The following is a 144,179-nucleotide window of genomic DNA, read 5'->3' on the forward strand; positions in this document are numbered from 1 at the left end:
CATGGCACACACATCCATATATGTAAAGTCAATTATAACTATGTATGTGTGTGTGTGTGTGTGTAAGACATCAAAATCACTGGTCTTCCATCATTTTATATTAGCATCTTGTGTGTCTATATACACCAGGTAATAGGCAACCATTTTCGAGAAGCAGGCAGCACAACTTAAAAAAGAAAATTAAATTAAAAGGTAATTTTTTCGTTAGGTGTGCCATTCTGAAGTTCCCGCGGGCCACAAATTGCCCATGACTGGTATGCACACACAGACAAGCAAAGAGTGATGCATCTCCTGAGAATGTATGTGTATATTAAGTTTCAAAGTTTGTTCACAATCTAGATAGTAAAAAAAAATTCCGAACAGTAGTTTGTCCAAGTACGATATGAGTGAAGCCTAATCTCTAACAATAGTTGTATCAGATGGTGATTATTATTATTTTAACATTATTGTTGTTATTATTAACCAATAATACTAGAACGCATATTTGCAAAGAAATTTATTGCCGGCCTCAAGCAAGACTGAATTCTAAGTAGAGAGAAGGAAAGAGAAACGATTTACATATGGCGAGTAATAAGCAACCTTAAAATATAAATATTTTCGGTCGATGCATGGAAATAAATTAGATTTTTTTTATTATTATTTTTTTTTTTTTTTACGAAAATTCATTTCCCTCCATTTATTACAACCAAGAATATCCATTACACGGAATAATATTAAACAACTACAACGGAGACTAAAACCAAAGTAATACGCGTTTATACTGATTGTCAAATCGAAAATCTTGATTCAGACAGAAAAATATGAAAATATGGATCGGCGAGACAAAAATGAAACGAAGAATTCGGTCATTTTTACACAAGAGGAAATAATTCGTTTATGAATTTAAAAAGCAAAAAAATCGTTGTTTGTAGTCGTTAAACACCAGAATAGCTTGATGATCGAACAAAACATATAACTAAAGGATTTCTTGTCGTGACCATCTCGTCTAAGATTGATTACATTCTTCGATGCACCCCCCTTCCCCCCATTTATTCTGTTTTACTTATTTATTTTGCAAGACGGAAAAGTGTAAAATGAGTGAGAATTTGGCTGCTGTTTCTATACAGTAGGTCTAGTGACTGCATACAGCAGTTTATCGATAAAAAAAAAGAAAGTATAACAAGCAGATGGGGAAATAATAGTTTAAAACAATGACTGTTAGAAAACGAAATTAAATGTGAGAGACAGGCAGGCAGACAGACGAAGAGAGAGGGTGGGAACAAAACTAGGCAGGATGTAATTTATTCAACCGCCAAATCTGACGAGAATCGAATACTACGGGTGGATCGCAAAACAATGAATGCTTATCGAATAGGATCCTTGATATTAAAGATAGCATGCAATTTTAAAAGGGGTTCGGATATGGTCTCGGGCGCTTTTTATTTTTTTTTTTTTTACCCCCTTCGTTCCGCGTGTTTAAAGTAGCCATGTTTATTGTTTATCAACAAAACCCGAAAGAGGCTCATCTGCCGTTCACAAGAATCGGTTTCATTATGCCGTGTTGGAGCAACTGTCAACAGGATCGAAAGGTCCCTGTCCCTCCCCGCCAAACACCATCGATAGGTACGACCGAAAAAAAAAAACTTTGATGTTCGCAGAGGGAAAAAAATAGGAGATTGGAAAAACCCACGTTTAGATTACAACAAAAAAGAATAATCATATATAGATATATATGTATGTGGGTATATGAAATGGAAAGTGAAAAGTGATTTGAATATAGGTCAAGGTCGCAGGTTAAAGTGACATAAACACTGTGCTTTTTAGCTTGTCAGAGAAAATGAAAAGCTAAACAAAATTGAAAACTTGGCATATTCTAGAGATTTCTTTCTGGTTTTGATTTCTTTTTTTCTGCGTAGAAAGGAATTTTTTTTCTTAGCTATTTCGTTCCAAGTATATACATATATAAATTAAAAATCTAGTATTTGGGGTACAGAGAACAAAATAATAACCTAATAATAATTAAAATAATAATAGTAATTCCAAAAATATGAAAAAAAAAAATGGAAACGAAAGAAAAGCAGACAAAAATTCTTTGATGCCTAATGGATTCAAAACAAACCATCAACCAACGAAACAGCCTCTTCTTTTCTACGCGAGCATTCGACATGCCAGAAATAGTAGCCAAATACCTCATACGCTACTTTTTTTTTTTTTTGCTTTTCTTTTAGAGGGGGTGGAGAAAACATATGGCAGATGTATCCTAAGATATCCCTAAAACCGAAATAGTCACGACTGCAATGCCACTGATCATAGGTCAGTTGGGGTCAAACAACGATAAATCACAAAAACTAGGAACACATATCGACAAAAAAAGAAAAAAAAGAAACTCAGTGAAAAAAAAAAAACGGAGGATGAGAATGATGATGAAAGCATGTTTAGATTAAGAACAGTTTTAATACTTTCATATTTTCCTAATTATCACACACACGACTCACACCGTCGTAAAAACTAAACTTATGAGCAAAATTACCTTAAAAAAAAAATTCACAGCAGATAATTTTTATCTTAAACTTAGTGCTTGAGGAAAACCAAATTTAAAAAATTAAATCAAAAAGAAAATAGGAAAAACATATACTGAGTTTGAGAAATTAAATATAACAAGCTTAAGCACTCGAACACGGATAGAGAGAACTACATTTCTACGAGTATGCCAGTATGGTAAAGCAGACGTAAAAACAAACGAATTCCATATGTGTGCGCGTGTGTGTATACATTTCAAAGGATCCGGCTCTTTGTCGCGTGAACGAATGCACGGCACAAAAGCAAAGAACTCATTGAGTTGCAACTAAACGAACCCACAGCTTCGAAAGAACAGAGTAAATAAAACTCACAAACTCTACTACACATATTAGGAGCTTTTCTTCTATTTTTGTCCATATACTCCGAACGAAATCTCCATGTCACACCACATACATGCGCGTTTATTTACATAGAAAAAGAGTACTCAATACGCGTAATACAATTTATTCATTCAAGATCCTATGGGGATTCGTTCGTGACACAGCGCGACCAACAGAAGGAATAATAGCGACGTGGTGAATCTTTAGCATCTTATATGAGAGAGAGAAAGAGAGAGATCTGGCAGAGTGGCTAAATCGTCAGTTTAAATACATCTATGAAATCTACACCATATATTATTAATATCTTCGTTCATTTACAAACTGTAACAAACACATTGTATGTGTGTGTGTGTGTGTGCATATATATATATATATATATATATATATATATATATAACTGGCACATGTGTATGTCTGTGTAGCAAAGCTTGTAAAAAAATAAAAATAAAAAACATGGTACGGAGCACAGTGGGAAGAATTATATCTCTTCCGGGATTCAGTTATAGAAGATGGATGTGTGTAAAATATAAATGATAATTTCTAAACTAGACACACACACACACTTGCTCTTTAAGGGAGTAGGGTAGATTATCGATGATTTAATTTAAATCCCGCCTGTACCACCACCGCCACTACACTGTGTTTGTACTTCTAATTCATCAACGAACTCCTGAAATAAGCTTTGAGATGAAAGGTGAAGTTGATCCCGGGTGATTTCAATTTAAAAAAGGGTAAAGGGATGCAATTAAATGACGTAAAAAGGGTGTTTTGCTCAGTCCTCCACTGATATAATACCACAGAGCATCCTCATTGAATAATAATAAATAATTTCTAAGCTAGGAACAAGGCCCCAGATTCTTTTTTAGGATAGGGATAGAGTGGATGAAGTTGATTATATCGGGTCGCCAACACTCGACTGGTACTTTATTTTAACGACTCCCGTGGAAAAGATGCAAGGCAAAGTTTTCAACTCTGACAGTATTTGAATGGATATTATATTACTAATAGTTATAAATAATGATTTTATATAATATTGGTATATAAAACTATAGAAATTCGAGTCGATTAAATAAGTTATTTTATAATGTACTTTATTTTATTGCTCCCCAAACTTATCTAAAAAGATATTAAAACCTGGGCGGGATTCGAAGATGTAAATAACACAAATAATATTTCAAACATTGTTTTGGTGGAGGAATGAAATATTTAGTCGATTAAAACGACCCCTTCTCTCTCTTTGATACTCGTCTGGTACTCTATTTTACCACCCATCTCTTGAAAACATTTTAAAATATGCAAAACTGAACTAGAACGGATTGAAACGGGAAAGATCTAAATAAGGATCATGAATAGTTCAAACACAAGAATTTTTGTTGTTTTTTTTTGTTTTTTTGTTTTTCACGGGATGAGGTGTATTGTGATTTAAATCAGGGTTTAGATCCTCGCAGTATTCGATAATGTACTTTATTTGATCGATTCTCTGAGCTGGGAACGTTGAAAAGTCAGAATCTAGCCTAACCGAGCGCGATTGGAATGGAAAGATGTAAATAACACAACTGCCATGTGTCCGCCATTTTTGTTTACAACATGTCAAAAAAGAAGACGAAGAGGAACAGCAGCGGCAGCAGAGCACCAGCTACACCAACAGATCGCTGAAGAGAACCAACGAAACACAGAGAGACAGAAATGGTCACTGAACATATAAATATACGTGTAATGTGTGTATCATAAATGGCTAAACAGGATTAATTACAAATTCTGAAGCACACACATACATACATACAGACACACACACACGCAAATAATAACAACAGATCGTTGAAGTGACCAGAGTTAGCGAGAGACAGGCATAGAGAAACTATGTAGCTTGTACAAGATATATATGCATTTGTGTGTATAATAAACGGTTAATCGGAGTGAATTACAAGTTGATGGAAACATAGGAACGCACAAATAATAACAAAACAAAACAAGTGCTCTTAGAGAAGTCATTAGTGAAGGATTACAAGTTAAATACCCGTATGGCAGATTTCCCACCAAAATTTGAATGACCGAAAAGATTCTAATTAGTTAGTTGGTATCTGTGTGTATTCGTGTGTCTCGGCCTGTCTTTGTGTATGTTTTTAGGTTTGTATGTGTGTTCTGAGCTGTGTGTGACTTGGATTTTGTAACGAGCAGCTGGTGAATGGATATTTTATGTCGGAGGGGTACTTACTCTTCTCCGTCTGGACAATGGCCCGAGGCCTCGTCATATTTATTACAATAGTTGTCTGGACTATAGTTAAAAGAACCGTCCCGCCGGCGGATGGGCCGGCGCCGCCGTTGATTCATGAAATGCCAGTTGAAACAAGTAAACGGCCGATGTTGGGTGCATTTATGTTGAAGAAACAGTGGGCATTGTTGTGTTCGGAACTCTTTTAGATACCTGAAAAACGCCAAACGGAAACAGCGTTAACGAAGCAAATAAACGAATCTAGCACCATTGTGCCACTGAATTTCCAAAGTGTATTACGAATACTGGATTGAAAGCCGACTTACGCATAATGTTGGGGTTTCTCCGTCTGTGCTGGGAGTACCGGAGCTTCCGACGGCATATTGTTGTCATTACTAGTCGTCTGCGCATTTCTTTCGCGCATAATGGGAAATGCCGAGAAAACGATTGGTTGAAAGAGTCACGTGACACGGGTTTCCCGGACTGCTTTGGTGTGCCATGAACACAAACGATTCATAAATAAAAAGAGAATTAAAACATTTTTTTTTTGGAGTATCAACCAAAATAAAATCGCCACGGTAGCCACTAATTTCGTCTCTAATTTATTCCACGATAATTAAATGCATTCGAGTTAAGCAATTTTTCCATATATGAAGCACAGTCGATGACAGAATTAGTTCAGATTCCACGCAATTTTTTTCTTATCCAAGACAAGAGAAGCTGAATATAGCAGAAAAATCTTAGTTAAAATGTATAGTGTCGTAGAATTAAAAGTGTCTTTCTTTCTTCGCCGAGAGAGAGAGAAAAGCGAGGGTTGGGGAGTGAAAAGAAGGAGACTGATTTTTTACAATCCTGAAAACGAATAGCAATACATATTTGGTCAAACTAAGAGGTTGAAAAAGGGTAAATGTTTCCCGCCTGTGACAGTCCACAAGCTTATCAATGCGTGGTGCTGTAGTCTCCACGATAACCAATTGATTAATAATAATGATAATGTTCTCTTCATAATAATAACAATAATAATGCCTCTGTTATCCCAAATTGGGGTTGTTTTACACATATCTTGATCAATAGGCATATTTGAAAAAAACTTCACCTCGTCACTTGATAATTACTTTCCTTTTTTAACTACATATTTGACGCATCATTTTATATAATGTTGAAATAATTTTCTTTCGGTTTTATATTTATATATATACATATATATGCGTAAATATTTTTGAAGTATATATATATATATATATATATATATATATATATATCAGCTGATTATCTTATTAGCTGAGTAGTTTGCTAAAAGAAAAACAAGGAAAGGCATTCTTAATTTCCTTACTTTACCGGACTGACATCAATTCTCTGTTAGCTGTGCCAACACAAGAAATAAATCTCTCTCTCTCTCTCTCTCTCTCTCCATCTCTCTCTCACTCTCCCTCTCTCTCTCTCTCACTCATTCATACTCATTCTCTCTTTCTTTCATTCATTCACGTTCATTCTCTATTTCAATCATTCAGGTTCATTCTCTCTCTCTCTCTCTCCTTTCCTTCCTTTCTTCCTTCTTTCCTTCCTTCCTTCCTTCCTTCTTGCTTTCCTTATCTTCCTCTTTCTCTCACGCATTCTCACTCTCCATCCTTCTCTCTCTCTTTCTCTTACTCATTCTCTCTCTTCTTCTTTCTCTCACTCCTTCATGCTCAATCTCTGTCTCACACCCTCTCTCTTTCTTTTCTTCCTTTCCTCCCAGTGTTCTGGAATGTCTACGCAGCTGTTTTTACCCAAACTCACAAACTGTTAAATCTTTACCCAAACTCTTTACCCAAACTCACAAACTGTTAAAATCTTTACTTTAGAAAAAAAACTCAAGTTATCACAGTTTAAATACAAGGAATTGTGATGATACATGAAAGATAATAACATAACATAAAAACAAATATTCTTCCCCATCATTAATAAAAGCAACCAGAGAGAAAGTCTGCTCGTTTATGTGAATGTTTTGCTTTGCTTTCTATAACCATTTTATTCGAATTAAGACTGTAGGAAGATGATTAAATTATATTTCTTTGCTCGTTCAAACTCCAAGCTTCCGGGCCTTACCAATAAACTAGACATATTTAAACTTTGCTTACATTTGCTATTTTAAGTCTACTTAAATATTCTTTACTTTCGAAAACTTTCTTCTGCCCCCGAATAATTAAACATTTTCTTTTGTAACGCAAGTTTTCATTTTATTATCACAATGCTCTAACATTCTTCGATTGTATTTTTCTTTGTAAAGAAATATTTGCGTGGAAAATATGGTGAGTGAAATAATTTTGATTTCATTTTAATACAAAAACAAATTGACTCTAGAGCCCCCAGATATAAAGAAGGAATCTGAAAGAATACTAGTTTTCCATTTTCTTCTGTAAGTTTGTTATGCACGAACGTAAGAGCCATTCTCCCTACCACCTTACAAAAAATCTAGCAGGTAATCAGGCCACGGCACCAGGCACTATACAAGTCTTGAGACTGATACTGCTTTCCAACTGTCATCAAATGTAAATACGTTAGTACAAATGTTTATATGCTTTTGTATATGTTTGAACATAAATGTATTTTATTCCATGTGTGTGTGTGTTAGTACAAATGTGTATATGTTAGTTTTTCGATTGTGTTAGTTTTATTTATTTTTTTTATTTTAAACTGTTTAATCTGTTGGCTGTGCATACGGATTTAGATGGATATACAAATATTCCTATATAAAATGTGTCTGTGTGCATATCATCATCAGTAGCAGTAGCATTTAACGTCCGTTTCCCATGGACAGTTCAGCATGAGCTGGCAAAAGGCAGAGAACTGCACCAAATTCCAAAGCTTGCATAAGCTTGGTTTCTATGGCTGGATGCCCTTCCTAACACCAATCACTTTATAGAGTATACTGCGTGCTTTTTACATGGCACCAGCTCATGTGAGGTCACCAAATAACTCACAAACTAAGACACCCCTCAACTGACGGGAAAGGGTTATTAAGGGAAGTGGCTTTATGCCAGGTGATGAGAATTTAAAGTATGTCAGATGGACAGAAACAGGTGTCTTGCTATTGAGAGATTACCTTAGTTGGAAAAAAAAAATGTTGATGGTGAAAGATGTACCAGGGCTCACCCTCAGGTTACAGAAAAATGAATATAGGGGAAATGGCATGGATGGGTAAGTTCATAGGAGTGTGAGGGAGAGAGTAGATTGATAGAGACAGAGATAGAAAGAAATGCAGAAATTGGTGAATATAGTGAGACACACTCAATGGCCAATCATGAACATCAGTTAGAGGGGTTACATAATAGAGTGGCTTTCATATTAAATAGGCAAAAACACTGTCCTGCTAGCTGGAATCTTTTCAATCTAAACTGCAGTATCCCCAAACACTTTCCATTTTCTTTATCTAAAATTCTTTGTTGTATAGGTACAGTTTTGTAACTCTAAGTTAGATGTAGTGTGCAAGAGAGAAAACTGTGCTGGTTTGGTCATGTGATGCAGATGGATGTCAACAGCTCTATAAAAACATGCTGATCACTCAAAGTGGATGGAACTCATAGAAGAGGAAGACATGGGACAAAGTATTGAAAGACAACCTCACAAACTTCCTGAGTCTAAATGCACACAAAGAGTGAATGTCTGCTCTTCTTTGCTGTCACGTTTCATGAATGAACCTTTTTTGGACCGAATAGTAACTGGTGACAAGAACTGGGTTCTCTATAAAAATGTCAAACACCGAAGTCAACCTCTGCAGAATTTGAACTCAAAATGTAAAGATGAATGAAATGCCACAAAGCATTTTGCCTGGTATGCTAACAACTCTGCCAGATAATGCTTAGATATTGGTGTCTAGTTTTGGGGAGGCTCTGCGGCATATAATATATATATATATATATATATATTCGGAAAGGATTGATGGGCTATGCTTTCGCGGTCCGTATTCATACTGAAAATTGAGATCGAGTGAACTTTTGCTCGACATGTGGTTTCCGTCCACGCTGAGCTCGCCTTGGGACATATATATATAATCAAAATAAGCAACAAGGATATCTAAAGGTGGCTCTCATATTTGGATATTCTTGTTGCTTATTTTGATTTTAATCACCTTATTTTGAAACTGTATGGATAATACCATACTAAATTCTGGTGCTTAAACTTAATTACCATATTCACCTGAATCTAAATTTTATATATATATATATGTGTGTGTATGTAACTATATGTGAACTGTTGGTGATTTTTTCCTCCCTCTTCCTTTTCTTTTGGACTTTCCTATGTCTCCTGTTTCCAAAGATGAACAATGCATGAAGTTTTAAGGAAATATTTATTTTTGCCCGTTACATTATACAATTCCTTACCTTGACAGGCAGGTGATAAAATTGTAAAGATAGATGTAGATTTTTCTTGCATAGTTTGTGTTCTCATCATTGTTTAGTAGTAATTGCAGAGAGAGATAGAGTGATGTTGTAAGAGAACAGAATTAGAGCTAGTGAGAGTGTGAGAGGAAACAACTGCTTTGTTGGAGAGATACCATAGTTGTTCTAGCTGGTCAGCCAGACTCCGTTCTCCCTGAGTTGTCACCAAAGTGACTAACTCATTGAGTTGTCACCAAGTGACCACTGATTTTTGCTTGGGGGTTCTTGCTTTTATAACTATCCACAAGGATAGACATATCATTGAGAACAATAGATTTAGTTGTTGGTCTTGTTATCTTAATTCTAGCTTTTGGTGAAATAGAAGAGGTTAGAAAGAGTCAAGTGGTGAAGACATTATTTTGGCCTAGCTAAGGCAATCTGGCAAATGTAAAACTGCTGTCACAGAAAAACTATTGTTTTACCATGAGAAAAGTTCTGTTGAACTGTTAATTTAAATTTGGCTATGGTGGATTGAATCTACTTCATGCTTGCAAGATTCACTACATCACTCCCCTCACCAACAGTCTGGCCACTGACATGAAGATTGAACAAGCTTGAGAGATGGTTCCAGTGAATCAATAAGTGACCCATCTCTGAAAATTCGTCATGATTCTGCATACAAAATCAGTCATGACAAGCTTCACTTTTGATAAGTGCAAGATAGGTGCCAAGAGAATTTAACAAAATTCAGAGGAACATTCATGTGAAGATCTGACACACTTATCCAGCTACTTCAATGATGAAGGTGAAGCTTTTTTTGGAAAGAATAGTCACAGATGAAACCTGGCTCACTTTGAGCCAGAAGATAGAGTATAGAGTGGAAGCACTTGGAATCACCAATAAGAAAGATTCAACCTTCCATGGAAAAAGTGATGCTCACCATTATTTGGGATGCAAAAAAGCCAACACTGGAACATTACCTTGAAAAGGAGCCTACAGTTACTAGTGTAGGCTATAGTGAAATGCTGGCACCAAATGCCAAGGTCTGTTGTTAAAGCAAGTATTATTGTCATACAACAATGCATGCCCACATGTAGCTGGCAATAAATGAAAAATTGGGTTTTGAGTTGCTGGGACACTCTCCATACAGTCCAAGTTGCACCCCTTCCAAATATCACTTCTTTGGATCATTCAAACATCCTTTACAAGATTGTCAATAGGCTATGGATGAAGTACAAGAAGCGGTGCATAAATGGCTGCATGACCAGCTGAAAAACCTTCTCCAATGGAATAAGCAAGCTTGTGGACTGCTGGAAAGAGTTGCATTGAAAAGCAAGGAGACTATTGAAAAATGGTGTAATTGTTCAACCCCTTTTGTTTTAATGAATTACAAAAACAAGAGTGTATATGATTTTTTTTATTCACCCTTGAATTATATGTATATAGATATATATATATACACATACATCTTGGAGTTATACTAAGTTGTTGACACTGAAACAATTACATCATAGAAGAGGCATTTTAATCATTGAAGAACAGACAAAAGCCATTACATTCACTTGTTTCTTAATGCTATTTACTATGAGGTGTCAAAAGTAACGTTGGATATCTGCAGCTTAGTCACAGACTTAATGCTGCTGTATTTGTTAAAAAGACACACACAAATGCAAACACATGTGTGTATGTACACGTATACATACACACACACGCATGCTTACATACATGCATATCCATGTATACATGTATGTAGCTCCATTTTCACAGATAATTGTCATCTCCTTGTTCTTCCTCATCAGTATTTCTGACTTTACCCCCATGACCTCTCAGATGAATATTCAGTTCCATTGCACATCTATACAATTTGGAGCATAGGTGACAGGCAAAAACTATAACTTCCTGTGTGCTTCCAACTAGAGAGGTCTGCACACTTCACTCTCTTCTATCACCAGCATTCTTTTGACCCATCAGTCTCAATATGTTCACCTTTGTCGGTCAGTGTTGTCTTTTTTGTCATGCCCCATAGGAAGATAATATCTGGAAGACATTCTCTTGTAGTTGGAAATGATGTAGTAGATGTCTTCAGTCTTAATCTTGCACAACCTACACTTGTTGTCTATTAATGTTTTCTGCTTTTTATGCTGCAGGAACTTGGTGGGGATCTATTGTTTTTGGATTACGTGTATGTAGCCATCAAAGCCTTATGTCATAAACTTGTCAGCACTCCATATCAAGCCTTTGACATCCTTAATCTCTTCTATAGTTTCTGCTTTATATACCAAGTACACATATACTTTCTTATCAATGAACTGCTCCATTTTTTATTCTGTTGTTCTTATGAATAGATTTTACCAATGCTCCTTAGTAGGGAGATTTGTATTAGCTCTTATTTCATACTTTTCCTCGTGTGTATGTGAAGGTGCATGGCTCAGTGGTTAGAGCGTCGAACTTACGATCGTGAGGTTGTGAGCTTGAATCCTGGACCGGGCTGCGTGTTGTGTTCTTGAGCAAGACACTTTATTTCACGTTGCTCCAGTTCACTCAGCTGTAGAAATGAGTTGCAGCATCATTGGTGCCAAGCTGTATCGGCCTTTGCCTTCTTCCTTGGATAACATCAGTGGTGTGGAGAGGGGAGGCTGGTATGCATGGGTGACTGCTGGTCTTCCACAAACAACCTTTCCCGGACTTGTGCCTCAGAGGGTAACTTTCTAGGTGCAATCCCATGGTCATTCATGACCGAAGGGGGTCTATGTGTGTGTGTGTGTGTATGTATGTACACATGACTATATGGATAGATGTAATTTCTATACATGTATGTATGTGTATATATATGTGTATATATATATATATATATATATATATATATATATATATATATTCAGCTATTTGTGTTATTACATGCGTACATATGTATGTATGTGTGTGTGTATGTAATAACACAAATAACTGAATTTCTATATTTCAAAGTAGCTATTTGCTGTTATAGATAGTTTTGTACACTTTTACTGTTAACAATTTTGCCAGTAGAACTTTTAGTAAATGTAACTGGTTTGTCTCCAGAAGCTATTTTTTCAACAGCTTAATTCCCTAATAGTTGCAATCTTTGATACAGAACATAAAAGTATGACTTGAAATTTTCAATGTGCTACCCTCATCTCCTGAGGATTCGCACATTTATTAAACAGTGGCAGTTTGACTTTGCAGAGTGTAAAACTTTGTGGATGGATGATGGTTTTGCAATTTCTTGCTAAACAAATTGCACAGAAGATTTGTTTATAGTGATCAAAATATTTGTTATAGACATTATCTTATTCCCTCCATCAAATCAACATTGCCTGTACAGGTGCATGGTGTGCCATAAATCAGCTGTCAAAGTGACTGCAGATGAATGTGAGATGAAGGGTTTTGTTCAAGAACACAATGCACTGCATGGTCTGGGAATTGAAACCATGATTTTATAATCATGAGTGCAACACTCTAACCACTAGGCCACATGCTTTCACATTAATACATTAATCTCTATTCTTGTAAGCAGTTGTATGTATGTAGTGTAAACAATATTATAGTCTTATCAAAAGTGTAAGAATGAAAGTGAAACAGTATTATACCACTGAAAAAGAAATTGGAAGTCAAAAGTGAAACAATAAAGAATTAAAGTGAAACAATTTTATAGTGTTATTAAAATTGAAAGAATAAAAGTGGAACGATATTATAAAGCTATGGTTTTGTTAGAAACTGCAAGAAGCCTGTCATATGTATATATAAATATATATATACACACACACACATATGTATATATATTGCATATCAGCAAAAGAGACTGTTAGAATAAGTATTAGGCTTAAAAAAATAAGTTCTGGGATCGATTTGTTTGACAAAAACCCTTCAAGGTGGTGCTCCAGTATAGCCACAGTCAAATGACTGAAACAAGTAAAAGAATAAATATAGATGTGTGTGTGTGATGTCATCAACCGCACTATCAGATGTTATACATCACTGGTCATAATGTGCTTTGCACTGTTTTAGCCATCCCACTAGCTAAGAATCCTCTCTTGTTGGAAAGCTAGTCTGTCACAGGGTCACCCATTTACAGCTAAACAGGCAGGAGCAATGTGAAATTTAAGTGTTTTGCTGAAGAACACAATTCATGCTCAGTTTGAGAATTGAACCCACAATCACCAGATCATGAGTGCAACACTCTAACCACTAGGCTATCTACCTTCACATATATTTATATATATGAATGTATGTGTGTCATTAACATTCTCGTCATCATTTAACGTTGGCTCTTGTGCAGGTGGCACGTAAAATACACTATTTTGAGCGTGGCCGTTGCCAGTACCGCCTGACTGGCCTTCGTGCCGGTGGCACGTAAAAGCACCCACTACACTCTCGGAGTGGTTGGCATTAGGAAGGGCGTCCAGCTGTAGAAACTCTACCAAATCAGATTGGAGCCTGGTGTAGCCATCTGGTTTCACCAGTCCTCAGTCAAATCGTCCAACCCATGCTAGCATGGAAAGCGGACGTTAAATGATGATGATGATGTTCCATGGTTTGGACTATTTGAGAGAATCTAATGGTCTAAGGACTGCATCGTGTTCCAATGTCTACATTGGCATGGTTACTACAGCAGGTGCCCATCCTAACACCAACCACTTTACTGAGTGTGCTGGGTGCTTTTTTTCATGATATCAGCACAAGTGAGGTTGCCACAAAGCTTGCAAGACGAAGGTTTTCTCTGAGAGGGGACAGCTTTGTGTGAGATGAGAGGTTAAAGTATGAGAGAAGGGACCAGAACAGAACAGGTTTCTTGCCAGAGAGGAGCTGCATGGCTACTCACATTGTAAAAAAAGAGAGAGATAAAATATCAGTGGTGAGATGGACTTGTTGAGGGTGAACCCTTAGGGTATGAGGTGAGTGGGGGTAGAATATGGACTGTAGATGAATAGGAGCTGCATTGATATGAGTGAGAGATGGGAAATATAATGAATGAAGAACAAATGTTGAAAGATGTTATTTAGGGAAGATAAAGAAGAGTAGGTGATGACTGCAGAGATTGGGTTGAGTCGAAAGGTGAATGTACTGAATGATGGATAACCTTTCTGCCAGTTCGCCGCCTTATTGAATGATGGATAAGGTTTGGGGGAGTGACAAATAATGAGTTAGGGGGAGGTAAAGGGAGAGATGATTGGTAATACAGAAAGGAGTAGGGTGTGAAGAGCTGCAGATTTGTAATAATGAACAGTAAACTGAGGAGGGGTGAGAGAAAGTGGGCTGTGTGGTGGTGGTGGTGAGGGAAGGTAGGTGAAGTGCATGGTAAGAGTGTAAGATGCATAGTGGTGGAAAAGGAGAGATAGTGTCATGGTATAAAAAGATGATCAATGTGAAATGTGAGTGGAGAAGGACAGTATTAAGAAGTAAAAACGTTCTGAGTAATAAGAAAGACAAGTGGTACCAGGGAAAAGCTGGTGAGGTACACAGGTCTGGTCACATTTTGAGGGCACTGCAGTTCGACTGGTAAAGGAGGGGCCAGTAATAGAGAGATAATGGGTGGTGGGGACGGTTTGAAGAAAAAATTGGGCAAGGAGCCCCAGCTGTGCACATTTATATATTTATATTATGCTTCCAGAATTTCAGTTTTGCCAAGATGGGCAGGTTTTCTTGTATACTGCATATCAGTCATCCAGGTCCTTTGTCATCTCTTCTGTGAAGTTCGGCCTTCATGACTTTATTCTATGTCTTCTTGGGCCTCCTTCTTGCAAAAGCTCTATCCACATTAAGTGATTAGTACTTCTTTATATTAGTTGTTCTCATCTATATGCAACACCTATCCATACCAGCACAATATTTGTGCACACAATACCTGATTCCTGTTATGCTCATTTTCCTCTCTTAACACATTTGTACCTTATTTTTAATGCACACTTATGTCCTCTGCATTCTAGGCCCATGTTTTGCTACCATGCAGCATTGCAATTTTAAAACATGTGAGATACAATTATTTGCTCTTCCTTCTGACTAAAAGAGCTTTGTTGCCAGCAGTGGTAATAGTTCCTTGTGTATGTCAATGCTTACAATCTACTCTGAGCTACTGCTACAGACAGTGACATCATCATTTGTAGCTGGGCTGTAACTGCTAACATTTCCCAATCAACAAATCAGCTGCTAGTTGGAGTTGTTGGCTTTGTATTCGTCTAGAATGAAAAAAAAAAAAAAAAAAATTCTTATTTGAACAATGCATGGCTGTATGGTAAGAAGCTTGCTTCCTAACTACATGGTTCCAGGTTCAGTCCCACTGCGTTGCACCCAAAGCCTTGTGAGTGGATTTGGTAGACAGAAACTGAAAGAAGCCCATCATATATATATATATATATATATATATATATATATGTATGAATATGTTTGTGTCTGTGTTTGTCCCCCAACAATTGCTTGACAACCGATGTTGGTGTTTATGTTCTTGTAACTTAGCGGTTCGGCAAAAAGGTCCGATAGAATAAGTACTAGGCTTACAAAGAATAAGTCCTGGGGTTGGCTTGTGTGACTAAAAGTTGGTGCTCCAGCATGGCTGCAGTCCAATGACTAAATCTAGCAAAAGATATGTTAATAAATATTTATGCAAGCATGGCTGTGTGGTAAAAAGTTTGCATCCCAACCACATGGTTTTGGGTTCAGCCCCACTGAGTGACACTTTGGGCAAATGCCTTCTACTATATAACCTTGGGCTGACCAAAGCCTTGAGAGTGGATTTGTTAAGATGGAAACTGAAAGAAGCCCATCATGTGTGTGTGTGTGTATTTTGTCTACTGACACTGCTTGACAACTGTTGTTGGTTTGTTTATATCCATGTACCTTGGCAGTTCAGCATGGGTGACTGATAGAATAAGTGCTAAACTTTAAGTAAATACTGGGGTGTTATTAAACAAAATCATTCAAGGTGGTGCCCCAGCATTGCCACAGTCTAATGATGGAAACAAGTGACATATAACACACACAGACACAAATAGACGCATACTCAGAACAAATTAACAGTACTTGAGGTGTGATGCAAACAGTTGCACAATCCCTTGTTGATTAACCAAACGAACGAACCTCATTTGTTGAGATTAAAACGAAACCCAAAAGTCAGTCCTAGTCCAAAAGTGAAGACATGACAGGACAGAACATATCCAAAGCAAACTTACCATAAAAAAAAATAAATAAAAAATGAAGAAGTTTTAATAAGCAAACGAACAAAATAAGAAGCATTGAAAGCGGGAAAAAAAACAACAACTTTTCGTTCATAAAGAATCTATCAACAGCAATGACGTATCTTTTATAAAATTATAAACTGACTTTTATTATTTTTCTATATATATATATATGTGTGTGTATATATATATATATATATATATATATATATATATGTATATATATATATATATATATATATATATTTAAAAATATGAAGAAATAAGTCCAAACTATGGTATTTACATGAAATTTTCTCCCCTTATATCAGGAAGAAGAATGGCTTGGATGTTGAAAAACAAATATGAAGAATATTAATAACTGTTATTGAATTATTATTATTACTACTACTATTACTATTATTATTATTGTTATTATTATTATTAAGGTGGTAAAGCTGGCAGAATTGCAAGCATGCTGAACAAAAATGCTTAGCAGCACTTCGTCCATTTTCATGTTCTGAGTTCAAATTCTGTCAAAGTTAACTTTGCTTTTCATCCTTGTAGGGGAATCAATGAAACAAGTACCAGTCTATCCTGGGGGTTGATGTAATCAACTAAACCCTGCCCCAAAATCTGACACCACTATTAATATTATTAAGGTGGAAAACTGGCAGAATTGTTAGCACACTGGATAAAGTGCTCAGTGGCATTTCACCTATCTCTATGGTCTGAGTTCAAATTCAGCAAAGGTAGGCTTTGGTTTTCATTCTTTTTTGTTTTTGGAGGGGGGTCAATGAAATAAGTACAAGTACTGGGATCAATGAAACTGACTAGCCCCTCTCCCCAAATTTCAGACCTCGTGCCTATAGTAAAAAAAAAGGATCATTATTATAATAACAATTTCTAACATAGGCACAAGGCCACAAAATTTTTAAGGTCAAGAAATATTGACTTATACTAAATCCCAGTACTTGACTGGTTCTATGTGTTAATCCCTTGGAAAGATAAGCGGCAAAGACAGCCTTGCCAGGATTTGAACTCACAAAATGTAAAGGGCATTTTTTGAATTTCCACATGTATCTACAATTATACTAAGATTGTATTCTGACTAATGTTTCTTCCTTTTTTTGCAGTTAAGATCTAGACCAGCCCTAATCATTTTAACATTATACCTCGATTTCTTTAAATCAAAGAAAAATATTTTATCATAATTAAGGTTTTCTACTTTACCAATATAACATCTAATATTTTTAAGAATAACTTCTAACCCTTTAGTATTTAAACGGGCCATATCTGGCCCATATCCGACCCAATTGGCTTACCTGTTCTATGTTCAAAATGGCTAGATCCTGCCTCTCACACCTACCCTACAATGTCATTCTAAATATAAACATTCACATCATTGAAATCTTGAAGCTACAAGATAATGACTGATTAATTCAAAACAATGTGGATAAATAAGCATTGCATTCGACAGAGTAATCTGAATGCTGAAGGATTAGCATCCATATCCTGCCCAAATCTGACCTCTCACATCTACCCTACAATGTCTCTAATAGTGGGGCCCCGGTGTGGGAGTTCAAGGGCTTTTCCATTATTGTCCCCAGATCTACACTGACCCAAAGTAGTAGCACCTGTTAGGGCTAATTACCACAAGAACCACCAGGAGTGAAGCACCCCTAGTAACTGTTAGATTTTCCTTCGAAGAGAATGTAAACTCGTACACCCCACCACTGAAATGCAGCTAGTCTCTGGTCATCTCAACCTCTGTCGTGCCAATGGTTTTATAGATGATTGCTCTGAAAAAAGGGTTTAGTGCTGTGCAACATTTTATCCACCCAAAACAAATTCATGCACAGAAACTTCTTGGACTCTTGGAACGTTTGCACGGACTGTGTCTAAAAAGTGGTCTTACTTTTATATATATATATATATTAGAAATGATCCATTTCTAAATCTCTCAGAGAGACTTGATAAAGCAGTTGTATACTGTCAACTTAATGTGACAGTCCCAATAAGGGAATCATACTACTGCTATTTAGCCCTAGGAAGCTGGACTGCTTCCTGTCGGCCTTGACACATTTCCTGTGTCCTTATGCTTACGAGGGGGAGACAAGCACCTCCACCCAGCCTAGCCTGCATTCAGGGACATGTTTCTGAGGTTTTGCTTGTCATCAGCCTGAAGTAGCATGACTAGCTGGCTGAAGATGCCTGTCAAGCTCTCGTAAACATATATATTTCTAGTGAAACACATTCACTGATTACAAAAATTAGAAATGATCCATTTCTAAATCTCACTGAGAGACTTAAGCAGAGACTTACAACTACTATATATATATGCCTATAATAGGACATCTACCCGCTAGAAAGAGTAGCAAAAAACTAGATATAATTTTATCTAGCTAAATAGCTTGAAACCATGGTACAGAGTGTAGACTGGTAAAAATGTTTTTATTTTTCATTCTCTTTCGAAATTATCCCTATTTTTGTGGTATAGAGTTTTTTGCTACTCTTTCTAGCGGGTAGATGTCCTATTATAGGCATCTCTATATTTTAAATGAATAATATATATGTAGTCTATTGACTAATTTTTTATTCTCGCTGGACCACTGGTGGTAGATTAAATTTCTAAAATTTATTTTGCTGCCCTATGATTAATATATATATATATATGTAGAGAGAGAGAGAGAGAGAGGCAATTATGCAGATAAACAAATTAGATATAACACCTTGGATTTGATATAAAAATATCTATATATTTATACATGCATTTTCTACCCTGACGATGGAAGCTCAATTTATCCACTATTTATTTGCTTCTGTTACTGGCTGCATATTCTGGTGAACTAAATCTACCAACATTATGACGGATCTCAGAGCCCCCAGAAATAGCTGTTGGACTTGTAACACCTTACTTCCTGCCTCCCCTTGAATTTTCTCTGTCATTTGTAACTCTGCATAAATTCGACCGATTAAGATATTAACATCTATATATTTATACTTAAGTATTTGTCTGAAAATCTTCAGGCTTTGCTTTCTAATATGCTTGCACGTGTGCACACACACACACACACGTTTCCAAATTATGGTTGGTAGGGATACAGAATCCAAGTGGGCACTATAGTCGCATGTACCAGTTATTAATGCCGGCTAACTTCTGTAAGTGTATAAAAAACTCCAGTTAGTTTGATTTACTAACTTCAGTCTGTCTTCACATCGGTAAATCCATATGTCTCTATAGAAACTGCATCTTTCTGGTAGAGAAAATAATGAATTTATAATAAAGGAGAATAGAGACTTACATCCAGTTTTATTCAGCAGTTAATTATTTCTTTTCATAATTAACTGCTGAATAAAACTGGATATAAATCTCTACTCTCCTTTATTGCAAATTTATTATATATATATGTATTTTGTATATTAAGTCCAAGTTGTTATATATAATTTGTTCATTTGCATAATTCCTTCCATATCTGATCACTTGGATTTGTTTTATAGCCACTCTTTACCCCGTGGAATTGGTCCCTCATAAAGACATCGGAGCCTAAGTTCGAATCATTTGTCAACTAAATGTTTTCTATACTGAGGATCTATGGATCTCATCTGTTGACTATATATATATAGGTTATCACAGCTGGTGCCTCACATTTAGTTATTTGAATTTCTTGTTCCCAACTATATATAAGGATGACCACTACATCTGTTCTTTAGGTAAAGACCTGACTTTAGCTGTGCGTACAAATATTGCATATGTGGTGTATATAATTTAGATGAATCATAGCAGTGGAGTGACATTAAAAATTTGTTAGCCAAAGAAATTGGATGACAGAGACAAAAGTTTGTGAAACACTGCTTCAGCATCTTGATTGTTGTACAGTCATAGGCCAGCTGTGATCACACAGACTGATAATTTAGGTATTCCAGCCATGACGATCCTATCTTTTTTTGTCCAAATGTTATTCCTTATTCATATTTTTTCATTTGGGTTTTTAATTCATTTTCAAATAATTTTTTTTTGTTATGAGAAGCTTATCATGTGTGTGTGTACCCTTGTCTAGACATAACTTGATGGTTGTAAATGAGCATCACTGGTCATACAAGCAGGGTTGATCTTTTCCAGTCTTCAGTGAAAAGACATGTTTAGCTTTGGGAACAATATTCCCTCTTGTTCAGAAACAGGTGAGGGTTGGCAACAGGAAGAGGAACCAACCATGGAAAAGTGGACGTTAAATGATGACGATGACAATGAAGAATCAGACAGGATATAGCCTGAGAATAGGGAATGTGAAACTTGAATAACTAGATCTAAGGTGCCAGCTGTAATAAACATAAATAACTCTTGCCTGCGCCTATGGACACTATATATATATAAAAAGATGATGTGAAAATTAAAATGTAGTGAAATAGCATTAGTTTAAAATGCACACATCAGCACAGAGAGAGAAAGAGAGAGAGTTTATGAATTGATGAGAGTTTTTTTAATCAATCTAAGAATCTCCATTCTTTGCACTTTAGTTCTGTAAATAAACTATTTATTCAAAGAAGTCTTAGTTTTTTTTCTTCTGAAGTCACAGAAGATTAAAAAAATTTTTGCTGACACAGAAACAGATGTTTGTGTGTGTGTATGTAACTGAGTGTGCATGTGCCTAATGATATCCATCAATGTATATTTTTGAAAAAAAAAAAAATTTTTTTCAACATGAAAAATATGCATGTGTGAAAGGTGGGAGGTGGGGTGACAGGGAGATGGTGGTTAACACTACCATGTAACCATAATGATTTAAGAAACAATATGAAATCTTTTCACTGGAAGGTTGTATTCTTTTTCTTTTGCTTGTATAAAACCAGATTTACTTAGCTTTCAATAAATTATAATCAAGGTCATCTTAGAAAGCTAACAAATTTTATATAACATGCTTTTTGTTGATTTTTTTTAATAGAAATTTCAATTTTGTTTTTGTTTCTGTTTAAAATCCTAAGGTCTCTGATAAAGGCTATCGCTCTCTCCTTTCATAAGGCCGGTCGCTGCGTTTTCTGTCACGCTCATACTCGGGTTTCCTGTTGTAGTTGCGTTCCCTAGAGTCATCACTGAGTCGATACGATCGTTCTCTGCGATAGTCTTCCCCACCAACCCTCACGTGGTCTGTGCTTGGCCCATCAGAATAGTTCCGACTTCTCTCTGTACCAGTACGGATCCTTTCCGTGTAATTTCTGTCTCTTTGCGGGTAAACACGTTCCCGCTCCACGTAAAGAGTGCCTCTTTGTCTGTAGTTTGTTGTTTCTCTCTGCAGGTAACCGGTGTCTCTTGACTGAAACCTTCCGTCTCGCTGTGAATAGCTCTCGTCTCTTTTCCCATGTCGATTGTCTCTAGAATAATTGTCGTCTCTCTGAGAGTAACCGGAGTTTCTCGGTTGATAATTGCTGTCCCGTTGAGGGAACCCAGTTTCTCCTCCTCTATGGGCATAGTTGGGGTCTCTTGGAGGAAAGACAGGATCTCTGAGTAAGCCGGTACCGCCTTCCCGTGGCGGATAGCCACCTTCTCGTTGTACATAAACACCTCCACCCCTCGATGGATAGGTTCCTCTCCCATAGCCAGACTCACGCCGTGCATAGACATCCTCTCGGCCACGATAGCTCTCGCCACGCGTTGAATACCTGGACACTCGGTCAGACTCCCTCACCTCTTCCCTGTACTCGTCTTGTTCATAATCTCTGAATTCTTGTCTCTCTTTGTGTGGTGAACGAATCCCGTAGGTAGTGTGTCGTACCCCGTCAAATCTGTTGCTCCACGAATTGGTAAACCTATCATTGTTATTCCTGCTGTATTCTCTCCGGCCGTCAAATCTGTTGTCCTGTGGGCGGACACGGTTGCCAGCATCTCCATACGTATTTGATGAAGACGAGGCTACAAACCGTGACTTGGAATCGTATTTTTCATTGCAGTCATTGTATTTCCGCTTGGGGCAAAACGGTGCCTTCGTGCTTAGGTTGTTGTTGTTGTTTGTTCTGCGGGAGGGGACAGGATGTTGCGAATACTTGTTCATGGTTGAATTTGGAGATTCTGCATGGCCTCTGTGAGTTACTTCAACATCGGATACATAAGCACCGGAACTTGCACCAACTTGAGAATTACTGCTCGATTTAGACGAAGAATCATCCGAATCTTCTCTTTTGGATTCAGATTTCTTTTTCTTGCGCTTTTTGGACTTTTTCCGAATTTTGCGTTCAAGTTTATCTGAAAATAGAAATAGGTGAATTAATATCATCAGAAACAATATATATTTTCAAGAAGTTAAAAAAAATAAAACACCATGGGTAAGAAGCTTGCTTCCTAAATACATGGTTCTGATCAAAACTTTTTTCGGTGATTTCTATTGATGGAAACTGAAAGAAGCTTGTCATGTGTGTGTGTGTTACTGCCTCCTTGCCATGAAATCGTGTGATAGTTGAAAACAAATGTTATTGTCATGCAAGTGGAGTCTTTCATTCATCTTGAAACAGGAAAGGGTTGGAGATAAGAAACGATATCTGGCTATAGAAAATCTGTGTCAACAAATTCTGTCCAACCCATGCAAGCATGGAAGAGTCGATGATAAGATATTAATGATAATAAATAGGTGTGTGTGTGTGTGTGTTTTATATGTATATACATATATATATATAGGCATAGGCGTGGCAGTGTGGTAAGAAGCTCACATACCAACCACTTGGGTTCAAGATTCAGTCTTACTGCGTAACACCTTGGGCAGGTGTCTTCTACTATAGCCTTGAGCCAACCAAAGCCCTGTGAGTGGATTTGGTAGATGAAACTGAAAGAAATCTGTCATATATATATGACAGGTTTATATCATCATCACTGTTTAACGTCCGCTTTCCATGCTAGCATGGGTTGGATGATCTGACTGAGGACTGGTGAAACCAGATGGCTACACCAGGCTTCAATCTGATTTGGCAGAGTTTCTACAGCTGGATGCCCTTCCTAAAGCCAACCACTCCGAGAGTGTAGTGGGTGCTTTTATGGCACGAAGGCCAGTCAGGCGGTTCTGGCAACGGCCACATACACACATATAGACCGATATATGAATGTGTGTCTCTTTGCTCCCCCGCCCACTGCTTGACAACTGGTGGTGGTGTGTTTACAACTATAACTTAGCAATTTGGCAAAAGAGACCAACAGAATAAGTACGAGGTTTAAAAAAAAAAGTACTGGGTTGATTCACTCAACTAAAAATTTATATATATATGTCTTTCAAGTGTTTTAATTTTTACATTTTATGAATTGGGATTTTCTCTGGATTTTCGTTTTGCTGCTTTCAGTTTTTGAGCATAACAGTTAATGCTTCAAGTAGTGAGTCAGAATTGTGTGATATTATTAATCTTTTAATTAGAGAAAGATACACAGGACATAGATAAAATGATTAGAGCAATATTTCAGGATCATTTACAAAGGCTTTCTGTCTATGTGATGTCTAGGTTTTTATTGATTCTGAGCAGGACTGGAGTTATCATGCACTTGATATTGCATTGATGATTTCAATGGTAAATGATACTGGTTAGAAGAAAGAAAGAAAGAAAGAAAGAAAAACCCCTATTAATTTACTGATATCTAAATATTTTATAATTCTGTGTGTGTTGAGAGGCCCCACCTGCTCAAATACTCCCAATTAGCTGAAGGGGCATTTCTCTTTTCCTTTTCTGATATTGCAAGTTACTTGGTGGTCTCACTAGTGTCAGTGGCATGAAAAAAAGCTCCCAGCACAAACTGGTTGGCATTAGGAAGGGCATCGTACTGTAGAAACCATGCTGAACCCTTGGCATGGGTCCTACAACTCACTAGATCCTGTGAAAATGTCTAACCCATGCCAGCACGAAAGACAAACATTAAATGATGATGACGACATCTTCCCAGACGAAAACTGCAACTTCTGGCTTTTCAACTATGCACATAGATTAAGTATGGTGTATTGATAGAACTAGCTTGTATGTGTGTGTATATATATATATATATATATATATATATACACAGGGTGTCCACAAAGTCTGGGTACATGGAGATTAACACACACTTTAAGAAATTATTAATTTCTTATATTTAATTGTTTATGTTATGATTTTATTTACTCCATGTACCCAGACCTTGTGGACACCCTGTATATGATCTGTTTCCTGTATGTGTGTAATTTAGAATCATTTCAATCTGTTTTACCTTTCTTTGTTCTTTTTGGCGGAGAGGGAGGGGAATCTTTGACTTCCCCTTCTTCTGAAGACGAGGAGTCTTGAATTTTAGGAGCACAACCTTCAATCCGTAATTTCTTCACAGTGTTGCTCTCTTCCCCAGTATCTTTTGGTTGTCGGTAATTTTCAACATGGTTTACCCGTATTGTGCGACTTAGTATCTACAATACATGGAAAAAAGAAAGAAAAGGGCTTGAAAAAAAAGCAAAAAAGATTTTCAATATCTTATGAGAAGATTTAACCTTTTAGCATTTAAAACAGCCATGTCTGGCCCAAATATTCTACTTGTTTTATGTTCAAACTATCTTGATCTGGCTTATCGTACCTAACTTACAATCTCATTCTAAAAATAAAACAATCACATCATTGAACTCTCAAAGCCACAAGATAATGCTTGATTAATTCAAAATGTCCAAGGAGGAATATATACACCAGAGAATCGGCCCTATGATCCTTATGGAGTAATGTGGATCAATCAAGGGACCACGTGGTGATAAGCTCACTGGTTTGTGCTAATATTTGATAAAATCATAGGTATGGAGGAGTAGTTCACTTACCTTTATACCGTTAAGGTTGTCAACAGCCAGAACTGTACTTCTTTGGTCTTCATAGCAGAGAAAGCCATAGCCCAATGACTGACCAGTTTTCTTATCCCGAACCAGGTTAATGTTCACAACTTCACCATATCTAAAATTAGACATCAATGAAATAACAATGAATCAGGGAGTTTGTGTTGACCAAGTGATTAACTGTTATGTTATAAACTCAGACATTTCCATTTTCTTGGTTCTAGAATACAAAACTTCATCAATATTATCATCATTTAACCCTTTTGTTACTGTATATATTCTGAGATGCTCTGTGTTTCTTTCAATTAATTTTAAATATAACAAAGAATTTAGTAAAATAACTTAGTTATCGTTAAGTTAGTGTTAGGAACATAGATTGTGACTAAGGTTTGGGGGAAGATTTTAATTCAAAACTTATGAAAACAAGACATTTGTACTTAGAGCCAGAGCTAGTTTCAGTTGGGTTGCTTTCCATGCTGGCATGGGTTGGACAGTTTGACATGGAGCTGTCCAGACTCCAATTGTCTGTTGTGTCATGGTTTCTATGGATGGATGCCCTTCCTAATGCCAACCACTTAAGAAAGTGTGCTGGGTGCTTTTTACGTGTCACATTCATATTTAAACTGAAACATTACACCATAATTTTACATGCAAGAACCGATTAACCCTTTTGATACCAACCCACCTCGGAACTCCGATTCTCAGATGCAAAATTCCTGATCTAACCCTTTAGCATTCAGATTATGACGAAGTTATTTTACTAAATGCCTCATTACATTCAAAAGTAATTGAAACAAAGGCAACATATTTCAACAGAAATATGGTAATGAAAGGATTAAGTTATGTCCCAAATATAGTGACTAAGTTATAATGGCAAATATAGTTAAATCCTTCTAAATTTTCGATTATTTAAAAAATTAATAGAAATACATTGGCATTTTGTTTCATTAGAAACAATGTCAGAAAATACTTTTGGAGTTAGCTTTCCACTTGAAGAATCAAGTAATCAAGTTTAAAGGGAATAATAATCATTTCCTTCAATTTCTAGATAGAAGCAAATAGAAAATAACATTTACTGACCAAACACAAAAAAACTATTACAATTTTATTACACAGTGTAATACATCTTACATTCAACACACACACACACACACACAGACCAAACATAAGACTTACTGTGAAAATACGCAGATCACATCTCCTTCTGTCAAATCATAAGGGAGTCCACCAATAAATATCCAGGCACTGTCTTTGTACTGGTCGTGCCAAGATTTTTTGCCAACTAAACCCAATTCTAGTTCCTTTTGACTAAGTTTCTGGATGTTCTTCACATTCCTTTAAAGAAACAAAAATAAGATATATATATATAGTTACAGGCGTAGCTGTGTATAGACGCAGAGATGACTGTGTGTTCAGAAGTTTGCTTCTCAACCACATGGTTCTGGACTCAGTCCTACTGTGTGGCACCTTGCGCAAGTGTCTTCTACTATAGCTTCAGGCTGACCAAAGCCTTGTCGGTGGATTGGGTAGAGGGAAACCGAAAGTAGCCAGTCGTATATGTGTACGTCTTTGCGTCTGTTTGTCCCACACCATTGCTTGACAACTGGTGATGGTGTCTCAGGGCTACACTGATACTTTGGCATCACCTTCAAGAGATTTCTCAGTTGATTATATTTATCTCTTCTATTTACGGAACAACTGAATTCACCTTTGCATAAAGCGACAAAACACAATAAGGCAGTTTGTTCAATGATCTGATGATGAAACATGTGATAAACCAGATATATATGAGGAGTTGGATATATATATATATATATATATATATACACACATATGTATATATGACGAGCTGCTGTTTACCAAAATTCACAAAGCAATTGTCACTAGTTAGCCTGAGATTCAGACAGAAGACACTTGCTTAAGATGTGTAGTGTAATCAAATTTGGAAACGTGTGGTTAGGAAATTGTACTCTTTAACCACACAGCCATGCCTGTATAATAATTAAAACAAATTAATTAATTAATTAACAATGAACATCTTTTTATATTATAAAATTTGTTAATATAAGAGCGATGTATGTACATGAATAATGTGTTCAGAGGAGTGAGAAGAAAGAGAAACAGGAAATGGAGAGAGAGAGAGAGGGGGGGAGGGAGAGAGAGAGAGAGAGAGTAAGAATGGAGATTCAATATATGACCAACAAATAAGAAAACAATGCTATTTCATTTGCCAATTAGAGAAAATGTCATGTTGACATATTAGTATGCTTAGGCACATTGTATCCCATTGAGAGGGAGAAAACTCACATGGCGACATGCTGTACCTACAGCATGCTAAAGGTTAACTCATCATTATCATTTCATCGTCTACATTTCCATGCTATCATAGGTCAGATGCAGGGTTGGACTTAATGTATGGGCCAATACAAGCTATGGCTCAGGAGTCCCTCTAACTCAAAGCCTAAAAGTTGGAGTTAAAAATTAAAAAAAAATATTTATAGCAATGAAACAAATCATTTGTAATTCCTTTTTTACTTGTTTAAATGTTTTTTCATTCAACACAGTTTTATTAAATTTATCAAACCCTCTTTTGGTCTATTGGGTCATTTTAGAGCTAAAAATTCATTAAATTTAACTGAGTCCCCCTGAATCCACCAAGGCCATTAAAAATCTTTGGGGCCACTTCAAACTGTTTTGGATCCCTAGATGAAATGAGGCACTCTTTATTATCTTATGTTTTGAATTAGCAATATTGTAGAGGTCCCACTAGGTCTACAACCAGCCCAGGTCAGATTAGAGTACACTGTTTGGCAAGAGACTGATAGAATAAGTATCAGGCTTTAACAGAAAAAAGTACTGAGGTCGATTTGTGTGACTAAAATTCTTCCAGCATGGCCACATTCTAATGACTGAAACAAGTAAAAGACTAGAATGTCTCTGACCATAGTTACGCTGGATCAGGGTTCACTCAGATCTAGACAACAAGAAGATGTGGTTGGAGTAAGAATACAAATTAAAACATCACTGATCAACATAAACTGACTTTACAGAAGTGGGACCATAATTTTAGGTCTACTGTAGTGGTGTCTTGTTGTGTTTCTGGACATAGTTTGCCCAGCTATTAGGAAAATGTACCATATTATAGGTGATGTACTACCAACAGAGTTGTTACATTGTTAGATAGCATGCTTTGCAATATTTCTTTACACTCTTAGAGTTTTGAGTTCAAGCCCCACCAAGGTCAACAATCTTTCATCCTTTCAGTGATGGATTAGCAGAATTGTCAGAGCACGATAGAGGATGCTTTATGGAATTTTCCTGGGTTCAAATCTCACCTCCTGTCACGAGGGGTGGGGTGGGGAGAGGAAAGAACCCCAGCAATATTTTTGTTAGGAGTTGTGATCAACAGATAGCATGAGAACTGGAGAAACGAATTGAAACATAGTTTCCTTGGTTTGACCAGAATATCAGCTGTGATCACCCCCAACAAATCCTCAAACTGTTAGTAAAGACAGACTTGTATTCTGTATTGGTGGGCAGATAGCAGAGCTGGTAGAGTATCATGTAAAATGCATTGAGGAATTTATGGGCTACATTCAGACTTCAATTACTGCCCAGGTTTCATAAATACCTGCTGACAGAAAAAAATACTGGAGTCAAATGCTATTGACCATAATCTAGGGAACCAGTCAAAGAATCTACATAGGAAATACTGTTTTACGATCTGGGGCACTGCTGCTACAAAGCGCACAAACCTCAAAATGAAGGCCATCACACTGTAGTATCTGGCCCAAAGATGCAACATCTCCTTTCTCTGCCCTATTTTGTTATTACTACCATGCTTCTGCTTCTCTGAAGTAGCTAGTTGCATATCACCTTCATCAGTTTCTCCTCTTTATTGATACCTCTACTATATCTCACACTTCAGGGCAAGTTACTTATCTCACCCCAACCTATCCTTCAACACCACCAGAGCTTTAGTTCTCTGAAATTTATACTCCATTCACATTTTCCCAGTAGACATTCACTTTCAAATGTTCAATTCAACATAAACCAGAATGGTTGTTCTCTGTAGTCTCTCAGAAAGCCTACAAAGACTAGAAGAGGGAACAACCCTTTTGCAGGAAGTAAACATTAAAAGAATAATAACCCCTGCCCCCTCTTATCTGCTTCATGCAATGAAATTGGAGCCAGCTGTCAGCCCTCAAAAAGCTCTTGTGAAACAGGATGCAGTTCATATTTCATCATATAGGCACAGGAGTGGCTGTGTGGTAAGTAGCTTGCTTACCAACCACATGGTTCCGGGTTCAGTCCCACTGCGTGGCACCTTGGGCAAGTGTCTTCTACTATAGCTTTGGGCTGACCAAAGCCTTGTGAGTGGATTTGGTAGACGGAAACTGAAAGAAGCCCATCATATATATGCATATGTATGTGTGTGTATATGTTTGTCCCCCAACATCGCATGACAACCGATGCTGGTGTGTTTACGTCCCTGTAACTTAGCAGTTCGGTAAAGGATACCGATAGAATAAGTACTAGGCTTACAAAGAATAAGTCCCGGGGTCGATTTCTTCGACTAAAGGCGGTGCTCCAGCATGGCCACAGTCAAATGACTGAAACACATAAAAGAGTATATGCATAAGATGACATAGATATTTCATATTATAAATTATTAGGGTAGCTGAATCAATGGGTTAATTTATTTATAATTATATTGCTGATTATAGGTTAACAGGCTTTATCACTGGTTCAGTTCATTTCTCATGTCAAAAGTGTCTGTGCAAATCAAGCAGATTAAATACCACAAAGTATTGGGTCATTCCATAAATAATGCAGCTATTTTCAACTGCATGAACCAAAAGTCGTTGGGGACAGGATAGACTACCTGCATCAACTTCCTATAAAAGCAGGTAGTAATTTTATCTTGTCCTTATTCTTAGTGCAAGTTTTGAAGAGTGCAGTTCGATTTTAACAGTTATTTTTTCAAAGCTGTAGTGGAAGTGACAAAGGAGCATATTCAGCATATTTTTAGCTTTGTGAGTTCAATAAAGGCAACAACGCAACGGAAAGTGCAAGGAATATTAATTATGGAGATCGGACAATAAGTGTAAGCAAGTGTCAACACTGGTTCCAGAAATTCTGAGCTAAAAACTACAGCCTAGAAGATGAGCCTCATCCTGGACGATCTGTAGAGCTTGATGAGGACATCCTGCAAACCCTGGTGGAACAAAATCCCATTGTAACTGTTGAGGAACTAACAGAGAAGCTTGGATTTGGTCATTCAACTAATCATCAACAGCTGCGTGCCATTGGAAAAGTCAGCAAATTGGGTCAATGGGTTCCTCACAAACTTTCCGAGTCTAATCGCATGCAGAGAGTGAATGTGTGCTCTTCTTTGCTGCCACATCTCACGAATGAACCTTTTTGGGATTGAATAGTGACTGGTGACGAGAAATGGGTTCTCTATAAAAATGTCAAATGCTGAAGACAGTAGGTAGGGAAAAGGAGAAACACTGGCACCCCAGGCTAAAGAAGGTCTTCATCCATGTAAGGTGTTGTTATCTGTTTGGTGGGATATGAAAGGTTTAGTCCTCTTTGAACTTTTAAATCCAAACCAAACGATAACAAAGGAGATCTACTGTGAGCAGCTTGAGCGGCTTAAGTCAGCGCTAGAAGAAAAACGACCATCTTTGGTTTCAAATGAAAGGTTTTCTTTCATCTGGATAATGCTCGGCCACATACAGTAAAGATGACATTCCAAAGGCTGGAATAGTTTGAATGGAAAATGATGACCCACCCACGATATTCATTGGACATTGACCCATCTGATTATCATTTATTCTGCAAAATCATTTGGACGGAAAAATATGAACTCTGTAGATGAGGTCAGAACAGTACTGGAAGAGTATTTTTTGCTATGGACAAGTGAATTTTGGAAGAGGGGCCTTGCAAGTTTACCAGATACAAGGAAGGGCATTGTAGAAAACGAAGGAGGTTGTTTTTTGGGATTGTGATTGTTTTTTGTGACATTCTAATCACACACACACAATGGCATCCTGCATGGTTTTCCCCTCTCAAATTTCACAAAGTATTGGTTATCCTAGGGTGATAGTGGAAGACACTGTACTACTGTGCAGTGAGATCAAATCAGGAAGCACATGGTTGTAAAACAAACATTTATGCACACAGCCATGGGTGTCCCTGACATGAAACTATGAGTCTACCAAGATGTAGCAGAATAGTGATACTAACAGAAACACAAATCAATATATATATTAGCAACAGAGGCAGTATTAATACTGAAAGGTAATATTTATTCCCACCTGAATGTGGATGTTAGAAAAACTATACTGCGGTAGATATCATGAGATAAATTCTCACATTAGCTTTTGGTACAAAATGCTCTCTGTCATTAATATTTTTTAACAAGCCCACCGGTTAATTGTAACACCAGTGCTTGTTCTGGCACTGTTTTTCTATATATCGCTGACAGAGACAGGCTGCTATTTCTAGCGGCTGAGCATTCATCATTGGACAAGAAAGGTTGAAATTGTGATCTGGTGGTCCTGGTGCTGGAGATAGTGGGGATTTATCTCCCTGCTAGTGATATGAAATCCATTTTGCTCTATCACATTAAGATTTTTCCCAAACTCAAATGACCATTTTTCACCATATCTAAGGATAGAATTGGTTAAATCAAATGCAGCTGGACATAATGTTGAAAACATAACTTTTCAATATCATTGAAAGTAAATGCAACTACAAAAGTGGAAACAAGTCATATCGACAGAAATGTTCCTTATACAATTAGATGTTAATAAACATCACATTCCTGTGGCTCTTGACATTATACATGTCCCATGTTTGTGGAATTTTCCTGCAGATATGCTTATGCTGTGCTTGATTTAGTATAAATATAATTGCAAACCAGGAGAGTCAGGCTTTGTTGAACCTTTAACTACTTCTTATGAAAATTGGTATTATGAATGCTCCCTTAATGTTTTAATTGTGAGGTCACAAGGGTCAAGCTTTGTCAAAGAGCTGTATATACTCTTTGCCGTCACAAATCTGCATTTGCTCACTTTATAACTCTTTTACTTGTTTCAGTCATTTGACTGGGGCCATGCTAGAGCACCGCCTTTTAGTCGAGCAAATCGACCCCCAGGACTTATTCTCGGTAAACATAGTACTTATTCTACCGGTCTCTTTTGCCGAACCGCTAAGTTACGGGGACGTAAACACAGACACACACACACACACATATATATATATATATATATATACATACAACGGGCTTCTTTCAGTTTCCACCTACCAAATCCACTCACAAGGCTTTGGTTGGCCCGAGGCTATAGTAGAAGACACTTGCCCAAGGTGCCACGCAGTGGGACTGAACCCGGAACCATGTGGTTGGTAAGCAAGCTACTTACCACACAGCCACTCCTGTTGACAATTCTGAAAAAGATTTTCCCAGATGACAACTGGCTCGAATACGTTTTGTATTTCAGAAATGGTGTGTGTGTGTGTGTGTGTGGTGATCAAGTAAGTTTCATATGTCAAAGTACAGAGTACTCAATACAATAAATATAAACTTTATTATGATTATAGATCACCTGTGAATCTGCATTACTCAGTGTCAAAGATACTCAAGGTGGCTGAGTACTTATTGACAAGTTTTTCCAACTGAATAGAAAATTTAATTTTTTAACATCACAATTATCCATTTTCCAGCCTAACTAAGAATAAACTGAAGATCGATCAATCAATATTTTTTATTGATAATTTAGGCATTACAGAGTTAAGCTGAAAGTAAGATACAATTATTTCACTTTAACCTCTTATAATTTTTTGAATCTTCTAGCATTCAGATTATTGTCAAATGCATTGCTTATTTATTCACATTGTTTTGAATAATCACACACTTTCTTGTATCTTGTAGCTTCAAGATTTTGATGTGGCTGTTCATTTTTAGAATGACATTGTAGGTTAGGTGTGAGAGGCTGGATCTGGCCAGTTTGAACATAAAATAGGTAGAATATTTGGGCCAGATATGGCTGGTTTAAATGCTAATGGGTGAATTGTTTTTAAGATTATATATAAATGCAAAGAAAAAAAAAACAGGAAAAATAACAAAAGTCAAAGGGATGTACACAGTGAATGTATTAGATTGATGCTCAGAGAAAGGTTTAAGATAGGAAAAAAAAAAAAAGGAGGCGGGGGGGGGGGGGGTGACTTTCTGAGCCTGGCTCTTCATCAGAAAGCAGAAAGTGGAAAAAGTCTGGAGAGAAGGAAACGTGTGTGTTGTTACATGGCTGAAGAATAATACACACACACATACATACACAACGGGCTGCTATGAAGTTTCCATCTACCAAATTCACTCACAAATCATTTGTCAGTCCAGGGTTCTATGGCAGGAGACATCTGGGCAACTGTCTTCTGTTATAGAAGACACTGGACAGTGAGAATGAACATGAAACCACATGGTTACAAAGCAAACTTCTTAACCACACAGCCATGCCTATGCCTGTAATTGTTCTATAATTATTTTGCAGGTTTCATACATTGTAATGAATTTATTCTGCTCCATGCATGGTCAGATGGTTTTGATCTATTGTTAAATGGTTGGATAGCTTTTGCAAATTTCGACAGTTCCATGCAAGAGGAGAATATACATTAGGGACGGAGGATGAGAGTACTTCTCAAAAGCCAACCAATTGTCTGTAGAGTGGGAAATGTAAAATATAGAGGTGGCGATGATGATGTCGTCACCATAGTTTTTATTTTCGTTCTTTTGTTTCGGTAATTTGACCGTGGCCAAGCTGGAGCACTGCCTTAAAGGCTTTTAGTCGAAGAAATTGAATCTAGGACTTAATCTTTGTAAGCCTAGTAATTATTCTATTGGTCTCTTTTGCCAAACCGCTAAGTTACGGGGACATAAACACACCAGCATCGGTTGTCAAGCAACGGCAGGGCAATAAACACAGACATACACATATATATACGACAGCTTGAAGCTATAGTAGAAGACACTTGCCCGAGGTGCCACACAGTGGGACTGAACCCGGAACCATGTGGTTGGTAAGCAAGCTACTTACCACACAGCCACTCCTGTACATTCACTTTTCCATGCTCACATGGGTTGGTTAGAATTTTCTATAGCTGGACACCCTTCCTGTTGCCAACCCTCACTCTCTCCTCTTGCTCTTCCCTCTGGCTAGGTAACCAAGTATCTCCTTAACAACAGCACACCTGTTCCTGTCCTTCCTTGTTACCTCTCTCTCTCTGGCTGGGTAATCACGTACATCCTCAATAGCAAGACACCTGTTTCTCTCTCTGTCACATTCTAACCTTTCATCATCTGACACAAGATCACCTCCTCCATCCAATACTCCTTCCCCTATCAAAAATTCCTTGTCTTGCAAGTTACTCGGTGACCCTGTCAGTGCTGGTGCCACATAAAAAGCATCCAGCACACACTGTAAAGTGGTTGGCATCCAAATGTAAAAACCTTGCCAAAACTGAGCTTGCCTGTGCTGGTGCCACATAAAAAGCACTCAGTCCACTCTGCGGGGTAGTTGATGTTAGGAAGGGCATCCAGCTGTAAAAACCATGCCAAAAAAAAAAAGACACAAGACTGGTGTAGTCTTCTATCTGGCCGGCACCTGTCAAACCATCCAACTCATGCCAGCATGGAAGGCAGATGTTAAACAATGTTGATGATGACATTATCCAAGGTTTCCAAATTTTAAGTTGGTTGGATATGATGAGAGAAACTCGGCTGCTGTTTCTAGCAAGTCAAGCATCCATGTAGAGAACCGGCTAAAAATGGTAGCTATAATTATCAAAACTGCCAGTGTAGGCTGTTCTGTAGCTCTAGGTTATCTCTGATTGAGGCAACCAGTAAGCAAAAATATTCAAGCCATGATTGTCCTGCCATTTTGCATTATGTTTAACATTACACTAACCAATATGTGCTTCATTGTTTTTAAGGCAGTAGGGTGTAATTTGAGGGAGATTTGACTGCTAGTTTTAGCAGGCAGGGGTTCCTTCATGAGCTGTACAAGCTTTAAAATAACTACTAGAATTCTGTGCACACTTTCAATATAAGCTTTGTACTGTCTGTCATATGTAAGAAATCATGTCATAATAATACAATAGTCTGTGTACCCTATAAACCCTCATTGTAAAGAGGAAAAGTGAAGTAAAACGGCTGGAAGAATGGGAATATAGGTCAGACTAGTGTGGTTAATATGAGATTGAAGGTGAGGAAGAGAGAGAAATAAAGGTTATAGTGTGAGGAAGTCATAATACAGATGACAAGCAGAGGTTTGGCAGGTTAGAGAATAGCTAAAGATATTGGTTTCCAAATTTGGCAAAGGTCCAGCAAGTTCGGGGCGGGGGTGGGGAGAAGTTGATTACATCAATCCCAGTCCTCAACTGGTACTTATTTCATTGACACCCACACTCCCCCGAAAGGATGCAAAGCAAAGTTGACCTTGGCAGAATTTGAACTCAGGATGTAAAGATGGACAAAAATACTGCTAAACATTTTGCTGGTGTGCTATCAATTCTGTTGGCTCACCGCCTTTAGAACAGCTAAAAATATCATTTCAAATTTTGGCACAAAGCCAGCAATTTTAGAGGAAGGAGTTAGTTCGCTGATACCACAGAGTTCTGTGTTGGAGTGGTACTTTATTTTATTGACCCCCGAAAGGATGGAAAGCAAAGTTGAAGCTAGTAGAATTTGAACTCAGAGAGTAAAGAGCAGGACAAAATGTAAAACAGGATTTGGAAACTGTCTTGACAAAAGTTGTCAAAAAGTACAAATGGATTTCTTTAATACATGATATGAGATGCAAATGATTGAGAAACTTGAAAGAATTTTAAATATTTACTTCACTTTTTGGCATTTAAAACAGCCGTCATCATCATCGTCGTTTAACGTCTGCTTACCATGCTGATATGGGTTGGATGGTTTGACTGAGGACTGGCAAGCCAGGAGGCTGCACCAGGCTCCAATATGATCTGGCAAAGTTTCTACAACCGGATGCCCTTCCTAACACCAACCACTCTGAGAGTGCAGCGGGTGTGTTTTATGTGCCACTGGCATGGATGGGGACCATTCAGGCGGCACTGGCAGTAGCCACGCTCAAATGGTGTTTTTTACGTGCCACTGACAAGGGTACCAGTTAGGTGGCCACAGCTACGATTTCACTTGGTTCAAAAGGTCTTCACAAGCATGACATATTTCCTGATGATTGAAGGGTGCTTTTAAACGGGCCAGTTATGCAACACTGGCAATAGCCATGGCTATGATCTCACTTGGCTTGCCGAGTCTTCTCAAGCATGGCATATCTTCAAAGGTCTCAGTTACTTGTCATTGCCTCTGAGAGGCCCAATGGTACTGTCAATTCGAATAGCTGGTCCCTCTGTTGGGTCGACATTTGGCAGACTCTCTTTCATTCTCTTCATTTAGCAACCTTTCATAGTGGCCTCTCTCTTTGCAGCCTCATTAAATGCAAGTGAGCCATCATCCATGCTGACACATTTCTCTCCGGACATCATGATTCTCTCTCACACACACTGTCTTGCAATTCAAAACACTTCAAGTCTCTGGTTCTCACAATGCAAAACATTGGCAAATTTTCTCTTACCCACTTCCCCTCTGGCTAAGTAAACCTGTTTCCTAGCTTCCCTTCTGTCAATCTCAGACAGTTTCCTGCTACCACCACACTTCCAGTCCTTCCATGCCTGTTTCTTTTCCCTAATGGCCCTGTCAACTACATTGTTCTACCACCATGTTACCTAAGGTCAAGAAGGGACTTTGCACCAGCCATGGATCTGGTCGGTAGCCCTCAACAGGTTATCCCGTAGGAACCTCCAGTCGTTCTCAACATTATATACTCCGCTTTTATGTCAAAAGCTTCAATACAACTCTAAATCTCTGTCCATTCAGAGGATCCTTAAGCTTCCAGAACCTTCTTTTCCACGCTGGTTATCTTGTGGGCAGCCATTTAGCCCTGATCCTAAAGTTGCTAACTACTAACCTATGTTGTGTGTGGGGTGGGGTGGGGGGGTTCTTCACCTGGGAAAATTTTGGCATTTATAAGTAGCCATTTTTCTTGTTCCCTGGTGAGAATGTGGTCAATCTGACTAGTGTGCCCACCAGACTGGTAGATGAACAGGTGACTGGCAGGTTTCCTCCATAATCAGCCCAAATATTCTACCTGTTTTATGTTAAAATCAGCCAGATCCGGTCTCTCACACCTGCTTTTCAATATCTTTCTACAAATAAACTACATCATTGGAAATGTTAAAGCTATGAGATAATGCAAAATCAATTCAAAACAACGTCAATAAATTAAGCATTGCATTTAATAAGAGTGATATGAATGTTAAAGGGTTTAATAACTTAGTGCCCATGTTGTACATGGCCTTCAAGATGGGTGGAGAGAAATTATTCTCAGACTGGTGATCTGGCTCAACTGCCTGGCAACCAAGTTGTACTCTGCTAAAGTCAGCCAAGGGCTAAGTGTTGGTGCTAAGCATGGCAGTGGTCTTTTATATATCATCATCATTTAACGTCTGCTTTCCATGCTAGCATGGGTTGGACGATTTGACTGAGGACTGGCAAGTGTCTTCAGCTATATCCTCGAGCCAACCAAGGCCTTGTGAGTGGATTTGGTAGACAAAAACTGAAAGAATCCAGTCGTATATATGTATATATATATATATATATATATATATATGTGTGTGTGTGTGTGTGTGTATATGTTTGAGTTTGTCCCCCCAACATCGCTTGACAACCGATGCTGGTGTGTTTATGTCCCCGTCACTTAGCGGTTCGGCAAAATAGACCGATAGAATAAGTACTAGGCTTACAAAGAATAAGTCCTGAGGTCGATTTGATTTGACTAAAGGCGGTGCTCCAGTCTACCCTTAGGTCTCCTGAGCATATTCTGTTTGCAAGCATTCATGCCAGATCTCTGGTTTGTAGTTTCCGAGGCTTTTTAAAGTGTTAGAGCCACTACCCTTCTGCCTAAGTGATATACATACATATATATATATAGAATAAGAGTATTTTTAATGGAGACAATACTCCGTGTATAGTACAACTGTTTTTTTTTTTTTTTGCTTGTTTATGAGCTAAGGAGTAATAAAAATGTAAGTTGTCAGTACTTTACATCCAAAACAAACCTCTGACTCCATGGGCATGCATGGGCCCAAATATAAGTGCGATTAAATTTGAATTGTGTAAAGGGTTGTTAATTAGCAATGATTCAAAATTCAGTCAATTTTCATCCTGATGAGAAAAAAACTGATCAATTTGGCTTGGAAGTAAGTAATATGAAAGTTGATAAAGGAAATGGTGAAAGGTAATAAAGGATCTCCAGACGTTGGGCCTTATAGAGATGACAAGGGACTGAGACTTCTGGCAGTTTGCTGTGCTTGAGAAGACACATCTGGCTAATTAAAATTGTGGCTGCCCTGCATACAGGCATGTCCTCTGCACCCCTCTCTCAGCTGGGAGGTCCTAGTCTTGCAGGCTTGTGGGTGCTGGTGCCACGTAAAAGCACTCAGTACACTCTGTAAAGTGGTTGGCATTAAGAAGGGCATCTGGTCATAAAAACCATGCCAAAAGAGACAAATGGAGCCTGGCCAGCTGGAGAGCTGCCCAGCTTCTGTCAAACCGTCCAACCTGTGCCAGCATAGAGAATGGATGTATGATCATCATCATCATCATCATCATCGTTTAACGTCCGCTTTCCATGCTAGCATGGGTTGGACGATTTGACTGAGGACTGGTGAAACCGGATGGCAACACCAGGCTCCAGTCTGATTTGGCAGAGTTTCTACAGCTGGATGCCCTTCCTAACGCCAACCACTCAGAGAGTGTAGTGGGTGCTTTTACGTGTCACCCGCACGAAAACGGCCACGCTCGAAATGGTGTCTTTTATGTGCCACCCGCACAAGCCAGTCCAGGGGCACTGGCAACGATCTCGCTCGAAAATCCTACAGGAGCCAGTCAGGCGGTACTGGCAACGGCCACGCTCAAAATGGTGCATCTCATGTGCCACCCGCACAAGAACCAGTCCAGGGGCACTGGCAACGATCTTACTTGGCTTGCCGGGTCTTCTCACGCACAGCCCATTTCCAAAGGTCTCGGTCCGTAGTCATCGCCTCGGTGAGGCCCAATGTACGAAGGTCTTGCCTCACCACCTCAGCCCAGGTCTTCCTGGGCCTACCTCTTCCACGGGTTCCCTCAACTGTTAGGGTGTGGCACTTTTTCACGCAGCTATCCTCCTCCATTCTCACCACATGTCCATACCAGCGCAATCGTCTCTCTTGCACGCCACAACTGATGTTGATGATGATAAATCCTTACGTATGTGTGTGTATAGAGTACGTTTCTAGAAATAAGTAACTTGCACGTTATTGATTGAAGACAAGAAGTAGATTTACCTTTAAACAAACACTTGCATTTTAATACTATTACACCTTATCAGAATACCTGGTTATCAGATAACATTACTGGACAATGCTCTCAAGCTGCTGGTTTCTGATTGGATAACGTCATCAGAATAATGGGCTCCTGGTAGGTATTGTGAGCGTTCTCACTAGTGTAAGACACTGATACAAAAATGAGTTACTAAGCAAACAGTTGGTAGATAGAACATGGGATTAGAAGAATACTAAACGGAGAGTTATGAGATGAGAAAGAACAAATCCACTGAATGATCCTCATCAACATCATTTAATGCTTGCTGTCCATGCTGGCATGGGTTGGATGATTTGACAACTGCTTTGGCATGGTTTCTATGGCTGTATGCTCTTCCTAACACCAACCACTTTACAGAATGTACTGGGTATATTTTTTTGTGACACCAACACTAGTGAGGTTGCCTTGCAATATGCAAAAACCAAAGGGACTAAAGGCGCCCCCTATCACTGGAGGAAGGATGTAATGATTTTCGGTACAGTGATGAGAGAAACAGGTTTATAGCAGAATAAGATGAGGTGGTGGGAGTAAAGGTAGACACAATTGGTGGAAGGAGTATGTAAGGGACAAGGGATTAGTGAGAAGGGGAATCCAGGGCTATTTCACATAAAGGTACAAATGGAAGGTGTGTGTGGTGGAAGAGATGATGATATCTCTCAGACAAGATGACAAAGGACTGAGATACCTGGCACCTTGCTGTACTCAAGGAGACTCATCCTTCACAGCAGATGCACTTAGGCCAAAACCCCTGGTGAAGAAGATAGGCCTGCTAGAGTTTTGTACCGGTGCCATGTAGAAAGCACATGTTGCTGGTGCAGTGTCACATTAAAAGCCCACCCAGAACACATTGGAAAGTGGTTGGCATTAGGAAGGGCATCCAGCCATGGAAACCAAGCCAAATCAGACTAGAACTTGGTGCAGCTCTCCATGTTGCTAGCTCTGGTCCAACCGCCCAACCCATGCCAGCATGGAAAACTGATGTTATAGGATGATGATGATAATCAAGAGTCACCAAAGGTAGAGGTGTGGAAGGTCTCGGGATTAGACCTGAAGGGGAGAGGACAGTGAGAAAAAGGCAGAAGGGAGGGAGAGAGAGAGAGTGTGGTGGTTGGCTTGTGAGCAAGTGTCGCAGGTAGTATTAAGTTGTGACAAGAGACATAAACAATGACAGGCTGAAAGTGATTATTAACCCTTTAGCATTCAGATTACTCTGTCAAATGTAATGCTAATTTATTCACATTGTTTTGAATTAATCATGTATCACCTCATAGCTTCAAGGTTTTGATGATATGATTATTCATTTTTTAAAATGACATTATAGGGCAGGTTTGAGAGGCTGGGTCTGGTTGGTTTGAACATTAAACAGGTAGAATGTTCTTGTTGGATATGGCCAGTTTAAATGCTAAAGGATTGAAGTAAAGAGATGGATGAAGATGGGGAAGGCCTAGTGAAGGAAAGTGGATGTAGTGATTGGGGGTGGTATAAGGGTGAATATTCATAAGTGGTGGAAAGATAAGATATGGAGGGGTATGAGAGATAGTGAGAATACACACTCCACCCCACTTTGCACAACCAGTTATCTCCCCCACCCATTAGAACCACTCTCTTTTAAAAGCCATCCTTTGTTTTCAATATTGTCCTTTCCCAATTTATTCTCCATTGATTATCATGTTCTATATCTCCAGTTATCTCTCCCTCTCCTCTGAGCTACACTTTAAGATGGCTTTACCCCATCTTCAATCCTCTCTTTTACTTCCTAACATTCTCATCCCACATCTGCTGTCAACGGCTTCCTCCCATGCACTATAGTCATCCCTGCATACTTCTGACATCCATCTCTGTCACTGTACACCTCACTCTTTCTCACCCACACCCACTCTCTCACCTTGCACACCATCTCCCTATTTTGAGCTACGTACAGGTTTATTATATTGCTGCTCTCTACCTTTCCTGCACTACCACTTATCAATCCCAACTTCCTGGATCACTCCTGTTTCCTTCACTTTTCCTGTTCCATACTGATATTTACCATTCACTACATTCACCTTTACACCCATCTCTAACCACCTGTTACTTTCTTCTAATGAACATACCCACCTACCCTCCCTGACCTTTTTGGTATTCTCTCATACTCACCTTGTATTTTTACAGTACATTCTGACACCTTGTTAGCACCATCATTGTCGTCTTTCCTGCAACTCTGACCCACCCTTAATACAGGATAGCTATGTATCTCCTCTACAGCAAGATACTTGTGCCTGTCACGTTACACTTTAGCTTTTCAATTCGTGGCATAAAGCCACCTCCCACTTCATTGCAACCCCACTCAATTGGGGTGGGTGGGAGATCTTTGTCTTGCAAGTTTCTTGACAGCCTCACTAGTGCCAGTGCTATGAAAAAAAAAGCACCCAGTATAGCCTCTAAAGTGACTGGCATTAGGAAAGGCATCCAGTCATACCAAAACAAACACTGAAGTTTGATGCAGTCCTCTAGCTCTTTGGATCTTGTCAAACCATCCAACCCATGCCAGCATGGAAGACAGATGTTAAACAATGATGATGATAGGCTTCCTACAGTTTCAGTCCACGAAGCATTGGTTAGCCCAGGAACTGTAACAGAAGACACTTGCCTGAGGTACAGTGTAGTGGGACTGAACCTGAAACTACATAGTTATGAAGCGAACTTCTTAACCACACAGCCATGCCCAATTCGCTAAATATAGATCAATGAAATAAGAGTTCGGCAGATTACTAAGTTTGATAAATATCAACAAAAAAGCAATGAAAGCAATGCCCCAGTATGGCAGAAGCCAATGATTAAGATCAGCAAAAAAAAAAAACCGCCTTTTTTTTTTGGTAACAGTATCTATACATCATGATTTAATATTTAATCCTTGTCCACCCTGCTGGGTGGTTGGTGTTAGGAAGAGCATCCAGCTGTAAAAACTGTGCCAAAACAAACACAGAAGTCTGGTGTAGGCTCCTGTCAGACCCTCCAACTCATGCCAGCATGGAAGGCGGATGTTAAACGATGATGATGCAAGAAGGCATTTTGGAATGACATTCTCAGTATCTCTTCTAGTTTTTGTCAAAACCCAACCCGTGATGTCTGTTGTCCCTCATTGCTATTCCATGACCAGGACACATATTTAATTCACAGTTCCTTTCTCCCAGACTGGTGAAATTAACACGGCTCATGTTGAGTTGCAACATGTGTAAGCCAGTGTCCACAGGGAAAACATGGGCAGAGCATATCCACATGACACTGCCACCAATTCCAACTCCAACTCAGAGCTGGCAAATCAACAAAGGAAGCTCTATGTGGTTGTTCAACTAGATACAAAAAAAATAGCAACCAAATTACTCACAAATCACACCTGATTATCCACCATCTTGAGAAAAGGAAGGATACATTGTACAGTTTAGCTCTAGATATATAAAGATAAGATGGTCACAGCTGGAATGCTTCTAATGTAGGTCTACAGGGTGGGTGCTAACTCAGAGCTAAATAACTAAGAGCTGCTCTTAATCAGAAGAGTTTTATCATTACAAAAGGTTGTCTCTGTCCATATAAACTCTTTCTCTCTCTTCAGCCTTTGGACTGCAGCCATGGTGGGGCATCACTTTCAAGGGATCTTTTTAGCTTGGTGCTTATTTCATTGTCCTTAATTTACTAAACAGTCCTGAGTATGACTGCATCTGGTAGCAGGGCCCAGGCTTGGAAGTCCTAGGGTTGTTCAGGAGTGTGGGACCATCTCTTAGTTACTATTGTTCCCATGTCAACTCTGACTCAGAGTGGTAGCACTTCTCAGGGTCACAGTTATGGGTTAATTAGCATATTAGGGTTTTGCCTACCTATGCATGTGAAGACTGCACCTGGCAGACTCTGCAGAAGATACCTTCATGGTTCAGTACAGAAGAAGGCAGCTGCAGCAATGCATGGCGGAGTGCAGAGAGCAAGATGAGACAAGTAAGACATCTTTGTCATCCACAGCATCCAACTCCATCCCTAATTGTCTTGACCTGGTCTTACCACTGGATTGAAGATGCTCATGGATGAGTGAGTGAGGTTGATGGTGTGCAACTCTTTTCTTTAAACAAAGTTACTACATAAGTCATCTTTGAAGGCCATGTCCCATCATTGCAGAGCCCAGTGATTGAGACCAGTAAAAAAATACTTCTGTCTTCGTAACAGTAACTGCTACGTGTCATGATTTTAATGATATTTAACCAGGTGTGGCTGTATGGTAAGAAGCCTGCTTCCCAACCACATGGTCCCAGATTCAGTTCCATTGTGTGGCACCCTGGGTAAGTGTTTTCTATTATAGCCTCGGGTTGACTAAAGCCTTGTGAGTGGATTTGGTAGATGGAAACTGAAAGAAGCCCATCATATATATCTAGATGTGTCTTTCTATTTGTCCCTCCACCACCGCTTGACAACTAGTGTTGGTGTGTTTGCGTTGTCGTAACTTAGCAGTTCGGCGAAAAGAGACCAGCAGAATAAGTACCAGGCTTAAAAAATAAGTACTGGGGTCGATTCAATTGACTAAAAATTCAAGGTGGTGCCCCAGCATGGTTGCAGTCTAATGACTGAAACAAGTAAAAGATAAAAAGATCCCAATGAAAGAAGGCCTTTTGAACTGATGTTTTCAGTACCTCTTCTAGTTTTTGCTGAAATCCACCTAGTCCCCCATTGCTATTCCATTATCAGGGCACATATTTAACTCATGGTTCCACCCAATTATTATGTAACTCATGTCGAGCTGACCCATCTGTAAGTCAGTGTCCATGGGGAAAACATGGGCAGAGTATCTCTGCATGACACTGCCTCCAACTCAGAACAGGCAAATCAACAAAAGAACCCCAGCAGACTAATCGTCCCAATAGAAATTATCCTGCCCTCACTCATCAACAATCTATGTTGCAGGTCACCTTGTTACCTGACTGATAAATGGTAACCAACCAATTTAATATCTGTCCTATGCCTTTATTCTGTGAAACCTCTACTAAGTCCCTTCGTTCATCATTTTGTCATACGAAATATCACATGTAGCAAAGAAACGCTGAGTAGCGACAAAGTGAATATCAATCAACATTGAATGACTGAATTCAATACATGACATGTATTGAAAATTGCTTCTCCTGTTTGTTAACCTAAACGTATATATTTATAGTAGCCAGTCTTGAATATGTTCCAATTCTATGCTGCTGAGAGGAGGAATTAATGTTATGTATACTGTTTATATTAGTCGGACTGATGCCTTCGTCTTGAATGTTACTTTCACTCCGTTTTGGCTGTTGTATGCTCCAGCCTCCATCAGGTGTCTTGTACTGAACTTGGTTGTTGTACGGGAATTTCAAACCCAACCCTTTACAGCGAGCAGAATGAGAACAGTGTATCCTGCAGATCAAATAAAGGGGTTAAGTTCAAAATTCCAATACAACAACCGGGTTCAACACAAGACACCAGAAGACTGGAGTGTACAACAGCTGAAACTGAGTGAAGGTAACTAACAATCAAGTTGAGGACACCAGTCCGACTAATATAAACAGTATCCTTGATCATATTATTTAGCACCAAATCAGCGCCGTTCAAGCAGATCAAAGGCTTTCCAGCCATGACCACTATGTCTTGATTTCGGGATTAGTGCATCTATGACTAAATTATCCGATATTTTCTTTTCCTTTTCTAAAGTGGTAGGGTGTGATTTGAAAGAGATTTTGGCTGCTATATCTAGCAGGATAAGTGACCACAGTGGCTCTCTTCAGTTAGCTTGCTTCTCTTGCTTTAGTTCACTTATCTGTAAAAAAAGACTTTCTTCCCAAAAAAGTTTTGTCTTTGTCACAATATTTTTTTTAACAAATATCAAATTCCACTCCCTGACTTTGATTTTTGAGGGAGGTTAACAAAAATTTTAATGTTATTCTAGGTTTCCAGTTGTTTAAAATGTTCTCAAGTCGACAGTATCAAATTGATATCATCCACTAATTTTTCTTCACCTTTCCATAACTCCTTTTTTTTTTTTTTTTTAAAAAAGGATAAGCTTTAAAATTTATTTTGCTGAGGAGGCTTTCAAGATTTTTTGGTTGATTGTTGCTATACATTGGTTCCAAGCCAAACTTGATTGAGCAAATCTCTGATACAGGTGATTCCAGACATGATCACACCATCTTTTTTAAACATTGGGGTGCAACGTATTTTTTCTTCTTTCTATTTTTTAAACATGTAGTGTGTGATTTGAAGTAAATTTAACTGCTGTTTCTAACATATTGAGTGACTGCATAAAAGATCCTTCGCTTGGCAAGTTTATTTTTTCAGTTATTTCATTCTGTATCATCTCCGATTGAGCAGATCTGATTCAAGGCGCTCCAACCACGAACATCCCACCTATTTGGTATATCAGGGACTACATTGTCTAATGTACCGTTCCTTTGACTGATTGGTGGTAATAATTTGAGGGAAATTTACTTGCTATTTCTAGTAGGTCAAGTGACTGCGTCGAAGCTCTCAAGATAATGCCCGTTTTCAGATAAACAATTTTCAATTTCTCTGGTCGTTGATTAAAAAAAATTTTTTTTTTTAAATTTATTTAAACTGTGCAATGTAGTTAATAAACAATATTATTTATCCCAAAAGGCTATCCTCACGTTAAGTCGTTTATTTCTTTGAAGGTCTTTCTGTTTCAAGTTTTGCTTTGGTGACGCCAGTTTGTCATTTTATATGAAGGTAATACGAACTGAAAACTTCGGTCAAATCCACATATCAAAAGAATCTGATCATATATCTCTGATCGTATCAAGGTAGTTTATATATTTTTTTCTCTCCTGTTCGATGACTACAAATCTATTTTTTCCTTCTTCTTCAATAAGAGTATATTTCATATTTCTTTTAAAATAAAATCTTATAAATTTTCTATATGTATAAATATATTCTTGAAATAGTGGAATGCAAATGCAATACAAAATATTTTTCATCTATTGTTTCAAATTAAGACTGAGTAATTAATAAAATAAACTTTAAAATTTGTGTAAGTATATATATATATATTTTCAAAACGTAATTGTCCGTCTCATTTCTTTTTGATTCACACGAAGAAAATAATGCTTAGATATATATTTTTGCTTCTTAAAAAAAAAAAAAAATACGGTTGGACAATTACCTATATTTATGCATATACATGTGTGTGTTTGTGTGCGTTTATATATACATATATATATATTTCAATGACATTTTCTTCGTCAGCATTTAATAACGAAGTAGAAAAACAATATTTTTGTTTTTATCCAGGTTTCCCATTATTTTTCGACACAAATGTATAATATATATATATATATTTATATATATAAATTCACACATACACATATATATATATGCGTATGTGTGATGTGTGTATGTATCGACGTGTGAATGTTGGACAGCAAAGAGAGAGAGCGATTGGCGTTTTAAAAGGTCGCTTCAATTATTCAAACATGAAACAAATAAATCCGAGTAGTTTTAGAACATTTTTTGTAATATTATATTTCTTCGCTTTGTCTTATTTTTCGCATTCGAACAAATAGGTTATGGACAAAAATTCAAATTTTGGAAAAAAAAAAGCTTTTTTATGGATTGGACGACGGAGATTTGAAGTGAGTATCGCAAAGAGTTGAAACGGAATCTTTAGCTTAGTTCTTCCTTCCCATGTGCCGCTTGTTTGTCGGTGTTAAAAGTGCTTACACGGTAGGGAGGCTTACCAAATATCAAACTAATACAGCTTTCACATTAGAAGAGAGAGAGGGAAGTAAAATAAAATCTCAGCGAAACTTGTTAAGAATGCTAAATCAAATATAAATGGCTCGTTCGTGGCTACGACAATGAGAAAATAATATAATAAACATTTTGTAATAAACTCACGTTAACGGATTCATCGTTTGGCCGCCATTTGCTAACAACAACTTACCGACTTCCGGAAGAAGAATAACAAAAACTTTTTTTTTTTTCAACATTTCAAACATAAATTGTATAATAATACTTATTAGTAAACATATTGAATACGATTAATTGAAAAAACAATCCTGTAAGTCATATTAATATTCCAACAAACAAACATACAAAATTTTGAATGAAAGCAATGTCGTAATAACCTCATCTGGTTTTACGGTAAGCATCACCGTTACCCATGGCAGCAACAAATACAATAATGGACAGGCACCACTTATACAACAAGCATTGAATTTGATCCTGAGTAGTGTAGTAATTTAGCGGTAAGTAACCTCTCATATCACGCGGAAAATTGGCGTTTGATTCCCTGCCAAGGAGGTGTCTGAAGCTTTGAGTCAACCAAGAAGCCTTTACGATATCTTATTGTCCATTCTACTATATTTCATTCACATCTTGGATGGCATTAGGGCTATAAAATCGACTTACTACTTGACTGCTAATTTTATTTTGCCAACTACCAGAAGAATAGAGTGACGTAACCAAACAGAAGGTATTGTCTTCAACGCTCTCATGCTTCTGGTAGTACCTCGGCTGTTCTTGATCCGCTAGTAATAGCAACTGAATCTCCTTAAAATTACACAATACTGTCTTTGAAATGAAAAAAGGTAAAAATACAACATACCTACACAACTGTGCCCCAGATCAACTCTCATCTAGCATAACTTATGGTTAAAGCCTTTCCAGCCGTGATCATCCCGTCTTGTGTGGTGTATATTTTGGACTACATTATCCAATGTATTTTTTGCCTACCTACGCAAGTGTGTTCCCCACCGATTTTGTTTCCTCATAACTTCTAGAAAATGGATATTTCTTTAATGCAAATTTTTTATAAATATGCTTCAGATAGTGCAGATTCTGATAATATCGGAATTTGTTGTGAAAAAATTCATCCGAGGGTGGGGAGGGGAGTTTCTGAAAATTCACGAAAATCAGCTTTGTTTTCTCCTAACTTTCAGAAAAATGGTTATTTTCTCTTGTGAAATTTTCTACAAATACCATTACGATGGTATTATATTACGATTATATCAGAATTTAATATGAGAAGAAAAAAAAAAAAGAAAAGAAAATGATAGGCTCGCACACATACATGTTTGACACATCAAAAATGAAACTTGAAATATCGAAAAAGTTGTAATGTGTGTCAATATGCATCGCGAACTTTTTTTTTTTCATATCGAATTCCAATATAATCATAATCGACACCCTCATCGTGGTAAGAAGCTTGTTTCCCAATCACAGGGCAAGTGTCTTCTGCTATAGCCTCAGGCCTTGTGAATGGATTTGGTAGAAGGAAACTGAAAGAAACTCGCCGTATCTATATGTGTATATTTATGTGTGTGTTTTTGTGTTTGCTCCTGCCCGACCGCTTGCTTGACAACCTGCGTTTATTTGTTTATGTCCCCTATGTTAGCGGTTCAACAAAAAGAGGACAATAAAATAAGCAATGGGATCCATTTATGTAGCACCTGCATGTGTGTAATTTGTGTGGCGCTGGCACCTGAAAAGGACAAGCCTGTATGTATGGATGACAGCGATTTGACTTCGCTCGACGTGCCCAGCCATAGAAATCAAATCTAAGTACAAGTGTAAGCATCAGAGATTAATTATACTACGAGAAGCATCTAAACTCTGAGGTTGTACAATAACAACAACAATCATGAGCATCTACGCTTTAAGACTACAGTGGCTGTTGGTAAGAAGTTTACTTCCCAACCACATGGTTCCAGGTTCAATCCCACTGTGTGACAACTTAGGCACGTGTCTTCTGCTTTAGCCCCAGACTGACTAAAACTTTTTGGGTGGATTTGGTAGACAGAAACTGAACGAAGCCTGTCATATATATGTATATATCATCATCATCATCATCATCATCATCATTTAACATCAGCTTTCCATGTTGCTTGGGTTGGATGGTTTGACAGGAGCTGACCAGGCAGAAGACTGCACAAGGGTTCAGTGTCTGTTTTAGTATGTTTTTTTGTTTTTGTTTTTTACAGCTGGATGTCCTTCCTAACACCAATCATATATATACATATATATATATATATATATATCTCATGTATGTATATGCATATACGTGTGTTACAGCTGCCTTGACATTTCCTGATACTTGTAAGTGAGTGTCACCGTGATGCAAGTGGTGTCCTTTGTTCCAAATCTTCCTTGAAAACATGTCTGGTGATGAGAAATTCTTCCTTACTAGGAAAGAGATGAGGATTGGTAACTGGAAGGATATCCAGCCAGAGAAAAATTCACCTCAACATAATTCTATCCAACCTATGCAAGCGTAGAAAAGTGGATTTTAAAACGATGACAGTGGTGATGACAATTTCATGCTTTTCTTATATTTTCAGTATTAAAGATTGCATATCATAAATAATGGATATTAGCAGCAATTGTTCCAGTGAAGCAGACGCCATACAAGAGGAACTGGTGGAGATGGAAGATTCTGATGATGCTCAGAGTAATGAAGAGAAATCTATGTGAGTTCATTTGTAAAATTGATATTTATTTTTGAATTCATTAGTTTTATTCTGTGAAGTTTAGCATTATTGATTTTATTTGTGTACTTCGTTAGTAAAATGGTTAATGTTGTTATGAAATAGTCTCTGAGAGCCTTTGTATGATAATGCTGGTTTCAAATTTTGGCACAAGGTTAGCAATTTGGGGAAGCAGGTGTAAGTCGATTACATTGACCTACCCCACCCCATCCCCCACTCAGTGCTCAACAGGTACTTAAACACCAAAAGGATGAAAGGCAAAGTCAACCCCAGTGGCATTTGAACTCAGAATGCTGTTGTTGTTGGCACTCCGTCGCTTACGATGTCGAGAGTTCCAGTTGATCCGATCAACGGAACAGCCTGCTTGTGAAATTAACGTGCAAGTGGCTGAGCACTCCACAGACACGTGTACCTTTAACATAGTTCTCGGGGATATTCAGCGTGACACAGTGTGACAAGGCTGGCCCTTTGAATGACAGGCACAACAGAAACAGGAAGAAAGAGTGAGAGAAAGTTGTGGTGGAAGAGTACAGCAGGGTTCACCACTACCCCCTGCCGGAGCCTCGTGGAGCTTTAGGTGTTTTCGCTCGATAAACACTCACAACGCCCGGTCTGGGAATGGAAACCGCGATCCTATGACCGCGAGTCCGCTGCCCTAACCACTGGGCCATTGTGCCTCCACTCTCAGAATGCAAACACTAACAAAATACTATTAAGCATTTTGCTAATGTTTCTGCCAGCTTGCTATCTTTGTAAATGACATTGGCTTCAAATTTTGGCGCAAGGGGAGGGGTAAGTCAGTTACAGTGTTCAACCGGTACTTATTTTATTGACCCTGAAAGGACAAAAGGCAAAGTCGACCTTAGCAGAATTGATACTCAGATCATAAAAATGGATGAAACACTGTGAAGCATTATTTCCAACATGCTAATGATTCTGCCAGCTCACCACCTTTATATAATAATATTGACAAAACTTCATCACAATGGCTAGGGTTTTCTTTTGTGAAACAGAAAATATTTATATATTTTAATTCATTCTTAATATAAAAACCATGTCAAAGCAAGCAGTCCTTGACTCTATCAAATCCTGTCAAACTGTTGCACCCATGCCAGCCTGGAACATGGATATTAAACGTCAATATATATAGGTGAAGAAAGTTTGGGAAAATAGTTATTGTACAATTGATTATTAAAAAGAAAAAAAAATTCCATATAATATCCCAAGGGGTTTAATTCAAGCTGTAAAGGATTTGAGAAAGGATTATGTTGCATTATGACACTAATCAGTCGACTCTGTTTTTCTGATAGATGGCTTTTTCAAGTTCATATGATGATGTTGATGATTATTATGACTTATTTATTATTGATCTACCTATTGTAGTAGTCTGGCCCCAGGGAGCCCAGAGAGTTCAATGGATGAAGGAGAAAAGGAAGATCTGCTGGATTTGGAACCCAGTTCAGCAACAGATGAGAATATTCTAGCATCTGCCAGAGAAAGTTAGTATCGGAATTTTTATTTCTTCTTCATTGATTGGGTCTAGCACAGTGATGTATGGCCCTTGGGGGGGGGGGGGGGGGTCCAGAAAAGGCTTTTGTTGCTAAAATTTATGTGCAATAAATTGGTTATGTTTCTATGATACACAAAAAGTTTTAACAATTTTTTAAAATGCAATTCCTAATAATATTTGATTACAAAAATATAATAAGATTTCTTCAAACATTGCTTGCCTATCCCTACTTAGAATGAGGAAGAATTGGATAATATAGTTTTACATAGTAAAAACAAAAAAACCTGGGTAACCGTGGATGGAATATCTGTGAATAAAGGTCTGTTTAATCATCATTCACTCGTGGCTGATCTGGGGCTAAGCTACTGGACAACATTAACAATAATACTAACATTTAGCTTGAGTAATTCATGACATAAACACACCATTTCATCACTGTAATTTTTCAGGTGGGAATTTTGAAAGTGAAATGCAACAATCCTTCAACACTGTGATGTCTGATGAGGTAAAATTTCTTTTCCTTAAAAATATACTTATTATCTTAAAACCCTCCTCCTACTCCTCATCACCATCATCGTCGTCGTCATCATTATTAGCATCTACCTTCCATATTGGTATAGTTGGACAGTTTGACAGGAGCTGGCAAGCTAGACAACTGCACCAAACTCTACCATCTGCTTTGGAAGGGCATCCAGCCATAGAAAACCAGCCTCAACAAATTTCATCTGAACCATGCAAGAATGGAAAAGTGGATATTAGATGATGATGATTATGATGATGATGCAATAGTCATAGCTGCAGGCATGGCTGTGTGGTTCTGGGTTCAGTCCCACTGTGTGGCACCTTGGGTAAGTGTCTTCTACTTTAGCCTCGGGGTGAACAAAGCTTTGTGAGTGTATTTGGTAGACAGAAACTGAAAAGAAGCTTGTCGTATAATGTGTGTGTGTCTTTGTGTCTGTGTGTGTCCACAACGTCCGCTAGACAACTGGTATTGGTGTGTTTATGTCTCTGTAACCTGGAGGTTTGGCAAAAATAAGTACCAGGCTTAACCAAACAATAAATACTGGGGGTCGATTCATTCAACTAAAAATGGTGGTGCCCCAGCATGGCCACAGTTTAATGACTGAAACAAGTAAAAGATAAAAGATTGAAATGCTGTGGCCTGGAAATACTCCAAATAATAATCTGTTAATACTTTTGGACAATTTTAGGGAATCTTAACTAAGATTAAAAGATTAGATTTATCAGCTCTTTATTTTTTATTTTTCCATTCAGTGTTCAGAAATGAAAACCAATAGCTACCCAAATATGGTTTTTGAGGAAACAACTCCATCACTTCTTAATGTGGCTCTTCCACAAATTCTACAGGTAAATGCAAAAATTAAGTGGAAACTAATTTCTAACAGTAATCATAATTATCACCATAATCACCACCACCACAATCGCTTCCACCACTAACAACACCACAATCACCGTCACCACCGCCATTAATTTATTGAACTAGCTGCAGTATGCTATTTATGCAAATCAGATTTTCCGATTTAGTGAAGTCTCTAATTATAGTGACTTCATATACACCATCTCTATGGACAGCTAACAGACCATTTCTTGTCCCCAGAAGGACCAAAACTGGTTGGATCAATCTCTCTTTTCCTACTCCTGAAGAGGTTGTATAGATACTTTTTTTTACATTTGCCTGCTGTGTCCAATTACATACTCTTGATTACTACCGATGGCCAATTTTTCTCTCAACACATTTGCACTTTGTTAGATATGTAGCCTGACATGGCTGCCGGTGAGATCTCATCCAATATGGTGCTGACTGCTTGTGCTGCTACAAATACATGACTTCTCCATCTGGAGATATATATATATATATATATAGATATAAAGTTGTAGTATATTGTCAACTTAATGTGACAATCCCAATAAGGGAACACACTACTGCCGTTTAGCCCTAGGAAGATGGACCGCTTCCTGTCGGCCTTGACACAATTACTGTGTCCTTAAGTTTGCGAAGGGGAGACAAGCTCCCCCACTAGCCAGCATTCAGGGACATGTTTCTGAGTCTTTGCTTGTCATCAGCCTGAAGTAGCTTGCCAGCTGGATAGAGAAGCCTGTTTCGCCTTCGCAAACTTATGTAAATCATAGTGAAGTTCATTCACTGATCAGCAAAATTAGAAATATAATATTTCTAAATCTCTCAGAGAGATTTAAGCAGTAGTGGAGCGATAAAGTTGTAGTATATTGTCAACTTAATGTGACAATCCCAATAAGGGAACACACTACTGCCGTTTAGCCCTAGGAAGATGGACCGCTTCATGTCGGCCTTGACACAATTACTGTGTCCTTAAGTTTGCGAAGGGGAGACAAGCTCCCCCACCCAGCCTAGCCAGCATATATATATATATATATATATATATATATATATATATATAGAGAGAGAGAGAGAGAGAGATAGAGAGATATGAGTTTAAGGTACAAGACAATGTCATGCAATGGGATTGAACCAAGAACCATTTGGGTTTGGAGTAAACTTCTTAACTATATGCCAATACCTACATACATTTTAATAAGAGCTTTCTCTCGTTATAATTGTTAGTTTTATAATCATGAAAAAAATTTTCAGAACTGACCCTTTCTGCTCCCTTCTTCTTGTTTTGTGTTCACCATTCAGTTATTTTAGAACTGGTGTGTATATTTTTTGCAGTACAAAAGAGAATCTGAGGAAGTTGAGTTGTCTTTGGATGGCAGTAATTCCACACAGATGGATACACCATTACCAAAAAATATTTGCCAGTTCTGTAAGCATCCAATCAAGCCTTTGGTATCACTGCAAGAACAAATGACTTTGGCACCTGAAGAAATTTATTGTTGTGAATCATACCAAGAATTTCTTCACATGGTGCTCCTGGCTGAAATTGAAGAGGCCAAGTTGAAAATGAAGAGTAAAGTTTTAGAAGAGGGGCCTGATATAAACAACCAGAAAATGAAAAAAGAAAAGGGGATTTCTGGAAAAGATTTAAAAATGTGAGTAAATATTTAGAAATTCCATTTTTTTGTGGTTTAGTTCAGTGGAGGAGGAAGAGAGACACTATCATCATGCTGAGACCCCCTTCGGTCATGACTGACCATAGGATTGCACCTAGAAAGTTACCCTCCCAGGCACAAGTCCAGGCAAGGTTGTTTATGGAAGACCAGCAGTTACCCGTGCATACCAGCCTCCCCCTCTCCATGCCACCGATGTTATCCAAGGGAAAGGCAAAGGCTGGTACAGCTTGGCACCTGTGATGTCGTAACTCATTTCTACAGCTGAGTGAACTGGAGCAACGTGAAATAAAGTGTCTTGCTCAAGAACGCAACACGCAGCCCGGTCTGGGATTCGAACTCACAACCTCACGATAATAAGCTGGCTTCTGTGCCAGTGGCACATAAAAAGCACCATCTGAACATGGCTGATACCAGTATCCCCTGACTGGCTCCCATGCTGGTGGCACGTAAAAAGCACCATCTGAACATGGCTGATACCAGTATCCCCTGACTGGCTCCCATGCTGGTGGCACGTAAAAAGCACCATCTGAACATGGCTGATACCAGTATCCCCTGACTGGCTCCCATGCTGGTGGCACGTAAAAAGCACCATCTGAACATGGCTGATACCAGTATCCCCTGACTGGCTCCCATGCTGGTGGCACGTAAAAAGCACCATCTGAACATGGCTGATACCAGTATCCCCTGACTGGCTCCCATGCTGGTGGCACGTAAAAAGCACTGTCTGAACGTGATTGATGCCAGGCATGCCTGACTGGCTCCCGTGCTAGTGGCACGTAAAAAGCACCCACTACACTCTTGGAGTGGTTGGCGTTAGGAAGAGCATCCAGCTGTAGAAACCTTGCCAGATCAGATTGGAGCCTGGTGCAGCTGCTGGCTCTCCAGACCTCAGTCAAACCATCCAACCCATGCCAGCATGGATAACAGACGTTAAATGATGATGTTGATGATGATATACACACACACACACACACAATCTCTCTCTCTCTCTCACACACACATGCATAAAATAAATAGAAGTCAGGTATAGAAGTCAACGTGGCTTGCCCCCTGCCTTCTTCTGTCAAAACTGCTGGTCTTGTGACAAAATTTGTAACCATTATTTGCTCTGGTTAATTTATTATTCTTCATTTTCTTTTTTTTTTCTACTTCACAGCAAAGTGAAAACGAGAGAGACAAATGTGCCACAGAGGCAACACGAAGCCTCACAACAGCTTCACCCTCAACTAGGATATCACATGGGTGAGTTATGAGAAATACAATATCACATAGATGAGTCACATTTGGTGAACTATAGTATTGCTCATTGGTTACAAGTTTCAAACAGTCCAATTGCTGATTTAATGCCCTTTTGATGTCAATAAAGGGGCAAGCTGGCAGAATCGTTAATATGCCAAGTAGAATACTTTGCAACATTTCATCCATCTTTATATTCTGAGTTCAAATTCCATTGAGGTTGACTTTGCCTTTCATCCTTTCGGGGTTGATAAAATAAATACCAGTTGAACACTGGGATCAATGTAATCAACTTACTCCCTCCCCAAAATTGCTGGCTTTGTGCCAAAAGTTGAAGAGATATTTTGTGCAATTCAGGTGGAGTGAGGTATTTTTATTCAGAAACCCCAGCTTTTTGGGGCTTCTTGCTGATAAACTCTGATGAAAAATATATGCATGCATATATGACCAAGACTTTTGGTGACACGTAAAAGGCACCTAGTACACTCTGTGGAGTGGTCGGCATTAAAAAGGCCATAGAAACCAAGCCAAAACAGACAACTGGAACCTGGTGCAGCTCTCCGGTTTACCAATCCTAGTCAAACCATCATATCTATGCCAACATGGAAAATGGTGCTTAAATGATGATGATGATATGTGGCTGTGTGGTCATAAGTTTGCTTCCCAATCACATAGTTTGGGGTTCAGTACAACTGTGTGGAACTTTGAGCAAGTGTCTTCTACTATAGGCTCAGTCTGATCAAAGCTTTGGGAATGGATTTGGTAGACACCTATAAGAAGGAAAAAAAATAAAAAATTCATCTCAGAAACTGAGGTTAAGTATCTGTAAGACTAGCATCTAACTGGCAACAATTTATCTCAGGTATTTAGACATTTGATTAAGATTACCTGCTGTTTGTGTTGTTTATTTATTCTTTTATGTATATGTCTTCTCTACTTTGATTATCAGCTCGTCATATGAACACAATTAATTACCAACTCTCTTCTCGAAGATGTCTCGATGCTGGATGGACAGTTTGTGTACCTGAGCTGGAGAAGTCAACCCAAGAAGATGTGTTTGTCATTGAACCAAGAAAATGCTCTTTATACAGGAGTAATGAGGTATTTTAATGAATTGTCCTCTTACAATGTGGAGGCACGTGGCTTAGTGGTCAGGGTGTTGGACTCATGATTATAAGATTGTGGTTTCAATTCCTGGACCAAGTGATGTTTTGTGTTCTTGAGCAAAACACTTCAGTTCACGTTGCTCCAGTCCACTCAACTGGCAAAAGTGAGTTATCCTACAACAGACTGGTGTCCTGTCCAGGTGGAGAATGTATATGCCATGGAAACCAGAAAACTGGCCTCATGATTCTATATGACAGTAGAAGGATCTGTCTCTCTTCTTATAGTATTTTCTGGCATCGATGTAGTATATGGTGTCAACATGTAGTGTAAACATTCAAACATTGTCACTATCTTTCCAAATTCACAGGAAATTATGGGTCCTCCAAAATCATCTTGGTGTATAAGTTGATCTACCTTTTCTTGGCTCCATTTTTTAGCCTGAAAAATCCAACTTGTATGCTGCAAAAATATGGTATTATAATGATAAAGAACCTAAATATGTCAATTATAAATCTAATTATAAGTGTTCACTGATGAATTGGAAATACAAATAGCAGCTCTCTCTCTCTCATTACATGGCTGGAATGCTTTTGATCATGTATTTACTGGATCATGAGCTGACCTGGGGCTAAACAACAACAATAACAAACATCATCATCATCGTCATTGTCGTTTAATGTCCGCTTTCCATGCTGGCATGGGTTGGACGATTTGACTGAGGACTGGTGGACCAGGTGGCTACACCAGGCTCCAATCTGATTTGGCAGAGTTTCTACAGCTGGATGCCATTCCTAACACCAACCACTCCAAGAGTGTAGTGGGTGCTTTTACGTGCCACTGGCACGAGGGCCAGTCATGGGGTACTGGCAATGGCCACGCTCAAAATGGTGTTTTTTATGTGCCACCTGCACAGGAGCCAGTCCGGTGGCACTGGCAACAACCTTGCTCGAATGATTTTCTAACTTGCCACCGGCACAAGTGCCAGTAAGGCGAACAACAATCTTACTAGTACCGGTAACATGTAAAAAGTACCCAGTACCCTCTGTAAATTGGTTGGTGTTATGAAGGGCACGTAATCATAGAGATCATGCCAAAGCAGGCATTGGGTGCTTGGTGCAGTCATCTGGCTTGTCAACTCCTGTCAAATTGTCTTGCTTGTCAACTCCTGTCAAACATGTCAGCATGGAAGGCAGATGTTAGCGGTGATGTGGATGATGTATTTTATTGTATTTTATTGTATTTGTTTGAGCTCTTGTAACTACTACTACTACTACTGTTCACTATTGTTGTGTATTCCTTGGTCAGTTTACGTCCGGTAAATTTATCACCAAAGGCTTTCTACATGCGATGATGTTTGACTTTACATATTATTCAATGTAGAGCTACATATTCTCATAGGTCAAAGAAAGAGTGTGATCTGAGGGAGGTTTGGCTGCTGTTTCTAGCAAGCTGGTGTAGTCTAGAGCAGGGGTTTTCAAACTTCTTGACCTGTGGACCCCTTTATATTTCAGGCTTTACCTTAGGGACCCCCTTATAAACGCTTATGAAATTTATACATAAATATTTGCTTAAAATAACATATATTTTTACATGTATTTATTTAACAGTATTTAACAAAATAGGTTTATTGTCAATTAAAAGATTTCGATTAAAAAACATATATAAAATCAAATTGCCCATAAAAAGTATTTGCTGTCCACGGACCCCCTGTCTTGTCCTTGCGGACCACAGTTTGAAAATCCCTGGTCTAGAGCAGTCACCAGCCAACTGCAGCCCACCTAACAAAAAGTTACCTTGAATTTGTTTCAGCAGTGGGGGCCCATTTGATGATGAGCCATGTATTATGCAGCCCACTTCTCAGTAAAGGTTGCCTGTGCCTGGTGTAGAGGTTCCCTCGTGTTGTACATTTAATTGTTGCTGACTGTATCTTATGTTCTTTACAGAGCCATCCAGAAGAACCAGTGGAGAAATTCTATGACAATGGCAATAAGTTTTTCACCATCTTCCCTGATGGAACTGGAAATATTTTGTATCCTTTGATCTTCCTTCTTGCATGTCACTTTGTCTTATCTCTCTCTCTCTCTCTCTCTCTTACAAAGAACAAATCCTGGAGTCAATTTATTTGACTAAAAGGTGGTGCTCCAGTATGGCCACAGTCAAAAGACTGAAACAAGTAAAAGAGTATATGTATATATATATATATATATATATATATATATATATACCATCCCTCAGTCCACTTTTAGGGGTAGTTGGTGTTTGGAAGGGCATCCGGCCGTTAAAACAGAGGTCTGGTGCAGTCTTCTGCCTGGCCACCTCCTCTCAAACTCTCCAACCCATGCCAGCACGGAAGGCAGATGTTAAACGACGATGATGATGATGATAACAACTAAACATCTGCCCTCCATGCTGACATGGACACTCTCTCTCTCTCTCTCTCTCTCTCTCTCATTCCATCTATCCATCTATTTATACACATGCACATACAGAGAGAGAGAGAGAGAGAGAGAGAGAGAGAGAGAGAGAGAGAGAGAGAGAGAGAGAGAGAGAGAGAGAGAGGGGCAGATAGACAAACAGTGAATTTTAAAGCTGATTTACTCTTGTGGGAATTTTTATTTTTCTTCTGTGGTCTCTTGAGTAATTTCTATTCATTATCTAATGGTCAACAACTTTTCCTCAACAGCTGTAGTTATCCATCAGGTAAACTGGCCATTCTGATTAGTTCCATCTTGCCTTATCATTTCACTTATATAGTATATGGAGAAGTCGGCAGAAAGCAACAAGTGATGGCAGTGTTTGAGCATACAGGATATGGCACGTGTTATCATCCAAATGGTAATGTTAGGTGAGTTTTTTGGGGATCTTTTTTAAAACGGGGGCCACATTTTTCATTAACGAAACACTTTGAAACTTGGAACACTGGTAGAATGTGTCATATAAAACATCTTTTTCTCTTAGTCTTCTTAAAAAAAAAGAAATCCCTAAGGTATTCCATGTTAAGGTTGTTGTATTTCTGTAATTTCAACCAATCACTGACGTCCATTCAGCCGATATACATTAAGTGCCGACTACATAAACAAACGATTCTGAAACAATTCTATTGGTGATAGGGTTAGGGTTAGGGTTAGGGTTAGGGTAAAACAGCAAATTTAAAAAGAAAAAAGCAAATAAAACGAAGAAAAAAAAAAAGAAAATGAAAAAAGCAAATAAAACGAAGCTATGGCTTAATCAGCCAAAGGAGTAAATGTAAACAACTGAATACTTGTCAGTGATTGGTTGAAATTATCGAAATAAGACAATTTTTTACATGAAATAAATTCGAATACAAAAATATTTTTCTGTTCTATAACACAAAATAGATAAGTATACGAAGTTTGAAAGTCTTTCGGTACCAAAAACACTACGTAAAACATTAATGAAAAATGTGGCCCCCGTTTTAAAAAAGATACTTTTTTTTTTATTATATTCTTATAGATACAGCCTGTTGTGTTTGTGTGTGTGTGCTTGCAATGACTGCAACCTAGTATTTCTTGTTTCTGCAAAATTCATGCAAATTTTTCTCTTTTTCACAGATTGTACATTGACCCCGCTGGGGGTATGGAAATGAGCCCTGCAGGGTCATGTCGTAAGAAGTGGCTGTGGAAAGACCTCCAATGCCATGCCCCTCCACTTCAGCCTATCTTCATCCATCTAAACAGATTCATTGGTATGAAAGTGCTGTCACAGCAGAACATTCAGTTGACCTTCACGTTTCGAAGATTCAGCTGTCGTATGAACCTTGGAGTTTGCATGAAAGTAAGTAATGCATCTTACCTTGCAGAACTGAATGTGCAATATCTGAGCAACTTGTTAGCAGGCTTACACTCTAGATCAGTGATTCTTAACCGTTTTAATATCCAGGCCAGTCCTCAAACCTTGATTTTTTAAGGGGCTGCACCAAAAAATGTATAACAAGTCAATTAAAGAAAAATTTATTATGTTTATAGTGGGAAGACCATTGGGGACCACCAGAAGGGTGCTTGAGGGCCACATGGGTCCTTGGGAGCTGCAGTTGAGAACTGCTGCTCTAGATATATTAGGGATGTTGTTTTTATTGTTGTTGATCTGCAATTAGTACCCATGGTAGGGTAAAGGGTAAAGACCCCCTTTGGTCATGAATGACCATGGGATTGCACCTAGAAAGTTCCCCCCTGAGGCACAAGTCTGAGCATGGTTGTGTATGGAGGACTGGCAGTTGCCCATGCATACCAGCCTCCCTTCTCCATGCCACTGATGTTATCCAAGGGAAAGGCAAAGGAGGATACAGCTTGGCACCAGTAACGATGTCGCAACTCATTTCTACAGCTGAGTGAACTGGAACAACGTGAAATAATGTGTCTTGCTCAAGAACACAATACACTGCTTGGTCAAGGATTTGATCTCACAAACATGGGAACTAACTGCAGATCATTGAATGTGGATTTCTAAATTATCATCATCATCATCATTTTAATATTCACCTTTACATGCTTGCATGAGTCAGATGGAGGCTATTGAGACAGACTTGCTTTGACCAGCTGTCACCAACCCTTACCTGTTTCCAAGCACAGAAATATTTCCCCATGGTGAGACAGACAGTATATTGGAAATAATTGATGAATGCATGTATGACAATGACAGTCATTTCCAACTATCCCAGAACATCAAGAAAAGAATACACAAACACACACACACACATTGTAAGATACAAATAAGAGGATGATTTATTTTCAAATACAGAAATGCTGTTAGAATAGCAGAAATATTGGGTAAATTATACTTACAAAGCAGAAAAATTTGTCATACACATAGTTGTACATTCTGCTTTATAGTGTCTAAAATTGGAGATTGGTTTGTCAGCAGGCAGTTTAGCTTAATGGTAGAGCACTTGGCTGGAGTCTTCAAGAGATGTGAGTTTGTGTCCCATGGCAGTTTGTTGACAAATTTTTCTGCTTTATAAGAGTAATTTACCCAATATTTCTGCTGTTTTAATGGCGTTTCTGCCATTGAAAATATGTTATCATCTTATTTGTATCTTACAATTCACATTCCAACATTTATCATATACATACAAAACAACCTTATAAGTGTCCCCTCCAACATAACCTCACTGCTCTGTGCAAAGAACCCTCAAAGAACCTTCAATCTATTTTCTTTGTGTCCCTTACAGCCAGTAGCAGTATCAAAGTGGGTCCCACTTGTGGATGAACATTCTTTGTACTTAGAAGATAAAAGAAATCAAATCGAGTAAGTGACACGTATTGTTTTATTCTTTCACTGGTTCCAGTCGGTTGGCAGCAGCCATGCTGGGGCACTGCCGTCATCATCTTCATCAGCATAATGATCATGATCCTCATTGTTTAAACATCCACTTACCCATGCTTGTATGGGTTGGATGGAATTTGCTGAGGTGAATTTTCTACAGCTGGATGTATGTATTTCCCCTTGACCAAACATGTTCGGAAAGAAGTTTGGAAATGAAGGACACTGCTTGCATGTCGGTGACATTCATTTATGACTATCACACGATGGAGACAGTAACACACACATGCATGAATGCATGAGCGCGCACACACACATGTGCGACAGGCTTCTTTCAGTTTCTGTCTACTGAATTCACTTGCAAGGCTTTGGTTGACTGGAGCTATTGTAGAAGACACTTGCTCAAGGTGCCTTGCAGTGGGATTGAACCCAAGACCATATGTTTGGAAAGCAAACTCCTTTCCACACTCCATGGCTGTTGAAATACACTGCTTTTGTTTCAATTAATTTGGAAAATAATGAAGAATTTAGTAAAATAACTTTGTCAATATTAACCCTTTCGTTACCATATTTCTGTTGAAGCAAACTTCTTACCATATAGCTATGAGAAATAACAAATGGTTTACTACAGTGATATTTTAACTTGTCTTTTCTGTATCTTTCCAGGTCTCTGCTGGACAAGGTGAGGAATTTGTTAAATTACTCTTGCTCTCCTAAACTGAATAAGATCCTCCCTCCAATCTACTTGACCAACCGGATCAATAAGCTGTCGGCTAAGAAACAGAATATACAGCAGAATATACATACAGCGAAATCTATAAAAATCCAACCAAACATCCAGCTGCAAGTGTAAGATGATATCTCTGATGCTGATGTTTAGGATGATGACAAAGAAAGCAACGCTAGCGATGATGGCTTCAATGATAGTGATGATGATGATAGTATCAATGATGGTGATGAGAGTGGTGATAATGAGAATGATGCTGGTAATAATAAGGACAATTATAATGATGATGATGATGACTACAACATTCTTGATGATAATAACGATTATAGATTTTGCTGTGATGACAACGATAACTGATATGATACAAAGTTATTGTGATGATAATAATAGTGATGTTAACCATGTATATATATATATATATATATATATATATATATATATATATATATATAATATGTGTGATACCGGTGATAAAAATATAGAGAAAATATAAATGTTGGTTAAACAGAGTGCTGTAGACAAGGACTACGACAGCAGCACTAATATTCTTTGTAACATTTATCAGTAACCCTTTTGCATTTAAACCAGCCATATCCAGCCCACCAGCACAAATATTCTACCTGTTTTATGTTCAAACAGGCCAATCTGGCCTCTCATACTTACCCTAAAAGAAAGAATATTTACGATATTGAAATCTCAAAGCTACGAGATAATGCATTCAAAGCAATGCGCAAGAACAATTATCATGAATGCTAAAATGTTAACCTTGTGCTATAATATTGCTAATATTTAATTCTTTATTGCCCACAAGGGGCTAAACATAGAGGGGACAAACAAGGACAGACAAAGGGATCTAAGTCGATTACATCGACCCCAGTGCTTAACTGGTACTGGTTTAATCGATCCAGAAAAGATGAAAGGTAAAGTCGACCTCGGCGGAATTTGAACTCGGAACATAACGGCAGACGAAATACTGTTAAGCATTTCGCCTGGCGTGCTAACGATTCTTATTTCTTTATTGCCCACAAGGGGCTAAACATAGAGGGGACAAACAAGGACAGACAAACGGATCTAAGTCGATTACATCGACCCTGGTGCTTAACTGGTACTTGTTTAATCGATCCCGAAAAGATGAAAGGCAAAGTCGACCTCGGCGGAATTTGAACTCGGAGCGTAGTGGCAGACGAAATACTGTTAAGCATTTCGCCTGGCGTGCTAACGATTCTTATTTCTTTATTGCCCACAAGGGGCTAAATATAGAGGGGACAAACACGGACAGACAAAGGGATCTAAGTCGATTACATCGACCCCAGTGCTTAACTGGTACTTGTTTAATCGATCCCGAAAAGATGAAAAGTAAAGTCGACCTCGGCGGAATTTGAACTCGGAACGTAGCGGCAGACGAAATACTGTTAAGCATTTCGCCTGGCGTGCTAACGATTCTTATTTCTTTATTGCCCACAAGGGGCTAAATATAGAGGGGACAAACACGGACAGACAAAGGGATCTAAGTCGATTACATCGACCCCAGTGCTTAACTGGTACTTGTTTAATCGATCCCGAAAAGATGAAAAGTAAAGTCGACCTCGGCGGAATTTGAACTCGGAACGTAGCGGCAGACGAAATACTGTTAAGCATTTCGCCTGGCGTGCTAACGATTCTTATTTCTTTATTGCCCACAAGGGGCTAAATATAGAGGGGACAAACACGGACAGACAAAGGGATCTAAGTCGATTACATCGACCCCAGTGCTTAACTGGTACTTGTTTAATCGATCCCGAAAAGATGAAAAGTAAAGTCGACCTCGGCGGAATTTGAACTCGGAACGTAGTGGCAGACGAAATACTGTTAAGCATTTCGCCTGGCGTGCTAACGATTCTTATTTCTTTATTGCCCACAAGGGGCTAAACATAGAGGGGACAAACAAGGACAGACAAACGGATCTAAGTCGATTACATCGACCCTGGTGCTTAACTGGTACTTGTTTAATCGATCCCGAAAAGATGAAAGGCAAAGTCGACCTCGGCGGAATTTGAACTCAGAGCGTAGTGGCAGACGAAATACTGTTAAGCATTTCGCCTGGCGTGCTAACGATTCTTATTTCTTTATTGCCCACAAGGGGCTAAATATAGAGGGGACAAACAAGGACAGACAAAGGGATCTAAGTCGATTACATCGACCCCAGTGCTTAACTGGTACTTGTTTAATCGATCCCGAAAAGATGAAAAGTAAAGTCGACCTCGGCGGAATTTGAACTCGGAACGTAGTGGCAGACGAAATACTGTTAAGCATTTCGCCTGGCGTGCTAACGATTCTTATTCCTTTATTGCCCACAAGGGGCTAAACATAGAGGGGACAAACAAGGACAGACAAACGGATCTAAGTCGATTACATCGACCCCGGTGCTTAACTGGTACTTGTTTAATCGATCCCGAAAAGATGAAAAGTAAAGTCGACCTCGGCGGAATTTGAACTCGGAGCGTAGCGGCAGACGAAATACTGTTAAGCATTTCGCCTGGCGTGCTAACGATTCTTATTTCTTTATTGCCCACAAGGGGCTAAATATAGAGGGGACAAACAAGGACAGACAAACGGATCTAAGTCGATTACATCGACCCCAGTGCTTAACTGGTACTTGTTTAATCGATCCCGAAAAGATGAAAAGTAAAGTCGACCTCGGCGGAATTTGAACTCGGAGCGTAGTGGCAGACGAAATACTGTTAAGCATTTCGCCTGACGTGCTAACGGTTCTGCCAGCTCACTGCCTTCTAATATTGCTAATATTACTTTATTGTAAGTTGGCGAGCTGGCAGAATCGTGAGCATGACGGGCAAAATGCTAAGTGGAATTTCGTCCTTTTTTACGTTTTGAGTTCAAATTCCAACGAGGTCAACTTTGCTTTGCATCCTTTTGGGGCGGTGGGGGTGGGGGTGTCAATAAAATAAGTACCAGTTGAATACTGGGGGTCGATCTAATTGATTTATCCCTTCCCCTGAAATTTCTGGGTTTGTGCTAAAATCTTAAACCAATATTACTTTATCGTGGGGCGGGTAGCTGGCAGAATCATTAGCACACCAAGCAAAATGCTTAGTGGCATTTCATCCGTCTTCACAGTCTGAGTTCAAATTCTGCCATGGTTGACTTTGCCTTTCATCCTTTTGGGGTTGATAAAATAAGTACCAGCTGAACACTAGGGTCGACATAATTGACTTACCTCTCCTCCGAAATTGCTAACCTTATGCCACAATTTGAAATCAATATTACTTTATTGCATAACTGCTATTATTTAATACAATACTGCTGTGTGTGATAACAAACTGCTGTATCTGTGATATCACACTGCTATAATTATACACTATCATACTGATGTATGTGTGTGTGATATTATACTGAGCTATATCACATTGCTCTATGTTATATTGTTGTAACTTCATATTATCATTCTGCAGTAACCATGTGATATAACTGTGTCTCATACTGCTGAAAATGCATTCAAGCCATTGCTGTAACTGTGATATTATATTACAATTCCTGTGTAATGTGGAGGCACATGGCTCAGTGGTTTGGGTGTTGAACTCATGGTTGTAAGATTGTTCATAAGATTGTGGTTTCAATTTCTGGACCATGCCATGCGTTGTGTTCTTGAGCAAAATACCATTTTACATTGCTCCAGTCCACTCAGTTGGTAAAATTGAGTAATCCTGCGACAGACCAGCATCCCATCTAGGGAGGAATATACATGCTAGAGAAACCAAGTAACCAGCCATTTGTTCCTTACAGAATAATTCGGACTGGTCGTACCTGTGTGATATACTGCTGTAACTATGATATTACACTAGACCTTGTGATATTATACTGCTGCAACACTTTGATATAAAATATCAACATGGCACAGACACCATTGTGCTGCTACAGCTTTAATAACTCACCCACAAAATGTCAAAATATTCCCAAAACTTTGTGTAAAATGCTTGAATCAGTCAGTTTGTAGACAGTTTTTCTGTCTAGCGCCATGTGGAATTTAGGGATAATTACCAAATTTGTATTTTTATTGTTGCTGCTTCTACTGCTATCATATACAGACTGTTGATGGCACATAAACCTTGCTCAGCATTTTATATTGGTGCATCCAGTATCAAATACTAAATCTGATTGGTTTAACATTTAGACCAATAAAATAACTTTGCCAACATTAACCCTTTTGTTACCATATTTGTTGAAATATATGCTTTTGTTTCAATTGATTGTGAAAATAATAAAGAATTTTGTAAAAAAAACTTTGTCATTATTAACCCTCTTGTTACTGTGTTTCCATTGAAATACTCTGTCTTTCTTTCAATTAATGAAGAATTTTGTAAAATAACTTTATCATTATTGTTAAAGATAGTGTTAAGGGAACGAGCTGGCAGAATCGTTAGCACACCAGCTAAAATGATCACTGCAATTTCATTTGTCTTTATATTCTGAGTTCAAATTCTGCTGAGGTCAACTTTGCTAGGAGTGGCTGTGTGGTAAATAGCTTGCTTACCAACCACATGGTTCCGGGTTCAGTCCCACTGCGTGGCACTTTGGGCAAGTGTCTTCTACTATAGCCTCGGGCCGACCAAAGCCTTGTGAGTGGATTTGGTAGACGGAAACTGAAAGAAGCCCGTCGTGTATGTGTGTTTGTGTGTCTGTATTTGTCCCCCCCACCATCGCTTGACAACCGATGCTGGTGTGTTTACGTCCCCGTAACTTAGCGGTTCAGCAAAAAGAGACCGATAGAATAAGTACTAGGCTTACAAAGAATAAGTCCTGGGGTCGATTTCCTCGACTGAAGGTGGTGCTCCAGCATGGCCGCAGTCAAATGACTGAAACAAGTAAAAGAATAAAGAGTAAGAGTATATATATAAATGCATACACACGCACATAATTATCAGCCTGCTGTTCTGCTTTTGGTCTTTCCACTTATCTTGGAGTCAATGATGCTATTCTGCCTCCCTTTCCCCAGCCAGTTTTGGGGGCCTTAAAAAAGAGCCATGCATACTAGACTTTCTCTTCTGCCTTCATCACAAAAAAGCAACAACTCATCTAAGTTTTTACAAGTATTTATTAATTTAACAATGTGGTTAGGAATAATATGTTTAGATTAATGTTCCCCCATCATCAAGTATGTCAACAGTTTCAAAAGCTATAAATGAATAATAACTTTGTAACTGTATTTAAGAACTCTTGTAAACAAAACAGTGGTAAAAAGATAACTGGAGTGGAAATGTAGTGGAGATTGAGTTGGAAGAACTAAAGGGTTGTCAGTGGTTAGATAAGACCTAAACAAAACAAAAAAGATGATTATCTAATAACTACTTTTGTTTTTTTAACCCCAGGTCAACCTGTCTTTTTAAATAAAATTTATCTCAAACTACATTACATTGCATTTAACCGTTTTGTTACCATGTTTATGGTGAAATATACTGCCTTTCATCATCATCATCATCATCGTTTAACGTCCGCTTTCCATGGTAGCATGGGTTGGACGACTTGACTGAGGACTGGTGAACCAGGCTCCAATCTGATTTGGCAGAGTTTCTACAGCTGGATGCCCTTCCTAACACCAACCACTCCAAGAGTGTAGTATATATATGTATATGTATATATATATATGTATATATATATGTATATATATACATACATATATGTATATATATATATATATATATATATATATATAGGATAAAATCTTTATAAGAATTTATCAAGTAGTCAGCGTGAAAAAACCCCATAAGGAAAAAAAAACCCATCGTTTTTTCCATAAATATATATAATCTATATAAGGGCATTACTATATAGTAATGCCTCACGCTTAGAGGGACTAAATAAGTCAAAACTACGAAAAAATAAGCACATATTTACCGAAAGCGAGGGAATGCAACTTTCAATTTTTGGTAGTTTTGACTTATTTAGTCCCTCTAAGCGTGAGGCATTACTATATAGTAATGCCCTTATATAAATTATATATATATATATATATATATACACACACATATATGTGGTGGGGTAGATAGATAGATATAAATATTATTTAAAATAGTTTGATTTGGCTCCATGTATTTAAACTGCCTTTGTTTCAATTAAATTTGAAAGTAATGAAGAATTTATTAAATTAACTTCGTTATTATTAAACTGGAGTCTGGAATACAAATTAACATGAAATTTTGATGGAGGTTTTAATTTAGACCATTTTAAAACAGTGAATTTGTATCAGAGTACCAAGGGTGGTTTCAGGCAGGATGGTATCAAAAAGGGTTAACATGTCACTTCCTTTTTCATTTTTTTTTGACAATAGGAATGTATTATTTGAAAGAGATTTAAATGCTTTTTCAAGCAAGCTGAGTAACAACATAGAAGCTATTTCATTAACTTGTAATGCTTCTGTCATACAAAGTTGTCACTTTTGTATTGAATCCATGTCAGAATTAGTTGGCTGTTTAGGTTTTGAAATATCTTGGACTTGTTCGGTTTTGTAACTTGCATTAGAGACATCATTCCGGGGCTCAACATCACTTGTTACTAAGATGTCTTTCGCAATACATTCATTCATCAATCCACTGGCATATAGTCTTCTTTCTTTTGCTTCATCAGCTTCCTGCCACATTTGCAGCGGGGAGGAATGAATCTCAGAACTCAATTCTTCATTACCTTTGAAAATATAAAAGAAAATTCAATTTAAATAGCTACCATTTGTTAAGGTTATCACTACAGATAAGCAATGAGTTCATGGACGGTTAATGGGTTGGATGGGTGGTGATTAAGGAGCAAAAACACCTGAAATATGTCATATACACCCATTTCTCATTTTTTATCTTTGATCTCACCAGATATTGGTTTCAAATTTTGGCACAAGGCCAGTAAGTTTGGGGGAGGGAGTAAGTCAATTATATCAACCCCAGTGTTCATCTGGTACTTATTTTATCGACCCCAAAGGATGAAAGGCAAAGCTAACCTCAGTAGAATTTGAACTCAGAATATAAAGAGCAACCAGATATTGGTTTCAAATTTTGGCACAAGGCCAGTAAGTTTGGGGGAAGGGATAAATCAATTATATCGACCAGAGTGTTCATCTGGTACTTATTTTATCGACCCCAAAGGATGAAAGGCAAAGCTAACCTCAGTAGAATTTGAATTGAATTTCATCCATAAAAATAGATGAAATGCCACGAAGCATTTTGCCCGATATGCTAACAATTCTGCCAGCTCACTGCCTTTAACCAATTTGTCTTCCAACTCTGCCAGTCCCACATCTTAGTTTTGATACAACAACGAGCATATGACTGCACTAACCTGACATAAAGGCAACTTCCGCTAACTGCATGATTAGCCTGTCCATACTGCTTAAAACCATTTGTAATTTCTGAAGAAGATAAAGAAAGTTAGAGGAAAAATCACTTAAAATACCATATATTTACAAAGTGAGTGAATTTGGTAGAAGGAAGCGTGGGGGTTGTAAATGAACAGCATTGTCATACAATGACGGTGATGATATATATATATATTCACCACTTAAAAGTGCATATTGTGTTAGAACTCACAAATACTGTAATATTTACCAAGAGAGAAAAACTCTCATATTTCCTTACCTGGATTTTGTCTTTGCAATCATTTATTTCTGTTCGAGTGTCAATGATGAGACACCATAATCTTTCCCCTTCTTCATCAAGGCGGCCTACAAATTTCATATAGTCAGAGTAATAATTTATGAGTTTATAGATGAGCTGCAAAAAAAAAAAAAATAATAAATGTATTATTAAATAAGAATGTTCGTGAAAGATCACAACGATTATGAATATAGAATGACATAAATTTTTAATAATTCCGCCAAATTGACTTTGCCTTTCATCCTTTTGGGGTCAATAAATTAAGTACACCAAAATTTCAGGCCTAACAAAAAAAAAAAAAAAAAAGGAACGAACAAGCGGAAGAGGGAGACAAAGCGTATTACGAAAGAAAATGTAGCTAAGGAAGACAGAGTAAAATGCATTTATTTTCTTGAACATGAGATATAGTTTCAAATATAAGATGTTTTTGAAAGACACTATATTCTATACTAAGATTATATATACTTTCTCACACAACAATTCAAATATATTTATTTTAAATCATTTATTTATTTTAAATCGTTCATCTTTCTCCCACCCCCTCTCACTCTCACACATACGCACATATACTACTTTGGGAGCGAAAGAGCTTTGTTTATATTTCACAACTATGAAACAAAAACGTATGTAACAATTTGTCAGTCACCCCACCCCCAACCCGTTTTTCGGACCACAAAAAGGGTTTGGTAATTTTTCTCCTATGCAGATCTCTAATGCAACATTTAAAAAAAGAGTCAATAAGTGAAAATAACCAATAAACTGATTCCTTATGGGATTTCCCAATCAAATTGCCAGCAAACCATTTTCAGCCAAACCAATTTCAACGGATTTCGCTCAAATCTGATGTCGATGTTACTTATTTTGGTTTGAAATAAAGCACTTAATCATTTAATAATCCTAGCTTAATCCCTAGCAGCACCGGGTTATACTGCTAGTTATTATTAATATTAAATTTTACTTCTCAGAGTTCTTAATATTACTTGCTCTAGTTAATTCTGTGAGAGTGGACAGCAGCCTGTTGTCAAAGGTCTCATAGGGTCTCTGAAGGTCTTTGTCCACGAATCATAAGACTTAATATGTAGATGTTAAGATACTCAACACCGAGGTACCAATCCCAAAATCCTAGCTGCCGCAAATAGAGCAGATTTTGGGCATGTTCTGCCCACATGTCAATTCCAGTTTCTTAGACATATTTCTTGAACTTGGTCCTTATAACTACTGGGATGACAGGCACTCTCTTTATTGCCCACATTCTTGCAAATTTCTTCCGTTAGTAACTTGTATTTTTCTACCTTTTCCAGCATTTAGTCACCTATGTGTGCATCCCTGGTTATAGCAATAATCTTTTTGTCACCTATTTGTGTGTGTCCCAATAGAGTAAATACTAGTTTAGTACTGGGATTGCAAGCATCATAGAATAAATACCAGGTTTACAAAAAATGTACTGGGGTTGGTTTCTTCAACTAAGCCCTTCAAAGTGAATGCACAGCATGAGCAGAGTCCTGTAACTGAGACAAATGAAAATATTAAAAAAAAAAACAGGAATGTAATAACTGTCAATGGAAGTCTAAGACAGGAAGGATAGTGTGTGAGAAGAGGTTAGGAATAGATAAAGAGAGGTAGGGAGGGAAAGAGAGAGAGAGAGAGAGAGAGAGAAAGAGAGACAGACAGATAAGAGAGAAAGGGAGAGACAGATGAGAAAAAAGAGAGAGACTGATGAAAGAGAGAAAGAGAGCAAAAAGAGAAAAGAAAGGTAGAGGGAGAGAGATAGACCAGTGAGAGAGAGAAAGAGAAAGAGGCAGATGAGAAAGAAAGAGAGCAAGAGAAGAATAAGGAGATAGATAAGCAGAGGGAGGCAGGAAGGCAGAGAGAAAGGATTATGGGCGCTTACTTGTGTGCATTCATTTTCGGTTTTTACCAGGATACCAAGTGTGACTTCATATAGAGTTGTTGTAGCATCTTTGGTCTTCAAAAATTCATTATCAAAGTCTGGGATGCCGGATAAAGGGATCTATATGAATGAAAGAAAGAAAGAAAGAAAGAAGGAGAAAGAGAATAGGAAATTGTGAATTGTACTTCAAAGTATAGCAGGTGATATGAACACATACACTAAACATCAACAGAACACAAACTACTGGGTTGGCCAAAAAGCCTGTTTGGTTTTTATGATAATAAACTTGAAACATTCTAAAAAGTAGCTTAAAATTTAAGATGTTTATGTCAATGTTAGCCCTAATCCAGCAGACTTATGGTCAAAGAGGTTCCAGCAAAAACTATTTGATTTGCTTTTTGCTTTTGTTTTCAGAAATAGTATATCTGACTACATAATGCAGTGAATATGGTATTGATACGATCAGTTGCCATTTCTCTGTAGAAGTGTCCCACACTCCATGAGAGAAATTCGTTCGGGAAATGTAGGCATCTTCGATTATGGATTGGGGCAGTGCTACTCAAAGTGGTGGTCCGCGGACCGGTGCCGGTCAGCGAGCCATCAGCTACCGGTACGCGGCGAGTTTCCAGAAAAGAAAGAAACATTATAAAATCCTTATGTAATATTGTATTATTTGTTAACAAAATAAATATAAGGTAAAAGATATTGTCAACTTTTATTATATTCATTATATATATTAGAAATAATACATTTCTAAACCTCTCAGAGAGACTTAAGCAGTAGTGATGCGATAAAGTAGTTGTATACTGCCAACTTAACTTATAGTCCCAATAAGGGAATATACTACTGCTATTTAGCCCTAGGAAGCTGGACCGCTTCCTGTCGGCCTTGACACATTGGTCCAGCTTCCTAGGGCTAAATAGCAGTAGTATATTCCCTTATTGGGACTATAAGTTAAGTTGGCAGTATACAACTACTTTATTATATATATTGTTTCCGGTATAAATTAATATTACTAAGAAATATTACCGGTTTGTGTCACATTGGAGTGGGGAGTGCCGGTACACCACATCATATAGTTTGAGAAGCACTGGATTAGAGAACGATAAGAAAACTGAACCCCCTTCGACAACAGCTGAACCGCGTATCGACGAGGGGAGGCTACTCTTCCTTCGATCTTAGAAAAGGGTTTGTTTCCTCCGCACCACCCTAAAGAAGTAGCAGAGAAGTCGGAAAGAAAAATAATTATTTATCGAACGCTGAAAAAAGCGACAAGAAAAGTAGAAATAGCAGGCGTTGAAGAGATAGAGGAATGTTTAAAGGAAGTAACGACATTCTATTACAGAGGACGAACGTTTGGCGCGGTGTAGGTGCGTTTCGTTAATGAGAACGAAGTAAAGAAGAAGTACTCCACCGTGGCCTTGAAATCGGCACAGTGGGCACTCTTACCTACTTACTCTGACAGACGCACAGCCAGAGTAAGGATAGGGAGAGTGCCACCTGGAATTAACGAGGATTGGCTTGTGGCAGCCATCCTCTACAATACAGAGGAGAAAGCAGAGATACTGAAAATGTCAAAGACAGTGGTGGTCAACTGGTGGGAGTATGACCTGGCAGTGATGGTACATATCAGCCTACCTGACCTCCACAAAATTGTGGAAGAGATAATCCTACCCGACGAAACCAGATTGAGAATCATGGTGGAGGGTAGACCGCCAATATGTTTCGAATGTGGAGTAAGGGGGCACATAAAGTGTCCCCAGAAACTGCTTTTCTTTTCTTTTTCGGAGGGGATTCACTATTTTCTCTCCTCTCTACCTCAGTGGACTCTGTTTCTTTCTTTGTTATTACATTTAACTTCTTCCTGGCAGCATTCCACAAAATGAAACTTGAAATTTCGAAAAATAAAAAAAATGTGATGTGTACGTGCACAACAATTATATTTTTCAGATTAAATTCGGATATAATCCTGATCTCCACTATCTGAAAGGCATTTGTAGAAAATTTCATTTAAAAAAAAACAACTTTTTATGAAAGTTAGGAGGAAACAAAGCAAATTCGTGAGAATTTTCCGATTCGTAAAAAAAAAAAAAAAAAAAAAACGTTTTCACAGCAAATTTCGATATAACAGAAATCTACATCATCTGAAGTGTAATTGTAGGAAATTTCATACAAAAATAGCAAATTTTCTTCAGATATGAAGAAACAAAGTCGGTGGAGCCAGGGGAGGGGGGTCACAATTGAGTTGGTATGCCGAAATATATATATTTTTTAAAAATCACTGCAATAATAATAATAATGATAATAATAATAATAATAAATCATTCTTTTATTTACTACAGGGACGACTAGCATTTGAGGAAGGATTTGTGGCGAGTAATCTGTAATTATAGGACTGAGATAATAGAGATTTCAAATTACCCGCCGGTAATTTGAATGGCGGGTAATTTGAAATTGCTACATCGGTGTTACAGTCCCAAGGCTTTAAACACAGAATTTCTCCGTTGAAAGGTATTCAAGTTTTACAAGTACTGAGTTTTTTTGTTTTTAGAATGGATAAAGTTCTTTTTTATTCTCTTACATAAAGGGTACACATACTTGATTACATAAATAAAACACATCCAAAACCGAAGGATATACAAACATGAACGAAGGTAGAAAGAGGAAGAAAACACATCATATCAACGAGTGTCCCAATCGATAATACACTACAAAGTTCAACGGAACGTACTGAAGCAAGACAACACGTTCGCAGCATTACCACGGGCGAGGCTAAGGCGTTGGAAAAGCCAAGCACCCTCACGAGTATCGTCTGACAGCTCGGTGAAGCGAGCCGTCAATGATAAGAACTTCGTCGTTAGCGGCCCTGCCCGTCCAAACGTTTCAAAGGCCACAGGCTGGAAGAAATGGTTCACTGACAAGTCCTGATACTTAAGGATTTCGTTCTGTTAGACTACAGAAGCAGTGACCCTCCCATTTACCGCAGCATCCAGAATTTGGGAGAGAGCAAAAGAGACACTGACGTCCAGATGAGGGCGCCTACCTCTTACCCAGGGACAAAAGGTAAGACCATCTGGTCTCTTCCCGTCACTTCTGGATAATCCCGCCGACTCTAGAACTGAGGGGATATTAATCCGAGCTAGGGCCCGCTTAATGATTAAGTTTATATCAGTGTAACGAGCGAAACGACCAGTATTTATTTAGGCAGCAAGACACGCCATGAAGGTCTGTGGAATCGAGGGGCCTACCACAGCGACATCTTAATTCTCCACAAATGTCGGCTCCCACTCTGGATATAATGGAGGTGCGGAGCTCATCCACACTGAGTAGACCATCAATGTTGGCCACAGGCAGAGCATCGATCAGTCCCCCAGGAATTTCGCACTTGCAGAATAAAATTACATTTCCTTGTACCCGAGGAAAAGTGAATTGGATTGATAAACGACTGAAGTGGGTAGGGCACAGAGTAAGATTTGACTTTGAGGAAAAATTTTTTTTTCCAAATGCTCACTATCTTACAAAAATTATATCAGCTAAGCAAATGACCGTCTCTAAAGCATTAAAAACGCTATAACATATTCAGAATACTATTTCAGAAAATTATCACCGTTCTTTTTGAGCCTATAGAAGACAAATTTAACTGGGGCAAAATGAGTAAGTCAAGAGAAGGCAAATTTGCCTCTTGAATACTCCAGAATTACATTTGAAAAAAAACTCATACACATCAATGTTCATCCCTAAACATCAGAAAGATCAGAAATGCAGCAAAAATTTGAAATATCTAAGTTAAATGAAAGGGTCATGGAAAATGGCACACGATATAAAATTGACAAAACTCGACTAAATCTAAAAACGCTATATAAAATATTTTCTATAGCTTCGTCACGATCTGCTGTAGCAGTCCTCTTCCTGTTATATTTACGGACCATACATTTAAAGAAAACAAATTATTGAAATTACTTATTACTCATTTTGCCCCAGTTTAGATAAATTTTTTTTGAAAATTGAAAATGATCAAATTAGACATTAGTGTGGGGGAAAATTGACTTGGAATCCAAGAGAGAAAAGAATATCGATTGTTAATCACCATAAGTTATCCAGATATTTTACTGGCAACTTCAATTACATGTGAGTCAAAGTTGAGGAAAGATTCCTTGAAAAAGAAATAATGTACTTGTGACCTGACTGTTTCAATCTTTTTCAGCTTCAACAACTTTGTTGATCAATTTTGACTCCCAAAGATGATGCAACAGTACGAAATGATGCTTCAATACTTGCAATGTATTGGTCTCAAATAAATAGGGAAAAAATAATGAAAAATCAGAAATTGCTCATTTTGCCCCACTTACAAATTCTACCCCCACCCCCGCCGCTACTAATGAGCAGCCGGATAGAGTGAAGGGGGTGGGGAATAATACACAGCATAGGTGCAGGAGTGGGTGTGTGGTAAGTTACTTGCTTACCAACCACATGGTTCCGGGTTCAATCCCACTGCGTGGCATCTTGGGCAAGTGTCTTCTACTATAGTCTCGGGCCGACCAAAGCCTTGTGAGTGGATTTGGTAGACGGAAACTGAAAGAAGCCCGTCGTATATATGTATATATATATATGTGTGTGTGTGTGTCTGTATTTGTCCCCCCAACATCGCTTGACAACCGATGCTAGTGTGTTTACGTCCCCGTAACTTAGCGGTTCGGCAAAAGAGACCGATAGAATAAGTACTAGGCTAAACAAAGAATAAGTCCTGGGGTCGATTAGTTCGACTAAAGGCGGTGCTCCAGTATGGCCACAGTCAAATGACTGAAACAAGTAAAAGAGTAAAGAGAGCAGGATATTGGACTTGATGATAGGTGGTAACGGAGAGCTGAATGAAGTTGATAATGTGTAATAACCGTGATAGCCTAATCTCAAGTAGAAATAAACAAGAGACAAAAGAGGCCGGTTCTCTGAAAACTATCCTCAGTCAAAACAAACCCTTTATTTTGGAACTCACCGGTGTGTTGATGTCACATTGCTCAATATCAACGTGCAGGGTGCTCCGGAGTCGAACCACGGTAGACGTACCCAAAACTAACCGGAGAGTTTGACTACGGATTAACGGCACACACCTACGAGACACGAAGCTGAACACTTTGGACAATCTAAAGGCAGCTGCCATTACTTCGTTTCTTACAAGACTTTGATCAAGGAAAGACGACAATGCCGAGCAGACATTTTCACAAATAAAGTCACTTCACAGATTCGTACTTTACGTTTTTTTTTTTTTCAAATATATTTTTAGTATCATTTTTAAATTATGAAAGTATAAAGAAACGTTGTTATATTTCATTTGTCTTTTTTTTAATTTTATATTTCTAGCAAAACAAAATCCCAAATATTTCTTTAGACAAGTTTTCCAATAAATACGGAACTAGATGCGACTCAGCTTATACTTACAGCAAAGTCTGCGACTGCCAGCTGATAACATGTCGAAGTTGCTACTGTCAATCACATTGCTTCTCTACCTAGGCTTTGTATTGGGTTTTGACGAAGAATTACCTAGAATCGGTAAGTTTACTTGACAATTTACAATTACAATAGTAATTTTTTTCCCCTCCTGCTTTCTCAGTCAACAGACGTTTCGTGTCAAGACATGCTTGTTTATTCTTTTTGGTGGGAGTAAGTTCATTCGTATTCATTTATACACAACATGCACGCAATAGAGAGCCCGTGTGCTGTTACTAGACAGGTTAAAATTAAGGAAGGGATACATTGGATAACGGTGGTCATGCATATCCCTAGTCAGATGGGATGGTCATTGCTAGAATGCTTTTAAACATTAGTTTGCTCAGTCATCGGTAATCTGGGACTAAACAACTTCAATAACATACTGTGTTCGAAACCACGAAGGAGCCTCCGCCAGTTAGAAATCGTAGCCAGTCGCACTCAAATTATATCCTATTCGCTTAAAAAAAAAAAAAGGCGCACATTCGCAAGAAGAAAACAAAACCAGACGGACACATTGGATAATGAAGTCCAATATACACCGTCTAAAAAAACGGGATGGCCACGGACGGAATGTTTTTGTCGTAGGGGTGCTGACTAGGCTTGTCCTGCAGTTTGACAACAGTCACAACAAATAATGGAGTTCGATTCTGTTCAGTTTCTATTCTAACATCAACAGGTGCGTGACATCTGTTGCTGTCAAGTGTTTCCCTTTTGGGAGGGAACTTTTACGTGGTCGCTCGATTTGCGAGAAACAATAGCTAAATCTCTATAAATTCACATTGTCTACACTTTGAGAAAAGAGCACGTTGGATAATGCAGCCCTGGTAGATCTAACAACTAAATCTCCTTCGTTCCAACAAAAGAAGGACACGTCGACTATTGTAGATTTGTACACATACCGGCTTTGAGTAAAACAAAACCGAAAGGAACAGCTTTGAATATTGTGTCTGAAGAAAAAAATAAATAAATAAAATAAAGATAGCCGAAGCTGAAATGTTCAGCCAGAGTCGCCCTGATGTCAACAACATATGCTTGCCCCCTCATGTTCACCACTCTACATTATTGATAAAGTAGGCGCAAAATTACCCAAAGTAGTGAACCTGGAAATTTTGATAAAAATGCCGTGGCTTATCTATATGAAGTACATTTAGTACCCACTTAGCTTATAATTTTTCGTACAACAGGCGAAAGCGTACTTTTGTTTTTTTTCTTCAGTCGTTCTAATTTGTGTAAGATCCTTCTTTACGTTCCATAGGCTCGGGCATGGCTTTGTTGCTTCCCGACCACATGGTTCCGACTTCAGTCCCGCTGCAAGGTACCTTGGACAAGTGTCTTCTACTATAGCCCCTGGGGTTAGCGTGCATTTTTTTTCCATATTCGTTCGCTACACATCATTTTACACCCATTACACTATTTTTTTTTCTTTCAGTTTTGTGACCGGTTGTTAAAGTTAGGTTATCGGATCGTGTGAATTTTCCGAGTTCTCTCCTCACCCCACCCGTTCGTCAGCGCGCATTTTTTTGTTTTCATAAATTCGTTTACTACACATTATTTTACACCTCTTACACTTTTTAAAAAATTTCTGTGGCCGAGTCCGAAACTAGAGATTACCCGCCCCACGCCGGCCAAAGCTTCGTGAGTGGATTTGGTAGACGAAAACTTTAAGAAGTCCATCGTGTGTGTGTGTTTGCCCCCTACTACCATTTGATAATCGGTGTGGGTTTGTTTACTTTCCCGTAATTTAGTTCGGCATAAGACACTAATAGAGCTCTTCAAAGTGGTGCTCCAGCATGGCTGCAGTCTAATGGCCGAAACAAGTAAAAGATAAAGATAACGCCACTAATCCATTTTTATGTGAATTTATTGACAACAAACTTGATAGAGAATTTTGCTACAGTTGTTTAACTGCAGGCCAGTCCTGAAATCGAGCAGATGAGTAATCAAAAATTTCCCAGCCATGGCCATCACTTCTTTATTTCAATGTAGCTAGCATATCTGGTCCAATGGATTCTTTTTTTTTTTTTTAAATCATAGGATGTAATTTAAAGGAAATTTGACTGCTATTTTTAGCAAGTCAAGTGAGTGGATTTGGTAGATGGAAACTGAGAGAAGCCCATCATATGTATACATATATATATGTGTGTGTGTATGTTTGTGTGTTTGTCCCCCCCCCCCATTGCTTGACAACCGATGTTGGTGTGTTTATGTACCGTAAGCTAGCAGTTCGGCAATAGAGACCGATAGAATAAGTAGTAGGCTTACAAAGAATAAGTCCTGGGGTCGATTTGCTCGACTAAAGGCGATGCTCCAGCATGGCTGCAGTCAAATGACTGAAACAAATAAAGGAATAGTCCCCGTTGTGGTCCACCCACTTCTTCCATCGGTGTTGCAGTATTAGGATCCCATTAGTAAAGAAGTTTTCATTTTGTTGGTTTAAAAAGTCATCAACAGCAGATGTGACGTCAGCACTGCGATGCTGGTTCCCAGTTAAGTGTTTTTTTTCCATGTCAGGAAACAGATAGTATTGAGATAGGGCCAAATCAGGAGAATAGGGAGGGTAATCAGCAAGTTCAAAGCCACAGTCATGCACAGCAGCCATTGAAACTAAGGACTTGTGTGCTGGATTATTGACCTGATAAAGCAAGACCCCTGTTGTCAGTTTTCCTGGGCGTTTAGATTTGATAACTTTTCATAACTGCCTGAACAAGTTGGCATGTACTTTCCATTGGTGGTGTGGCTCTTTTGAAGATAGTCAATAAACACAAAAAATTCCCTGCAGATAAAATGACCTTGGCCTTCTTTGGTGCAGGTAAAGAAGGGTGTTTCTACTGTATGAATGTAGCCCTTTAAGGCTAAACCCTTTTTCTACAAGTACTTGATAACACCACAGTGCCAAATTTTGTCGAGGAGCCTGGTGTAGCCACCTGGTTCACCAGTCCTCAGTCAAATCGTCCAACCCATGCCAGCATGGAAAGCGGACGTTATACGATGATGATGAAGTCACTTCTAGTTACTTTTGAAGTTTTCTTTAAATAGTCAGATGTCAGTTTACCTGGAAAGAAACAATGCAGTTATTAATAAGATGGGTTGAAATTAATGCATGCAAGATTTCACAGCACTAGCACCACTCCTTCATAGTCAGCTTATGAACTTTTCAGCCTACCCCTGTGTATATATATCATCATTATCATTGTCTTTTATGCATGCATTGGTAAGACAGTTGACAGGAGCCAGCCAGGAAGAAGACTACCCCCAGGTGTCTGTTTGGCAGAGGTTTTGCAGCTGGATGCCCTTCCTAATACCAAATCTCTCCACAGAGTGGACTAAGTGCTTTTACATGACACCAGCACAGGTGATGTCAGTTTTGGCATGATTCTTACAGCTGGATGCCCTTCCAAATGCCAACCACTTTACAGTGTGGACTGGATTCTTTTTACTTGGTACCAGCAGGATAACCAAGTAACTTGCAAGACAAGGAATTTTGAGAGGGGAAGGGATCTTGTGTTAGATGATGGCAAAGGTTGAACGCTTTGATATGATCTGACAAGCTCCAGGACTGCGTTGAGCTCCAATGCCATTGTTTTTGCAAGTGGTTGCCCTTCCTAATGCCAACCACTTTACAGGGTATACTGGGTGCTTTTCAAGCCACTGGCACTTAAAAATTTAAAAGAAAAGGAAAATGTCCCTTCAACTAAGTGGGGTTAGTATTTAAGAGAAGATGACAGCTTTAAGTTGAGAGGCTGAAGTATGATAGGGAGACAGGCACAGGTGTCTATCTTTCTCTCTCTGTACAGAGGCAGTACAATGCTACCCTGAATTATATAAGGGTGGGTGGGAGTAGCTTGAAAGAAGATAAAGATGGTAGTGATGGTGTACGAAAGTGAACTCTCAAGGTACAAAAAGGTGAGCATGTGCGAGGATACAGACAGTAGATGGGGCGGGGGAAGAGATGGTAAGTAGCTTCATAAGACTGTGTGGGAGAGTAGCAGATAGTGAGAGATTAGGTAAAGGTGAATGTAGTGTGTGATGTATCTGTAGAATGCTCAGTTGGCCCCATATCTATGAAGCTGTTATGTAATCTAATTGAATGAACTGAAATACATTTTCTTGAAACTGATGGTGGATCTGTTTATTTTTACTTTATATGGATTAGAATACACCCTCATTCACCTAATGTCAAAACATTTTCTCTTTCTCTCACCACACACATGTGTATGTTGATGCAAACAGGAAAAATAGACCTCAAAATATGAGCATATGTACATTTTAATTAATATTTAGCAGAAGTAACAGTGACTCAAAGTAATGTCAGAAGAAATGCCACTAAGCATCATGCCCAATGTGCAAATGATCGTGCCAGTTTGTTGCTCTGATGGGAGATCTAATAATCGTATTTGTCTGTGTGTCATTCAAGCTAAAACTATCAAAAGGGGAGCACAACAACAAACCTTGAAAGATAAAAGCTTGATATAATATCTATTGTTAATAAATCTTAACCAGAGTAAAGTTCTTTTTCCTTATTAACGTGGTTCTATCGGCAGAATCAGAAATAGCATTGGACAAAAATACCTTGTGATATTTAATCACTTCATTCTATGTACAGAGTTCAAATCCCGCATTGATTTCATCTTTCTGGAGTTGATAAAGTACTAGTAATATACTGGGATCTATTTTATTGATAAACCCTTTCCCCAAATTTCTGTCTTTGTGTTTATATTAGGAACAATTATAATAATAATAATATTAATAATAATAGTAATAATAATAATATTAATAATAATGAAATTATTGTGTATAGTGTTCAGGTGCACTACAACTCACCAAAGGTGCATGTACAGTAAATAGAATTATGTATGAAAGTCAGGATAGTAAATGGTGTATGAGTCATGATATACATGTGTGTATGTGTATGGACAGGGTGAGTGGATATCAGGTGTAGTGTTGGCGAATTTCAGGAAGCATGGAGGTTTTAAAGGATGCAGTGTCTCGGCAACTAACAACTGATGCAGGTGGTTTATTCCATGCTTCAGTGAGTGTGAAAAAAATGTTTATGAAAGTCACAGGAGCTGTGCTGTTTTCTGACTTTATAGGCATGCCCACATTTGTTAGACTCATGGAGTTCAAAAAGGTGTTCAAGGTAGTTGTTGGCATGATGGTTTATAATTTTGTGGGTGTTTACTAAGTCAGTTGCCAGACATCGGAACTTCAATGTATCTATGCCTTGAAGCTCCAACGTCTGGTAACTGACTTAGTAAACACCCAGTTAATTTTACTTATGCTGTAAAGGTTGATATTATATTTCATTCTTTCAGGGTTTTAGAAAATAATTACCAGTAGAGCACTGGGGGGTCAGTATTATCGGCTTCCCTGCTTCCTTCAAAATTGCCAGCCTTGTCCTAAAATTTGAAACCATTATTGTTATTATTTGATGAAAACTCTCAACTTATTTTGCTGGGTATGATGGAAAGTGTCAGCTGTCCACAGCCAGCAGACTAAGGTGACACTTGTTTATTGGTCATGCTTCAAGGACTCTGAGAAGAATTCTTGCAGTTCCAAGCAATGCTGGTTTTTGTAAGCGTTGTATCTTTACATTTGTATCATTCTTTCTGATCCATGTTGGTAGCTGAGTGCTGATACTTCCAAGTGCACCAATTACTATTGCTATCATATCTACTCTCATTGACCACAGCCTTCATATTTCCCAATTCATCGTAGTTGTTCAGTTTTTCTTCTTTCTCTTTGATCCTGTTGTCACCAGGACACGCTATGTCAATTATCATGCAAGTTCTTTCATTTTTATATACCATATTATTATTATTAAGGTGTGAAGGCTTGTGGCATAGTGGTTTTTTAATTTATGCTTGTTTTTCTTAATTGATTAATTAATTTAAAAAAATAATAATAGTGGGAATTTCGCTGTTTAATACTCTGTTTTCCTCTTCAATTCTTGTTTCAGCAATAGTTGGTGCTGGCATTGGAGGCACATCAACAGCTTACTACCTACGTCAACTGTTTGGGGACCAAGCTGTCATAGATATATATGAATCCAATAAAGTTGGCGGACGTTTGGACTCTTTCGAATTTGATGGAGAATCCATTGAAACCGGTGGCAGCACACTTCATCCAAAAAATGCTTACATGCTGAATTTTACAAAGATTTTAGGTAAGGGGTTTAATTTTACTTATTCCATTTGTGATTGTAAATGTAGGGTTGTTGTTTAACCCCTTAAGTCAGCCCTATTGAAGGAGACCAACACTTAGCCCTTTAGCATTTAGATTATTCTATCAAATGTAATGCTTATGTACTCTCATTGTTTTAAATTAATCGGGTATCATTTTGCAACTTCAATGCATCAATGATATGATTGTTTATTTTTAGAAAGGAGATGGCCAACTAGATAAGACAATGGGATCACTTGCTTAGAGGTTGTGAGCTCAAATCCACAGCAGTTGTTTCATTGCTTCTCTTAATATACTATTCTTGTACTTCATTGTACAACAGCTTCTTTGGATAGTCATTCTGTTGACAAAATTTGTAAAATAGGTACACTTTTGAAGTTTGTTAGTTTCGAATATATTCCACATTGATTTTGCCTCATCTCTTGAACTTAGCTGTAGATTTGAAAATATTTCTGCTTGCCAGGCTTGGAAGCAAAACAGCTTGAAAGCAATGGATTTGGAATATATGATGGCAAAGAGTTTCTGTTTAAAACCAGTAGTTACAAAATTATAACCATCCTGAAAGCTTTCTGGCGTTATGGAAATGATCTGCAGAGAATTGCAAATTGGATTGACGATTTGATTACCAAAAAATTTTGCCGGTAAGTTAAAAAAAATTTTTTTTTATTTCAGTGCTTTTTTTTTTGCACATTTTTTTACTGAAGGATTCAAATATAATCGCTCAAAATTTCATTAGCCTTAACTTTGGAAAGCAGTTTTGTATATCAATCTATCTTTTGTTGAGGAATGTTATGTTTGAAGCTATTTTTTATTGAGATATGTCGAGTTTACTGAGGCAATGTGATTTGCAGAAAATACCAATTCCATTTTTTGATAGATATTTAACATCATTACTAGAATAACCATTAGATTTAATTTCACAGTGAAAAGGCTAAAATTTGTTAATTACAACATTAAGAGAATAAGTAATGTCATCAATGTCATAATCAACTTCGTTAGTGTAATCATCTTCATTATTGTTGCTATCATTAGTTAATCCTTTTAAACACAGGAATCAGATATAACCAATCAAAATTTCATTACCCTTAACTGCAGAAAGCAGTTTTATATCCCAATCTATCTTTTGTTGAAGAATGTCGTGTTTGAAACTATTTTCTGTCTGGATCCAGTCTTCAAATGCAAAAATAGGCAAACCCTAACTTAGCAAGCATTATATACTAGTTGGCTGTTCCTGTTTAAAGGTTAAAGAAAATTTAGCTACTATTTTTTAGGACCTTGAAAGACTGCATAGGGAGTCATTGCTCCAGTATGTTTCTTATTCTGCTTGCTAATATTCAGTTTTCTATCGCTCAACCAGGATCTACAATCATCAATTGAAAGGGTATGCCTTTACCACTGTGAAAGATCTGCTGTTATCCATGGACCAATTAATGCTAAACTTAACCACCAGACCTTTAGAAGAAACTCTGAAAGAAATGGGCTTTTCTGACCGCTTTATTGCAGAGCCTGTTACTGTGGCTGTCCGAACAAATTATGGCCAGACAGTCAATATTCAATCATTTGCTGGTGAGTACTTAACACAGAAAACAATCGGGAAGCTGTTCTATGATTGGCTTTGTTTTTCTTACTTTTCATTTTTCTAGTTTTTTTCAAATTTTTAATGTTTGACACCAAACAACCTGAGGCTGCCCTTGGTCCTATGCCCTAAATTTCCTGTTTTAAAGTGATCTAAATTAAAACCTTGCATCAATATTTATTAATTAATATTCCATATTTCAGTTTAATTATTTATGGCAATGTTTGCTCTGCTTGAGAAGACATGTCCAACTAAGTAAAACTGTGGCTGTCCATATGTACAAGTATGTCCTCTACATCCCTCTCTCAGCTGAGAGGCCTTTCCCTTGAGGGCTTGTGGGTGATGGTGTCATGTAAAAAGCACTTGTGCTGGTACCACATAAAAGCAGCTGTGCTGGTGTTACACAAAAGTGCTGATGCCATGTAAAAGCACCCATGCCAGTGCCACGTAGAAGTACCATGTAAAAGTACCCATGCTGGTGCCACGTAGAAGCACCCGTGCTGGTACCACGTAAAAGGCCCTGTCCCAGTGTCACATAAAACTCGCGCACACACTCACTTGAGCGACACTCGCACGCACACACTCACTCGAGCAACACTTGCGCACACACTCACTTGAGCGACACTCGCACACACACTTACTCGAGCAACACTTGCTCACACAACATTCACTGACTCACTCAGGATTTTGTCAGATCCCCCCCACTCATTCACATGATGCTTGCTCACTCTGAGAACACTCATACACCATTTACTCACTCCAACACAACACATACAGGCATTGTGCGTGTGTGTGTGTGTGTGTATGTGTATGTGTGTGTGTGTGTGCTTACAACACTCCAGCACATTTTTTTATCTTTAACTTTGTAACATTTCTCAAACTATATTTTACTGTTACAGGGTCTATCTCACTGGCAGGTATGCAACCTGGTTTGTTTGCCATAAAGGGTGGAAACAAGCAGGTGGCCGAAAAACTATTAACAGAATCTAAAGCAAATTTTATTCACGCCGAATTAAAAAAAATCTCACTGTTAAAGGAACACGATTCAATACAATATGAATTATTCTATAAACCCCACAACTCGACCGAAAAAAACTCCATGCAAAATCATATATACGATATTGTCATAATTGCTATGCCACTCAATCAGGATAGCAAGGATATTAAATTTGAAGGATTTATATCACCATTATCCTACAGCCAGCCTTTTTACCGAACTGTGGCCACATTCATTCAAGGAGAGGTAAACGCCTCGTTTTTTGATTCTGAAAAAGAAGGCGACCTGCCGAATAGTATTTTGATTAACGCAGAACCATACTTCATAAATTCCATTTCAAAGAAACGAAAGAACCTCTGGAAGGTATTCTCCCGGGAACTGCTAACCGAAAGCGAGAAAAATCTGTTGTTCAAAACCATTGAGAAAACGACCGTCTATAACTGGGTAGCCTACCCTGCTTACAGCTCCTCTCAGAAGTTACTTCCCTTTGTTCTACACGACCAACTCTACTATGTGAACGCTATCGAAAGTGCTGCTTCTACGATCGAGACCAGTGTAATCGCTGCTAGAAACGTGGCACTGCTTGTCAAAAACCATTGGTTCAATCTCTTTGATTATATCGATGAAATACCAAATGAATCAGAGGAAAATAAAATAAAAGGAGAATTGTAGCCATTTTTCTCTCTTCATCTAGAAAGACTGGTACTACCAGCCCTTTTCTTTTTCACACTGTTTTCTTGATTTTTTAAATTTTTTTAGAAACATCAAAGATCAGATTTAGGGTGAGAAGAAATGGCATGCGAAAGTCCTTCCCCTTCCTTACCCAAATCTAGGTTCAGTTGAACTGATAATCGGTGCCTTTTGCTAATTCCTCTCTCTAAAAATGGATGGCGTTCTAGTCAGACATTGTATTAGGAAGAAAGGTTCCGCTACTGCTGTAAGATTGTCGAAAGTATTTGTCTGCATTTCATCTTATATTTTTTTGTGATTTCAGTGATATAACTATCACATAGTTGATATCTTCCTGCAATTTGTTAATGATGATGTGTATAATTATAGGTCTTGGTTCATTTAATGATTTGTATGTCTTTAAAATAACTGCCTTCCAAGTATGATGGCTTGTTTGTCTGAGAAAAGAAATTAGAAGATGCTAGCTTCCAGATATTATAATTTGTATTTATAAGGAAAATTTCTGGCTACTAGATACTTTGGTTTGTTTGTCTACCAAGAGAAGCTGCCTTCCAAACATTATGTGTGTATATCTAAGAAAAGAGGCTAGCTAGCTTCCAAATATACCTTGTATGTATAGGGAAAAGGCTGACTAGTAGATATAGTGGTTTGTTTACCTAGCACAGGCATGAGCAACCTTTTCTCAAGAAGCAGGCCACATGAGACATGGCTTCGCTGTGTAACAAATTTTTTATTTTTGTCTTTGGTCAGTAAGGGTTATTTCATGTTTGCTTCTATTTAGAAATGAAAGGAAATCACTACTAGTCCCTTCCTGGACATCTATGTTTTGAAACTGACCTATTTTCCATTACATTTCAAATAGTCAGTGTTGAGTTGCTGAAGTAGAATTTTCTAGAACAGTCTGGTGACGTAGATAGCAGTATAAATACAGGGATCATAAGCTTAACAGTTCAGTTTATTTCTGTGTCCAAGTTTGAGGAAAACAAATTGAAGAAAATATCAGCCATTTATCATAATTTCCAAGGGAAGGCAAATAGGAAATAACAGTTGCTACCTGTGGACAAAGATCATGTTACATAGTTTTATCAGGCATGTCGTACTACTAGAAAAAACTGAAGGCAATTTTCTTCTTAGGCATGACATTCAGGAAGTCCCCCTGGCCATAGTTTTCCCATGACTGGTATAGGAGCTAGTTCTTGAGGAGGTTAGAAGCAAGAAGATAAAATCCATTTGTGTTTCAACATATCAATCTAATATAAAAATGGAGAGTAATCCACTGACAGACTGACTTAGAACAGTGATTCCCAATGTGAGGCATACACACCCCCACCAGTGGAGCCTGGGAAAATTGTGATGGGACATGAGATCCAAAATTATTTCTGTTTTTTTTTTTCTTCAGTGGGACATGGAATTGTGAAAATCTTTCTCTTACAGCAAACATATAAAATAAATGCGCCCTTTTAAAGCCTAGCCAGGCTCATGGGCCCAGTTTCCAGGTTTCAATGGCGTATGCGTTCCCCAGCTGGATGGGAGGCCAGTCCATCGCAGCGTTACTCATTTTTGCCAGCTGAGTGGACTGGAGCAACGTGAAATGAAGTGTTTTGTTCAAGAACACAACGCGTCGCCCGGTCTAGGAATCGAAACCACAATCTTACGATCATGATGCTGACACCCTAACCACTAAGCCATGCGCCTCCACTACATACATACATACTACACCTTTATTCAGCTTAGCCAAGCCAATCCTTCCAGTTAGGCATACTATGTGAACTCTATAGAGCTATTCTAAAGCCTTGGTGTGGATATTTCTTTAAGGAAATTATGTAATTATGAAATATTAAAAATAAAGTTTTTTTTCCAACCACTAATGGGGCATACATTTTTCTGGAAAGTTATAGTGGGACCTGGGAGAAAATAGGTTGGAAAACACTGTTCTAGAATGTCTGTGACAATGACAACTCTACCATTGTGTAAAAAATGAAATACCGTTTTTTTTTCTCACATCTATCATATAACAAGACTGCTGTCAAGAGAATCTTTGTATTGTTTAAAGAGTTCATTTCAAAAACCTTCTTATAATTATTGAAGTGTTCATCAACAATAAATAAATAAACAAATCTTCAAGATATTGTGCTTTAAAGAAAATCCTTTATGAAGAACAGATATGAGTTTTTTATGGGCTGCTTAGCTGTGTTCCTGCAAATAGTTTAGAATTCCTTATGTTAAGAGTTAAAGTAAGAATTCCAGTGAAGAATGATATTTTTAAGATTGTATGGGAGGTAAGAGGGACTTTGGTATAGAACAGAAAGAGAAATTAATGAATTATCGTGTGTGCATGTGCATATGTGTGTGTATGACAGTTGCTGTTTAGCCCCTGGTCTTCTCTGATCCTGTAGACATATAATTAAAGATATTCTGGCTGTGACCATCCTGAGTTTATCAGGTCATCCCATAAGTTCTGTCTGAATTTTGAATAAAGAAAACAAGTGATCAAATGTCATATTTAATTGAAATTTAATCATCAATGTACTTTCCCTGATTATCTATGACTTCCTTCCATCTATTTACAAGCTTTTTAATCCCATCAATGTAAAACTCTTTTGGTTTCAAAGCGAAGAACTCTGAAATGTCAGTTTCGACCTTCTCCTGGCTTGCGAAAGTTATGTCCCCTAAATGATTCTGTAAACTACGAAACAAATGGTAGTCTGAAGGAGCAAGGTTGGGAGAATATGGTGGATGAGGAATTTTTTCCCAACCAAGCTCATCAATCATCTGTGATGTGATCTTTGCAGTCTGGGGTCGTGCATTGTCCTGATGAAACATCACTCTTTTTCAATTCACTAAAGCAGCTCTTTTTTTCTTCAAAGCTTGGTTCAAACACTCTAATTGCTGACAGTAGACTTGAGCATTGATTGTTGCATTAGGTGGTAACAATTCAAAGCCAATTACTCCTTTACAATCCCACCAGATAGAAAGAAGAACCTTTTTCCCATGAAGTTCCCTTCTCGGTCGTAGTTGAGCTTTTTCCCTTTTACCAAGCCACTGTTTACGACGTTTAACATTTCAATAGAATATCCATTTCTCAGAACCAGTCAGAAGTTTATCCAAAAAGGGTGAAATGAGTTCACGAGAATGGAGAGAAGAGCAGATGTTAACTCGCTTTGGGACAATTCATGAGGTACCCATTTTCTAAGTTTAGGAATCTTTCCAAGTTGTTGAAGATGACAATGAACAGTTGTATGGTTTGAACTAAGCTTTATTGCTAATTCTTCAACTGATAATGCAGGATTTTCTTCAAGTAATGCCTCAAGGAGCTTATCATCAAACTCAACTGGACGTCCTGTTCGATCTTCATCGTCAAGGCTGAAATCTCCATTTCTGAATTTTGCAAACCATCTTCTGCAAGTTCTTTCATTCTAGCATTCTTTCCCATAAACTGAGTGTATGTTTTGAGTCGCTTCGGCTGCAGAGTTTCCTTTTTTGTACTAATAAAGCATTATGTGCCTCAAATGCTCTTTGGATGCTTCCATGTTAGAAAGGGTTTTAATCAAAGAAATTTTAATTCTATTATTCTGTAAAATAATATTTAATTAGTTTAAATGTACACAAATGCATAAGAATAATTTTTAATTCCATTAGACATTCTAAAATACTATTAAATTTCATTCAGTTTTAAAAAAGGTAAAACCGGACAGAAGTTATGGGATGACCTGAAACGTGTGTGTGTGTGTGTGTGTGTGTGTACACACATGAATAAATATATATATATATATATATGGGTGTGTGTGTGTGTGTGCATGTGAAAGCATATGGCCTAGTGGTTATGGCTTGCACTTAGAATTGCAAGGTCACAGCTTCAATTCCTGGACTGGGTGGTGCGTTGTGTTTTGGATCAAGGCACTTCGTTTTACATTGCCCCAGTCCACTCAGCTGTAAATGGGTAACCCTGCAACAGTGACAGACTGACCTGCTGTACCGGAGGAGTGTTGTCATATTGGTTACTTATGGAAACTGGGTGATCAGCTCTGTGAGTTTCAGACCTCTACACCGTGCTTACTATATATGTGTGTATGTGTGTGTATATATATATATATATATATATATATATATGTGTGTGTGTGCAGGAGTAGCTGTGTGGTAAGAAACTTGCTTCCCAAGCACACGGTTTTGGGTTCAGTTCCACTGCGTGGCACCTTGGCCGAGTATTCTACTATAGCCTCAGGCTGACCAAAGCCTTATGAGTGGATTTGGTTGATGGAAACTGAAAGAAGCCTGTATGTATATGTATGTGTGTCTGTGTTTGTTTCTCCACCATTGCTTGACAACCAATGTTGATGTATTTATGTCTGTAACTTAGCAGTTCGGCAAAAGAGCCCAAATGAATAAGTACTTGGGGGTTGATTTGTTCGAGTAAAGGTGGTGTTCCAGCATGGCCGCAGTCAGATGATTAAAACAAATAAAAGAATATACAGTAATCCCTCGCCGTATCCTGGTTTATTATTTAAGCTTATGTCGACCCTTCCCCATCGGTACTCAACTGGAACTTATTTTATTGACCCCCGCCACCACCACCAAAGGTTGAAAGTCAAAGTCAACCTCAGTGGTATTTGATCTCGGGAATATAAAACCAGAACGAATGCTGTTAGCATTTTGGCCAACCTTCTGATGATTCTCCCAGCTTGCCGCTTTGCCATGCATGTGTAATACAATTATGAATAAATATAGAATTAAAGACAAAAATTACTTAACGTTGCTTTTGCAAATTATTTAACCTAATTGTTGCTATTTCTTGTGGGACCCTGACTGACTTCTCGTGGAACCTGAGGGTCGTGGGGGAACCCCATTTGAGAAGCTCACAGGCAGCTAAAGTGGTGAGTTAAAGTTTTCATATTTAGTTACGAAGCTTACAAAGCTAACAATATATATTAAATTTAACGACTGGCACCCATGCCAACGTCGTCTCCCTTATTGGGGCAAGCGAAAGCGAAATTGTGATGGCATCTGTGCCCAGTGACGCCTTTCTGGCACTTGTGCCCGTGGCATGTGTAAGGACTTTCGAGCGAAATCGTTGCCAGTGCCCTTGGACTGGCTCTTGTGCAGGTGGCACATAAAATACACCATTTTGAGCGTGGCCGTTGTCAGTACCGCCTGACTGGCCTTCGTGCCGGTGGCACATAAAAGCACCCACTACACTCTCTGAGTGGTTGGCGTTAGGAAGGGCATCCAGCTGTAGAAACTGCCAAATCAGATTGGAACCTGGTGTAGCCATCTGGTTTCACCAGTCCTCAGTCAAATCGTCCAACCCATGCTAGCATGGAAAGCGGACGTTAGACGACGATGATGATTATATATATATATATATATATATATACATATATATATATATATATATATATATAAACGCATACATACACACATGTATATATAAATACTATATTTGAAGTATATCCAGAGTTGTTATCTGTACTTTCAGGAAGACTGAAAATAATAATGAATGAAGTCCTTCACTGGATTACTTTTAACCCTGTCAAATGTAATGCTTATTTATTCACATTGTTTTGAATCAATCATGGATTATTTTGTAGCTTCGGGATTTCAATGATGTGATTGTTTATCTTTAGAATGACATTGTAGAGTAGGTGTGAGAGACTAGATATGGCTGGTTTAAATGCTGAAGGCTGAGATACCCATCAGTTACTATCATTGTGCTATTTAGAACTCAACTGTCCAACAGTCAGCCTTACAATTATATTACTAGTCATTAACAAAATAGTGTTTTGTTCTTACCACCAGGGCCTAGAAGAGTGAAGTTTCAGCTGGTACAGTGTTCTGGGGAGTGGAGTGCCAAGAAGGAGCCTATGGTATCTAGGCCTCTTCCTAAAAAACAAACTAAAACCCCCATAGCCACCCCATTGAATTTTGAAAGGCAATCCCCTGCCTTCCAGGACCTTTAAATTTCTCCCTGAGACTCTGCTTACCACATATTTTGAGTTAAGTTTGTTCATGTTACATGTTATTAGGTAAGTTATCAGTGACATACCTCTATCCCACCTCCTTGTGTGGCTGACTTTGTAGTTAGCTTAATTAAAGCATGGAGAAATTTGATAGCTAAAGCTAACTTAACCTGTCTGTCTATCTCTTTGCCTCACCACATATTTCTAGTTAGCTTTTTCAATGCCCTGAGTTAACACCAGCTTACCTATTTTCGTTATACTTCATACATATAGCATCTCTGAATCCTGTGTGTGTGTTATTTCTTTACTACCCCACAAGGGGCTACACACAGAGGGGACAAACAAGGACAGACAAAGGGATTAAGTCGATTATATCGACCCCAGTGCGTAACTGGTACTTATTTAATCGACCCCGAAAGGATGAAAGGCAAAGTCAACCTCGGCGGAATTTGAACTCAGAACGTAGCGGCAGACGAAATACTGCTAAGCATTTCGCCCGACGTGCTAACGTTTCTGCCAGCTCACCGCCTTAATGTGTGTGTGTGTGTATATATAGTCCAACCCATGCCAGCATGGACAACAGACATTAAATGATGATTTTATATATATATATATATATAATATATCAGAGGCTGTTATACACCACTGATCACAATGCGCTTCCAGTTCTGTCTAGATTGTACCCTTCTTTTCTGTTTTGACCTGAATTGCTTGACTGAATTATTTTATCACCATTGTGGAAGCCTTCCAAATGGTATTTTCCAGTCTCTTGGACACCACTTGGCTACTGCACAGGTTCACCCATCTATTGTCTGTGAGCCTTGCAAAATGTCCGGCTCAACAAAACTTGCAACGTCTGTAAGTATTCTTTTATTTGTTTCAGTCGTTTGACTGTGGCCATGCTGGAGCAGTGCCTTTCATTCGAAGAAGTCAACCCCGGGACTTATTCTTTGTAAGCCCGGTACTTATTCTATCAATCTATTTTGCTGAACTGCTAAGTTATGGGGATGTAAACACACCAACATCAGTTGTCAAGTGATGGAGGGGGACAAACACAGACACATGAAAATATATATACATATATATACACACACACATATATATATATACATACATATACACACACACACACACACATATATTACACAAACATATACGATAGGCTTCTTTCAGTTTCTCTCTACCAAATCCACTCAGAAAGCTTTGGTCGGCCCGAGGCTATAGTAGAAGACACTTGCCCAAGGTGCCACGCAGTGGGACTGAACACAGAACCATGTGGTTGGGAAGCAAGCTTCTTACCACATAGTCACATTTGCACCTATGTATATGTATATTTATATATATTATTTATTAAAACCCCCCAAAAAATCTTCACAAACTGTTACTCAGTGTTTCATGTGACCATTCATCAGACAGTTGCAATAATATTGAATAATAAATGATGTATGAAGATATTTCTGGTTTTGTATTTTGCCCACTTTGTTTTGCATCTGTATGTGCATGTGTGTTTGTGCATGCATGATGTTTCCTCTCTTTTCATACATGTAAGTTAAAAAAAAAAGTATATATATCTTCCTCTGAAGCCAGATTAATTTTTACAACTTGATATTATGATATTCACTAGCTTACTGTATTAATTCACTGTGTAGAGTTCTATATCTTCTGTGTATGGGAACGGATGGCTTTTGAAACATGTAAATATTCATCTCGTGTCATGTCGGATGAAATAAAATGTTTATACTTTCTTCTCTTTGTCCATTTGTCGTTATTTGCAAACTGTGAAAAATGGTATGATAACCTGGTAAGGTTGCAAGATGCCTCATAACCGTATTTACCGCTTCAACATTTAAATTGGGCCATATCCAGCTCAGATATTTCACCTGCTTGATATCAAAACTTCCTGGATCCAGCATCTCACACCTGCCCACCAATGTCATTCTAAAAATAAGTAATCACAACATCAAAACCTCAAAGCTATGAGATAATGCATGATTAATCCAAAACCATGTGAATAAATAAGCATTATATTTGACACAAAAATCCGTATGCTAAAGAGTTAAACCAGCCATATCTGGTCCAAATATCTCACCTGTTCAAACCAACCAGATCTGGCTTCTTACACCTATCCTACAATGTCATTCTAAGCAAGCTTCTTACCACACAGCCATGCCTGTTCCTACAGCAACAAATTGATGAAACAAGCCAAGATGTGAAAGGCACATTATGCTCTTATGTGATGCCTGCCAAATTTACATTACAAGTGGATAAATCAACTCTACCAAGAAATGTGGCTTTACTTTTAGTTTATGTTAAGTTTATAAAAGAAGAGAAAATAATTCAAGAGTTACTATTTGATTTACATTTGGCAACAGATGTAGAAGGAGAGTTGAAATTCTTGCTATGGATTTATATTTTTTAAATCATTATAATGATTTTTTAGTTCCAATGAAAGGGAAGAAGCCAGGAAAAAGTCCTTTATTTTTACCATAAATATATCAGCTACTCTAATCCAACAAAATTATATGGCTTCCGCATAATGACACTACAATTTTTTGAGTGGCAATATTACACATGTGGAAAATATGCTATTTTATTCTAGCTCTTAAGAAGACATTGAAATAATTATTCATTATGATTATACAAATTCATTTTAGGAATGTTTTGAATGGTAATCATTAAATCCTACTTAAGAGTGCCATAATACTGCAATATACATCCTGAGAAAGCTTTTCATATGGAGGCACAGGCATGACTGTGTGGTATGAAGTTTGCTTTCCAACCACATGATTGCAGGTTCAGTCCCACTATGTGGCACATTAGGCAACTGTCTTCTGCTATAGCCTTGGGCTAACCAATGGCTTGTGAATGGATTTGCTACCTGGAAACTGAGAGAAGCCTGTAGAAGCTTGCTTTCCAACCATATGATTCCAGGTTCAGTCCCACTGTGTGGAACCTTGGGCAAGTGCCTTCTTCTGTAGCCTCAGGCCGATCAAAGCCCTTTGAGTGGATTTGATGGACAAACACTGAAAGAAGTCTGTCGTGTATATATATAGATATATAGTTGCTTCCCAACCACATGGTTCTGGGTTCAGTCCCACTGCATAGGACCTTGAGTAGGTGTCTTCTACTAAAGCCTCAGGCTGACCAAAGCCTTATGCTAAGTAGTGGTCAGTCCAACACTCAGCCCCACGAAGAACATGAACACACTGCACATCTCATCTGTCAGGCACCCTTACAAGGACGTAATCCAGAATATGCCATTCTTTAGATTCAGGGTGCATCCATGTGGTCTTAAACTTATTCTTTTGTTGAAACATGGTATTAGTAACACATAGACAAAGCTCTTCACTTATCTGCAGCAGAAGCATACCATTACTATTACACTTTCCCATCCCATGCTTTCCAATTACAGTCCATATGTTAAAATCCCTCCCCACTCTAGCATTAAAGTCACCAAGTACGATGACTTTGTCTGCCCGAGGGATATTTCTTATAATGCCCCTTCAAAGCATGATAGAAAGAAACTTTTTCGTCATCAGTAGAGCACATAGTTGGAGCATACACACTCACTAAGGTCACATATTTTCCTTTAACCAAAGGAATTCTCATGGACATAAGATGCACACACTGTAATAAAATGCTGTAGAATACGTCAAGGAAAATAATTCACACAAAAAAATGTCACAAGGAAAGCAGACAAAAATGTCAAAGGAAAACTTCGAAAAAGTTCAGATTGTGTGTGTGTGCATGTCTGTTTTTTTACTCCATTTCAGAGGTGGAATAAAACGCTTTTTTTTTTTGTCACATGATTATTTCCATGATATACATTGTATTGTCACTTTGTTAGCTTTAATAAAGCGACTTCTAATATCATTTGTCGAATTTCTCTGTTATCACGTGGCTTTCGTTTTATTATATAGTTTTTAAATGAATGCTGTATGAAATGGTGGTAGAGGAAGAAGAAATAAGCGGCGGTGGCGTAGGCGGTGGCAGTGGGGTTTCTGTGATGAAGAAAGTTTGGCTGTTGGAATTTTCGTTTTCTTTCTTCTACCACGTCATTCACAGCTGAAACATTTTTGAACACGTGGCCACGACCACGTTGTCGAAACAAAATTCCGGTAACTTCCGGTTGCCTCAATATTTTTTTTCTTCTTTTGCATAATTTTATTTCATTTTAGTTTTATTTATTTTTTCTCACTCCGTTGTCTTGAGCACTGATTTCGTCAGACAGAACTGAAATAACTTCTTACTAAAAATAGATATATTCCTCGCTACACCGATTCCTGTTTTTTTCCTTCACTCACCCACGAAATTACCACATTGGTTTTAAGGCTCAAAATGGCTATTTATTAAACTTGTTGATTTGTTTTAACGCATCGCCTGTTTGGACACAACCTTGGCTACTGCTTCTTTAGGCAAGTCTAACAATGACTGCTTACCTCTGTCGAAAATAGATTTCACTTTCCTTTCTCATCCCACATTCTCGTGAGGATGGTAACCATTTCGTAGCTGGTTAAGATAAGACAGTCTCGGCATGGTTACTCGATGTGTTAAAAACAACAGCCAAATCACATCCTACTGCCTTTTATAAAGGAAAGGGTACATTGTATAATGGTACGTAATAAAAAAGAAAGAAAAAAGATGGGTTAATCTCTACTGGAATCAGGACCTCGGTTTCAAATTTTGGCACAAGCCTGGCAACTTCGAGTGGGGGGGATTAAATCGATTACACCGACCCCAGTGCTTAACTGGTACTTATTTTATTAACTGCCAAAAGATGAAAGGTAAAGTTGATCTCGGCGGAATTTGAACTCAGAACGTATAGATGGACGAAATGCCGATGGACATTTTGCCTGGCGTGTGAACGATTCTGCCAGCTCGCCGCCTTATCCCTTAGAGAAATATTACGAGACGCAACAAGGCTGCCTTCGGGCCCTTTACCCCTTCTCAGAACTCGAAGAAGTTAAAATTAATGAAATTAAATCCAATACCATCTTATTCTTTGAATTTAGTGTTGGTGGAATATACACTTGGATATACTCTTTCGACTGAACACACTGGACAGATGCTCGGGGACCTCACAGATGTAAGGGACCGATTCTAATCTATGTATGTTGTGACTTTCTGTTAGTGGCTATTGTCCCCACATGCTGTGACACCTCCCGCGGCAACCTGGTGTGTCCAGCTACCGGTCTAAGTTTGCTGCTCGTCAAGGCGAGAAGAGCAATCTGTCAAAGTATCGGTCGCTCTCTGACAGGTTTATTGTCGTCAAGCCTGTGGCAGTGGAGACTTCTGGCGTTCTCGGCTCTCGGACCAAATGGTGGAGATGGCTATTCGCAAGTGTGAGTCCCGTGAATAAGAGTGGCTGTTCCAGTGCATATCCCTCGCTATCCTCCGGGGCAACGTATTTTCCATTTTGTCTGCTGGGACCTTGAGATGGTCTAAATTGCAGGAAATGGAGAGAATGCAAGAATCTCTAACTGGTTTGTTGTCTGTTTAGTGAGTTCTCTGAGAAGCAGGCTAAACATGCTGTTATCATTGTTTAAAAAATAAAAAGCTTGCTGCTGCTGCTTATTTAGATTGAAAGTGTAAAGGGTAGTTATAACTAGACTTGGTGGCAATTTAGATCCGTGTTTATTGCTACAATTGTACACCGTTTCATGAAAAGCGGACAGCATCAAATTATAAGAACGTCATATTCACGGGAGTTGAAAACTTAATGATCTAACTGATCGGCACATTGCTACAAAAACGTATTGCGTTGATTTTCCATCATCTCCGAGTTGAAAATTAGCTGTGGTGAGAAAGTTGATTAAATCGATCTCAGAGATCAGATGGTACATATTTTATCGACTCTCCCAAAGAGAGGAAAGACAGGAGGTGATCTCTACAGCATTTGATCTCAGAACGTAAAAATCCAGGAGTCGATGTAATCGACTAGTCCCCTCCCCCAAATTTCAGGCCTTGTGCCTATAGTAGAAAGGATTCTTATTATTATTATTATTATTACTATTCTGAGAGAGAAAGAAAGCGAAAGAGGGAGAGCGCGATGGGTGGGGTGAAGAGAGAGAAACTGCCTCTACTACTGAATCGGTAGATGGAAGGTAAAGTTGAACCCAGGGTACAGACGATCGGAATGTCGCACTAACGTATAAATAGAATAAGCACACTTATACTATTTATTTATGTTGACTCGTAGATTCTTTGTTTTTCCATTAATTTCCGTTTAAAGCGGAAACAAAAATAGTCGTTGAGTTCAGTTTTTATCTTCTTCCTCCGTCTTCTCTGAATATTAGGCGGCGATTTGCAAACAATATTCTCTTTATTTAGACCACCAAAAGATGTCTTATGAATTAGGGTTTCGTGTGTACAAGCCGAACAATTACTGGAAAGGTCTGGAAATAAAACTATCATGATGGTAGTGGCGGTGGTGCTAGATGGAGTGGCGGCTTTAAATGAACGTTGAGATTGTGTTGGTGACTGTGAGAGTTGAGTGTGATAACAGTGACGGGAAGGGTGGTAGTGAAGGGTACTGTCGTTGTGATGGTGGTGGTGGTAAATATGACGAAAGAGGTCGTGATGGCGGTGGTGGTCTCTATGATGCGAATAGCTGATGTGGTGATGAATGTGAATGGTGGTTTTAATGAAGATGGTAGAAGGTGACGTGGATGATTGTGACGGTGGTTGTTAGAACGCGTCGGTTGGTGTATCCGAAGCTGCATAGTTAAAGCGTGTATGGATGTGTGTGTGCAGTTAAATGTCGTATCACAGGATAAATGTGACAGAGAACGAACGATGAGAGTTTATTTGTTACAGGTTTTAATGCGGTTCTTTTCTGTTCGGTTGCCAATTTTCAATCTATTCAATTCCTGCTCAGGCGATCTTTCGGTACTAGATCCCATAAATTCCGGTCGTTGTGTGCACGCATACTGATTACATTATCGTATGGTGTGTTTATGTTTTTAAATGACTTGAAAATATGAAAAGACAACATTAAATAGAAAAAAACGAAAAAATGAATGGCCCACTATACTCAAACTTTCTCCCCTCAGATTCATACAGTTCTCAAACTTTAAACACACTATACGATAATGTAATCAGTACGCACGCGCACAACGACCGGAAGTTATGGGATCTCGTACCGAAAGATCACACCTGCTCGAATTGATTTCATTTTTGGTGTAATGACATGGTTTTATATGCTAATCTCTGCTTTGAAATTCATTTTCACAATAAATCGGTAAGTAAATGCTTAACTGTACTTTGCACTGTAGAAGCGGTTGTGGCTGTGGAGAAATGTGCACAAGCGACGTATCACTGTCTTAATTCATGAAGGGATCTGCCTAAATAATGATATCTTTTCTCTTCGTCACAGCAAAGAAATATCTAAATATTAAATCTACTTTAGGATAAGTCTAGTACTCTATTTTATCGACCCCAAAATGAAAAAAAGCAAAGTTGTCTTCAGCGGAATTTGTACTTAGAACATAAAGACCGTGTAGCAAGAATGTTTTATGTTTACGAACACAATTTATTGTTACATTAATATCTTTCACACTCGCTACAAGCGTAAGTAAATAACGTACGGTTTTTTGTCCTGTCAATGCATATCTTACTCTCTTGAAGTAAGAACTATTAGAATAGGAATGTGGTTAACTTCACGTCAACCATCAAAACGTCATTTACATTAGCATGATCAAAAATGTACCAATCGTGATCATTTCATTTTTTATTCATACATGATGGTATATCTAGACCAAGTGTTCTCAACCATTTAAAAAAAATCTATGGACCCCTGTGATTAATATTTTATTCTGGCGGTCTCCATAGGTATTCAGTATTTAAAAACTAATTTTATAGACTTTTAAAATTCATATTTTGCTTTATATACATTAACTTTATAACGAAAATTATATACGACTTGAGATGAAAACGAACTGGTAAGCGACGATTTGTTCTTCGTTATAAAATACAATGATTGCCATACATGAAATAAAATAAATATAACAGGTTACAGCTAGGATGTGTGAGAGACTTCGTGGTTAGGCTGGACTGTTGATCTTGTAGACGAAGTTGACGTACTGTTTGGTGGTGTGTAGAGGCAGACGTTGGTCTGTTGATCGTGTAGTGTTCATACAGCAACGATGTAGGCTGGTGTTAGGTACATCGTTGTCAGAGACCTAGAGCAATAGAGAACTGTCGTTCTTATAGAGATTAGTGGGCTCCTAGAGCTGGTGATTAATTTCCCGTGTAAGGAAAAACAAACTGTCGCAAGAACATATGACCCGCTGGAACGAAAAGACTTGTGGAGCCGATATCCAGGTATTTAAGCCTAAACGACCGTAACGCAAACATTTACGTAAATCACTTCTGCTACAACTTGTATAGGTGGAACTATGTAAAATGTTAGAGAAAGAAACTTAGCTGTTTCTTACAAAACATACATCTGAAACAAAATTTTTTCAGGAACCCTTAAAATATTATTGTGGATCTCCAATTTACTATTTTGCTGTGTGAGTCCCCAAAGATCTTATATAGCCCCTCGGGGCCATATGGACGCCGGTTGAGAGCCATTGTTCTAGGCTAAAGACCGCCAAATAATTACAAAACCCTAACCCTAACTCTAAAACCCAAACCTTAAAACCAATACAAACGCACGAACGATGTCATAAATAACAGTGACAAACGAAATATATCACCATTTTGTACTGTTGCATGATCTTTAGAAGTAAAAATTGGTCATCAGAGTTATTTATGTTGAAGTTGAGGGTGTCGGAAACATAGCCAGGTGGCAGGTATTTTCTTTTTTCAAGAAGATTTTCTTTTAACTTTGACCTGATTATAAATGAGATTGCGGCTCTTTTTTAAAACGGGGGCCACATTTTTCATTAACGAAACACTTTGAAACTTGGAACACTGGTAGAATGTGTCATATAAAACATCTTTTTCTCTTAGTCTTCTTAAAAAAAAAAAGAAATCCCTAAGTTATTCCATGTGAAAGTTGTCGTATTTCTGTAATTTCAACCAATCACTGACGTCCATTCAGCCGATATACATTAAGTGCCGACTACATAAACAAACGATTCTGAAACAATTAACCCTAACCCTAACCCTAGGGTTAGGGTTAGGGTTAAAGCAAATTTAAAATGAAAAAAGCAAATAAAACGAAGGTATGGAGATTAAATACGCTTTACATCGCTTAATCAGCCAAAGGAGTAAATATAAACAACTGAATACTTATCGGTGGTTGGTTGAAATTATCGAAATAAGACAATTTTTTACATGAAATAAATTCGAATACAAAAATATTTTTCTGTTCTATAACACAAAATAGATAAGTATACGAAGTTTGAAAGTCTTTCCGTACCAAAAACACTACGTAAAACATTAATGAAAAATGTGGCCCCCGTTTTAAAATAGATCCGAGATTGCTAATAAAATATCTAGATAATTTTTATTAGCGTAGGAGTGTCTGTGTGGTAAGTAGCTTGCGTGGCATCTTGGGCAAGTGTCTTCTACTATAGCCTCGTGCCGACCAAAGCCTTGTGAGTGGATTTGGTAGATGGAAACTGAAAGAAGCCCGTCGTATATATATATATATATATATATATATATATATATATATATGTATATGTGTTTGTGTTTGTCCCCCCAACATCGCTCGACAAACGATGCTGGTGTGTTTACGTCCCCGTAAATTAGCGGTTCGGCAAAAAGAGACCGGTAGAATAAGTACTAGGCTTCCAGAGAATGAGTCCTGGGGTCGATTTGCTCGACTAAAGGCGGTGCTCCAGCATGGCCACAGTCAAAAAGACTGAAACAAATAAAAGAGTATTAGCAATCAATATTCTTTTCTCTGTTGGATTCCTAGTAAAATTTCTTCCAACACTAATGTCTAATTTGATCATTTTCAATTTTGAAAAAATATCTAAAACGAGGTAAAATGACTAATCAATTATTTCAATAATTTCTTCTCTTTAACTACACGGTGCTGAATGTATCATGAAGGGAACCACTCGAGCAGATCGTGAAGAAGCTATTGAGAATATTTTATGCTGTTTTTATCTTTGTATTTAGTTGAGTTCCATTAATTTCATATCGTCTGCCATTTTCCCTTGACCCTCTTTCAATTTTACAAGATGTTTTAAATCTTTGTTGCATTTAAAATTGTTCTGACGTCTAAGAATGGATATTGATGCGTATAAGTCTTTTCCCAAATGTAATCCAGAATTGAAGAGGCAGGTTCATCTTATCGCACTCATTTTGCCCCAGCTAAATTTTTCTTCTATATGCTCAAAGAGAACGGTGGTAATTGTCTGAAATGTTCTAAATATATTATAGTGTTTTTAATGCATTTAGCGAAGGTCATTTGCTCAGCTGATTTGGTTTTGTAAGGTTGTGACCATATTTAAAAAATATATTTTCTCTCAGTCAAAAATTCAGTAAAAACTCCTCATCGCCCCCCCCCCCCCCACCGTCTCCATTTTCAGAAGGTTATGAGGAGACAAAGTCTGTAGCGGGAGTGTGGTGGTGGTGGTGGGGGTCACACTTTTGCATTAATTCTTTCGAAGATTTTGACTTTAATTGAATATATTTTACATAAAAGCTAGCATTCAAAGAGAGAGAGAGAGAGAGAGAGAGAGAGAAAACTATTTGAATTAAAATCTTTTTATCATTCTGCCGTCAGCAAAGCGACAGGCATCGAACTAATAGTAAATTAATGTAAATATATACACAATACGAACACATATCTATCTGAACACACAAACTTTGTTGTCTCAATTGCTCATTTAAGTTCCGCCGATGTCTCTGACTTGCTATGTACAAATATATTTGTCTGTCTGTCTGTCGGTATGTATGTATGTATTTATGCATACATGTAGGTGTGTGTATGTATGAATGAATGTATGTATGTGTTTGTCTATATATGCGTATGTGTCTGCCTGTGTGTATATGTATGTTTGTGTATGTGTCTATATATGTATGTATAATGAGTATAGTGTGTGTATGTATGTATAATGAGCATAATATGTGTATGTATGTATGTACAATGAGTAGATATGTGTTTGCCTGTATGTATGTTTGTGTGTATGTATGTATGTACAATGAGTAGATATGTGTTTGCCTGTATGTATGTATGTATGTTTGTGTGTATGTCTATGTATGTATGTATTTATGTATGTATGTATGTACGTATTTAAGCTTATACTGTCCTCCATTCGCCAACGAAGCCATAAGATAAATTGCTTTAATTAACCAAATATAATCGGGGGAGTCGGTTTAACACGTCGACATGTCGGATCAGTGATATTGTTTCAATTCCCTTGAGAGACTGAATGTTAATCATCTCCAGTTTAATTTCTAGATTACGAATATTTAACGTTTTATGAACGGTGAAAACAAGTTCGCTAAACAAGGAGAAAAAAAAAGCAAAAAAAAAAAACACTTGCTGAGGCAAAGAATTTTGCTGTAGAAGCATCCACGTCACAGAAAGTGACGTCTTCTTCCTTGCTATCCTCGCCCTATTTTCGACATGTACAAGATATGTATGCGTTTAAAGACGGGCGTAACTCCGGCGGATGTAAAGTGGTTTAATGCTATGCTGTCGTCTGGAGGCGCATCCCAACAGCATCGCATTGGGAATACCCATGTTTTTCACGTTCACAAGCATCTGAAATTCTATTTATCAATCTCAGATCTGGTCTTTTCTTTTACATACTTCCATCTGTAATAACTATAGAAATGTGCTCCTTACCACAGACTTTTTTCGTCTGAACTTTACTCTTTTTTTTACTCTCTTACTTGTTTCAGTCGTTTGACTGCGGCCATGCTGGAGCACGATCTTTAGTCGAGAAAATCGACCCCCAGGACTTATTCTTTATAAACCTAGTACTTATTGTATCGGTCTTTTTGCCGAACCGCCAAGTTACGGGGACGTAAACACACCAGCATCGGTTGTCAAGCGATGGTGGGGGGACAAACACAGACACACAAACACACACACACACATATATATATACGACGGGTTTCTTTCAGTTTCCGTCTACCAAATCCACTCACAAGGCTTTGGTCGGCCCGAGGCTATAGTAGAAGACACTTGCCCAAGGTGCCATGCAGTGGAAATGAACCTGGAACCATGTGGTTGGTAAGCAAGCTACTTTATTTCATTAAATATTGGCCATTAAGGCCTTACAAGGAGGGGACAAACAAGGACAGACAAACATATAAAGTAGCTGCAGGCTGGACACAGACATTAATGAGGTGAGGGTGATAACAAAAAAGGTTGAAATAAAAATGGGAGGGGCACTGGCGCCCACCGACCGATAACCCCTCGAAAACATTGTTCAATACAACTCACATGAAAATACAAACTACTTACCACACAGCCACTCTTGCGCCTTTCTGAAAAAAAAAAAAAAATGGAAAATTCTGAATGAATTTTTCTACAACTACCCTTCGGCTGGCATAGCTTACAATTATATCAGAATTTGCTGGAAAAAAAAAAAAGAAAAAAAAAATTCAAACTATGTTAGTATCTCTGGAAAATTTTGTTTTATTGAAAAACATTTATTTAACAAGTCTCAGAAAAGAAAGGGTGGAATAGTCTTCAAAAGTTTTTTTTTCCAACATTATTGTAAACTACATTATCAAAACATATGAGGAAACGTTGAGATACGAGAAATAGCTGCCATCCTGCCTCATTTTTTTTTTTTTGTTCACAAGAAATACCAGTATAATTGTAATCTATGCCATCTGAAAAGCACTGATAGAAAATTCCATTAAAAGAATACCCAGGCACAGGAGTGGCTGAGTGGTAAGTAGCTTACTTACCAACCACATGGTTCCGGGTTCAGTCCCACTGCGAGGCACCTTGGGCAAGTGTCTTCTACTATAGCCTCGGGCCGACCAAAGCCTTGTGAGTGGATTTGGTAGACGGAAACTGAAAGAAGCCCGTCGTGTATATGTATATATATATGTGTTTGTGTGTCTGTGTTTGTCCCCCCAACATCACTTGACAACCAATGCTGGTGTGTTTACGTCCACGTAACATTAGCGGTTCGGCAAAAGAGACCAATAGAATAAGTACTAGGCTTGCAAAGAATAAGTCCTGGGGTCGATTTACTCGACTAAAGGCGGTGCTCCAGCATGGCCACAGTCAAATGACTGAAATAAGTAAAAGGGTAAAAGAATTTTCTGAAAATTATGAAGCGACAAATTCAATAAGTGTGAATTATCCGAAACTTCTCTCCGCACCACTCTGAGTTTTTTTTTCACAGATAAGACAACGTTCAATTGAAAAATAAAACTCTAGATCTGCAGACCACTTATGGTAGAAGGAATTGCATTTAATAAACCGAAATATATTTACTGCAGAATTAACAGTTTCACTGGCAGAAGGCTTTTAGTGAATCCTGCTATTTTTATTACCTTTCTCTTTCTTCTGTGTCTCCTGGCTTTATCTTTTACTTTCTTCACACAGTCTGTTTATTGTATTTGGAAATGTAATATTCGAAAAGACCTGAAAAAGCTTGAGCATTACCAATAAGCCAAGCTTTGGCAGATCCTCAACATCAAATGACAGGATCGACGCTCCAACAACGAAGTCCTTAATCACTCAGAAATGCTGAGCATTGAAGCTGCCATCCTCAAGCATCGCCTCGGGTGGTCAGGACATGTCATCTGAATGGACCATCCTCTACAGCGAGCTTGTCAACAGCAAACTACATCGAGGAGCCTCAAGATGTAGATTGAAAGACCAACTGAAGTCTTCCCGCCTTTGAGCTGGATTCAGTCCTAAAAACTGGGAAACAGAAGCCACCGACTGTCCATCCTGACGAAGAGTAATTCATTTCGGCTGCTCCACTTTCGAGGAGAAGCGAAAGACTGAAGAAGAAACAAAAGGAAGGCAACGCCATGTCTGGCAACTCCAGCCGAAACTACCACCCGTCCTGCCATGCGATCAATGCTCGAGGCTGTTCCATTCCCGACTTGGGCTTCTGAGCAATGTCATGGAAGCACCCGACACGAGAGGTACCGCCACCACCACCGATGATAACAATTCAGGGCCATATTTTTCGGTAGTGTACACGGAAAAAAATAAACTTTAACCAAAAATGAAACAAACTTCATTTTTCCTTACGCTAGTTCAATGAAAAAATTGAATAAATTCATTTAAAAAAAAATCATTTCTCCTTATAAATTAGTTGAAAATCGTTAGCATGCCTGGCGAAATGCTTAGCAGGTCGTTCAGTAAGAAATTGCAGAAACGTGATTTTCGGTCTCGCGAGACTACCTAGAAGGTACACTATCCAAGTTTTCTCACTTCAGACGAAACTTAGGAGGGTGACAGTGTTGCAAACTTTAATTTTGATGTCTATATGAACAGTGGTGGACTGGCCAGGTTGCCCGATGGCAAGTGGGCCCCTGCACCATTAGAATCCATATATGGGGGGGGGGGGGGGGCTCATGTTAATATGAAAGGGGGCCCATCCCCTCAAGTTTGAGAATTTTTTATTCACTCCTGGAAGAATGCATTATTTCAGCCTGGCTGTGTTTGTAGGCAGTTGAAAAGAATACTTTTAACAACCAAAAAAATTAAATGGAAGCATTGTAGTTGCAACCAGTATTTTTAGACCCAGTCTGCTACTGCATACGAATACTTCCATTGTCGTAATTGGATCTTTTCTGTTTGGCTGCTGATTTTCAATCTCTTCAATTCCTTCTCAAATTGATTTCATATTCGGAGTAATGATATGATTTTATATGATAATAACGGCTTTGAAATTCATTTTCACAATAAATCAATAAATAAAGAGTTATTAGCTTTTTAAAGTTTGCAAATTTGGGGTAATTTTGGCCAATTGTAAGCCATAGACTCATTCGTGCCTGTTTCCATAGTAACAAGCCAAGCATGAAAACTCTTTTGTCTGCAAGAAAGCACGCGTTGACAAATATATCCCGCTCATTGATGTTGGACGTCAGATGTGCTAAAAACAATAGTCAAATAGGCCTTAAATCACACACCAAAAAATTTGGGAAAACTACATCACAGCACCAAATTTTAACTTTTTCAATTAACTTTGAATTTTCGAAAATTGGCAGCCAGATTGAAAAGATCCTTGCAATTTTCCAAAAGCTACATTCGTGTTTCCTATACATGAGAACACTTCAGTATCGATGCAGGCATTTGAGGATTGCGTAGACCAACTTACTTTGTACATACTTTGCATGAGTATCCTTGAACCAGTTGGCGCCGTACTTCTGTTTTTAGTGTTGATAGTGAGGTCAATGTTGTTACACACTTTTAAGATTTGAACAACACATGCATCTGTTAATTATTTTGTATAATTATATTTGTAATGTTGTTGTTTTGTGTGTGTGTGGAAAACCAAGCTTTTATAATCCTTTCCACTGTAAGCACAAATGCCTGAGATATTTCATTTGGGGTGTGTGTGTGTGTGTGTGGTGCTAGTCAATGATATCGGCACCAGTACTCGCCACCATCATGATCCTTCCTCTTCTCCGCCCCCTTCTCCTCAGTGTCGACGTTGTCGTCATTGTCATCATCATCATCATCATCATTATTATTACCTTCATTGTCATTTAAATTGTTGACTATTTCCTTCAAATGTGACGGAAAGTGTAACGGAGCAAAAACAAATTAAATGTTCATAATGCTCCAACCTTGAATTTATTTTTAATACAAATTCACTGTTAAAAATTGTTCAGTTTCTCTCTCTCTCTTTCTCTCTCTCTCCGTTCCCCCTCCTTTCCTCTCACGTATATCTAATTCTAATTCGGTTTCCGTGCTTGGTTTCATTTGTCCTTGTTGAGAGATAGATTGGTATGTATGTATGTGTGTGTGTATGTATGTGTGTGTGTGTGTGTGTGTATGTATGTATGTATGTATGTGTCTATTCAGTTTATTTCAAGATTTCTTGCCAATAGAGAAAGAGTCGGTTTCTAACCGAGACCCAAGGCTCCTTCATTGGAATTTCAACATCAACAACGAGGTATTTTTGTATGTATATATGTATGTATTAGCTGTTGGACCCGGCATTGCTCGTGTTTTCCATGTTGAAGTTAAGCCCACCTCTGACTGTTGACATTTTACACATGATTACAGTTCATGTCCATTAGTTGATGCCTGCCCTGGAATTAAATTAAAACCTTTACCATCTCCTCTACCACAAAATTTACCTAAATCTCAACTGTCTTTCTCGAACTCGGCAGACAACCAGCTTATGTGGCCATGAACTTGTAGACGAGAGCGAAGATCACTGTCACTGGCAAACAGTGGCAGCTCATGTATAGGCACTGTAGAACTGCAGCCCCCCTATTTCCACTTGATATTATCGATAACATTCAGTATAATGAGTCCTTTTTTCTTTAATTCTTTCTTTAAACTTGTACATTATATAATCCTTAAGTTTAATGTCAGTAGCCATCCCTTAGTTTATGAAAAAATACAAAAATTTTTGTATAGAACTGTGCTCTTCACAGTTCCAGCGACGCGGTGTTTGGCTGTTGTGCGCATACTCACATGCCCGAGATAGGATGCTGCACGCTAGGGAGAGAGAGCACTATGGTTCATGCAGTGCCAATCCTGGTGTGCTGGTGAAAGGTAGTGTTTCTTTTTGACTCTGCATATGTTGTGCTTAAAAACGTGTTTATATTCTTGAATGTGATAAAGTGTAGAATTTGATTATTATCCTGCTTCCAGCTACAGTGTTGCTGCCAGGATTTGAAAAATATTTACACAATATTAAAATAACGGCTAAAAATTTTCTGAAGCAGCACCCCCACTAATTTTATCTATGAGCCACCACTACTGGCAAGTTATATTATCTTAAGTGTTAAAGATAATGTCTGTCAGCCATGCTCGTGCTGAAATTTAAAATTAATAACATCTTGCACAGCAATTTAAGGTCAAGAAATTTGAAGTCAATGACAGCTGGCCTCAACCAGGTGTCAGGTGTCAGGTGATGCCCGTGAGAGTGCTTGGCTTTTCCAATGCCTTAGCAATGCCATCACCTTAGCAATGCTATGATCGTGGTGGCTTGCTTCAGTAGGTTCCATTGAACCTTGTGGTGTGTGACCAATTGAATCACTTAGTGTGTTACTTTGATGTTTTTCTTCTTTTCTTGCTTCCCCACCCCTATTTAAAAAAAAAAATTTTTTTCTTGTCATTCTTTTGTAAAATAAATTCCTGTTCATATTTTGATAAAAAATTAAAGAAGACAATTTTCACAACCACAAGAAAAATAGATAAAGTCAATAACTGCTTGCACGACAGAGCTAAGTTTTTAACCTACAAAGCCAAGTTGTTCAGAGAGCAAGTTCTGCTTTGCAATGACATGAGTGTTTATTTCAGAATTTTCTTTTTCCTAAAGTAAAAGATGTCTAAACAGAAACGACGAGTCTCTCACTCCCAGCTGTTGGACAGTCGTTGACTCTATTGATTCATCCGTTCTTTGCATATTTTGCTTTTCATGCTGTGGGGTAGGGGCAAAAGCCATTATCTTTAACAAGCATACTCGGTTGGGTTGCTAGTTCAGACGCCGACAACCTGACCTTGCAACAGGTTGTACTGGGTAAGGTGTTACCAATAGCACTAAGAATTACCTGAACATGCACACACATTTCATTTCACTCGTTTCAGTCATTTGACTGTGGCCATGCTGGAGCACCGCCTTTAGTCGAGCAAATCGACCCCAGTACTTATTCTTTGTAAGCTTAGTACTTATTCTATCGGTCTCTTTTGCCGAAACGCTAAGTTACGGAGACATAAACACACCACCATCGGTTATCAAGCGATGTTGGGGGAACAAACGCAGACACATAAACATACACACACACATATGTGTATATATATATATATATATATATATATATATATATATATATATATATATATATATATATATATATATATATATATATATATATACATATATATGACAGACTTCTTTCAGTTTCTGTCTACCAAATCCACTCACAAGGCTTTGGTTGGCCCAAGGCTATAGTAGAAGACACTTTCCCAAGGTGCCACGCAGTAGGACTGAACCCGGAACCATGTGGTTGGTAAGCAAGCTACTTACTACACAGCGACTCCTATATATTTATACATAATATCAATTTCAAATTTTGGTACAAGGCTAACAAGTTTGGGGGAGGGAGTATGTCGATTTTTATCAAGGCAAATGTTCAACTGGGACTTATTTTTATCGACTCTGAAAGGATGAAAGGCAAAGTCTACCTTGGCAGAATTTGAATTGATAACATAAAGACAGACGAAATACTGTGAAGCATTTCGCCCGGGATGCTAACAACTCTGCCAGTTCTCCACCTTAATACACACACGCACATCTCAAATCACATCCCATGTAATTTTGTGGACATTTGTAACACGAGACTCCTTTGTTGGCTTGTAGTCAAGAACATGTTCTCTGATGGGATTTGAACCTCATATCTATTGCATTGCAGCTGACTATGTTAACAATTACACCACAAAACACTTGCCTTCTTGTCATTGTTACTCAGCTGCCACACATTCCCCTCCCCCAATTATTTATTCTTTTATTTATTTGACTGTTACACCTGTTTCAAATACTTAATAATGTCGCTTGCTGTGAACACTGATGGATCAAACAATACACTACATTTCCTGGGGTTTTTTGCCCCCCACTCATTTAAGTACTGTATATTTCAGTCTTGTTAGCTGGTATTGCTAGCTGTTGCTTACAAACTTTTGCGCTATCCAGCTTAATCCAACTGTTGCTTCCACACAAATCTTTGTCACTCATCCTCCTACTTCGTACCTATCTCCTAACAGTGATTCCTACAAATCCCTACACCCAACCCCCACCCATCTATTTCCCTTGCATTCGTCTACCAACTCTGCATGCTAGTTTGTCTTCCACTCTCTCACTTCCAACTTATCTTTGTTCCCCATAACACGTTCACTTCCATAATGACGGTACAATCAACGGCATAGAGTGGGTGTGTGTGAAGTTTGCAGACCACAAAGAGCAGTGACCTTACATATGTGTATTTGCTGTGGTTGAAAGGGTGTGGCTAATTTGGCTCTGGCCAAAGGTGGCCAAAAGCCATGCTACATTATTGCACATGATGTTCTGCTCTTGCCACAAAAGCCAGATCAGGTCTCAGGGTTATGTTCATCGCTTCCACTGGCATCATTTGCTCCATTTCCCCATTCATTACTATCTCCCAGCTGCTGGAGTACTTGATTGTTCTTCTAAGTATAGGCTGAGAGAAGAGCTCCGCAGCAAAATATGCAAAAGCGAGCCCCTTCACTTCTTGCAGAACTGGCACACACACTTTTGTCAATCCCCCGTCTCTTAAAATACACCGGAAATAGCAACGCATCCAATGTGGAACCAATTACAAACCAAAGAGATCTTGCTGATATTAAACTTAGATCGGTTCACGAGCAGTGCTTCTGATCCATATCTGACCATTCCACAAGATGATTTCTGCAGATGATTTTTATCCATCAATTGTTTAGGTGCCTGATGAAATAGCAGGTAATTTCTGATTGCATAATACATCAATTATGAATATATTACCATGCTGCTGAAACATATGTAACATGTATTGAACTGTTATTGCTCATTTATCTTCTTTTATTATATTTCTTTACTGTATGACATGTGTAACAAATGTTACTATTGAGATTAAAGTTGCAGAATACCTAATGTCATTAAATATTTGTGATTGAGTTATTTAATCTTGTGATTGGAAGATTAATTAATTTATTAGTTTTCCTACAATGTTCACGGCTAACCATTTTCATGCTTGAAGCTACCGAACTAATAACTACGATCGACAGCATCAAACTTGTTGATATGTATATGTCGTGGTTGCTCCATCATCACAGATGGTTGCTGCCCTTTTATGCTTCCTCATTGTGAATTACAATCGGGGGTCTTAGTGGGCCAGAAATTGGGGCTGATGAAGTCATAGAAATACTCCGATAAACACTTCTGACTCTTTTCGAAGCTACGGCAAGAAGCTGCTGCCACACATATGGCTTTCGAGTAGCAATCCTCTCCAGCCAGAGTTTGACCACAGTCTCCAGCAGTTTCAATTCAGCTGTCTGAATTGAGCCTAAGACTCTGTTCAAAGTTGTTGGGTGATACACTCCAAATCATCACAGTTTTGAAGAACTTGGTTGTCATGGTGTCCATGTCATGTCTTGCAGCTTTTACAGTGTTCACAGAGTACTGAGCAGCAGTCATGATGTTGGAATTTTGATACTCGGCACAGATCATCAAGATACAGGTTACTCTTTTCTCCAGTATCCAGGTGTCTTCCAGTGCTCCATGTCTGCTAACTTTTTCTCAACTACAACTTTAATTGTTATGCTCTCCAATGCCCCTAACTGTTCACCAATACACCAAGCTGTGCCTGAAAAAAAAAAAAACACATAAAAAATTGCCAAATTTAGCCCGAACATCCTGTACATACATGCATGCATACATACATACACAGATGTTAACATAAGCTGAAAATCAGTTAAAAAGAGAATACCTATGCTGGACTATTGAGAAATCTGCAATTATTCTATCCTGATTACAAGTTCAGGTTTATACCTGTAATTATTGGAGTACTGGGAAATGTAACTCACTGCCTAAATGCCAGAATTGAGAAATTAGGCGTCTTAAAACCAGAAAGGAGAAGGCTGATTTGAAGACTACAGACCCAAGCCATCACTGGAACTGTAAAAGTCTGTAAAACTTTCCAGAAGTTTATCCTTTAAGTCTATGCATGAGAATACAGACATAAAACAAAACAGACAAATCTGCACGTATACATACATACATACATGCAAAAATACCTTGTTGTTGATGTTGAGATTCCAATGAAGGAGCCTTAGATCTAGGTTAGAAACCAACTCTTTCTCTATTCGCAAGAAATCTTGAAATAAACTGAATAATGACATACATACATTTTTGAGTTTTCTTTCTTGCGCTTGTTGTTCGCAAACACATACACACACTCACATATATGTATGCATACGTATATATATATATATATATATATATATATATATATGCCAATACATGCATGCATGCATACACACACATACATACAATTCTTTACTAAGAATAGTATTCACAATGACTTCGAAATTTCAGCTTGCTAAGCCATCACTGTACAACCCAATGCTGGTTGAGCAGGTGAAATTTCGAAGTCACTGTCAGTACTATTCTTGTTAAAGAATAATAGATTTGTGTTCTACAAAAATTAAGTAATCTTTCGGTGTAATGTAATTGTTTTTATTATAACTTAACATAAAAAACAAACACTAATGTGTGTGCATACACACACACACACACACACACACACACACACTCACTCACTTGGCCGGCGGAATTCTTTTCAAAGTTGAAAAAACTTATTAATTACTCGTCACCGGGTATGTGGCACCGGCATGTTGATTTCATCATTTGCATCTTGTAAATTTTTACAAAATCAAAAAATAAAATCCTTTAAATTTATTTCAGTAAGTTCTATTCCTTTCAATTCTCTTTCCATTCCCACCCACTTCCTCGAAAAAATACTCAAAAACTTTACTGTGTCTGCAACTTGCCCGGTTCAAATTTCATACGCGTAATTTTTGCGGACGATTACCGGCAGCCACGTTGACAAAATTCCCATTGGTTCTTTCTGGTCACGTGCTGGTGAATGGTGCGTTCCGATTGGTGCGTTTCTCTCCGTTCACAATATCCAAGCCGAAGCCATTGAGAAGGCTGAACGTTTTCTATATAAGTGGGTGAGTATAGAAGCAACGTGGCATCTTTGTCACGATTGCTTTACTGTTTAATTGTTTTGTTTTATTTTCCCCCCTCCGAGCAGTGCCGAGTGTCGTTTTCGCTTTAATCGCTTGACATTTAAAAAAAAAAAAAAAATTAGACCAAAACATCTTGCTTCCATTCGCTTTCACAAGGATCTGTGATTATTCGTAAAACAGTAAGTACGCTATAAGTTATACATCGACACATACACCCATATATTACATTTATATACACACACCGATGCATCTTTGTATTCGTTAGATGTTTTTAATCCGCCAGATTGTGTGCGAAACCCTCAGAGGTAGCTGAAGTGGTCTCGCTGGTAATTCTTATGTCGTTGCCTGACCCAATGAAGATCCACTCCTCTAAGAAAGAAATGCCAAAATCTTCCTCAAGCCATATACACTGCTTTAAAGAGGACATATACGATCATGCATATATAATATATATATATATGAAAAAATAATAATAAAAGACGAAATGATCGCAAATAAGTCTTGATCGATGACAGCTTAACTGTGCCTAAACAATTACTCCCCCAGCGATTTCTTTTTCGGAACATTGGATCTCGAAGCACATCACATAAAGCTATGTATAGATAGTTGAATTGAAAAACACTTTAAGATAGAAGAAATCGAAGGCTGCTGTTTTGCCAATATATATATATATATATATATATATATATAATTTTCGGAGAGTGGGTGTAGAATATAATTTGAATATGTATTCATCATTATATACATTAAAGTGTACAAACTAAAGAAAAATAAATAAATAAATACCTGATGAGTTTATTTCTTAAGTTAATGACTCATTTTGTCGTTACTCAGTGTTTTTCAAAATTAACCATCATCCAACCACTCTATTAATATAGTTCTTACATTTGCTTTGAAAACTTTTTTGTGTGTGTGTGTGTTACTTTCTGTAAGCTTCGTTTTCTATTTAACCTACCAGTTAGCATTCAGGGAAGTAAAAATAAAAGTTTTGGGATAAATTTGGCAATCGGCTCTTAGTCGCATCTTTATCGTTTCGCTGATGGTTGTCTTGGAGAGTCTGATGCAAGAAGGAGTTTCAATATCATCTTAACTCTCTCATCTCTAAGAATCTGAAACTTTTCTTATTCTCCTTTTAAAAATTCCATCATCTTCCATTGTAAACTATTGTTTATTTTCCATCCATTTTCTATTATATTGTAATAAAATAAGATTTTTAATACTTTTTAGCTGATGAATAAACTTTGTAAAATATTTTGGCGAAATAGCCGCTATTCTTACTATATTTAAAAAATATTTTCTTTGTACACTTTTTTTTTCTTGATCTTACAAAATTCTCTCTTTCTCTCTCTCTCTCTCTGCGATCTTGAACTATTTAATGTAGTTTAGGCGAAAGTATCCATTTTCTCGAAAATTTTGCGGGCATAAATTCCAGAGGTGGAGGCGCACTTGTGCTAAGTAGGCCTCTTTTTCAAAGATGTACCAATCGCGACCTCCTTGTCTTTCGGGAGCGATGGAAGGTTGGGCCCTGTCCACCCAGGACTATATCCTCTAATATGTCCTTTCTAAAATGCTAGGTGTGTAATGTGAGAGATTTGGCTGTTATTTCTAGTAAGTCGAGCCATTAGCTATAAGTATATCTTAAAAAGAAGAAGAAAAAAAAATCTTACTAATTTGTTAACTCTAATTCTTCAGACTTGTGAAATATGTTCAAAAAGCAGAAACTAGAGATAGTGGAGAATTAGTCTTTTTTGGCGATCTTTCGGTTTGGCAACTTATCTCGAAAAATTGCTTTCTGACATTTGAAATCTCGATATCATTTATTGCCTGTTATAAACATACACACATGGTGTTAGACGAATGTGTTGCTATTTCATAACATGTTTGCTTAATCCATTCTGGTTAAGTCTTCAGATCGAATCAAGGATAGAACTGCTAGAAATAGCAATTATATCTCCCTCAAGTCGCATCCTGTCGACTTCACGAAATATATTGAGAATACTTCTTATTGTATCGTTGGTCATTATCTATAATATCCAAATGAGTTCTCAGTATGATTTGATATGACAATCTATATTTATTTAGTCATGTTTATAGAATCAAAGAAAGAAAATGCGATGCGGTGTAACAACTAAGAATCGACAAATACGATCCCTGATGTACAAAAAGATAGGATGATCACGGTTGTAACATCTTTGATCCTTGGATTGTTCGATAGTGGTTGAGCTGGGGATAACGATCCTTCAGAGTTGGCGCCCGATTTGAGAAGCAATATCCGTAGAAGTGGAGTCGCTGCCCTAATTCGGACCTAGTTGAAGAAAGATTAGCAAAAATCTCTTTAAATGTACGTGGCACTGTCTAAAAAGGGAGGGGGCGGGAAAGGTAGATTGGGTAATGGAGTTCTAGATATATATAAAAAGACGGAATGGTTTGATCGAGGAAACTCAACTTGATCACTCGATCTGCTGCCACCAAATCTTTAAAAAGGAATTACATTTTGGATAATGTAGTTCTAGATAAAGCACCCGGATAAATATAACGGGACGGTGACCCTGGGCCGGAACGAGATAAAATGATTGAGAACTAAATAATAATTTTTGGAGATTTTTTTTTTTATAAGCTATCTCATTATTCTTGAATTGATAGAATTCTAACGAGACGGTCTTCATTTATTTACCAGATAAACGTTTTTTTTTGTTTTATGTTGTTAAAATCTAATTTTTGCTGTTTATTTTATTTTTAATACCAGTTCCTAGATAAGTTATTAACAACAGTAACAATAATAACTAATTAGTTAGAACACAAATGTTTTCTGCAAATTCAGTTTTGAGATGTGTTTTTTATACCTTTACGTAAATTGAATTCCAATCTTTTTATTACGATTTTCATTTAAACCTGCTTTTATTCTCGGTTCAATTTTTTGTTTTACACTTTCATACAAACATACATTTCCGTCTGAAATGCCATCTATATGTATAAAGTACCAATTTAAATGTAAAATTCATGGAGACACTACTTCGTTGCTTCCACAGAATTTTGACTGTTTGTTTTCGCACGTTGCTTCCATAGAATTTTGACACTGCTTGTTTCTGCACGATTGAAAGGGTGGAAGCGCCAGGACACACTGCACTTAGGCCAATGCACACACCCATTGCCTGAAAATGCAAAAGTCTGGATGGGTTTGGCTGGAGCATTTTTGATCATAGGCCTGCCCAATCAAGGCTGACCTGGGGTTAAAACAACATCGACATTGAGTGAACGTAGTAGCTGTCAGAATTGAAACCAATTACGTGAAGGAAAAAAAAATTTTTTGCTTCAATTATGCAATTAACTCAAGAGAAATATTAATGATTAATTTTTTGCTGTACAGTTTCTTCTTAATGGCCTTTCAAGAAAATCTTTCAACCACTTTGACGTCATACTCAGTGCCAGCCACAAGAAGACCAGAAGTGTACTTGCGTGTGTATCATCTGTCAACGTTTCATGTTGAATTCTAGACTCGTGGGAATTGGGTCAAAGCTTGGTGACTGTATTCTTTGACAACTGTGTTTTGTCTAGATCATCATTTCTTCGTTTGTCGAACTATGCTTCATCTCTAACTAGCTGCTGATAGCAGAGGAGCCCTCTAAACCATACATGGGCTTTTTCTTTCTCTCTCTCTCTCTTTTTTTTTTCCTTCGAGAAGTGGGCTGCATGCGACATTGCTCATCAGCAGTCGGGTCACATTACTAAAAAAAAAAGAAAAATTTTGAGTAATTTTTCGTTAGACATGCCATTCAGAAAGTCCCATGGGTCAAAGATTATCCATGGCTGCTCTTAGCAATCTTGCTTGACCTACTAGAAACAGCAGCTATATATCTTTCAAATTTTATCCATCTTGAAAAAAAAAAAAAAACACATTGGATAATGTTATCGTTGGTATACAAAAAAAAAAAAAAAAAGAGAGAAAAGAAAAAGCTGACCAATGGCTAAGCAATAATATTGTGCAACTTTGTGAAAAACCTTAAAGTAAAAAGAATAAGCGTTGGTAAAGTTTCAAAATTAGCTGAAGCTGCCTTATATATAACCATTTTCTCACACCGTCTCCGATGAAGGGATATCTAAAATACCCTGGAAATGGCTGTTAGACCTATTTATAAATGTTCTGAAATCTTTCACAGCCTTGGATTTTTATCTCATTCTGTTAATTTTTTTATATATATACACATGCTGATATATGACCTACGTTGGACTCCTCATTCTCATAATCACCGAACCTGAGCTTTGCCAGATCAGATTGGAACCTGGTGCAGCCTTCTGGCTTGCCAGCCCTCAGTAAAACCATCCAACCCATGGAAAGTGGATGGTAAATGATGATGAATATATATATATATATATATATATATATATATATATATATATATATATATATATATATATTAATTGCTGGTGATTGTATTTCATTATGCCTCCGTAATATACTACCAAGTATATTTTATTATGGCTGGGTTCCAATCTGGGCAGCAGCTACTAAGTTCACCACCTACCACACTTCCTGGTCCATCATCACTGCCTCAGGGTCCTGGATACATTCCAGGTCAGTGTCTACAACCAAGTTATCAATGTAAGTGTGACAATGTTTTCCTCTGCTTACATCATCATGAAGTGGGTTCCACAGGACTAATTTGGATGCTTCCAGTCCAGAGTGATGCACACAATGACTGCAGAGTCACTGCTGTCTTTTCCTGATCTTCTCACTTACTTTTGGCAGGACTCCATGAAGGCATTCATTTGTCATATATTGCTGCGATTTCACATTTAGAGACATTTGTAGCATGGCTTACAACTCAATACTATGTCACACCTGTGCTATCAGTGTGATTAAATCACTTTATATATATATATATATATATATAGTTATGTGTATTTCTTCTATCTTAATGAATAAAAATTCTTCTGATAGAATAAATGGGTTAATAGAAACCAATGTAGCAAAGAACACAAAATAACTGTGGTTTAGTTCCTGTTTTTAAGGCAGGTACTCCTTGAAATTTTGGGTATTTGAGTATATTTAAGAATTTAAGGAATGGAGAAAACGCATGTTATAATTGCATACTTTATTCCTACATATGTTTCAAAGGATTACAACCTGTGTGATCCATAGGGATCTTTGATATTAAAATTGTAACCTTCTCATCAGGGAAAGCATGGGAATCATCTTAAACGTAAGACATTATGACCGATTATATATATATATATATATATATATATATATATAATACAAATGATATATAAGCATATGCGTGTATACATACATATATATACATACCTACATCTACATGTATATATAGATGCATATCCAGGTGCAGGATGTCAAAAAAGTAACTGGAACATAAACAAAGCACAAAAAACGGACTTTTTTTTACGAACAACAGAACGAACACATAGGAAAACAGACGAGCCACTTACGGAACTTTTCCTTCATCAGCTGCCTCTATTCTGACTAGACATTTCAAAGATGAGGCATATATATATGCAATGCCAAGTGATTGAGACCTTTGGCAATATACTGTGTTTGAGAAGGAAGATCCATCAAGCTGAGTGAAATCGTCATGGCAGACACTGGTGCCTCACAACTGGCATGTAAAAGCACCCATTACATTCTTGGAGTGGTTGGCACCAGGAAGGACATCCAGCTGTAGAAACCATGCCAAATCAGGCTGGATCCTGGTGCAGCCCTTCAGCTTACCAACCCTGGTCAAACCATCCAACCCATCATGCCAGCATGGACACCAGATGTTAAATGATGAAGATTATGATATATACACGTACATACATACATACATACATACATACATACATACATACATACATACATACATACATACATACATACATACATACATGTGTGTGTGTGTGTGAAAGTGCACGGATGTTGCATTTATGATCACAAAACCATGGTTTCAATTCCTAGACTAATGATTCATGCTATCTATTACAAGACAAGTGAACATGAGAAGTTTCCTTGATTGGTGGTGGTAGTAGTGGAAATTTCTTGTTGGGTGAGGATTTGATCATCATAAATATCATGGACTCCCCTGTATGAGGATTCAGCAAGAAATTGCTGAACAACCACACAGATGATTTGTTTATAGTGATCAAATGTTTGTGTAGACATAAGCTCACTTGCTCCGTCAAATTGACATTATCTGTACAAGTGCACTGAGTGCCACAACTCAGATGACGGAATGATTACAAAGCAATATGAAATGTAGTGCTTTGCTCAAGAACACAATGCCATACCTGGTATCTGGGAGTCGAACCCATGATCTCACAATCATGAGTGCAACACCCTAACCAATAAGCCATTAAGGACTGGAACGTACAATTTCCTGTAAGTCAGACCACCTCATGGTCCCAGCAGACAAAATGGAAAAGGCTTTGCCCCAGAGGATGGTGTGGGGGATGCACTGGATTAGCCACTCTGGCTTCCAGGGCTTGCACTTGTAGACATCTCCACCCCAAGATCAGTGTGTAATTGGTACTTATTTCATCAATCCCGAAAGGATGAAAGGCAAAGTTGACCTCGGTGGATTTTTGAACTCAGAATGTAAGAATGGATGAAATGCTGTGAAGCAGTTTGCCCGGCATTCTAACAATTCTGTCAGCTCACTGCCTTGATGATAATAATAATAATCCTTTCTATTATAGGCACAAGGCCTGAAAGTTGGGGGAAGGGGATAGTTGATTACATCGGCCCCAGTGTTTCATTGGTACTTAATTTATCGACCCTGAAAGGACGAAAGGCAAAGTCAACCTCAGCAGAATTTGAACTCAGAACGTAGCAACAGACAAAATACTACCAAGCATTTCACCCAGCATGCTAACAATTCTGTTAGTTTGCCACCTTATAATAATAATAATAATAATAATTATAAAACAGGTATCGAGCAAGAAATTTTTGAAAAAGGGAAAAATTGTTAATTTTGACACTGGTTCTATTTTATTGAACTGTCATAGGCTTAAAACCATGAAAATTTGAAAGGGTACAGTTATTTATATTAATAACAATACTGATTCGTAACTGTGGAAAGACAAAAGGGAAAGTCACCCTCTGCTTAATTCTAACTTAATAATCCTAAAAACATTTATTTTTTAATTTATTTGTCAATGAATAATTTGTGTTCACATATCTGATATGTTTTTTTTTTTTTTGCCTTTTTTCTATTTTCAGATGTTGTCTAGTCAGGAAATAATGAAGTACTACACATTTTTTGTGACAATTTTTCTCTTTGCTACTACATTATGTTCTACTATTCCTAAACCAAAAGACAGAACCATTGACAAGGTAAGTGGTTGTTGTTATGAAAAAAAAAAGGTTTTATAGGCACAGGCGTGACTGTGGTAAGAAGCTTGTTTCCCAACCACATGGTTCTGAGTTCAGTCCCACTACATAGAACCTTGGGCAAGTGTCTTCTATTATATCCTTGGGCTGAGCAAAGCCTTGTGAGTGGATTTGGTAGACAGAAACTGAAAGAAGCCCGTTGTGTGTGCGTGTGTCTTTGTGCCTGCTTTTATCCTCAACTGATGTTGTGTTTATGTCCCCGTAACTTAGGAGTTTGGCAAAAGAGACCAATAGGGTAAGTCCTGGGGTCGATTGCTTTGACCAAAAAACCCTTTAAGGCCATGCTCCAGCATGGCCACAGTCAAATGACTGAAACAAATAAAAGAATAATTCTTTAGCATTCAGATTACTTTGCCAAACACATTCCTTATTTTTTCAGATTGGTTTGAATTAATCCTGCATTCTCGTAGCTTTGAGATTTCAATGATGTGATTGTATATTATTACAATGACATTGCATAGTAGTTGTGAGAAGCGAATCTGGTCAATTTGAACATAAAACTTAGAATATTTGTGTCGGGTGACATTAGTGACTCTATGGCAACTTTCAGATTGGTTGGGAATAAGGAAGGTGTTAGGGACCTGATCTGATGTATTGCAACAGCGTAGACTCGGCTAAAGACCCCCCCCCCAACCAGATGGTCGTTCAAATTGGATGTGGCTGTGTGCTTAGAAGTTTGCCTTCCAACCACATGGTTCCAGGTTCAATCCCACTTTGTGGTATCTCAGGCAAGTGTCTTCTGCTGTATCCCTGGACCAACCAAAGCCTTGTAAGTAAATTTGGTTGACCAAAACTGAAAGAAGCCTGTCGTGTTTGTGTGTCCTTTCCTTGACATCACATGGTAGTTCATAATGTAAGTGGTGCCCTTCATTTCAAGTCTTTTGTGAAAATATATCTGGTCATGGAGAAATGTTACTTTACTTGGAAACAGGTAGGAGATCCAGCTGTAGAAAATCTGCTTAAACAAAAATTCCATCCAACCCATGACAGCATAGAAGAGTGGAAGCTCTAACATCCGCTGTATCTTTTAAATTTTCTACTACTACCCCATGTACACACATGCACATCTTTTAATTTGGATGTTAGGTAGATAAAAATTGCAAGCCTAGATTTCACTTTTCTTAATATCACCTTATGTAATTATAAAGCAGTTGGAATAAATTTTGCTGAGAAAGAAGCAGGTTTAAACTACTTTCTTCTAGGTCATGATTCCAAATCCTTAATCATTTGGCAACCATCATGGGCGTCATTGATCACTAAATCTGATTTATTTTTAAATATACTTGTCTCTGGTAAAAGTATGTGGCCTAGTGATTAAGGTGTAGCACTTGTAATCACAAGATCATGGTTTCAATTCTCGGACTGGCAGTGCAATGTTTTTTTGAGCAAAGCATTTCATTTCACATTGCTCCAGTCCACTCACCTGCAACTGATTGTTATCCAATTCAGGGGTGACGTTGGCCTACCTGCCTAGCCATTTTGGTGGCATCATTCGAAAGCTCCAACAATGTGAAGAAGTGCATTGTAACCAGCAGTGTGTAACCACATCTGATAATCTGTTTTGATATTTATCTATAAAGGTAAAAGGTAGTTAGCTTCTTGAGTTATGCTGATTAGTAAGGGCCAGTTTCCATGGTATATATAATCCCAACCTGGAAAGGCCACTGGTCCATTGTACAATTACTCATTTTTGCCAGCTGAGTGGACTGGAGCAACGAAAAATGAAGTATTTTGCTCAAGAACATAATGTATTGCCTGGTCCAGGAATCAAAGCCACAATCTTATAATCATGAGTCCAACACCCTAACCACCAAGCCACACGCCCCCGTGATATTTATCTATGACCTTGTACCAATGTTAGAAAGTCGTCAGAAATGGTCGAGCACTTGAGTTAGTGTTTTACAAATAGCCATTGGTCAGTGTTGCTCCACTGGGCTTACAATTTAAAGACGTTGCAGGAAGGACCATCCCATCTTGATTTCAAATCTAATGTATAGAAAACGCTATTGTTCACTGCATTCTTCCTTTTTTAAAATAAGGTGAAAATTCTGGATGGTTTGATTACTATCTCTAATGAGTTGAGTGATCATGTAAGGCTCCGGCCCCTATTGGCTTTTGATGTTGTTTATGTTATTGTTGATATCACTCAACAAAGCGTGACATCTTTATTATCTGGTCTTCATTTTTTTGACCAGACATGTCCACCACTTTCTTTCAATTCCACTAACAGCATTTCAGCCACTAAACCCTTAAAAGAAAAACCTATGTCGTTCAATGGCATTTCTATTCTTCTGCCAATTTCAAGACTTTTGGTTTTATGTCTGCTTTTTCTATTATTACCAAGATGAGTAAGGTAGCAAGCTGGCAGAATTGTTAGCCTGCCAAACGAAATGCTTAAGAGCAGTTCATCTGGTCTGAGTTCAATTTTACTAAGGCCGACTTTGCCTTTCATCCTTTCGGGGTTTATGAAATAAGTACCAGCTAAGTATTGTGGGTCAATGTGATCAACTTAAACCCCCATCCCTTACAAAATACAAAAAAATAAAAATAATAATAAAGCAGTCTTCTGGAATCTTTCATGTGCTCAGTTTCTTCCCAGTTGAGTCCTTCTAGTTTGCATTCCACCATTTTACAAAGAGTTGTGGTATCACATGCTTCTTGGGTTTGCACACGTTGACCACTGATAAACACGGGATTCTGTGCTCCTACATTATGGAGATTCTGGATTGTTTAATAGCTTAGCATTTTATCTTTTACTTGTTTGAGTCGTTAGGCCGTGGTCACGCAGAGGTGCCGAGGTTGCCTCTGCATCATTGAATCGACCCCACTACTATATTTTTTTGCTTTGGCTGTACTCACTGTATTGGTCTCCTATACTGAACTGCTAAGTCATGAGGAAGTAAACACACTGATTGTCAAGCAGTGATGAGGACAATGCACACACACACATAGCTATATCTAACACAAGTAGTTTTTATTTGTCTATTTGTATCATTGTCTCCCTACTTGCTCATCTGGATTCCTCTTATAGCCACTCTTTCTCCTGCTGTCTCAGTCCTCAGTAAGGATCTTGGAGTGTTAGTTCAAATCATTTGAGTGCTACTAAGTCTTTTCAGTGTTGAGCATCTCTGCATCTCATTTGTTGACTCTATACATATGTGTATATGTATGTGCATGTATATGTGTGTGTATATATCTATCTAGTCTGTTAAAGTCTGTCATACCGGCCATGACGAAGGGAAATAGCCCTGAAACTCGAGTCGCCTTTATATACTTATATTTATATATTTGATCCTTTATATTGAACACTCAATATTACATCTACATTCAATACTTTCTTTCATGGTGCCATCCATTTTTATTTTATCTTATTTTATATTATATATTGTATATTATATTATATATTGTATATTCCATATTCTATACCCCACATTGGTTCTGCAGGAATATAAATAAAACATAAAAAACAGACAGTGTTGGAACTCTTTTAAACAAAATAATATATTCCTCTATACACAATCATACAAAAAAACCACCTTTTTTGTATTTATTTTTACTCGCATATATATATATATATTTATATAATATACACATACACGTGTGTGTATATATATATATATATATTTATATAATATACACATACACATGTGTGTGTGTATATATATATATATATATATATATATATATACACACACACACACACATATACACTTGCGTGTATATATTTATATATGTGTATGTATGAGCTTCTTTCAGTTTCCATCTGCCAAATCCACTCACAAGGCATTGGTCAGCTTGGGGCTACAGTAGAAGACACTTGCCCAAGGTGCCACGCAGTGAGACTGAACCCAGAACCATGTGGTTGGGGGAAGCAAACTTCTGACCATATAGCCACGCTTACTCAGTAGATGTTTATTTTGTTATTCAATGGCTTAATAGATATTTCCACCATTTTAAATATATAGTTATTATGTGGTATAATCTCTTCTGTACGGAAGAAGTGTGATGTTGTGAGCGCACAGTCTTTTGTTTCTATCTTTAACATTTTGTCTCCCCTATTTGTGTTTACACAGAAATTGAGTGATATAGATCATGAGACCAATGGTGTCCACAATCCCGATTACGACCATGAAGCAATCTTGGGAAAAGACGATGCTAAAGATTTTGACCAACTTTCACCAGAACAAAGCAAAGAGAAATTAGGGTAAGCTGATATTTCAATTTGTTCAACTTCGTTACTGTCTTTGATCGTTGACGAATGTGTTTCATCTTCATCATTATTATTTAACCCTTTTGATACGAATCCACCTGAGACCACTCCTGGATGTATGATACAAATTTTAAACTGATCTAAATGGAAAACTTCCAACAAAACTTCATGTTTGTTTATGTTCCAAATAACGGCTAAATAGTAACAGTTATTCCACTAAAATTCTTCATTATTTTCAAAAATAATTGAAACAGAGACAGTGCATCTCTACAGAAATGGTAATGAAAGGGACAATGTCCATTTTTTTATTCTGGCATGGATTGGATGGCTTGACAAGGTCTGGCAAATCCCAGAGCCATGTCAAGTTCCAGTGTCGGTGTTGGTATGATTTTGGTGGCTGGATGCCCTTTCTAACACCAACCAGTCAATTCAGTGTGTTCTGAGGGATTTCTTTTTTCATGCCACTGGCATTAATGAGGTCACCAAGCACTTTCAGGATGAGAAAATAGAAAACAGGAACTAAGTTGAGGAAATATTTGAGAGAGGGCACAGTGGTTCTATGCCAGGTTTTGAGAGGCTCAGGTATGATAGAGGGACAAGTGCAGGTGGGATACATGCTGTGATGGATCAGTCCTGAGCACTGCAAATTGCCTGTCCTCTCTTGGTTTGTTGTCATCTCTTCCGTGAGACTCAGCACCTTAACATCTGCCATCACCACTTCATCCTGGGTCTCCCTCTTCCACAAGGTCACTTTAAACGACTGGCAGTTATGCAACTGTCATCCATACACATCACATGACCAAACCAGTGCTGTCCTCTCTCTTGTACACTACATCCTGATTCCTCTTACGTGCAATTAGTTTTCTCTCAATACATTAGTACTTTGTCACACATGCACACTCAGTGGTACATACATGCAGCACATTGCTGTGTCCATCATCTGCTGGTGATTCCCTGCTACTCCTGGCAGATGGCAGTTTTGTGCCACTCAGGCAACAACCCTCCAACCCATAGGTCTGTTTTGGGTATTCATTGCTGGTGAGGGTTTTACAAGGTTGAAGTGCAAAACTTACCTCGACATCTTTTAGTCAACTTTTATGACATGCTAAGGAAACATTAAGCCTATTCTTTGATATGGCAGTTCCCACAAAGCACAGCGGATTCATTGCATTCTTTATTTTGTTCATTTAGAAAAATTGTTGACAAAATGGATAAAGATCGCGATGGTTATGTTACTGAAGAGGAACTGAAAAATTGGATTAAATATGTCCAGGATAAATACATCATCAATGATTCAAATGAACGCTGGAAAGAATATGAATTTCAAGACACAGATAAACTGGACTGGGAAACATTTAAAAAGAAAACTTATGGATTCACAGAAGAAGGTATTTACATTGTTCTGTCGTTTTACAGTTTTACACCATTCTACTAATTCAGTCTTTTACCTATTACTTGGTTTTAGTCATTGGACTCTGCTCTGGCAGGGGTACTGATAATGTCTAGGGCAGTGGTTCTCAACCATTTTTTTTGTCTGTGGATTCCTATTTCACTCAGATGTACCCTCATAGCGAATCAATGTTTAATAAAAGTCGTATTGTATTTTTATAATTAAATATTAGGAATTGTATAAAAAAAATTGTTCAAATATTTTGTGTGTTGTACAAGTATAACAAATTTATTGCACATAAATTTTAACAAAATATTACATGGATCCCCAAGGGCCTTATGGACCCTGATTGGGAACCATTGATCTAGAACAGTGTTTCTCAACCATTTTTTACCGATGGTCCCCTTCTCATTTTACTTGGATGAACTGAACCCTCCCAGTCATTCAGGTTCTGGGTTCAGTCCCATTGCGTGGCACCTCAGGCAAGTGGCTTCTACTATAGCCTCTGACCAACCAAAGCCTTGTGAGTGGATTTGGTAGACGGAAACTGGAAGAAGCCCATTATATATATATATATATATATATATATATATATATATATATATATATACATACACACACATACATTTATGTGTGTCCTTGTGTCTGTCCCCCCCCCCCCCCATCGCTTGACAACTGATGTTGGTGTGTTTACTTCCCTGTAACTTAGCAGTTCAGCAAAAGAGACCAATAAGTAAGTACCAGGGTTACAAAGAATAAGTCTTGGGGTTGATTTGTTTCGCTAAAATCTTTCAAGGTGGTGCTCCAGCATGGCTGCAGTTAAATGACTGAAACAAGAAAGAAGGAATAGAGTGCAAAGCATGGCTATGTGGTCAAGAAGCTTGCTTTGCAGCCACACGGTTCTGAGTTCAGTCTCACTGCACAACATCTTGGGAAGTGTTTTCTACTATAGCCATGTATGTGTATATATGTATTTGTGTTTGTTCATACACACATATGCATGCACACACACACTACTTCACAGCTGATATTCCTTTGTTTACATCCCCATGACTGAGAAGTTTAGCAAAAGAGACCAATAGCCCAAGTACCAGACTTTAAAACAAATAAGTACTGGCGGGGGGGAGGGTCTGTTAGTTTGACTTAACCCTTCAACTCGGAGCCCCAGCGTAGCTGTGTTCCATTGACTGAAGCAAGTAAAAGATACAAGATAAATTGTTAGACTTGTGTTTCTACAGTTGCATTAGCAATTACATCCAACAAGTCGTTCAAATATCAACAAATCATTGGAAAAATGGTTCAATAAATAATTTTAGTTAATTGTAAGATAGAAATTTAAATGTAATACAATGTTTTAAAAGAAATTTAAAGTGCCTACATGATAACTGTAAACCTACTTTTGGGCCACCTTGTATATATATATATATATACACACACACTTACATACATATAGGGATATCTTAACTTGCATCTGTATTTGGTTCAGCATTACATGAAAATGTTAAGTCAGTTTAGTTGAATTCCACCCAAATTCTTGGTATTTAAGCAGATAAGTAGTCATTACTACCATCATTTCCCATCATTTTCCATTTTCCCATGCTGGCATGGGTTGGATGGTTCAACAAGAGTTGGCATGGGGTGGCATGGTTCAACAGGAGCTGGCATGGGTGGCATGGTTCAACAGGAGCTGGCAAGCCAGAAGACTGCACTAAACTCCAGTGTTAGCTTTGGCATTCTTTCTGTGCCCTTCTTAATACCAACCACATTACAGAATATACTGGGTGCTTTTTACATGGCACCAGCTCATGTGAGGTCACCAGGTAGTATTTCATTAAGAATTTGGCCTGGAAAGGGTTAAGGTACCTCTATGATGATGCATCTTGGTCCTCATCATCTTCATTTGGTGCTCAAGTTCTATGCTGGCATGGGTTGTACAGTTTGACAATTTGAAGGACTGCATCATATTACAATGTCTACTTTGGCATGGTCTCTACAGCTGGATGTCCTCCCTAACACCAACTCCATTATAGTATGGACTGGGTGCTTTTTTGACTTTCTGGTGATGCCATTAACACTATTGTGGATGCCATGCAGCTTGCAAGATTACAAACCCCAAAGAAGAGTGTATTCTCATATAGATGGATGCATAATACGTGAAGGCGCGTGGCCTAGTGGTTAGGCTGATTCCCTGATTAGGTGGTGCATCGTGTTCTTGAGTAAAACACTTCATTTCTCATTGTTCCAGTCCCTCGTTGATCAGTAGGGATTGTTGGCCTGCTCGCTTAGCCAGCAGGGTGGCAGAATTTGAAGGCTAAAACAATGCAAAAGCACATTGTGTCCAGTGGTGTGTAACAATATCTGATAGCCTGGTCGGTCATGTGATGCATGTCACCTGAAGATGACTCCAATGTCCCAGGTTCCTCAGAGGATAGAAACTTTAGAAATCTTTAACTGAAAAACCAATTAATTTTTTTTTTTTTTTTTTTTTTTGTGTTCAATTAATTAAGTCTTTTTCTACATTCAGATATTAAACCAACTGATGAGAAAGCTGTTTACAAAGAAATGATCACTCGTGATAAGAGGCGGTGGACCTACGCTGACTTGGATAAAGATAACCACTTAACTAAAACTGAATTCATGCACTTCCTCCATCCAGAAGAAGCTGAGCACATGAGAGACATTGTTGTTTTGGTAAGACATGTCTTAATATACACTTTGATAGTGTGGTTTAGGGTGTGTCCATCTTGAAGAGAAATGTTGTTTTAGTTATACAAATTCCACCATGGATCTATAGAGTATTGACTACTCAGTGGAAAACGTACATACACCAAGAGGTCTGTGTTTTTTTGTGATTTTGTAATTGGCTGATGATGTGCTGTGATCATTGAATTGTTGATACAGAAACTTAGTCTTGAATGCCCTTGGGATTCCTAGATACCTAGAAAGTTCCCCTCCGAGGCACAAATCTGGGCAAGGTGGTTTATGGAATACCAGTAATTACCCATGCATGCCAACCTCTCTTCTCCACGCCATCAATGTTATCCAAGGGAAAGACAAAGGCCGATACAGCTTGGCACCAGTGACATTGCAACTCATTTCTACGGCTGAGTGAACTGGAGCAATGTGAAATAAAGTGTCTTGCTCAAGAACACAACATACAACCCATTCAAGGATTTGAACTCACTACCTCAGGACTGAGCAATGCACCTTTACTTTAATATACTTGGAAGTATATTATGGTTGCTAAAGGAAATATGGTGTCCCTCCCAGCAATTAATATAATTATATATATATATACATATATATATATATATATATATATATATATATACATATATATATATATATATATATATATATATATATACATATATATATATATATATATATATAAAGTGTAGTATATTGCCACTTAAGTGTGGCTGACCCCTAGGGGTGGATGTTACTGTTGCTTTTAGCCCCAGGAGGACATCTCCAGCTGGCTTATCGACACACTACTGTGTCCTGTTTGCCAAGGGAAGTTATCCCTCCCATCATGATCTGTAGCACGAACGGACCCGGGTTTCAGGGTTATTTCTTGGTGTATATATATATATATATTGTAAAGGTATGTGGCTTAGTGGTTAGGGTGTTGCAGTCACAATCACAAGGTTGTGGTTTCAATTCTCAGTAGTGCATTGTGCTGCTTGAGCAAAGCACTTCATTTTGCAATGTTCCAGTTCACTCAGCTGTAAATGGGTAACACTGCAGTGAACTGACATTCTGTTCAGGTAGGATGTTGGCCTAACCAGTAGAGTGTATCTTCTGAAAGCTACAACAGTGCAAGGAAGTGCATTGTGACCAGCAGTGTATAACAATATCCAATAGTCTGGTTGATACAGTAATATAACCGTCACCATAAGGTTAGGATATCATCTTTCTAACTATGTGGTTGTGGGTTCGATCCTGTTGTGCAACACCTTAGGTAAGTGTCTTCTGAGTTGATCAGTATCTTGTGACTGGAATTTGGTGAAGGGAAAATTGTTCTGAAGCCTGTTACATATTTGCTTGATTATGTTTGTGGTGTCAAATAGATTGCTTGATTGTTCACATTATTTGACTTAATCGTGCATTTTCATGTAACTTCAAGTTTTTTATGCTGTGGTTGTTAATTTTTAGAATGACATTGTGATTTTTAGGATGACAGATGTGATAAGTTGGATCTGGTCATGCATGGCTGGTTTAACCCTTTAGCATCCAGATTATTCTGTCAAATGTAATGCTTATTTGTGCACATTGTTTGGAATTAACCATGCATCGTCTCATAGCTTCATGATCTCAGTAGTGGTATGAGTGTTTTTAGAATGACATTGTAGGGAGATGTGATATGTTGGATCTGGCCAGGTATGGCTGGTTTAACAATTTAGTGTTGAGATTACTCTGTCAAATGTGATGCTTAAATATTATGCACATTATTTTGAATCAATCACGCCTTGTAGCTTCAAGATTTCAATGATGTGATTGTTTTCAGAATGACATTGTAGAGTTGGTATGAGAAATCAGATTTGGCCAGTTTGATTCTAGAGAAGATAGAATATTTGGGACAGATATTATTGCTTGAAATGCTAAAAGATTAATGGGTTGCATTCATTACATTGCACTCATATTCTCAACTTTATGATGTGTTGACCAATGCACATAAGTTGTGTTAGTTTTGTGTGTATGCTTGTGTGTCCTCTGCATTCTTACGTGTGCTTTTAGTAGGTGTGTTATCATCATCATCATCATTGTCATCGTCATTTAGCATCTGCTTTCCATGCTCGCATCGGTTAGATGGTTCGACTGAAACTGCTAAGCTGTAGAGCTGCACCAAGTTCCAGTCTGATTTGGTATGGTTTCAATAGCTGGATGCCCTTAACTTAGACCTACCACTCCAAGAATGTAATGAGTGTTTTCTGTGCCACTGGCATTGGCTACTGGCTTGACGAGGCTTCTCAAGCGCAGTGTATCGCTAACGGTCTCGGTCACTTGTCATCACCTCCATGAGGTCTGATAATTGAAGGGTTTTTTTTACGTGCCAGTTACGTGAAACTGGCATCAGCCATGACTATGATTTCACTTTCATGTAATTGGGAATTTTCATAAATCTGACGGTCTACGATGTAGTACTTTATTTAATAATCTTTACTAAATTCCAGGAAACCCTCGAAGACATAGACAAAGATAAAGATGGAAAAGTCAGTCTTGAAGAATACATAAGTAAGTTTCTTTATACAGCTTATGATTGAATTTTAGAATGATTAATATACAGGGTTGGTCAGAAGTCACCCAGCAGTAAATCAAAATTCCATAAATACTAAATATTTAATGAAACTCACTGGCAATAGCTATTTTGAAATGCTGAATGAGTATGTCTTTCCGCTGCTGTGTGACAGGCCAGACTTTAATACTTTGCTGTTCGTACAAGATGGTGTGCCTCCCCATTGGTCTGGTACGCGATCTGTTAGACACTTTGCCTGCAGGTTGGATTGGACATAGAGGGTCTATTGAATGGGCTCCACATTCATGTAACCTTACACCAATGGACTTTATAGTATTTGGGGAATGATGAAAGATCCGGTTTTTAATAGAAAACCAAGGACTCTAGCTAAGTTGCAAGCTGCCATAGCAACTGAATTTGAACTAATTAATACAAATAAGGTACTTTGTCATACTATCTGTAATTCTGTATTGACTCAAATGGAAAAATGTGTCGCTTAAGAAGGACTTGAGTTTGAACAGTTTTCATCATGTTTCATCTTTAGAGGCTTGTATTAAATTCATTCAGTTGTCAAACACAACTAAATCTAGGAATTAAATAGTTTTGATTTACTGTCAGGTGACTTTGGCCAACCTTATATGGAAAGAAATCTTTTATTGTTGAATAAGCTTATTATAAAGTTCTGTTGTAGCTGCTAATGGCCACTTGAGCCCATTCTGTACTCCTATCATTGTATTGAGTAATCTAATTTCTAATATCTGATCATAACTTTGGTCCACTCCTGCCACTGTAGAAAATAATATAGTTTTCAGGAATTATTTTGGTCTAAACTGCTGTAATTATAACTTTAATCCATACTGTACATCTTTGCTTGTGTATACAGCTGGGTAGCAGCGATGAAATTCGAGCCTACATCCTTTGACACCATTGCGACTTGAAAACAAATGTTTCATGATGGTTGTAGTTTTGCAGAAACAACCTTGAATGCTACCTTCTCAATTATTAACTCTTTGAGCATTGTGCTTTAGAGAAAGATGAATTATTGGTCACTAATCCAAGCTGTTTTTTTTTTTTTTTATAAATTGCTTGTATTTCTTAAAGACAGCAGGTTATAGAAAACTGCATGAACTTCACTATTGTATTAAGTCATGCGTTTGCAAGGCCCGAGATGTTATGAAATTTAATATTGTAACAATAGTTAAAACAGGGAACTGTTTTTACATTCTGAGTTCAAATTCTGCCAAAGGCAACTTTGACTCTCATCCTTTTGAGGTCAATAAAATAAATACCTGGGGTCAATGTAATTGATTTACTCCCTTCCACGAAATTGCTGGCCTTGTGCCAAAATTTGAAATCAATATTGTAACAATAGTTTATTCAAGGCTAAGATGTGAAATTTAATAGTTTGATGGTAGTTTTACGTCTGTGAGGACCCAAGATGTTATGAAATTTGAACAAAAAGACTCTCTTTCATATGTTTTCTTTTCAAACAAATTATTCATTCAGCTAATTCATTTGTTTTGTAAATATTTTGAACAGTTTGAAACAAACGGATATTTAATGCTGTACTTACAACATTCTGTATAGTTTATAAAATTCCACTTTGTCACTTGTGCATGTGATTCCAGCAGGCTTTCCAACTCACTAAACTCATCAGTATTCCAACAGACAAAACTGAATGTTCTGGAATTTGTTGTTATTCTTTTCGAAATGTCTTGCCATGGTTTGGTCATGCCGAGCAAGCTAAGTAATAGTTACTACCATTTGTATTGAACCATTTCCAAGTATTAATATTTACAGGAATGTGAGAGCAAGATTATGAATGTCGAATGTATTGCTGTGTTCAACAGCTTCTAAACACAGTACTATGGTCAGCAGTAACTAAAGGCAATACAATGGTCAGTAGTAACTAAAGCATAGTGTTGTGTTGAATAGTAACAGCACTATGCAGTGTTGCTAATCATGTCTACAGATGGCATTATTAGAGAGAGGCTACGTCAGCGAGCTGGCAGAATCGTTAGTGTGCCAAACAAAATACTTAGCGCCAGTTCTTCCAGCTTTGTTCTTAGTTCAAATGCTGCCGAGGTCAACTTTGCCTTTCATTCTTTCGGGGCTGATAAAATAAGTACTGTTTGAGCACCAGGGTCCATGTAATTGACTAACCCCTCCCCCTGAAATTGCTGGCCCTGTGCCAGAATTAGAAAGAACTACTAGAGCAGGGCTTGGGCATTTAACTGGCAGAATTGTTCGAACATCAGACAAAATACCTTGTAGTATTTGTCTTGGTTCTTTACATTCTGGGGTTGATTCTTCCCTTCCACCCTTTTAGGGTTAATAAAATACTATATTGTATTATACTAACTGACCCCTGTTTCCTAAAATTTGCTGGTGTTGTGCCTAAATTAGAAATAATTATTACAGAGACACTAAGGCAGAAAGCTGGCAGAATCGTTAGCACATCGAGCGAAATGCTTAGTGGCATTTCATCGGTCTTTACGTTCTGAGTTCAAATTCTGTTGAGGTTGACTTTGGCTTTCATTCTTTTGGGGGTCGGTAAAATAAGTACCAGTTGAGTACTGGGGTCAATGTAATTGACATGACTCCTCTGCTGAAATTGCTGGTCTTGTGCCAAAATTTGAAACCAATATTACAGGGACACTAAACTTATTCCTGGCAGTTGTTCCTCTTCACAATAGATGTTGGCTGTGACATGAAGTTCAGCCGACAGAAGCCTATGAGAGAACCTTTTATGTGGCCTCTATGCCTGCTAGAAATAGCAGCTGAATGGCTAATGTGTACAATTTACTCCATACCATGTTAATTAGTTAAGGCAGCTATGTTAGTGTCTCACATATGCAAATACGTTTCTATCTGAAGAAGATCAACCTTTATCTAACTGTTGCAGGTCCTTACTGAAAGTTTGGACTCTGATTTTGAATGTCCTTAAGTTCTATTATTAAGGGTAGTGGATTGGCTGAATTGTTGTCAGAAAATGAAGCTTTGCAGTATTTGTTCCAGCTCTTTATATTCTGAGTTCAAATCCTGTATAAGTCAACTTTGCCGTTTATCCTTTCAGTTAAAATATAAATAGCAGTCTGGAACTGGAGTCAAAGTTACTGGTTTTTCTGCTTAAGTTAGAAACAACTATTTGGCACCTAGGTTCAAATCATAGGAATGGTCTCATGGGTCTTTACTGAGTTGTTATAATTTTTTAAATTTTTATTATTATTGTGTTATTACTTTGCTTGGGAGACTGGTAAGGGTTGGCATTTGGCCACATAAAATCTGCCTCAGTAAACTCTGTCTGACCCATGCAAGTGTGGAAAAGTGGATGTTGAAACAATGATGATCTGTTCATGTCCACGTGATGTCTGTGACATAATTTAACACTAACACCTGACCCTTGTAAGCATTTGGATCAAGTCTCTTGCCTGAGGAGGACTTGGTATCTTGATGCAGCAATCTACAAATTGTGGGTTTTTCTCTTTCTTCCTCTTGCTTTCAAAGGCCCCATAAAGGTCCTTGCTGACTGATGCCTCTCCTACTCTAATTTATGCCATATAAAAAGATAAATACAACACCTTCACTTAATTATGTCCCCTCTTCTGCTGAATGTAGCAGTGACAAAGTTGTTTGGTGAAATTGTAATAATTCTACTATTAATTGGAATGTTAACTTACGTTCATAGCTGATATATACGGAAATGAAGACGAAGATGATGAGGATGAAGATGACCCAGATTGGGTAAACGAGGAAAAGGAGCAGTTCCACAATTTCCGTGATAAAAACAAAGATGGCTTCTTGGACAAAGCCGAGGTGACAGAATGGTTAATTCCTGAGGAGTTTAATCACCTTGATACTGAAGTAAATCACCTTGTGAGAACGTCTGATGTGGATCAGGTGTGTAATAGAGCATTGCCGGTGCAATGCATCAGAAACTGCTCAACAAACTTATAGAATTTTAACACTTCGAGCCTATTTCATGTAGAAAGTAAAGCAGTAAAGCAGAAAGCTTCTGACGGTTCGTCTCTTATGACTTGTTCCAGTTCCAAAAAGACAGATCTGGAATCAATCATTTCATACCTTTCCTCTTGTGGCACTTATCTACCAGACACTTTACTGCTGACTTTTTTGGTAAAATAGACAGAACCTCAAGAATATAACATGTGGCCATTGAAAGGATTGTGCAGAGAGAACAAATTATTTTTCCATTTATGTCAACATAGCTTCTTATACAAGGTTGCTAAATTTACTATTGTCTTCTCAATCTATTTGTAAAATTAACTGAATTTTGTATAAAAATTTGAAAATTTTCTTCTGAAATATATATATATATATTTATATATATATTTAAAAAAAAAAAAATTGAAGTATTGTGTATTCAATGAGTTTGTTGAGCAGATATTTTGACTTGATTTTTTTGACGTATGTTTTGATGACGGCTTTGCCATTTGTAGGTGACATGTGGCCCGGGGATAAGGAGGGAGAGCCAGAACCCGATTGGGTTAAAGGTGAGCGCGAGCAGTTCTCCAACTATAGAGACAAAAATGGTGATCATATGATGGACAAAGAGGAAGTGAAGGAATGGCTACTTCCCTCTGATTACGATCATTCAATCGCCGAAGCAAGCCATTTAATTTATGAGTCAGATAAGAACAAGGTTTGTAACAGTGAACACTACTGCTTCTCCTTGCCCTTGTTTTAAGGTTTTGTGGTTGCACTTAACTGAAAGCAGGCTGTTTATTTTTGTTTTAATGTCTTTTATAATTCTGTTTTCTCTCTTTTCACTCTAACTCTATAAACAATCTTTCTCACTCTCCTCTCTGTCTTTGAGACACTCTGCTATGTTATTTCATGGAATTCATAACAATTAATAGCTCTCTACTCCCAAAAACAAAGGCAGCAAGCTGACAAAATCTTTAGCATGTCAGGTAAAATGCTTGAAGGCATTTCTTGTGGCTGTGTGTTCTGAGTTCAAATACTACCAAGGTCAACTTCACCTTTCATCTTGGGGGGGTTGGTAACCAGCCTTATGAATCCTGAGTTCAAAATTAAAAAAAAAATATCTTAACCCTTTAGCATTCAGATTACTCTGTCAAATGTAATGCTTATTGATTCACATTGTTTTGAATTAATCCTGCATTATCTCATAGCTTTGAGATTTCAATGATGCAGTTGTTTATTTTTAGAATGTACAGTCGTCGTTGTCGTCGTCTAACATCCGCTTTCCATGCTAGCATGGGTTGGACGATTTGACTGAGGACTGGTGAAACCAGATGGCTACACCAGGCTCCAATCTGATTTGGCAGAGTTTCTACAGCTGGATGCCCTTCCTAACGCCAACCACTCAGAGAGTGTAGTGGGTGCTTTTACGTGTCACCCGCACAAAGGCCAGTCGGGTGGTACTGGCAACGGCCACGCTCAAAATGGTGCATTTCATGTGCCACCAGCACAAGAGCCAGTCCAGGGGCACTGGCAACGATCTCGCTCGAAAATCCCACAAAGTCCAGCCAGGCGGCACTGGCAACGGTCATGCTCAAATGGTGCATCTCATGTGTCACCCACACAAGAGCCAGTCCAGGAGTACCAGCAACGATCTCGCTCGAAAAATTCCATGTGTCGCCTGCACATGAGCCAGTCCAGGGGCACCGGTAACGATCTCGCTCAAAAATCCTACAACGGCCCCGCACAAGAGCCAGTTCAGGGGCACTGGCAACGATCTCGCTCGAAAAACCTCATTAGGTGCAAGAAATCAGATCTGTCCAGTTTGAACATAGAACAGGTTGAATATTTTCTTGGCCAGATATGGCTGGTTTAAATGCTAAAGGGTTAAACTGCTTTTGGCAGTATAGGGGCCAATAGTATTGGGCGGGGGGGTTGTAGTCTTTTTTTTTCCTTTGTAAGAAAAATGAATTATCTTTGAAAAGTCTCTCATATTTAAAACTTTTTTTGATATTCTATTTCATGAAATTACATTAACAGAAAACTGCTTTCGATTTATTTACTTCTGTTGCTGTCTCCTCCACCTCTTCTTGCATTTCTATATTTTCATCATTTCAATACGACACACTTCTATAGTTTTCCTTATGGTGTTGTTCTTCTTAATGAGCTTTGTTTGTTACCCTATATATTGTGTGTGTGTGTGATAATTAGAGCACATGGCCTAATGGTTTAGGGTGTCACATTCATAATCACAAGGTTGTGGTTTCAATTCTCGAACTGGGTAATGCGTTGTGTTCTTGGGCAAAACAATTAATTTCATGTTACCTCTGCAATCACTTCAGCATTTGATGTGTGGAAAAACCATGCTCCTGTACAGGTAATGTTAATTTGAAAGAGGGAGTGAGGGTTAAAACTTGCATATTTTATGAAACTTCTCATGTTGAATTTGTGCATGCAATGACATTAAAACAGAGTGATGCAGAAACAATTGTGACTGGTCATTAAAGACATGCTAAACTCTTGTTTTCTTGGATTATATTTTACTCTTCACTAGACACACACATTGATGTTTACTGATGTGACACCTGACTTTTTCTGCACCAGAAGAATTTCAATCTTATTCAAGGCTACAATTCAAGAGGGTATATATAGCCTTAAGGACTGGAATTACTCCATCTTTCTACTCTTCTGGGACCTTAACTCTTTTGGTACCAAACTGTCAAAGACTGCCCTTAATTTATTGTTACAGATTGTAGGTTTTAAAGGGATCTAAATTAAAACTTCCTTTTTAAATTTCATGTTATATTATGTTCCAAAGGTGATAATGATAGTTATTTTTAATATATTCGTTATTATTTTAAAAATTAATTGAAAGATAAACTGTATTTTAACTGAAATATAATAAAAGGGTTGGGCTTCACTGGGTGAGGTGTGAGGGGTTTGCTGTGCTTGAAAAGACACGTCAAACTAGATAAAATTATGATCATCCATACATACAGGCATGCCCTTTGCAAGTGCCACATGAAATGCACTCATGTTGGTGCTGCATAAACACAGTTGTGCTGGTGGCATGTAAAAAGCACCCAACACATTCTGTGAATGGGTTGGCATTAGGAAAGACATCCAGCCATAGAAACCATGCCCAAAACAGCTGGAGTCTGGACAGCTGCCCAACTCTTGTCAAACTCTCCAACCCATGCCAGCATGGGAAATGGACATTAAATGATGATGATGATGATGATCTATATGGCTGTTCAATTTCCAAAGTGTTGAACTGATCATGCCTTTTATTCAGGGGAGTAGAAACTTAAAGGAAATTCATTGTTATGTCATGTATAATTACCATTTTCAGCTGCTCTTGTCTGAAGATTATATTTCTGTTTTCCTTTCTCTTTACAGGATGGTAAATTATCCAAAAACGAGATCCTGGACAAATACGATCTCTTTGTTGGTAGCCAAGCTACTGATTTTGGTGAAGCTTTGAAGTCACATGATGAGTTTTAAACAGAATCTCTCAATTAGAATCGTGTGTGAGAAAGAAGAGGAGGAGGAGGAGGAGAAGAGAAAAATCAAATCAAAAAAGAGAGCCTCTAAGTCATCAATATTTTAATTTAAAAAAAATTTTTTTTTTTGACTTTCCTCTCTGATAACATGAAGATGCTGACATATACTGGACTTAAGCTGTGGTCACAGATTTCTGTTGATGGCAATTGAATGGTTTGTTTTTGTTTTTTTTGTTTCTAAGTAACTGGTGCTGTACCTTATCTCATCTGGTTTTCACATCTACAGTGTAATTGCACATCAAATTATTATTACTGAGAATGACAGAGTTGGTAGAGTAGCAAATAATAATAATAATAATAATTATTATTATTTTGAATATTGTATAGTGGTGCATTGGCAGAATCATTGGTATGCCAGACGAAATGCTTAGTGGTGTTTCTTCCGTGTTTTATGATCCAAGTTCAAATTCCACCAAGGTTGACCCTGCCTTTCTTCCTTTCGGAGTCGATAAAACAAAATACCAGTCAAGTACTGGGGTCGATGTAATTGACGGCCCCATTTCCCACAAAAATTTCAGGCCTTGTGCCTATTGTAGAAAAGATTATTTTGAATATTGTGCCAATATTAGAATACATTATTATTTTAATTATATTGGTATGAATGGCAGAATTGATTGAATGTAGAAAACAAAATGCCCTGTGGCATTCAGTTACATTCTCAATTCAAACCCGGCCAAGGTCAACTTTACTTTCCATCCTCAAGGTGTTAACAAAATTAATACCAGCCTAGTAACTGGGGTCAATATAACCAACTGTTGCACTTTCCCCTAAAATACATGGCTTCGTGTCTAAGTTACCAAGTTATTTCCTACTGCCAACTCGTGTCCTACAGTATAAGTCTGTGATCATGTGAACTAGCTAAGTTCTGCCCCTTAGGTATTTTTTTTTTTTTATGTATTTCAATTTTCTTGCTTTTACTTTATGGAGTATCCATCAGTAATGCTTCATTGTAAATTAGCTGGGAAAACTGATAATTTTAGATTTAGTTTTGAAGCTATCTTGCAGTTTTATTCTCTCAGCTTAATCTAGTTTATATATATATTCAATATATATATATATATATATATATATGTATGTGTGTATATATACAGGGTGTGGATGGTATTTGAGGACATTTATGGTTTTAAAAAAAGGCTTATACAATAACAGGGAAAAAAAAAAAGATTTTTTAAAATAACAAGCATAAAGCTAAATTATCAATTTACTAATTTCATTCAATAAACCCACCATAAGCTTCAACAACTACCTCTACGTGGGGTCGAAATCGTTTACAAGCTTTTACATGGTCCTTGATAATATCAGACATGACTTGAACTATGGTGACTTTCAAAGAACCTTTGGTGTTGTGGGGGTGTTCACTGGTATTTTTCACAACGATGCTTTATACATAGTACACCAGTGGACTGAGATCTGGGGAATTCGGAGGCCAATTGTTGGGGGTGATGTGATCATGCAAATTGTCGGGCACCATACTTGTCATTTGAGCCTTGTGTGATGGTGCAGAATTTTGTTGAAAGACATAAGGTCTCCCATTGCGTACACTGTTGATCTAAGGCTTAAGAACTTTATCCAGAACCTCAATATATGCAGTAGCATTCACCCTGAGGCCTTGTGGTAAAAAGTGAAGACACATCACCTGTCCTTCGTTGCTAACAACACCCAAAACCATGACACTTGCAGAAAATTTTGTGTGCGTCACACTTGGAAACTCAGAAGGGTCTACACATAGCCAACTGTGATTTGTTTCCGGTCCTGGTCAAAGTTTTTCTCATCTCAGGAAAACCAAATCACACCATCTTCTGATGGATTTTTAAGTTTGTTCGAAAGTCTTTTGGATCTGATTAAACAATTTCCTTTTGCTTTTTCTGACATGAATTGACCTCTCCTCATCATGGAAGATTTGTATCTGATATCTTCATGTACAACATTTCTGAGTGTTTTCTTCTGACACACAAAATTGTTTAACAATTGACCTCATTGAATTTCCAGGATTGTCTTCAATGTTTTGCTTAACTTCCTGAATAAATTCAGGTTTCCTGATAGAATCACAGCATTCGGAATGCTTTTTTTTACATTTTGATACAGGCAATACTCTTCCTTCTCTAACTCAGGCTGAATCTTGTGGACAAAAAGATCTAGCAACTTTCAGAAAATGAGAAATTTCTAAATCACTATGCTTAGCCTTCAAAGCCAGTTCATTTGTAAGCATTGGACCTATCGTTATTATTTTCTGAAATAGAAGTGCAATAAAAATTAGTCAAATAAAAATAATGCCTAAAAATACACGTCCTCAAATACCATCTGCACCCTGTATATGTATATATATATGTATATATACATATGTCTGTATGTATGTATATATATATTGAATATATTATATATGTACTATATATGCTTTTATTTTTGAGTTATTAGGTTGTCTCCAAAATATTTTAATTTCTCATATATATCTAGAAAAGAAAAAACAAACTTATTTGTGGATAACCTGTTCTTTTTATTATTTGCTATTTATTATTTCTACTATATAGTTTAAAAGCAAAAATTGGTAAAGGTTTTTAGACCTCAGATTGAAATAGCTTTTGCTATGTATTTTTTATTTCCTATTGCATTTTCATTTTCTCAAATTCCAAAAAAAAAAAAAAACTTTTTTTAAAAAAAAATCTCCTTTTAATCCTGATCATAGAATGTAGTATTTGCATGAACAAAAAAAAAAGTATGTCAGACATTTATTCTCCTATGCAGCCATTTATCATTTGTGTGTCTTGTGGACATATATCTATATTTAGAAATATCTTTTGGCTCTACTTGAAAAATCTGCAAGCTTCATGACTGATTCAGTGTTGAGGAAAAAAATCTAAGTATTACAAGGGTTTCGGGGAGGGGGGACGGGAAAGAAATTTGTCAAAAA

The 144,179-nt window shown here is 37.9% G+C and overlaps 6 protein-coding genes across 18 annotated transcripts in view; 3 read left to right on the plus strand and 3 right to left on the minus strand.

The window, feature by feature from the left end:
- The window catches only part of LOC106881788 (RING finger protein unkempt), a 65,464-nt gene extending 58,942 nt beyond the window's left edge, over window positions 1-6,522 (minus strand). The window contains exons 1-2 of one of the 3 annotated variants that reach the window (XM_089341311.1): window positions 5,418-6,522; window positions 5,095-5,304 (exon numbers count right to left, since the gene is read on the minus strand). In XM_089341311.1, the coding sequence (XP_089197437.1) occupies window positions 5,095-5,304; window positions 5,418-5,515 (308 nt within the window). In that variant the 5' untranslated portion in view covers window positions 5,516-6,522. The remainder of the gene's footprint in view (window positions 1-5,094; window positions 5,305-5,417) is intronic. The other 2 variants (XM_089341310.1, XM_089341312.1) reach the window with 2 other exon arrangements.
- Window positions 6,523-21,079: 14,557 nt separating this feature from the next.
- Window positions 21,080-48,192, minus strand: LOC106883315 (uncharacterized). Of its 3 annotated transcripts, none has more exons than XM_014934278.3 (5): window positions 48,055-48,192; window positions 26,605-26,763; window positions 25,417-25,546; window positions 24,831-25,020; window positions 21,080-22,859 (listed from the first exon to the last, which is right to left on the minus strand). In XM_014934278.3, exons 1-5 carry the CDS (start codon window positions 48,057-48,059, stop codon window positions 21,619-21,621), a joined length of 1,725 nt encoding a protein of 574 aa, XP_014789764.1. In that variant the 5' UTR covers window positions 48,060-48,192; the 3' UTR covers window positions 21,080-21,618. The 3 variants fall into 3 exon arrangements, with proteins under 3 accessions (XP_014789764.1, XP_014789763.1, XP_052832733.1); XM_014934277.3 differs by lacking the exon at window positions 48,055-48,192 and adding an exon at window positions 47,825-47,863; XM_052976773.2 differs by lacking the exon at window positions 48,055-48,192 and adding an exon at window positions 29,974-30,104.
- Window positions 46,609-67,519, plus strand: LOC106883314 (glutamate-rich protein 6). Of its 5 annotated transcripts, none has more exons than XM_089341316.1 (13): window positions 46,609-46,731; window positions 50,266-50,394; window positions 51,796-51,911; window positions 52,372-52,427; window positions 53,198-53,290; window positions 54,633-54,952; window positions 56,130-56,215; window positions 57,159-57,310; window positions 59,260-59,345; window positions 60,006-60,161; window positions 60,889-61,111; window positions 62,505-62,581; window positions 63,263-67,519. In XM_089341316.1, exons 2-13 carry the CDS (start codon window positions 50,291-50,293, stop codon window positions 63,447-63,449), a joined length of 1,656 nt encoding a protein of 551 aa, XP_089197442.1. In that variant the 5' UTR covers window positions 46,609-46,731; window positions 50,266-50,290; the 3' UTR covers window positions 63,450-67,519. The 5 variants fall into 5 exon arrangements, with proteins under 5 accessions (XP_089197442.1, XP_089197440.1, XP_089197443.1 ...); XM_089341314.1 differs by lacking the exon at window positions 46,609-46,731 and adding an exon at window positions 48,049-48,174; XM_089341315.1 differs by lacking the exon at window positions 46,609-46,731 and adding an exon at window positions 48,392-48,516.
- An 875-nt stretch (window positions 67,520-68,394) lies between these two features.
- Window positions 68,395-78,096, minus strand: LOC106883317 (uncharacterized). Its single transcript, XM_014934282.3, has 5 exons — window positions 77,839-78,096; window positions 72,846-72,965; window positions 70,937-71,071; window positions 70,641-70,710; window positions 68,395-69,998 (listed from the first exon to the last, which is right to left on the minus strand). The coding sequence occupies exons 1-5, from the start codon at window positions 78,001-78,003 to the stop codon at window positions 69,748-69,750; spliced, it is 741 nt and encodes a 246-aa protein (XP_014789768.1). The 5' UTR covers window positions 78,004-78,096; the 3' UTR covers window positions 68,395-69,747.
- A 185-nt stretch (window positions 78,097-78,281) lies between these two features.
- On the plus strand, window positions 78,282-91,285 carry LOC106883316 (prenylcysteine oxidase 1). Its single transcript, XM_014934279.3, has 5 exons — window positions 78,282-78,392; window positions 84,289-84,495; window positions 84,976-85,153; window positions 85,870-86,078; window positions 86,988-91,285. The coding sequence occupies exons 1-5, from the start codon at window positions 78,311-78,313 to the stop codon at window positions 87,755-87,757; spliced, it is 1,446 nt and encodes a 481-aa protein (XP_014789765.2). The 5' UTR covers window positions 78,282-78,310; the 3' UTR covers window positions 87,758-91,285.
- Window positions 91,286-100,873: 9,588 nt separating this feature from the next.
- On the plus strand, window positions 100,874-143,524 carry LOC106883313 (calumenin). Of its 5 annotated transcripts, none has more exons than XM_089341356.1 (8): window positions 100,874-100,969; window positions 122,757-122,870; window positions 127,001-127,131; window positions 128,329-128,525; window positions 131,052-131,218; window positions 133,705-133,765; window positions 138,224-138,426; window positions 141,108-143,524. In XM_089341356.1, the coding sequence occupies exons 1-8, from the start codon at window positions 100,919-100,921 to the stop codon at window positions 141,210-141,212; spliced, it is 1,029 nt and encodes a 342-aa protein (XP_089197482.1). In that variant the 5' UTR covers window positions 100,874-100,918; the 3' UTR covers window positions 141,213-143,524. The 5 variants fall into 5 exon arrangements, with proteins under 5 accessions (XP_089197482.1, XP_052832783.2, XP_089197484.1 ...); XM_052976823.2 differs by lacking the exons at window positions 100,874-100,969; window positions 138,224-138,426 and adding exons at window positions 115,374-115,528; window positions 137,455-137,666; XM_089341358.1 differs by lacking the exon at window positions 100,874-100,969 and adding an exon at window positions 115,396-115,528.
- The last annotated feature ends 655 nt before the right edge of the window (window positions 143,525-144,179 follow it).

Source organism: Octopus bimaculoides, chromosome 24, assembly GCF_046866305.1.
Source record: "Octopus bimaculoides isolate indiv1 chromosome 24, ASM4686630v1, whole genome shotgun sequence".
In the NCBI taxonomy this organism is placed as follows: Eukaryota; Metazoa; Mollusca; class Cephalopoda; order Octopoda; family Octopodidae; genus Octopus; species Octopus bimaculoides.

Excerpts from the sequence above, each read along its gene's own strand:
- LOC106883313 (XM_089341356.1), top strand. The coding sequence starts at position 100,919 with ATGGTTTTATATGCTAATCTCTGCTTTGAAATTCATTTTCACAATAAA. Across the intron at positions 100,970-122,756 it reads TTCATTTTCACAATAAATCG|ATGTTGTCTAGTCAGGAAAT; the intron begins GTAAGTAAATGC and ends TTCTATTTTCAG. Across the intron at positions 122,871-127,000 it reads AAGACAGAACCATTGACAAG|AAATTGAGTGATATAGATCA; the intron begins GTAAGTGGTTGT and ends GTGTTTACACAG.
- LOC106883315 (XM_052976773.2), bottom strand. The coding sequence starts at position 30,089 with ATGAAATATCTATGTCATCTTATGCATATACTCTTTTATGTGTTTCAG. Across the intron at positions 26,764-29,973 it reads GACCCCGGGACTTATTCTTT|GAATGTGAAGAACATCCAGA; the intron begins GTAAGCCTAGTA and ends GTTTCTTTAAAG. Across the intron at positions 25,021-25,416 it reads ACAACCTTAACGGTATAAAG|ATACTAAGTCGCACAATACG; the intron begins GTAAGTGAACTA and ends CATGTATTGTAG.
- LOC106883314 (XM_089341316.1), top strand. The coding sequence starts at position 50,291 with ATGGATATTAGCAGCAATTGTTCCAGTGAAGCAGACGCCATACAAGAG. Across the intron at positions 51,912-52,371 it reads TCTAGCATCTGCCAGAGAAA|GTGGGAATTTTGAAAGTGAA; the intron begins GTTAGTATCGGA and ends GTAATTTTTCAG. Across the intron at positions 52,428-53,197 it reads ACACTGTGATGTCTGATGAG|TGTTCAGAAATGAAAACCAA; the intron begins GTAAAATTTCTT and ends TTTTCCATTCAG.
- LOC106883317 (XM_014934282.3), bottom strand. The coding sequence starts at position 78,003 with ATGGCAGCTGCCTTTAGATTGTCCAAAGTGTTCAGCTTCGTGTCTCGT. Across the intron at positions 70,711-70,936 it reads ATTGCAAAGACAAAATCCAG|AAATTACAAATGGTTTTAAG; the intron begins GTAAGGAAATAT and ends TATCTTCTTCAG. Across the intron at positions 69,999-70,640 it reads GGAAGTTGCCTTTATGTCAG|GTAATGAAGAATTGAGTTCT; the intron begins GTTAGTGCAGTC and ends ATATTTTCAAAG.
- LOC106883316 (XM_014934279.3), top strand. The coding sequence starts at position 78,311 with ATGTCGAAGTTGCTACTGTCAATCACATTGCTTCTCTACCTAGGCTTT. Across the intron at positions 78,393-84,288 it reads CGAAGAATTACCTAGAATCG|CAATAGTTGGTGCTGGCATT; the intron begins GTAAGTTTACTT and ends TTCTTGTTTCAG. Across the intron at positions 86,079-86,987 it reads CAATATTCAATCATTTGCTG|GGTCTATCTCACTGGCAGGT; the intron begins GTGAGTACTTAA and ends TTACTGTTACAG.